Source organism: Dromiciops gliroides, chromosome 1 (assembly GCF_019393635.1).
Source record: "Dromiciops gliroides isolate mDroGli1 chromosome 1, mDroGli1.pri, whole genome shotgun sequence".
In the NCBI taxonomy this organism is placed as follows: domain Eukaryota; kingdom Metazoa; phylum Chordata; class Mammalia; order Microbiotheria; family Microbiotheriidae; genus Dromiciops; species Dromiciops gliroides.
In genome coordinates, this window is record NC_057861.1 from 16758021 (window position 1) to 16902199 (window position 144179).

Below are 144179 nucleotides of genomic sequence, written 5' to 3' on the forward strand. Positions count from 1 at the left end.
ATGGATTTGTGTAGATGGGCACCTTCTTTGCAACCTTACAGCCTCAGAGTTGACTGTTGAATTGATCTGAAATGAATCAAATTGAATCTGTGCTCTCATCCAGGTGGGTCCTCCTTCCCTTGGTGCACATTGTAAACCCATCCATGCTTTCCCTTCCTGTTCAGTTATTGTCCATGATCTTCCTGGGGCTGGGACTGGGGCTGGGCCAGGAGCAGCTGTGAGATCCTGGGAGAAGCCTTAGAACATCAATGTCAGGGCTGAAAGGGGCCTTAGAACAGGGGATGTCAGGGCTGGGAGGGGCCTTAGAACAGGGGATGTCAGGGCTGGGAGGTGCCTTAGCATATGGATTTCAGAGTTGGAAGATTCCTAGTTCACAGATTTAGAGTTAGCGTCAGACTGAGTCATCAGTAGAATTCATCTTTTTTGTTGTCGTTGTTCAGTCATCTCCAACTCATGACCCCATATGGGGTTTCTTGGAAAAGATACTGAACTGGTTTGCCATCTCCTCCAGCTCATTTGACAGACAAACTGAGGCAGAATGAAGTGACTTGCCCAGGGCCCCACAGCTTGTATCCAAGACTGGATTTGAACTCAAGATGAGTCTTCCAGATTCCAAGCTCAGTGTTCTATCTACTGTGCCACCTAGCTGCCCAGCAAACCCCTTATCTATGCATACAGGCCCAGAGAGGTATAAGTGATTTGCCCAAAGTTACCTGAGAACAGTGGACATTAGAAAGGACCTTAGAAATCTTCTGTTCCAGTTAGTTCCCTTCCCCCACTCCCCACCCCTTGTTCGGTGCCGGCACTTAGAGGATGCCTAATAAATACTTCTTGATTGATTGCCGGGAAGAGGAACACTTGTCCTAGAGAAAAAGCTGAAGCTCCCATGGCAGACACAAGACTAAAATGAGTCTCTTTGCTAACTTTATGCACCTTCTTGCAGCTTGAAGCAATCTTAGCCCGGCTGCCCACCTCCCTAGGCAGAATCTTTCCTATTAGACAGTGCGCACCTTGAAAACAGGGCCTGTGTTTTTGTCTTTTTTGGGGGGGGGGGGGAAGGGGTTATCTCCTGTCCTTAGCATAGAGCCTACTACACAGTGGAGCTTATTTATTAGTCAGTCAATAAGCATTTATTAAGCACCTAGTAAGTGCTAGGAGCTGGGGGGGGAGGGGAAGGTGGGCATCTCCTTTAAACTATGCTCATCCCCTCGGGCAGTTTCCCCTTCGGCAATCTCTAGATAGCACGGGGAGGGAGGGAGGGAGGGAGGGCAGGCAGGGAGGGGGAAGGGAGTGGGGCGTGGGGCGCGGGCGTGGGCGTGTGTGTGTCTGTGTCTGTCTGTCTGTCGGTCTGTCTGTCTAGGTGTACGTCTGGGTCACGGAGGGCCAGCCAAGCCACGGGCCCGGGCGCGAGGATGCGCAGATGTAGGCGAGGAGGCGGCCAGGCAGGCACAGCCCCGGCCCGGGCCCGGCCCCAGCCCCGGCCCTAGCTGGGGAGTAGGAGCACAGGAGCTGCGCCCGCGGGGCCGCTCTGCGGCCGGTCGCGCCGCCCCCTTCCCGGGGCCCTCCCGCCGGCCCTGGGCACTCGTCGTGCTAGGCCGCCCGCCCGCCCCCGGGCCGGAGGAAGAGGAAGAGCGAGAGCTGCGGCGGCGGCCGGAGGAGGGAGGAGAGAGGAGGAGCAGGAGGGAAGTACGAGCCCGCAGGGCTGCAGCAGCTCCGCGCTCCCCGGCGCGCGATGGAGGCCCTGGAGCAGCAGTTGCGGCGACGGCGGCGGCAACAACAGCAGCGGCGGCGGCAGCAGCAGCAGCAGCAGCGGCGGCGGCGGCGGCTCTAGCCTGGCGGTCCCCTGCCGCGTGCGCCCGTGGCCATGGCCTTGGTGACCCTGCAGCGCTCGCCTACGCCCAGCGCCGCCTCCTCGTCCGCCAGCACTAGCGAGGTGAGTGAGGGGCCGAGTTCGGTAAACCCAGGCCCGCGCTTCCGGCCCGGGACGGCCAGGCCCCTGCTGCAGGCAGGCCGGCCAGCCCCCCCGGCTCGGCAGCGCCGCTCTGGCCCTGGCCCCTTGCCTCTTGGGGGTCCTTCCCGAGACTCGAGGTGTCTGGGACCCCCTGGATCCCTCTGGAAGGCTCCGGGTCTGGATCTCAGTCTCCCCGGGTCTCTTGCTAAGTCTCGGTGTGTGTCTGTTTCCCTGCAACTCTCGCATAGTTACTATGTATCTCTTTTTGGATCTCTTCCTGAGTCTCTGTGTGCCTGGGTGCCTCGGGGTCCTTGCTCAGCCTCTCTCTGTCTAGAATGTTAGTTTCTTTCTATGCGTCTCTTTCTGGATCTCTTTGTAAGTGTGTGTCTGGTACCCACCGGGCTCCTTACTGTGTCTCTCTCTGTGTCCATATGACTGCATCTCTTGGTTTCTGTGTGTGCCTGGATCCTCCAGGTTCCTTACTGAGTGACAGTATGACATCCACCTCTCTTTCTCTGGCTCTGAGTCTCTCTTTGTACCCGGGGCTCTCTGGGTTCCTTGCTGAATCTTTTCGTGTGTGTCTATGACTTGGGTCTTCCTGGATCCTTCTCTTTAGTCTCCCTGGATCTCTTTGAGTCTCTTACGTGTGAATGCCTCTGGATGTCTCCGACTTTGGGTCTTCCTGGATCATCTCTATGTGTCTCTGGCTCAGTGTGTGCCTGGATCCCTCACCTCCCTGCTGATCTCCCTTTGTGTGGGTCATGTCACCCTGGGCTCTTAATTCTCTGCATTTCTGGCCATCTCTTTGTGCCTGATTCTCACAGTTATCTCCCTATGTCTCTCAATATTTCTCTGTCTGTCTCTGGGTCATTTTGGATTTCTTTCTGAGTCTCTATGTTTGGGTCACTGATCACCCTGTGTTTTTCTGTATTACTCTGGGTCTCCCTCCAGGTCCCTGTGTGTCTCTGTGTCTCTATGTCTCTATGTGCGTGTTTCTGGATCAGTTTGTTTCCCTCCTACTTTGTGTGTCTTGAACTCTCTGATTGTACCTGGGTGACTATGTCATTCTGGGTAATCTATACCTGTGTCTCCACATATGTGAGAGGCCCTGGGTCTCTGTGCCTCTGTGCCTCTGTGTGTGTGTGTGTGTGTGAGTGAAAGAGGGGAGAAAGAGAGAAAGTGAAAAGAAAGGAGAGAAGGAAAGGGAGAAAATGAGATGAGAGAGGGAAGAAGGGAAAGGGAGAGGAAGGGAGGGAGGGGAAGAGAAAGAAAGAGGAGGGAGAGAGAGGGAGAGAGACAGAGACAGAGAGAGCGAGAGACAGAAACAGAGAGACAGACTGACAGAGAGAGAGAGAGAGAGAAAGAGAGCTCTTGTTCCTATGATCCTGGCACTCCCTTTGCCCCTTCTTTCTTGGGGGAGGATTGGTCAAAGAGAGCAGAGCCACAGGTCAGAGGCCCCTGGTACTGGGGCTGGAACCGAATAAGGGGACAATTGGTTCCAGTGGGCCAATTAAGAGCCCTAGGCCTCGGCCCCCTCCCCCCCCAAGTATCTACCACTGTCCACATGGACCGCCGTCCAGCCGGAATGCTTAACCTATAGACATCCCCAAGTCTGGAGAAGGGTATAAGGAATGTACCACCCCGGGGGGGGGGGGGAGCTAGAAGCCGACCTCAACAGGGGGCTTTTGGAGGACTCCTGCTTTGGGGACAGTGGGGGAGTGGGGATGTTGCCCCAGCATTCGGGAGTGTGCGTTTGTGAGGCCTGCCTCAATCTCCTGGCTTCTGGCCTCCTTTTCTGGGCTGCCTGGGTTTGCCTGCACCAGGAAGCCTGGGTTCAAATCCAAACTCAGACAAACCTTTCAGAGACTCGTCTCCTCACCTCTGAAATGAGGATAACAACACCGCCTGCTGCATGGGTTGCTGTGAGACTCCAGTGAGCGGGAACTCATAGCAGGGAGCTCCCAGACAGGGAAAGTCCCTCTGCTGAGGCAGATTGCCTTCTCCTCTGCCGCTTAGGGCATTAGCAAGTTGCACGGAGACGTCTTGAGAGTCACCCAGGGTCACAGTCCGTGTGGGTCAGAGGTGACATCTGAACCAGGCTCTTCCTGGTTCCACTAGCCATGATGCCCTGAAAGGATTGTGTAAATGTCAACTAATTATAATTAATGTTATTCTCAATCAGAAGGAGCTGGGACTCAACTCTGCTGCCCTCCTGTCCCTGGGACCTCAAAAGGGAAGCGATAGGGTAGAGCAGTGGGTAGAGCCCTGGACTAGGAGACAGGAAATCCAAGGTTCAAATCCCAGCTTTACCCCTTAACTTAACTACCTGCATGACCCTGGGCAAGTCACTTAACCTGTTGGGACCTCAGTTTCCTCACCTCTCATAACTGTAGACCTATAAGCCTTATAAGAGGGACCTAGCAGGTGCTTTGAGGCTGTGACAGTGAGATCACCTGGACTCGGGAGGTGACACATTAGGCTTTGACCCCCTCTCCCTCTTCCCTCCAAGGAAGGGCTTTTCTTAAACCTGTTCAGATTCTCAGTTCCACCCATGGCTGGCCAGTCTCTGGGCCTATCTTGGTTTAACATTCTTTTTTTTGTGTGTGTGAGGCAAATGGGGTTAAGTGACTTGCCCAGGGTCACACAGCTAGTACGTGTTAAGTGTCTGAGGCTGGATTTGAACTCAGGTACTCCTGACTCCAGGGCCGGTGCTCTATCCACTGCGCCACCTAACTGCCCCATGGTTTAACATTCTTAAAATTACTGTTGGCAGATTATTTTTGTTAATCCAACAACCCAGCAGACCCCAGGAAGAAGGTACAATTAGATTTCTTTCCTGCCACTTTGATTGGAATTCTGATGAAACAACAGGCGTGAGAGGAAGAGGATGGGGGACTCCAAGCTCTGGGAGAGAAGATGGGGACCCCAGGCTCTAAGAGAGAGAAGATGGGGGACCCCAGGCTCTGGGAGAGAGAAGATGGGGGACCCCAGGCTCTAAGAGAGAGAAGATGGGGGACCCCAGGCTCTGGGAGAGAGAAGATGGGGGACCCCAGGCTCTAAGAGAAGATGGGGGACCCCAGGCTCTAAGAGAGAGAAGATGGGGGACCCCAGGCTCTGGGAGAGAGAAGATGGGGGATCCAGGGCTCCAGGAGAGGATGGGGCACCCTGGACTAGAGCAAGGGATGAGTATTATTAAATGGAGGTGGATGCTCCCAGCTTTGGGCTGTTTATCAATCTCTTCTGGACCATGGTGATCACTGGGGGGTGTCTGGCCTCCTCTGTCATCTCCTGGAAGGGAGAGGGTGGGGCTTTATTCAGTCTTTACCTGCCACCCTTTCCTACAAGAGCCATTTACTTAGCCATTCCTTGAGTGTTTCTAGAATGAATGAAGGCGCCGAAGACAGGTGCTGCTGGAGTGAAGGGAAGCAGACACTTGATCCTTTCTTTAGTCAGGAGGGTGTGGTTCGGAGCACACCAGGGGAAGGAGAGCAGAGACCTGGGCTTGAGGCTTTCCCAGCAGTGAACTCTCCTAGCTGTGGGCTCCTGGGGGAGGACTTGGGGCATCATTTTCTTCTAAGGAACGGGAAGGTTGATGATCATCTGGGCTCTGACATCCCCTGTTCTGAGGCCCCTCCCAGCTCTGACATTGTATGATCCCATCATGTAGCTCCCCCATAGGCCCTAAACAAGGGCCTGCCATGATCTTTGTGTGTCTCTCACAGGGACCTCAAAGGGCCCCTAACTACTGACAAGCCTCACCATCTCCACACAAAGCTGACTTCATGCAGCTCTGAAAGCAGCAGCTTTCTGGGGTGAGACAGAGCAGACTCAGGCCTCAGACACAGCAGCTCTGAGCCATTCCCCTTCTTGGCAGCATCTCCCCCCCCCCCCTTTCTCTCTCTCTCTCTCCCTCTCTCTCTCTCTCTCTCTCTCTCTCTCTCTCTCTCTCTCTCTCTCTCTCTCTCTCTCTCTCTCTCTCCCCCTCTCCCTCTCCCTCTCCCTCTTCCTCTCCCTCTCCCTCTCCCTCTCCTCCCTCCCCACTAGCCCTGCTTATCTGGTATGAGTGAGTGACATCACCCAGCACAGAGAATGGGAGAGGGAGACAAGGCAGGGCCACTCTCCTCTGCCTGGCTTGGGTTTGATGTGAGACAACATGGAGTGATTGGATAGAGAGCTGGACTCTTTGTCTGGAAGACCTGGGTCCAAGTCCTTCCTCTGACACATAACTGACTATGTGACCTTGGGTACATCACTTCCATTTTCAAGGTCCCAAAGTAGGAGCTGATCTGCTGTTGGCAGAGGTTCCCTACATTGATGAAATCATTCAGTCAAAGGCATTTTTTTGGAGGGCCAGGCAATGAGTGTTAAGTGACTTGCCCAGGGTCACACAGCTAGTAAGTGTCAAGTGTCTGAGGTCGGATTTGAACTCAGGTCCTCCTGAATCCAGGGCCAACGTTTTATCTACTATGCCACCCAGCTGCCCTCCCAGTCAAAGACATTTTGAAGCTCCTATTGTGTGCCAGGTACAACAAAGGGGTATAGACCAAAAAAAAAAGGCCAGGGGGGTCAGTTTGAACTGAGCTAAATTCTTAAAAATAAGAATTTCTACAAATAGACACCGACATTTATTGTCGTGGCAGAAATCTAAGGCATTAATTGGAATCATAATTATAGGGGGAAATTTACTCCATGTCAAACCTTGAAGGGACCTTAGAAGTGACCTAGTCCAGCCCCCTTATTTTATAGAGGAGAAAACTCAGACCCACAGAGAGAGGAAGTAACTTGCTCACGGTCGCATAGGTTGGACATAACAGACTCAGGATTAGAATCCAGTTCCTCTTGAATTCAAACCCAGTGGTCTTTCCCCCTGTACTCTATATTGCCTCCGTTTTTCTTTTTTTTTTTTTTTTTTTGCCTCCATCTTACAGAGAAATAAGCCAAGGCTCAAAATGAAATCAAATCGTTTCAATAAACATTAAGCACCTATTACTATGTGCTAAGTACTGTGCTAACCAGAGAACCATTATAGAGACGGCCTCCGTCCAACCCTATCATTTCCCAGAGGCCCATCAAGGGCAAAGGACTTTCCCAGCATCCTGCAGGTCAGCAAATGGCAAAGTTCCTGAGCCGTCAAGTCCAGCTCACTTTGTCCGACAGGGTTTTCCCATTTCTCTGGGTGTGGCAGGCCAGGCAGCAGGCGCCAAGATTGGGTGACTCCAGTCCTGGCTGGGCCTTTCAGCATTCTCCCTTGGAATGAAGCCCCCAGCTGGCTCCCTGGGCAGCTTGGCCTCACCCTGGCTGGGTGTCCTGTTCTCCTCTCACAGTGGTGCCCGTGGCCAGCTTCCCTCTCGGCTCAGCCTCCCATCTCTCCCAGCCATCGATGCTTTCCAGGTTTCTCTTTCCCCTCTCAATGGGCACCTCTGTGTGACTGCCGGAATATGCCAAGCCCCAGCAGGCTGAGCCATTGGGGATTTTTTTTCTTTCCGGTTTTCTGTGTACAGGGGAAAAAATAATGGAGAAAAATAACTCCAGGGCACAAGAAGCAATAACTCCTGACCTTTCAGAAATCCTATAAGGCATATCAAATATTGCTTGTTTTGGTTTTACATAAATAAACCAACCACCTAGAATGTTCCACAGTTTATATCTTGGCGATTTTGTTTGTTTGTTTGTTTTTAGTGAGGCAATTGGGGTTAAGTGACTTGCCCAGGGTCACACAGCTAGTAAGTGTTAAGTGTCTGAGGCTGGATTTGAACTCAGGTCCTCCTGACTCCAGGGCCGGTGCTCTATCCACTGCGCCACCTAGCTGCCCCATCTTGGCAATTTTCAAGGCACTCTTAAAAGCCTTTTTTTTTTTTAAGGGGTTGAATTCGAATTTGTTCTTACCAGAATTTGAACCACTTACTTGGGCAAGTCTCTCTCTTTCTCTGCCTTAGTTTCCTCATCTGTAAAATGAGGGGGTTGCTCTTGAGAGCCCTCTGAGGTCCCTTCTAGCCCTAGATCTGAGATCCTATATCCTCATGCCTTTGATTCAAGGCTCAGCCCTACTATTTACTAGGAGTGTGGCCACAGACAAGTCACTTCCCTTGTTAACTAATGCCTCAGTTTCTTCATCTGCAAAATCAGAATGTGATCATCCTTGCTCTACTCAGACTGAGTTGTAGGGACAGAAGGGCTTTGTAAATCTTAATTTGGGGGGGGGCAGGGCAATGCGGGTTAAGTGACTTGCCCAGGGTCACACAGCTAGTAAGTGTCAAGTGTCTGAGGCCGGATTTGAACTCAGGTACTCCTGAATCCAGGGCCAGTGCTTTATCCACTGTGCCACCTAGCTGCCTCCAGGGCTTTATAAATCTAAATGCACCAGGGAATGGGAATTGTCCTTTCTTCTGACATCACTCCCAAGCTCTCTTGTCTGTATCTTATTTGTATACATGTGATTGTTTGTTTGTTGTTTCTCCCCATTAGACTGTGAGCTTCCTGAGGGCAGGGACTGGATTCCTGGCACTTAGCACAAGGCCTGGCACACCGCAGGCACTTAATAAATGCCTGTTTTGATGAATTGAATGTCACTCTTTTCAGATGATAATAATGATAACTGTCATTTCCGTTGTGCTTTATGGTCGGCAAAGTGTTTTTAGATACACTCTCTCAGGTAGCCTGATTTTGGAACTTTAATATCTCAGAGACTGTGGGGGAGAAGGAGGGGTCCTTTTGTTCATTGCAAAAATGTTTTTGTCTCTCTCTCTCTCTCTTTTTTTTTTTGGTGAGGCAATTGTGCCCAGGGTCACACAGCTAGTGTCAGGTGTCTGAGGTCAGCTTTGAACTCAGGTCCTCCTGAATCCAGGGCCAATGCTTTATCTACTGCGCCACCTAGCTGCCCCTATCACCTTCATTTTTAAAAATATCTCCTCCCCTCCCCTCTTCAGAGAGTCATCTACTTATGACAAACAATACTAAGGAGAGAAGGGGAGAAGAGGAAGGGAGAGGGAAAGAAAGAGGGCTGGAGAAGAAAGGAAAAGAGAAGAAAGGCAGAGAGATGGGGGAGAATGAGGGGAGAGACAGAGAAAGAGGAGAGGGAGAGAGAGAGGAGGAGAGAGATCATGGGGTGGGGGGAGAGAGAGACAGAAGGAGAGGGAATGCAGTTTTGCCAAATGAGTCAATGGATCAACTCAGTCTGACAGTATATGCACTCTGTCACATCACCAGCTCCCCACCTCTGCGTGATTATCTTTTCAGCTGATGGCTAGAATAGGAGAAGAAACCCTGGACTTGGAATCCATAAGCCCTGGGTCTAAGTCCTGGCTTCTCCACTCATTAGCTGTCTGACTCTGGCCAAGTGACTTTCCTTCTTTGCCTCAGTGTGCTCATCTGTAAAATGGGGTTGATAGTGCCTTTCCTGTAATATCACATGGGTTCCTGTGAGGATCAAAAGAGATAGTTCTAGAAGTCATAAACCTTTTAGCACTGGAAAAGGCCTTAGAACCCATTCGGGGAAATGCCTGGATTTGGAATCTGGAGCCCTGTACTCCAGTCTTGGCTCAGCACCCCAGTGCCCATAGGACATTGAACAAGCCCAGCTCTTAGCCCAGCACCTGGAATGCAATAGTTGTTTAATAAATGTTTGTTGATTGACTGATTTAACTTAATTATGTATATATTGATTTGGGTAGACTGGAAAATGTCAGATGGCCCTGGGAGCTCTTAACCCTTTGAATGCTATAGTCAGAAGGACGGGGAGCCCAATTCCCTCAGTTTACCGAGGAGAGAACAAAAGCCTAAGGAGCAAAGTCTCTTGAAAGTGCTTTGTAAGCCATTGAGAAAGCCTAGGAGCCAGGTTCTAGAGCGTGGTAGGACCTCAGAGGCCAGCTCATCCGACTTCCTCATTCTACAGAACCGGAGGTGGGGGTGGGGGAGTGACTTGCTCAAGCTTACAGAAGGAACCACTAGGCTTGCCCAGAATCCCTCAACCAGCAGATGCCTGAGGCAGGACTGGAACTCAGGTCTTCCTGACTCTAGGTCCGGCCCGCTGTCCACTACACCCCGTGCCTGGTAGTTTCAGCCAGATACCAGCAAAATCTTCAGCCAGAGCTGTCTCAAAGGGTCATGGGTCACTTCGGGAGGTGGTGGGCAAGCCCCCATTGGAGATATTCAGGGAGAGGCTAAATGACCATTTGTCAGAAATGTTGTACAGAAGGTTTGGGGGCAGATATGTGTGGGGTGGCTCCTTCTTCCGAGATTCTGTGAAAGAGCATTCATTTTCCCTTCGATTCCAGGAGTGACCAAGTGATCATCACCTTTTGTTTGTTTTGTTTTTTTGTGGGGCAATGAGGGTTAAGTGACTTGCCCAGGGTCACACAGCCAGTAAATGTCAAGTGTTTGAGGTTGGATTTGAACTCAGAATCCAGGGTCGGTGCTTTATCCACTGCGTCACCTAGCTGCCCCAATCATCACCTTTTAAAACCACGATAATGAGGTTGATAATATTAGCTTCTCTTTATATATTAGTCAATCAATGAGCATACATTTATTAAGCACTTGCTGTATGCCAGGCACTATGCTAGGTGCTGGTGACACAAAGAATGAAACAATCCTTCTAATCAAAGAACTTCTATAGATGCTTCTTTCTTTGTTTGGGGGTGGGGTGGGGGCGGGGGCGGGGGACAGTGAGGGTTAAGTGACTTGCCCAGAGTCACAAAGCTAGTAAGTGTCAAGTGTCTGAGGCTGGATTTGAACTCAGGTCCTCCTGATTCCAAGGCCAGTTCTTTATCCACTGTGCCACCTAGCTGCCCCTTGATGCTTATTTCTTGTGTAAGCTTCAGCAAATCACTCTGCCTTCCCCACCTCAGTTTCTGTAGAATGAGGAAGTTAGATGAGCTGACCTTTGGGGTCCAAGAAGAATCTATTCTCTCTTGTTAGTGGTAACCCTTCAAATACTTGCAGACAAATGGCAACTGGGTTGAAATTAGATAGCATCTATTTTTAGTGGACACTTCTTCCAGTTCCATTGTCTTCCAGAAGAAAAGGAAACAAATTGTGGGATTTATTTGGAAAATAAACATTAAGTGCCTACCATATATCAGACCCTGTGCTAAGTGCTACGGACACAAAGAACAGCCCCTGACCCCCAAGGAGCTTACAAACCAATGGGGGAGACAACATGTAAGCATTTGTGTATAAATAAGCTATTGACAGGCTGTATATTGGAGATTTAAGATGGGGGTGGGGGATCCAGGAAAGTCTTCTTGTAGAAGGTAGGATTTTAGCTGGGACTTGAAACCAGGAGGGGGAGATGAGGAGGGAGAGAATTCCAGGCACAGGGGGGCAGCCAATGAAAATGCCCAGTCTGGAGGTAGAATATCTGGTGGGAGGAACAGCCAGGAGGCCAGTGTCACTGGATTGAAGAGTAGGGTATAAGGAGACAGGAAGGATAAAAAGGAGCTGGATTATGAAGGGCTTCGAATGCCGGACATCATTTTGTATTTGCTCCTGGAGGTGATAGGGACATAACTGGAGTTTATGAGGAGGGTGGGGGCACATGATTAGACCTGAGTTTTAGGAAAATCCCTTTGGTGGCTGAAGGGAGGAAGGATTAGAGTGAGGAAAAACTTGGCAGATAGAGCTACCAGCAGCTATTGCAACAATCCAGGTATGAGGTGACTAGGACCTGTATCAGAGTGATAACAGTACCAGAGGAGAGAAAGGTTTGAGAATTGCTGCAGAGGTGAAATGGATCAGAGATGTTACAAAGGTGAAATGGACAAGAGATTCTGCAGAGGTGAAATGGACAAGAGATGGTGCAGAAGTGAAATTGACCAGAGATGTTGAAAAAGTGAAATGGACAAGAGATGCTGAGGAGGTGAAATTGATAGGCCTTGGCCCCAGCTTGGATCTGGGGGGTAAGAGATAATGAGGAGTCCAGGATGACTCCTTGGTTGGAAGCCTTAAGGACTGAGAGGATGGTGGTGCCCTCAACAGTTATAAGAAAGGTAGAAGGGGGTGGAGAAGGTTTAGAGGGAAGAACAATGAGCTATATTTTGGCTATATTGAGTTTCAGATGTCTTTGGAACATCCAGTTCAGTAGGCAGTTGGAAATTCGAGACTGGAGATCAAGAGAAGGGTTAGGGCTCCCTAAGTTGATTTGAAAGTCTTGATCCTAGAGATAATTGAATCTAATTAATTGATAATTAATTAATAATTGAGAGCCGATGAGAGCACCAAGTAAAATAATATAAATGAAGATGGTAAGGGGACCCAGGACAGAGCCCTGAGGGATGGTTAGAGGCCATGGACTTGAGGATGCAGCAAAGGAGACAGAAGGAATGGTCAGATAGATTGGAGGAGAACCAGGAGAAGGTGTCCCAAAAAACCCAGAGAGAGGAGTCTATCTAGGAAAAGAGGTTGATCAACAGTGAGAGGTCAAGAAGAATGAGAATTGAGAAAAGACTAGTATTAGATTTGGCAATTAAGAGATCATTGGCATCATTCCCCAATAAATGGTCAAAGGATATGAACAGGCAGTTTTCAGAAGCGGAAATCAGAGCTATTTATAATCATATAAAAATTGCTCTAAATCACTATTGATTAGAGAAATGTAAATTAAAAGGACTCTGAGGCGGTACCTCACCTATCAGATTGGCTAACATGACAGAAAAGGAAAATGATAAATAAAGGAGATGTGGAAAAATTGGGACACTGATGCACTGTTGGTGGAGTTGTGAATTGATCCGGCCATTCTAGAGAGCAGTTTGGAACTATGCCCAAAGGAAAGACAACACATACCCTTTGATCAATTGCACTACCACTAGGTCTGTATCCCAAAGAGGTTTAAAAAGTGTGTTGGGGGTGGGGGGGAGGACTTATATATACAAAAATAGCAGCTCTTTTTGTGGTGGCAAAGAATTGGAAATTGAGGAGATGCCCATCAGTTAAGGAATGGCTAAACAAGTTGTGATATATGATTGTGATGGAATACTACTGTGCTATAAGAAACGATGAGGAGGGTGGTTTCAGAAAAACCTGGGAGGACTTATGATGAACTGATACAAAGTGAAGTGATCAGGACTAGGAGAGAACATTGTACTCAGTAAGAAAAATATGCTATTGATCATCAATTGTAAATGACTTAACTTTTCTGATCAATACAATGATCCAAGTTAGACAATCAAAGGACTTAAGATGAAAAGTGCTGTCTACCTCCAGAGAGAGAACTGATGTCATCTGAGTGTAGATTGAAGCATAATTTTTTATTTTCATTTTTCTTGCTTTTTTTGTTGTAACATTGCTAATGTGAAAATGTTTGCATAATATCACATGTATAATTGATATATTTCTCACCTTCTCAAGGAGTAAGAGAGGTGTAGGAGGGAAGGAGAGAATTTGGAACTCAATTAAAAAAAAACAGTGCTAAAATAAATAATTTTGAGAGAGAGAGAAAAATGATAGGCAACTTTGCATAGAGTAGTTTCAATTGAATTATGAGATTGGAAGCCAGACTGAAGAGAGGAAAAGGAAAGGGGACACTAAGTGTAGATGGCCTTTCCAAGGAGTTTAGCCATGAAAGGGAAGAGAGATCTAGGACAATAGCTTGTGGAGGTATATGGATCAAGGGAAGACTTTTTTTTTTTTTTTTGGTGAGGCAATTGGGGTTAAGTGACTTGCCCAGGGTTGCACAGCTAGTAAGTGTCAAATGTCTGAGGCTGGATTTGAACTCAGGTACTCCTGACTCCAGAGCCGGTGCTCTATCCACTGCGCCACCTAGCTGCCCCAAGGGAAGACTTTTTGAGGCTGTAATCCAAGGTTGACCTTTGACAAGGCATGATTGGTGATAGGACACTACAGTCAGGGATTTGAGTAGTCAAATTGAACTGGTTCAACAAGGGCGAAGGAGGGGAGTACAATCAGTGCATGGGGATATGTCCATCACTCTTCTATTGCTAATGTGATTGCCACTTCCCAGAAAGGCCTTGATCTATCCAGATTTTACTTATGGGGCAAAGCATCATGTACAGTAGAAAATCCACAAGGATTTGGAGTAAAGAGACTTGCTTTTGAATACTACCAGTTCTACTAAAAAAATCAAACAGATATTTGCAGATAGATGGCATGGCCCCCCTAAGACCACAGGCTTTTTTTTTTCCAGGTTAACTTCCCCAGTTCCTCCAACCACTTTACATGGTATGAGGTCAAGGCCCTTAGGCATCCTGGTCACCCTCTTTTAGGCACTATGGATCTGATAATAAACTGTGGCTCCCAGCACTGATCCCATTAATCAAGATGTCATCTGACAAGGAAATGGAATGGTGGAACCTTCATGCCTAGACATCACTCCTCCTTCCCTTGGAGGTCAGATCAGATCCTTGGCTGCCACCGTGGACAGTTATTGGGTTTATTGTCCTCTAGACGTCCCCAGTGGCCTTCAGATGAATCACTGTGTCATTGAAATATGACCAAAAGAAAAATGAGAGAAGGCCAAACAACTTTGGCAGGTAGAGACCTGCTATAGTCTTTCTGCTTTCAGACAGTGCCAAATAGGAAATGTTCCCGAGTTCCAGGAATTAATCAGCTGTGCTGTTTTGAGGTCTTAGAGACCATCGGGGTCATAGATTTAAAGCTGGAAGTGACATTGCAAGGAATTCAGTCCGTGCCCTTCATTTTAAAAATGAGGAAACTGAAGCCCAAGGAGTTTAAGTGGCTTGCCCAGCATCACACAGCTAATGAGAATCTGAGGCAGGATTTGAACTTAGGTCTTTCTGACTCCAAGCCCAGCTTGTTGTGGTTCAGTTGTGTTGGATTCTTTGTGACCCCATGGACTTGTTCATGGGGTTTTCTTGGCAAAGATACTGGAACGATTTGCCATTTCCTTCTCTGGTTGTGTCCCCATTTCACAGATAAACTGAGGCAAATAGAGGTTAAGTGACTTGCCCAGGATCACACAGCTAGTAAGTGTCTGAGGTCGCATTTGAACTCATCTTCCTCACTGCAGGCTCTATCCACTGTGACACCAGCTCTCCCAAAGCCCAATACCTGAGCGATATTCATTCCTTGGCAGTTACTCATATCATCAGTAGACTGGTTTTAGTATGGGAAGTGAACAACCCCTTAGAAGTAGGGGCAGTCATTGTGGGAGAGTGGGACAGGAACTACTGGACCCAGGGACCAGGAACCTTGCTGTTCAGCTGCTGACTCTCAGTGTCAACTTTGGGCGAGATAATTCCCTCTCTGGGCCTCAGTTTCCCTGTCGTTAAAGGCTACTGGTTACTGATCTGTGGGCCCTGAACTCTTGGACTGGAGGTGGGGAGGGCAGGGATGAGGATACTACAGAGTTATTAGAAGCATTATTGAGTGCATCCACGCCCACCAAACCATCAAGTGACTCATGATTAGCATAGACTTGATAATCTGTTTTACATACAACCCCCCCCCCCAAGTTTTCAAAGGTGTAGAAATATACTTTTATGCTGAATAAAGTATAGTTTCATTTGAAGAGTTACTAAATTCTCTAGTATGGGTCTTCTTGTAGTTTCTTGTTTAATAGTTCCTAAGATGACAGCTACTGTCCTGAAGATAAAGGGGAGAGGGGAAAGTCTGAAACATTTATATAGGTTGGGAACCTCTGGGCTGAAAATATCTAAGCTCTCTCCCAACCCTGACATTCCCTGTTCTAAGGCCCCTCCCAGCCCTGACATTCCCAGTTCTAAGGCCCCTCCCAGCCCTGACATCCCCCTGTTCTAAGGCCCCTCCCAGCCCTGACATTCCCTGTTCTAAGGTCCCTCCCAGCTCTCACATCCCATGCTCTAAAGCTCCTTCCAGTTCTGACATGTTCTGTTTTAAGGTCTCTCCCAGCTCTGATATTCTGTATGCCAAGGTCATCACAGCTCTGACCTTCCATGTTCTAGGGCCTTTCCCAGTTCTGATGTTCTCTGTTCTAAAGGACCCTTCTATCCCTCAGCCTCCATCATCCTTTACAAATACAAAAATTGATTAAACATCTGCTATGCAGAGCCCTTGGTTTTGTCATTACAGAGGGAAAGAATTTAGATAATGCATGGCTCCTTCACTCAAGGAAATTACTTGTTTGGTAAGGAGATAAAATATGTTACAGGCATGAGAGGTACACAGGGCGCTATGGTAGGGATACCTGTTAGTATAGAGTATGGAAGGACCAAGAGGAATGTCAGCACGTAGGCAGAGAGAGTATTTTAGGAGAAGGCTAGAAAGGGCTGTGGAGGGGTGCCAGGTTGGGAAGACCTTTCATGCCAAGCAGAAGATCCTTAGAGGAGGCCCTCAGGGTCAGAGTTGAGCTCCTTCATTTTCTGTCTTTTTTTTTTTTTTTTTTGGCGAGGCAATTGGGGTTAAGTGACTTACCCAGGGTCACACAACTAGTAAGTGTTAAGTGTCTGAGGCTGGATTTGAACTCAGGTCCTCCTGAATCCAGGGCCGGTGCTCTATCCACTGTGCCACCTAGCTGCCCCTGAGCTCCTTCATTTTCCAGGTGAGCACACCAAGCCCAGAGAGGTTCCTGAGACAGGATTTGAACTCTGGTCTTCCTTTCTCTCAAGTCACCACCGTTTCATGCTGCCCCTCACCATTCTCTGTAGCCAACACCTGAGGTCTGACCCCTTATCACTGAATGATAATTTGGGGGCTGGCATGGTACCTGCCACCTGTGATTCCTGTCTGACCATGACTCTCTCACTCATTCTCTCTTTTTCTCTCTTTTCAGGAGGTTGGCAGTGATGAAGACCGAAAATTAAACCTCAGGTAAGTGGCAAAATGGCCTCATTTCTCCTCCCTCCTTGCTCCTGCCTTAAATGTGTCTGGAATCCCAGGATTCCAAGGGCAAGCTTGACCTAGGCCCGCCACAGACACCCATGTTCCGCTTCCAGGATCCCTTCTTCAGGTGAAAATCTCTAAAAAGGCAGCCGCCCAATTTCCTAGCTCCTAGCTTTTTCCTGGGTTTGGGAGAACCCAGCCCAGACTCCTCTTTTTATCAAAACAAGCCAACAACAACAACAACAAAAATCAAGCTGTAACCTCTAATTATCACATTTGCTAACACAGGGACACGGGTGTGTGTTCCTCCAGGCAGTGAGACCTGCCCTGTGGTTTGAATGCTGGTTTGTTTTCTAAAGGTCTCAAGCTTTGTTATGATCGGCGTCCTAGGAACCAGAGAGAGGGTGGAGAGTCAGTGTGGTACTAGGGAAGGGGGACTGGAAAGAAGTCTCTTATCTCCTTCCTGGGCCTCAGTTTCTTTATCTGGAGAATGAGGAAGTTGGACTAGATGACCTCCCGGACCCCTTCTGCCTCCAGATTTTTGATGCTCTGCTCCTACCTATGTTCAGGTGATCTTGGACAAATCCCTTAACTTCTGGGCCTCCGTTTCTCCATCTGTAAAATGTGAGAGTTGGACTAGATGATTTTCAATCAATCAACAACAAGTAATTATTAAGCGTGTCTATATGCCAGGAACTGTAAAATGAAAGGATTAGACCAATTGACCCCTAAAATCCAGGGCAGCTAAGTGGCACCAGGCCTGGACTCAGGAAGACTCATCTTAACCAAGTTCAAATCTGACCTCAGGCACTTACTAGCTGTGTGACCCTGGGCAAGTCACTTCACCCCGTTTGCTTCCATTTCTGCATCTGTAAAATGAGCTGGAGAAGAAAATGGCCAAACAGTCCAGTATGTTTGCCAAGAAAACCCCAAATGGGGTCATGAAGAATCATACTCGACTGAACAACAACAAAATCCCATCTAGCTCTAGGGTCCTATAATATTGGGGAAAGGAGGGAATAAATATTTATATAATACCTACTGTGTGCCAAGTACTGTGCTATGCAATTTTTTTTTTAGTGAGGCAATTGGGGTTAAGTGACTTGCCCAGGGTCACACAGCTAGTAAGTGTTAAGTGTCTGGGGCCGGATTTGAACTCAGGTACTCTTGACTCCAGGGCCAGTGCTCTATCCACTGCACCACCTAGCTGCCCCTGTGCTATTCAATTTTTACAACAGCCTTTCAAGGTAGGTGCTATTAGAATCCACATTTTATAGTTGAAGGAACCGAGGCAGGCAGGGTTAAGTGACTTGCCCAGGGTCACATAGCTAGTAAGTGTCTGGGGCTGGATTTGAACTCAGGACTTCTTGACTAACAGTCTATCCACCATGCCACCTAATTGGCTGAGTCTCAGCATTGGTCTCTCAGAGGAAAACTGTGAGAGGCAGAAGGGACCTTGTAAGTCCTTTATAGAGTCATTTACAGAATAACAGAGGTGGAATTTGAACCCAATCTGCATTTCTCTAAATCTGGGACTTGCTGTGCCACACGTAAGAAGGGTGTGTTTAGAGCTCTGAGGTTAGCAGTGTGTTCAAGAGGGCAACGTGTACTTCAGGGAAATAGTCCAGGCCTGCCTGAGTGGGTGGGTGGGTCTGTGTGTGTATGTGTGTGTGTGAGAGAGTGTGTGTGTATGTGTGTGTGAGAGAGAGAGTGTGTGTGTATGTGTGTGAGAGTGTGTGTGTATGTGAGAGAGTGTGTGTATGTGTGTGAGAGAGTGTGTGTGTATGTGAGAGAGTGTGTGTATGTGTGTGAGAGAGTGTGTGTGTATGTGTGTGAGAGAATGTATGTGTGTGTGTGAGAGAGAGAGTGTATGTGTGTGTGTATGTGAGAGAGTGTGTGTGTATGTGTGAGAGAGAGAGAGAGTGTGTGTGTGTGTGTGTGTGTTTGGGGTGGGAAAAAAATTCTCTTTGTTGTCAACTTTGCAGGGAAAATCTCTGACCGCTGAATGGAGAGGGGCTGGGACATGCTAAAGTCTCTTTTCCTTTGCGGGGGGCTCCACATTTTCAGAGGAAGGACTCTGCACCCAGGGGTCGGCCCCACCCTCGAGCTGCTCTGGTGGCTCCGAGCTGGTGTAGACACAGGAGTCTCTGGGATGCTGAGGTTTCCGAGGGAGGGCAGTAATGGATCACGGCAGAGAGGGCTAGCTGGAGGAACTTCCTTGATGACTTTCTGTATGGGAATGAGGTTAGAGGGCGGAGCATAGGAAAGCAGAAATCTGTGTGGGAATCTTCTGATCTTTACAGAGAAAGAGGAATTGGGAATGGGGACTTCATAGAAAAACCTGTAGCTGGGGAAGCTAAGAAAGCCTATTCTTCAGGCCAAGGGGACCATCTCGCTCTCTGAGTGAGTCAGTCACAAGTCTTAGGTTCTTTATCTGTAAAGTGAGAAGTTGGTCTTTGTCACCTCTAAGCCTCCTGCCAGCTCTGACATTCCCTGTTCTAAGGCCCCTCCCAGCCCTGACATCCCCTGTTCTTTTTTTTTTTTTCGAGGCAATTGGGGTTAAGTGACTTGCCCAGGGTCACACAGCTAGTAAGTGTCAAGTGTCTAAGGCCAGATTTGAACTCAGTTCCTCCTGAATCTAGGGCCGGTGCTCTATCCACTGTGCTACCTAGCTGCCCCGACATCCCCTGTTCTAAGGCTCTCCCAGCCCTGACATGCCCTGTTCTAAGGCCCCTCCCAGCCTTGACATCCCCTGTTCTGTGGCCCCTCCCAGCCCTGCCATTCTGTGTTCTAAATTCCTGCCCAGCCCTGACATCCCCTGTTCTAAGACCCCTCCCAGCTCTGATATCCCCTGTTCTGAGGCCCCTCCCAGCCCTGACATCCCCTGTTCTAAGACCCCTCCCAGCTCTGATATTCTCTGTTCTAGGGTCTCTTCTCAATCCACTCCATCCCTCATTCAGCTGTCAAAGTGTTCTTCTTGGTGTGACCATGTCACCTCCCCTAATCAGTAAACTCCAGAGATTCCCTATTATTCCTCCCAGGATCAAATAGAAACCCCTCTGGCTTACTAAGCTCTCTCCGACCTGGCCCCTTCCTCCTCTTCCAGTCTTCTTATACCTTACTCATCCTCACCTGAGTGCCTCTGGCCTGTTCTGGCGGCTCTCAGAAAAGACAGTTACTCCATCTGCCGACTCAGGCTAGAATTCCTTAGCCTGGTGCACTCTCCCTCCCCATCTGCCCCTCCTGGCCTCCGTCACATCCCAGCTAAAATCACCTTCTCCAGGAAGCCTTTCCCCATTTCCCTTAATGCTTTTCCCTCTACCGATTTTCTCCCAATTCATCCTCTACAGAATTGTTTGCACGTGCCAAGCCCCCCATTAGACTGTGGGCTCCTTGGGAGAAGAGACTTTTTTTTTTTTGCCTTTCTTTGTAGCCTTATTGATGAGCACAGTTGCAGGGCACATATCAGGCATTTCGTAATCGCTTGTTGACTGACTGGATCCTCCCAGCCCTGACATTCCACGTTCTACAGCCCCTTTCCTACCCTTTCTGACATTCTCTGCCCTAACACCCATCTAGAGCTAGCTTAGGGGTCTTCTCTCAATTGCCCCAGGAAAGTTATTAGAGATTGGAATCCCTTGGGTTGTCACCTGTCCCTCTTTGTCACGCCCAGGGGACATCTTTGACTGTCTCATCAGAAATACCACAGAATCCCAGAATTTAGGGGCTGGAAAGAACCCTGGCAGCCATCTTGACAAACCCATAAACAAAAGGAACCCTCACTATTTCAGAGCATTATTTTTGCTGTTAAACGTCCTCACTTCACTTTACTAACGAGTCTGATTTAAAACAAAAGAAAACAAGGAAGAAATGAAACCACTATTGATTTCTCAGATGAAGCCTGTGGTACAATCATGGTGGCCTTGTTCTCTGAACTTCACAGTTTAGAACTAGAAATCCCCTCATTTTTCAGAAGAGGAAACTGAGATGCAGAAAAGGGAAACCCTCCCCCCAATTCCCCCAACTCCCCCGACAGAGGATGTCTACACTGTCCCCTCCCATGCTTCCCAGTGTTAAAGGTTAAAATTCTAGCTAGTCTGTCTAAAATATCTAATGAGTGGTTGCCAATCAATTATAAGCTTTAGCAAGAGTTAGACTTTTAAGCATTTATTAAGGAGAATAAGAATTTGGTAAAGAGAGAGAGAAAGGCCTAGATTCCTATCTATTAAAGGGAGAGCACATTTCTAGCTCCGCTCTCCACCAGAGTCCAAAGGAAAGAGCCCCAGAGTCAGCGCCAGTCTCTTCCTTCCTCCTCCCACTAGTCCGCGTCACTTCCTCCCGCCAAAGAAAAGACTCCTGGTCTTGCCCTCAAAGACCTTCGCTTCATGGGCAGAACTCTTCTACAGTAAGTATCCAGCAGGTGGCGTTATTCCAATCGTTACACCAGATACCTGGGGCCAGGCCCCTTCCTCCCTGTGTCTTTGCACACATGACTTAGACTCTCTGGGTCTTGGGTTCTTCATGTTGAAAAGTACTATGGAAGTATGGGAGAGGTGCTTATTTTCAGTCTAGGACGTGGGTTCTAGAGTCTATACCTTGTATGACATTGGACAAGTCGATGACTGAATGAGCCATTCTTAAGCCTTTATGATGTGCCAGGTATCATGCCAAGCCTTTGGGGAAGAAAAAACAAAATGAAGACACTTCCTGCTTTGTTAGGGGAGGGGTAGATATTTTTATTTGGAAAGTCACCAGGCTGGTGCGTGGACCCTTAGGGAACTAGATTAACACACCCTTTGGGGCAGGGACCATCTTTTGCCTTCGTTGTATCCCAAGCTCTTAGCATAGAGCTTAGCAGATAGAAGGTGCTTAACCAATGTGTGTTGACTGACAGAATTGGCTATCGTCCTCTCTTCCCATCTTCTTTCCTATGACCTCCTATAACGCAGTCCCCATCAAGGCCCAGCTGGCCTGCTGGGGTCATCAGTTTGAAGCCAAAAGGGCCCCCAGAAGCCATCTGGCCACTCATTTTACTGAGGAGGCCCAGATAGTGAAAGAACGTGGGGAAGGTCACACAGTCGTAGGTGTCAGCAAGCCAGCTGTTCCCCACCTGTGAACCTTTCCGCAGGTGGTCTCCCGGGCCTAGAAGGGTCTCCGTTCTCACCTCTGCCTTTTTGTGGAGCTCACGTTTGCACTCCTTACACGAAGCCTTTCCTGGTTAACACACTCCGGCTTGAAATGACATAGTGTTATTTTTTGGTACATTCTGTGTTTGTTAACCTCTCTTCCTGTTGTGGTCCCCCGGTTGTGGTAAGTTTCTTGAAGGCAGCAGGGTGTTTCTTAACTTTTTGGTTCATCTTGCTGGTCCTTAGCACAGTGCTTGGCATATAGTAGATGCTTAATAAATGCTGAATGGGGGAGGTAGTACTAGGGATACCTCTTCATTAGGGAAGGACCCGCCTTCTGAGTAACAAATGAAGGGATATTTAGTGCTAGACTAGGAGAGCACCCCCTGTCTGGCAGAATGCACGTTCTGGTGGAATAAGTTGAGGTGGTTTCTTTAATCACTTGCTCACCCTACATAGAGAAACATGCTTCTCTCTCCTCTCCTTCCTGTCCCCTCCTCATACTCCTTCCCATCAGGGGACAAGTTAGGGTTTGGTGGGAAATGTCATTCTGATGTAGTCAGGGCACCGGAAAATTGAGTCAGGTAAGGGGCTACAGAGAAGCTGGGTTTGGCTCCTCCTGGTCATGTGAACTTAGAAAAAAAAACAATTAATGGGACTCATTCTGACATCTCCCCCTTTTCTTTTTGAGACATGTGCCAAGAAACTTGTGGCCCTAAAACCTCTTTAAGGGAGTTAGGATCTAGATTTAAAACTAGAAGAGACTTCCCGGCCCCCCCACCTATACAGACACCAAGGCCCAGAGAGGATAAGTGACACAAGATCACGGATTACAAGTGGAAGGGATCTCAGGCATTGTTAAGATGAATCCCCTGATTTTTACAGAGAAAGAAACTGAGGCCCAGGGAGCTGAAGTGCATTGAGAGGCAGCTTGGTGCAGTGGTTAGGGTAATAACAGCAGCTACCTTCCAGGGTTGTTGTGAGTCTTGGAATCAGTTGGAGCTGAAGTTGAATCCCACTGCTGACACTGACTGTGACCCTGGGCAAGTCATTTAACCTTTGTCTGTCTCAGTTTTCTTTTTTTTTCTTTTTTGCTGGGCAATGAGGGTTAAGTGACTTGCCCAGGGTCACACAGCTAGTAAGTGTCAAGTGTCTGAGGCTGGATTTGAACTCAGGTACTCCTGAATCCAGGGCTGGTGCTTTATCCACTGCACCCCCTAGCTGCCCCCTGTCTCAGTTTTCCCATCTGTTAAATGGGGATGATAGAAGCACCTATTTCACCCGGTTACATATGTGACATCCTATTGAAGGTGTTTTGAAAAACTTGAAAGCATTTTTATTATTATTCTTTCATATTATTTGTTTTGTTTTGTTTTGGTTTTTTCTGGGGCAATGAGGGTAAAGTGACTTGCCCAAGGTCAGACAGCTAGTAAGTGTCACGTGTCTGAGGCTGGATTTGAACTCAAGTCCTCCTGAATCCAGGGCTGGTGCTTTATCCACTGCGCCACCTAGCTGCCCCTCAGATTATTTTAATGGTTAAAATTATTTCAAGCATTGTTTTTGTTGCGGTTGTTGTTGTCCAAAGTCACACAAAGATTAACTAGAAGGGCCAGTATCTAAACTCACATCCTGTGAACTGTGAGTTCTGTGCTCTCTCCACTGTTTTTGCACAGTATCTAAGGACTCAGTTGGTCCTAACTGGGAATTATTTCCAGGAATACCCTCCAAAGAGCAGGATCCTCTTGGGATCCCCAGTGAACTTCCCCCCTTTCCCCTCAAATCCTGTCCCTGGAGCCTGGGTGACCACAGGGTCTGGGGTATATATGACAGATGAAATTCATGGGCCAGAGAACAGTGAATCAGACCAGATGATTCCTAAGGATTTGATGTTCCTGAGAAAACTGTGTGACCATCTGTGGTCCCAAGATTCTACATTCTTGGGCTCCAAGAACCTCCCTTCTTATATGTTCTCTATTTCCAGGCTTCTGGCATTGTACAATCCAGGAAGTTCCGTATTTCAGAATCCAAGACCCTGGGTCCATGTTTCTTAGGTTCTAGAGGTCTGTGGTTCTAGATCCCAGGATTCTAAGATTGTGTATTCCAGGACTCTTTCTAGGATTCTAAGACTCTTAAGTTTGTTTCCTAGATTTTTAGGGGCTGGGGGTTTTAGATCTTGGAATTAAAAAAAACAACACAAAACTTCAAAGGCTCTGATGTTTATTTCTTAGATTCTAGGTGCTTAGAATTCTAGATTTTAGGATTTTATATTTGCAGGATTTCAATAATCTGAATCCTTGTGGGTATTTTAGTGGTTCTAGATTATTGGTGGAAAGGGGGGTTCCTTCTAAATTTCTAGGTTTTGAGATTCTGTTCTCTTAGGATTCTAGAATGGTGAGGTTTGTTCTGTGTTGTTTTGTTGATATCAACAATTCTAGGTTGGAGACATGTCTAATGATCTAGATTCTGGGATTCTAAGATGGTGAGTTTTTTGTGTCCGAGGTTCTAGATTAGAAACTGCTTAAGTTCTAGGTTCAGGGATCTTGTGCTTCTAGGATTATAAAGTGATGGGGGATTTTTGTGTCAAAGGCCCTAGATGGAGAAGGCTGATAATAACTTAGACTCTGGGATTCTCTGCATCTTGGATTCTAAAGTAGCTATCATTCTAGATCCCAGGATTCGATGTTTCTTGAATTCCAAAGCACCCACCATTTATAGATTCTTCTTGTTGTTCGGTTGTTCAGTCATGTCCAAGTGCGGGGCATGTGTACGTATGTGTGTAGTCAGAGCACAGACACTTGGGGAGGGGTGGATAACAGCACATACAGAGGAAGCAGAAAGACCACTGGCTCTGAAGACAAAAATGAGGGCAATTTAATGACTCCCAATGGACCTCCGACAGGTCTTTCTCTTCTCTTGGCCTTTTCTGCTTACAAACACCAATTTCCAACTGACCCTTAAAACTGGGTTTAAATTCCAATGCGGTCAACTTAAAAATTAACTTTTCACACGTTTCTTCTCCTCTGTTCCCAGCTCCAGGTAGAAGGATAACAGCCTGTTGGCCAGTGAAGTTGCTGAGTCTGGGGGTTTCTTTTTGTTTTTCCTTTAAACGCCCCACATTTAAGAAGTCGATTTAAAATTCAAATCCTCCACCCTGCTAAAAACTGCCAGGATCAAAGTGTAGCTTTAAAATGAAAAGGGATAGGGGGCAGCTAGGTGGTATAGTGGATAAAGCACCGGTCCTGGAGTCAGGAGGACCTGAGTTCAAATCCAACCTCAGATACTTGACACTTGCTGGCTGTGTAACCCTGGGCAAGTCACTTAACCTTCATTGCCCCGCAAACAAACAAACAAAATGAAAAGGGATAGGCAACAATAAGATTCTCTACTCCCCTTCCCCACACACCTTATCCTCTCCCCCCCCCCCCAAATTATAGAGTTGAGAGTCATGGAAATAAGGCTTCTACTCATAAAGCAAAGAAAAGTCTTAGAACATCTGGAGAAGGGTAGGCAGGCCCAGGGCTGAATTCTTGGAGTCTTATAATTTTCAATAAACCTCAAAGAACAAGAGAATCCTTTAAGAATGGCCAGCAAAGAGAACAGGAGTATGGCCCATACAATGGCCAATTCTTTGTTCCATAAAACCCTCAAGTTTTAGAATCTAAGAGTCTAGAACCTTAGACTGCTCAGGAACATGGGATCTTAAGATTCCAAGAATCTGAGCATCTTAGAAATTCTAGAATCTAGAATCCTAACCTTCTGCCTCTTCCCCTCCTAAATCTATAACCTTAGACACAAGGACATCAAAATCCTAGAATCTAGAATGATAGATGACATCAAATCCAAGAATCTAGAATCTAGAATGATAGCTGTCTGGTGATTGAAATCCTAGAATCTAGAATCTAGAATGACAGATGTTTGGTGATTGAAATCCTAGAATCTAGAATGATAGATTGCCTGGTAATTCATGAAAACTTGAATCCTAGAATCATTTGATAGGTGCTTTGGAATCCAAGAAATGTCGAATCCTAGAATCTAGAATTGGAGGCTGTTGGGTGGTGCGATGATTAGAGCACCAGGCCTAGAGTCAGGAAGACCTGAGTTCAAATCCAGCCCTGTAATAAGAAGGGAGGATTTATTGAGCATTCACTGGATGCTAGGCACTGGCTAAGCACTCTACAAATATCTCATTTATTTCTCGCAACCTTTCCAGGTGGGTGCTATTTTACAGAGGAGGAAACTGAGGCCTAGGGATACTAAATGATGTGAGAACATAGAAACATCAGACGTCATTGAGTCTAGGCCCATCATTTTATAGACAAGAAAACTGAGGCTCATAGAGGTGAAGGGATCTACTCAAGGTCATACAAGATCACGTAAGAAGCAAAACCAGGCTCGAACCCAGGTCCTTCCTCTCTAGAGCCAGTGGTCTTTCTGCTCCCTGTGTATTTGCTGTTATCCATCCCTTCCCAACTCTCCCTGCTCTGACTACACACACACACACACACACACACACACACACACACACACACACACACACACACACACACAAAGATGTGCACAGAGTAAACTTTGAGTTCCTTGAAGGCAAAGACTGCTATTTTTCCTTGTCTTTGTTTTGTTTGTTTGTTGGGTTTTTTTAAAAGACAATTGGGGTTAAGTGACTAGCCCAAGGTCATATAGCCAGTAAGCGCCTGAGGCTGGATTTGAATTCAGGGCCTCCTGACTCCAGGGCTGGTACTCTATCCTGTGCCACCTAGCTCCCTCTAGTCTTTGTTGTTTTTTTGTTTTTTTGTTTTTTTTTTAGTGAGGCAATTAGGGTTAAGTGACTTGCCCAGGGTCACACTGCTAGTAAGTGTTAAGTGTCTGAGGCTGAATTTGAACTCAGGTACTCCTGACTCCAGGGCCGGTGCTCTATCCACTGTGCCACCTAGCTGCCCCTTGCCTTTGTATTTTTAACACCCAGTGCCCTATGGCACAAGGGATAGGCTGAATTTGTTATCTTGAAGTCCTGAATTAAAATCCTACCTGTGACACTAACCCAGCCATTTGACCCTGGGGAAGTCACTTCCCTCTGTTGATTATCTTCTGTTTCTATGAGAAATTTGGGATACCCTGCATAAGTATTTTGCTAATTCTAAGACACTGTAAAAGGCTTAACCATTATTATAATTTTGTTTTGTTTTTGGCAGGGCAATGAGGGTTAAGTGACTTGCCCAGGGTCACACAGTTAGTGTCAAGTGTCTGAGACTGGATTTGAACTCAAGTCCTCCTGAATCCAGGGCTGGTGCTTTATCCACTGCGCCACCTAGCTACCCTCTATTATAATTGTTATACAATAGATACCTTGTAACTACAGAAGAGACTTGATCAGAATTGGAGCCCAAATAGGCCTCTTTGCCTATCTACTCATTTCTTCTCATTCTTAGCTGTGACCATGGAAGATTTGGGTTCAAATCCCCCCTTAGATATTGACTAGCTGTGTGACCCTGGGCAAGTCACTTCTCCTCTGTCTGCCTCAGTTTCCTCAACTGTAAAATGGGGATGATGATGATAATAATAATAATAATGCTTTAGAATCCAAGAAATGTAGAATACTGGACTCCAGAATGTCAGGTGACTTGGAATCCAAGAAACATAGAATTCTAGGATCATTTGATAGGTTCTTTGGAATCTAAAGGGTTGTTGTGAGGATCAAATGAGGTCATCTTTGTAAAACACTTTGCAACCCCATCGTCATCATCATCATGATTTCCCCTGACGTCCCTTCCACTAGTTGAAGGCAGCTCTCATATCCTGCCAAACTCTTCTCTTCCCCAGGCTCAATATCCCTCATCCCCTCCTTCTGTGGCATGATCTCAGATCCCTTTTCTCTTCTTGTTGCGCCACTCCCCGCTTTCTCTGCCAGTATATCCCGAGTGCTGTTGTCTCAGGGCCCAGCTTAAGGACTGGAGTCAAGAGAACAAAGCCTGTCCCTGGGAAATATCACAGTGTGTTTACATTTTTTAAAGCAGGGCTATTTTTGGAATGGTTTGTGGGTTTGGGTAGTTGGTGTTTTTTTTTTTTCTTTTTTCTTTTAAGAGCTCCTGTTGTCTGATCAGAGTGTGTCGGGAGTGAATATGTTCTGTTCTATGAATAATTAATCTAGACCGGCAGCGGCAGCGGCAGGCTATGCCTGAGAGGCAGTGCAAGGCATCCAAAGGAAGCCGGGCCCAGCCCTTGGCCCTCTCTTGCCGGCTAGTTCTGGCTGACTCTGGCCGCTGCCCTCAGCTCCCTACAACCTCTGTCCAGCAGAAGAGACTGACCCTTCAGTCCTCTTGGGTCAGAATTCACGCCTTAGATCTGATCATCATTGCAAGCATCCTTCTGACTACCTGTGTAACCCCTCCAGGGGACTCCTCATCCCTAAGATGAGAAGCATCACAGGCCCGAATCTTGCCCTGCTCTCTGTGGAGTCCAGCGGACGGAAGTCTGGACCTGGAAATCAGGAAGACCTGAGTTCAAATACCATCTCTGACTCTGGGCAAATGACTTCACATCTCTTACTCGCTTTTTGACCTGGACAAGTCTCTTAACTCCCCAAGGCCTCAGTTTCCTCATCTGTAAAAAAGACAGGCCTGGGCTAAATGGTTTCCAAGCATCCTTCCAGCTCTGAAATCTTTGGGTCCTAGGGCCTGGGTTCGGGTTACGCTCTGCCACTTTATTTACTGTGTGCCTTTGAATCAATGAAAAATCTTCATCTCTCTGAAGCTTAATTCTCCAATCTGTAAAATGAGGGCAATGCTCACTTCCCTACCTAACAAAAGGGGCTCCTTAAAAGGGAGGGACTTTGCAAAGTGTTTTGAGGGGGGTGTGTGTGTGTGTGTGTGCATGCCATGCGCAGGCATGCATTGTAATTTTCTGGCTTTTCTGGCATCCAACAAGGCCTTCCTGGGGACTCTTGGAGATAGTGCAGGGCAGGGAGAAGAGGCTCAAGTCAGGACTTTTCTGCCGCTCCCGTGATGACTTTGAGCAAAGGCCTTTCCCTCCCTAGGCCTCGGTTTCCCCATCAGTAAAATGAAGTGGTTGGACTCGGTGATCTGTCAGGCAAGCTCCAAATCAATGATTCCATAAGCCTGGAATTCCCCCCCCCCCAGTTAGAACTAGGGCAGGGGCAGTTCTGGTTTTGTCTTTGTACCCCAGTGAATGCCCGCCCTGCTCGCCAGGTGAACCGGTGGTGTCCTCTTGCCAGATGATCTCCGAGGGAAGCACTGACCACCCTCCCCCTACAACACTGAGGGCAGGGCGCCGATTCACAGCCTGGCCTGGCTTCTCGTGCCCAGCACAGGAAGGGCATGAGTGGGGAGGCTGGTGCCACTCATTCCCAAGGTGGGCCTTCCCTGCCCCCTCTGGCTCCAAGGAGTGCCACAGTTACCAGGCATCATGCAGGGTCTTGGGTGACCCCCCCATAGCCACCCCTCACCAGCCCTTGTACCTTGATTCTCTGGGGGTCACACAGGGGGTCTATGAGGAAACGGGAACATCCTACAAGCTGCCCTCTTTCCAGCACTCCCCTTCCGGTGGCAGGAGCACCATCTTGTTTTGGATTGTGATGCCACAGGGCTCCTAAATCTGTAGGGGTGGAGGAGGCCTGTGACAAGGCCACAGGATCACGGATTCATGGAGTGTCAGAGCTGGGAGGGCCCTTAGAACAGGGAATGTCAGGTGCACTTCAATACTGTGACAGCTCTAAGTGTTAGAAAGCTTTTCTTGACATCAAGATTAAATCTTCTTCCATGGAGTTTCCTTGGTCTGTACTCTGGGGCCCCCAAATCACAAGCATTTATTAGGTAATTTCTCTTCTTTTCTTTTCTTTTCTTTTTTTGGTAAGGCAGTTGGGGTTAAGTGACTTGCCCAGGGTCACACAGCTAGTAAGTGTCAAGTATCTGAGGCTGGATTTGAACTCAGGTCCTCCTGACTCCAGGGCCAGTGCTTTATCCACTGCGCCACCTAGCTGCCCCCTCCCCAAGCATTTATTAATCACCTTCTGTGTACCAGGCCCCATCTGGGCACTGGGCATACAAGAACTAAGAATGAAATAATCCCCACGTAAGTGGAGCCCAGAGATGGAGTCTTGTTCCTGGGAGGCCAGTATCTTTGGATCTAAGAGTACATCTGGGGAAGTAAGGTGTAAGAAGCCTGGAGAGGGAGGACGGGGCTGAGTCGTGAAAGTGACCTGGGCACTGTCTGTCGTGGGAGTCACCCGTGGGAGCTGAGGAGGTCCCCAAGAGGAAGGGCATAGAGGGAGAAGAGAGCCCAGGGGGAGCCCCCACATTTAGGGAGTGTGATGTAAACAATGAGGTAACAGAGGATACTGAGAAGGAGGGGTGGGCTTGAGAAGGTGGGAGGAGAGCCAGGACAGAGTGGTGCCCAGGGGGAGAGGGGGAAGGGCAGCGTCCGGTGGGCAGATACCTCGAGAAGGTGACAGGCCGAGGAAAAACCATCAGATTTGGGCATCAGGAGAGCCCGGGCACCTCGGCAGAAAACAGTCTTCTGATCCAACTTCAGGGAGGGAAGAAGAGGGAGTTCACAGGCAAGAAATGGAGGTAGCAGGTGTAGACAGCATTTTCGAGCAATCTGAGACGATCAATAACTTGACAGGATGGGAGAGGATATTGAAGGGTTCGTTTTAGCAGACTAGAGATAGGGCGTGTTTAAAAGCAGAGGATGGGGGGCAGCTAGGTGGCGCAGTGGATAAAGCACTGGCCCTGGAGTCAGGAGGACCTGAGTTCAAATCCAACCTCAGACACTTGATACTTACTAGCTGTGTGACCTTGGGCAAGTCATTTAACCCCCATTGCCCTGTAAAAAAAGAAATAATTTTTTAAAAAAGCAGAAGATGACTCAGGAGTAGATCGAGTGAGGCTGGAGACAAGGAGGAGGGGGGCTGCTTGTGGATAAAGTCTTCTGGGATGCAGGTTAGCCTAGGCAAGGAGTCAGAAACTGGGTGACATATCTGACCCTTCCTCCCCGTGACAGCCCTCCCGATACTGCAGGCAGCTCTCATGCCCCCTCTGCCAAGTCTTCTCTTCACAATGTTTACCCTCTCCCCCATTTCTCCAAAGAGCCCAGTTTCCAGGCTTGGCCCTGTGTGTTCTCCCCTTTCCAGACTCCGGTTCTCTCATTTGTCAGATGAAGGGGCCCATGGTTCTCCCTCACTCCCCTTCCTCTGTAAATGCCAAGGATGTTATAGAAAGAGCCACATATGATTAGATTTCTATTGGGATGTGGCTATTTTATTGGGGCCCAGTCATCATTTAGAGACAGAAATAGAGGCTTCCTGGAAGAGGCCCAAGTAGAGCCCGTGTCTCTCGAACCTTTCCATCTCTGGGCTGTGTCTCCTCAGAAGCTCAGAGGAACAGGGTTGGGAGCCTCTGGCTTTGGAAGGATCTCACTGTGTTCAAAGCCATTTCCTGCTGGGGCCCGTTGTTTCTGGCCAGCTGTTGGTTGGCACTCTCCATTGTGGCAGTTCCTGTGTGAGAGGATGATTCTCACGTCCCCTTCTCACATTTCTCTCATGTTTTCCAGGGTACAAAGCACTTTCTTCCCAGAGGCCCCGTGGGGGAGTGGGCCGCAAACATTACTACAGATTTGGGGAAACCGAGGGCCATAGAGGTGCTTAAAGTCACATGGGTAGGAGGAGGTCAAGCCAGAACTTGAACCCAGGACTTCTTCCTGCGGGCAGTGGGTAGAGCACTGGGGTTGGATCAGGAAGACCTGAGTTCAAATCCAGCCTCAGATCATTACTGCCTGTGTGACCCTGGGGAGGTCACTTAACTTCTATTTGCCTCATTTTCCTCGACTATAAAATGGGGATAATAAGAGCACCAACCTCCCAGAGTTGTTGTGAAGATCAAATGAGATAATATTTGTGAAGGGCTTAATACAGCAGGCATTGTATAAATACTGGGGCCGCTAGGTGACGCCATAGTGCATAGAGTCAGGAAGACTCGTCTTCCTGAGTTCAAATCTGGCCTCAGACACTTATTAGCAGTGTGACCCTGGCCAAGTCACGTCACCCTGTCTGCCTCAATTTCTTCACCTGTAAAATGGGGGCACACTAGAGGAGGAAATGGCAAACCACCCCAATGAGGTCATGAACCCAAACCCAAATGAGGTCATGAAAAGTCAGACAGGACTGAAATGACTGAACAACAAAATATAAACGCTATCTAGGTTATACTGACTTATCTGTGCCATGCTGGTCCCAGGCGTCCCCTCCTCCCACACCAATATAATGTAAGCTCCCTGAGGGCAGGGCTGTTTCTTTTCTGTGTTGGTGTCTCTAGCACCTGGTAAACAGTAGGTGTTTAATTAATTCTTGCCAAATGTTGTTTAATGAGTGCTCTGGTTTCTTTGTCCAGGTCTTGTCCTCTGAGGGCTCATGGGAGCCACAGCATGCCTAATCCAGAGGTCATAGGAAGAATGATTTAGAGCCAGAAGATGTAATAATAATTGCTGGCATTTACACAGCACTGAGCTTTACATCAGTAACAACAATAATATGGAATATAATCATAAGGATAATAAGGAGAGGTGACATTTATATAACACTGAGCTGTACACACATTATTTGATTCTTTTTTTTTGGTGGGGCAATGGGGGTTAAGTGACTTGCCCAGGGTCACACAGCTAGTAAGTGTTAAGTGTCCGAGGCTGGATTTGAACTGAGGTACTCCTGAATCCAGGGCCAGTGCTTTATCCACTACGCCACCTAGCTGCCCCACATTATTTGATTCTTGCAAAAACCTTGTGATGGAAGGGAGAGAACATGCATTTATCAAGCACCTACAGTGCTTTACAAATATCACCTCGTTTGATCCTCACAACAATCCCAGGAGGTAGGTGCTGTTATTATCCCTGTTTAACAGTTGAAGAAAGTGAGGCAAACAGGAGGGAAGTGACTTGCCCAGGGTCACACCGCTAGTAAGTGTCTGAGGTTGGATTTGAACTCAGGTCTTTCTGACTTGTGGCCCAGTGTTCCATTACCTGGGTCAGCCCAGCTGCCTCTAAAATGAGGTGGGTATTGTTATCACCATTTGTTATTACTGAGGCCAAGAGAGTGACTTGCCTGGGTCTTCCTGCCTCCAGCACGCTGTCCTCTATGCCACCCAGCTACCCTCAGAGGTTGATACCAGGGGTCATTGAGCCCAAGTACTTTGGCAGTGACTTGTGGCAGAGCTGGAATCCAAACCCTGTGCCCTTCAGCCCCAACCATGACCCCCACTGCCCCTCCCCCTCAACTGGAAGTCCAGGCCTCTGGCCTGGCCCTCACTGTGAATGTCCTGCAGTGTCTGAAATGTTTCTGGACATTCCTTCGGCCTGAGAACAGCCCACGCCTGTCCGCCAAACAATACATGCTAGCACGGCAAAAACATTTGTCCTGCAGCCTGCCAACATCTCCAGCTTGTGACCTCTCCTTCCCCGGGCCTGATTCCCCAGCTCCCGGGCCACAGGGGCTCCCAGCAGGTTCATATTCTGTGGTCCTGGAAGGTGGGAGAGTCCAAAGAGAGGCTCAGTCGCTCACTCTGCCTTCTTGTATTCTATCTCCAGAAGGAAAGCCAGCATCAAAAGACCCTAGTGGGGCAGCTAGGTGGCGCAATGGATAAAGCGCTGGCCCTGAATTCAGGAGGACCTGAGTTCAAATCCGGCCTCAGACACTTGACACTTACTAGCTGTGTGACCCTGGACAAGTCACTTAACCACAATTGCCTCACCAAAACCAGAAAAACAAACAAACAAAAAAAGACCCTGGTTTCCAATCCTGGCTCTGCTCATGATGACATTGCGCAAGCCAGTAGAGAATTGGTCTCCAAGTCAAGAAGGCCTCAGCTTGGACCTGAGTTCAAATCTGGCCTTAGACACTTGACACTTACTAGCTGTGTGACCCTGGGCAAGTCACTTAACCCCCATTGCCCTGCCAAAAAAAAAAGAGAGAGAGAGAGAGATGGAGAAGGAATGGTCATATTAGTAGGAGGAGAACCAGGAGAGAGGGGTATCCAGAAAACCTAGAGAGAAGAGAGTATCAAGTGGGCGGAGCAGCTAGGTGGCATAGTGGATAGATAGAGCACTGGCCCTGAGTTCAAATCTCACCTCAGATACTTACTAACTGTGTGACCCTGGGCAAGTCACTTAACCCCAATTGCCTTAAACAATCCGGGGCCATCTCCAGTCATCCTGATCTATATCTTGCCCCTGGACCCAGACGGCTCTGGAGGAGAGAGTGAGGCTGGTGACTTTGTACAGCCTTCCTTCACTTAAATCCAAGTCACTGCAAGTCATGACATCTGTCATGGTCCTCTTCGAGGATGAAGGGCAAACAACAATCAGGTGGGAGAGAGGGATCAATCAAAGAGGCCCATGTCTTTTTTGGTTTTGGTTTTGTTTTTGTGGAGCTGTGGGGGGTTAAGTGACTTGCCCAGGGTTGCACAGCTAGTAAGTGTCAAGGGTCTGAAGCCAGATTTGAACTCAGGTTCTCCTTACTCCAGGGCCCGTACTCTATCCACTGCACCACCTAACTGCCCCGCCCATGTCTTTTTACTTTCTATCCCTCATGCCCGAAGTTCTCTCATCTCTACTTCCTACCTTCCCTGCCTTCCTTCCTTCCTGTGTGGAGCTTGCTTTGAACATGTGTTTTTGCATATTGTCTCCCCCGGCCGAGACTGTCTTTTGCCTCTTGCCATCTCTCCAGCACTTAGCACAGTGCCTGACACATATCAGGCACTCTATAAATGTTTATGATGAATGGGTGACATCCTACCTTCTCCAACCAGTCTTTCCCGGTCCTCCTTCCCTCTATCGATTATCTTCCAATTTATCCTGTCTGTATGCTATTCATACATAATTCTTTGCCTGTTGTCTCCCCCTTTAGATTGTGAGCTCCTTGAGGGCAGGGATTGTCTTTTTGCATTTCTTTATATTCCCAGTGCCTGGTACACAGTAGGGGCTTAATTAATGTTTATCTGTTTATCGGCCTGATTTTTCTCATCTTTAAACTTAAGGAAGGCTGGATTGGATGACCTCTCAGGTCCCTCCTGTCTCTTAAGTGTGAGAGCCTCTATGAAGTAGAATCTCCTAAAATATGGTGCCAACCACACCACCCTACTCCTTAGAAATCTTCAATCTCTCCTTTTGTCTCTCCAGTCAGATACAGGGTGGGCTGAAGGTCATGATATTTTCATAACTTTTTGAAAATCATTTTTTCTTTATTTGTGGCCATTTACAAGATTTGATTTTTCACCCATAATGTAAATTCATTGTATACGATGCTATGGTATTGTCAATTAAAAATGAAAAATGGGGGCAGCTAGGTGGCGTAGTGGATAGAGCACCGGCCCTGAATTCAGGAGGACCTGAGTTCAAATCCGGCCTCAGACACTTGACACTTACTATCTGTGTGACCCTGGGCAAGTCACTTAACCCCAATTGCCTCACCAAAAAAAACAAAAAAAAAAAACAAAAAGAAAGGAGTTATTAAATATTGAAACTCCTTGGTGACTTTAGGCCCACCCTGAACAAAATCCTCCCTTTGATGTTTTCAGGTTGGCCTTGCTTGGTCCAGCTCTCTCCACCTGACTTCATGCTGCTCCCCTTCCCCCTGCCCCTCTCCCTTACAGACAGACTAGCCTCGCCCCCTGTTCCCTGTAGGTGACCTGCTGTCTCCTGCTTCCACAGAACTGGCCCAGAACGCCCTTCTTCCTTCCCTCTTCTTCTTAGAGACATGTGCTTCCTTCCAAGCCCACGTTAAGCACTCCCCTCCTAGAGTCTGAGGCCTTTCCCAGTTGTTATTGCTCAATCCCATGCCCCACCACATTACTTTGTGTTGAATGTGTATGAGTTTTCTGTCCCGGGTAGGAAGGTAAGCTGATTTGAGGGCATGGAGTATGTGATTGGGTTATGCCATGGTCTCTGCAGTGGCCTGCAAAGAGAAGGCCTTTAAATATTTATTGGAGTGAGCTGAACGAGAGATGAGGCTATGTTTGAGTGTTCCCCGAGGGGTGCTTTATTTCTTGGCTTAGCTTAACCCACTTTGCTGTACCTGATGATATCACACCCGAGCACGGGTTCCCTGGGGTGTTCATTCAGCACCTTTCCCCAGGAGCTCGGCATATTTTTGGAGGTGTTTCCTCATCCATCATTTTCACCCACAAGCGCTCGCTGCACACCTATGATGAAGAAGGCAGCCTTTGGATCCTGGGGGAAAGGATGGTATTTTTAGCTCTTTTGTTATCAAGCCATAGGCTCAAATTGGGTAGCCAGGTGGTACAGTGGGTAGAGTCCTGGGCCTGGAGTCAGGTAGACTCATCTTCCTGAGTTCAAATCTGGCCTCTGACACTTACTAGCTGTGTGACCCTGGGCAGGTCATTTCACCCTGTGAGCCTTAGTTTCCTTATCTGTAAAAGGAGAAGGAGAAGGAAATGACAAAGCATTCCAGTATCTTTGCCAACAACATAGGTTCAAAGAATATCAGAGCTGAATGGTTCCTCTCAGCTCTGACATCCCCTGTTCTCAGGCCCCTCCCAGCCCTGACATCCCTTGTTCTCAGGCCCCTCCCAGCCCTGACATCCCCTTTTCTGAGGCCCTATCTGCAGCTCTGACATTCCCTCTTCTAAGGCCCCTACTGCAGCTCTGAATGCTTTCTTGGGATCTCAGTCGTGCCCCAGAAGGACTGACTGATGCATCCCCCTTCCTAGCAGGGCTGGGCACCGGCCTTTCTAATTGCCCTCTTGGCTGGAGGAAAAGCTGAGGCCCCAGAGTTTTCTCTAGCTGAGAAGTTCTGTTCCCCTGAATCATCACTTTTCTTTGTTTGCTTTCCATAAATAATGGATGAGAATGTTGGGACAACCAGCTCAGTGATTAGTCTTTGTCCTGGGCTCTTAATGACCCAGACTGTAATGGAGCTCAAGTCATCATTCCGAAGAATGGACCACGAGGCCGCTCTGGAATGAGGGAAGGCACCGATGCTCCCTCTCTGGGAGCTCCACTGGGGACAGAGGACCGCTAACACTCCATTATATTGTGCTACTTAATTGCCATGGAACGTTCTGATTTTCTAAGCCAGTGAGTGACTCGATTGAGCTAAACCCACAAAGATACCTGGAGCCTCTGGCTGGAGAGTGTCACCAGAATGTAGTAGTTGAAGAGAACTGAATTTAGAGGGAAGGAAAGGAATAGGAGAAAAAAGAAAGGAAGGAAGGAAAGAAGAAAGAAAGGAAAGGGGGGGGCAGCTAGATGGCGCAGTGGATAGAGCACCGGCCCTGGAGTCAGAAGTACCTGAGTTCAAATCTGGTCTCAGACACTCAACACTTGCTAGCTATGTGACTCTGGGCAAGTCACTTAACCCCAATTGCCTCACTAAAAAAAAAAAAAAAAGAAAGAAAGGAAAGGGAGAAGGAATGGAGAGAGGGAGGAAGGAAGGAAAGAGGGAAGAGGGGGAAGGCAGGAAGGAAAGAGGGAAGGAAGGAAAGAAGGAAGAGAGAGAAGGAAGAAAGGAAAGAAAGGGAAGAGAGGGAAGGAAGGAAAGAGGGAAGGGAAAGGAAGGAAGGAAGAATATTTGAAAGGAGTGAAACCAGTTTTTCCCTTGAGACCACTGCTTAAGACTTCAGTCTTAGGTGGCATAGTGGATAGATTCTTAGGCTTAGAGTCAAGAAGACCTGAGTTCAAATCTAACCTCAGATATGTATTGGTTGTTTGACCTGGTCAAGACACTTCTCTATTTGCCTCAGTTTCCTAATTTCTAAAATAGGGATAATAACCTACCTCTCAGGGTCGTTAGCACTTAACACAATGCTTGGTGCATAGTAGGTGCTTAATAAATATCTCTTTCCCTCCTTCCCCACTTAGTCATGTGAGAAATAATTATTAATCTTCATTATCTTGGGGGACCCAGTGATCTCCCTTTCTTTCTCAAGCCCTTTCTTCCCCCTCCCCCCAACACACACACACACACACTCTCTCTTTCTCTCTCTCTCTCTCTCTCTCTCTCTCTCTCTCTCTCTCTCTCTCTCTCTCAAAGGCAAGGTCTCCTTAAGAGATTTCATCAGATCTCATCTGGTTCAAACCCAACCCAAACCCAAGCTAACAAAAGGATTTTGGGTGGAGACAGATTCTTTTGTCTAGATAAGACGAAGGACTTTACTGATGAGATTTGGCCTCTGGGAACCATTGTGGTGCCTTCTGCTTGGGTAGGGGTCTCTATATTTTTCCCTGATATCATCTTTACTCGAGTCATGTTTCACCACCCTTAATATAACCCACCTCCAAATCATGTCAACCAATCAGATTTGATTGCCAAATGATGGACATACAATGGGAAAGGTCTTTGAACCAGTCCTGACCTTAAGGAAGGGGTCTTTGGTCTGAGAGGGCCATAGACCTCATTTTATCAATAACCTCCTGGCCATATTAATGAAATGATTAAATTACCCAGATACATGTCTCTCATATTTTTAATCGTCACGGTTGAGTTGTGTTGTTGTTGGGTGTTCGATTAAACTAATTTGCGTAATGTGTTTGCACACTTAAAATCATTGGACATTTGCCAGTTATTGTTAATCCAGAGCATAGAATGTTCCGTTTCCCATCTCTTCCTTGTCCTTTTAGTTCCATTTATTTCAATGCACTCGGTTTAACAGATGAGAAAGCTGATGCTCAGCGACGTTAATTGATTTCCCCATTCAGCTCAGTTCAGTTCAACCAACGTGGAACCTAGAAAGTGGAACAGACCTTCCTGGACTGGTCCTCCCTCTACTCTAAGCCTCTCATTTTTTGAAGAGGTTAGAGGTCAGAGTGCTAAAAAGGTCATAAGGAGAATGATTGCTAAGGCAGAATTAGAACCCATGTCACCTGCCTTTCTGGTCCCCATTTCCCAATTCTTAGTCATGAGCCCTGAAGCTGGCTCAAGCATTGCTCCTTGTGCCCCTTGGCCAAGGTTGAACTCCATTAATCAGAGGGCTCTGAAGAGCCCAGCATGGGGATGTCATCATATCCAGGCAGCAGCTGCTAGTGGCACTAGATTTGGGCTTTTGGCTTTGTGTTTTTAGGTTTTTTTCCCCAAAAGGGCCATTCGTTGATAATGTCCTTGCTGCCTTTGAGTCACTTTGTGGGATGCTGAGCTAAAAATCAGCTGCCCCACAAGAAGTTCAGTTCATTTTCTCGGCCAGGGTTCCTCTAATATTGAATAAATATGATGGGAAAACATTTTATAAATACTAAGCACTTTAGAAATACCAAGTAATAGACTCATTGGCAACATAATGTGAATGGATGGTGATTTATTATGCAGAACATCATATGTTCAAAATAGGACCAAGTCAACTTAGGTCTTAGAATGTTAGAACTGGAAATGATCTCAGAATATAGAATGTCAGGACAAAGAATGTTAGATGTAGGTAGAATAACGCAGCCCAGTAGAGCCGAAATAGAATGTAGACTGCTAGAACCCAGGCTGTCACAGCTGGAAGGGACTTTAAAACATGGAATGCTAGAACCTAGACCTTTAAATCTGGGAGGGACTTTAGAACATAGAATGCTAGAACCTAGACCTTTAAATCTGGGAGGGACTTTAGAACATAGAATGCTAGAACCTAGACCGTTAAAGCTGGGAGGGACTTTAGGACATAGGGCATTAGAACAGAGAACAAAGGCTTGTTCAAATCCAGACTGTTAACAAGGTGTAAGGGACGTTAGAATGGGAGAATGAAAAATAAAGCATGTTAGAAACCAAACCTTTGGACCTAGAAGTGACCTTAGAACATAGAATGTTGGAACCCAAAACGTTTGAGCTGGAAGGGAATTAGAACATAGAATTCTAGAATGAAGAACAAAGGACACACTAAAGGACAGACAAAGCAGACCGTTGGAGGGAACCTTAGAACACAGAATGTTAGAACCCAGACTGTTGTGACTGGGAGGGGCCTTTAACAATCGATTGGCTAGTTCAGACCTATGTGTTATTGAGAGTGTGTGTTATCCCAAGGGGTCCACATTGCTGGGGGATTTGCTCCCAGCTGTTTTTCTTCCCTCCCCCCCACCCCATATCCACTGAGCTGCTTTTAAGACCAACAAGAAGGAAAAAAAAAAGTCTGTAGGAGGCAAGTGATTCGAGGAGCCAGCTCCAGCTGCCTGCCCCTCTGAATGGTCTTCTTTCATCAGGAAATGCCAAGACAAGTGCATTTTCAATCCCAGATAACAGGCGAGGCTGCCATCCCCCAAGAGCCATTTGCCGCTCAGCAGGGAGGGTCTCCAGACGCGGGTCATCTTGGCTCTTGGCTGAGTAACTGACCAAGCTGATTTCTTTCTTGATTGATCCTGGGGCCTGCTTTGCTGCGGGGGGCGGGCCGGGAGGAGCATCCATCTGGAAGGATGTGAGGATGTGTGGGCCCTCCGGGATGAGCCCCTTGAACCTGGCTGACTTCTGCCTCTCTCTGCAGCCAGCGCCGCACCTCTGCTGCCGGGAGATTCCCAGGCCCCGTCTGTACGTATGCACCCACCCCTCAACCCCATTTCCTGACTGGAACTCTGGCTTCCCGGAAGACTGGGCCCTTGTTGCCGACATCCTGAGGGCTGGGGTTCGGTGGCTCAGGGAATGGTTGTTGGTCTTTTCCTTCCTTTTTCTGCAGCTTTTTACTGAAACTTGAGTCTCATGTGTTTCTTAGAGAGGATGGTGATAGGGGGTTGGGAAATCTCTCCTCCCCCACCCCGAAAGGCACTTAATCCCAGTTTGCCTCAGTTACCTCATCTGTAAAAGGGGACAATAACAGCACTTACCTCCTAGGGTGGTTGTGAGGATCAAAAATGAGGTTAAAAAAAATTGTAAAGCATTTAGCACAGTGTTATTGTTATTAAACTCAGGATGAGGGCTGTAAGTGGTCAGGAGGCAGCGTGCAGTCACGGAAAGCACACTGACTCTGGAACCAGAGGACCCGGCTTCGAATCTCAGCCACTTTTATCAAAAGGAAGGAGTCAGACTAGCCAGTTTCAGGGCTTCCTCCCAGCTCAGAACCTGGAACAGCACGGCGTGCCCTGGAGGGAGCAGGAGGGCAGATGGGGCCATTCCTAGACGCCTACCCACCCAAGTTTCCACATACAGCGAAATGAAAAGGTTCTAGATGTACTCCCCTGAGTCTGGTAGGTTGTTTTGGAGCATTTATGGGGGCAGACAAAAACCTTCTGTGGAAGATCTAGAGAAAAGATGTTAGCAGGGTCAGTGAGTCTGTTTCTTTAGGCAGGCTGACCAAAGAGTGTGTGTGTGTGTGTGTGTGTGTGTGTGTGTGTGTGTGTGTGTGTGTGTGCACGCGCGCGCAGAAGCTAAGTTGACAACATAGCTCCATATCTAGTCCTCAGTTTCCCCAGCTGTAAAAAGGGGGGGCGGGGTCAGAAGAGCTGGCTTTGGGGTTCTTTCCAACTTAGATCTAGGTTTCTTTGAGGCAGTGCATGTAGAAGGATTTAGTCAGAAGGTGTAGGCGCCTGCCATATTGCCATTGCTTACTCCATGACAAAGTCACAGACCCTTTCCTGGCCTCAGTTTCCCCAACTGTAAAATAAGGGAGTTAAACTAGATGGCCTCCCAGGTCCCTTCCAGCTCCATAGCCCCATGAGGCATGGTGGCGTTGGAAGAGAGATTTGGTAGAGCTGGGTGGTTCCTGACGACTTGAAGGGATTTGAGCGAATGCCTCGTCCTCTCTGGGCCTGTTTCCTGATCTGTAAAAATGAAGGGACCGCCGAGGTCCCTTTCGGCTCTATATCCTGGATCAGAATAGAACAGTACTTTACAGTGGGAAGGGACCTTAGAGATCTTTTAACCCAATGCCCTCATTTTATAGATAAACTGAGGCTCTTTCTGAATATGAAAGAAGTTGTGTTTATTTAGCTCGTTTTTGTATTTGTATGTTTGGCAGTTGAAGTCTTCATGCTTTAAGGTGCAGCTCAGGGGCCACCCCAGCTGTGAAACTTCCCGTCTAAAATCCCACCTCCTATGGGAAGCCTTCTTCAACCCCTCTTCACTCTAGTGCCTTCCCTCTGTTCGTAATTTCTTATTTATTTTGTATATATTTGCTTGCATGTTGTCTTCCCGTTAGATCGTAAACCATTCAGCCCAAGTTCCTCATTTTACATATGAATAAACTGAGGTCCAAGGAGTTACACAGCTAGTAAGCATCTGAGGCAGGATTTGAACCCAGGTCTTCCTGATTCCAAGCCCTGTGCCCACTCCAGAATTTAGTTGTTATGTGAGCATGTCAGAATTGGATGGTCAGAGTCTTAGAGATGGCTGGCATCTCGGTGGTCACCTATCTCTCCTCTAACCGGCCCCTGAACAAGAACCCTTTCGATTCTTCCCCCACACGTACTCATCCGTCCAGTCGTGGTTTATAGACCTCCAAGGAGGGGGAGCCCAAAGTGCTTTGGGACAGCCTTCATTGTTGGCCAGCTCTTTGGTACATAGGAAACCTAAGCTGACGCTCTGTAATTCACGTCATCTGGCTCTTCCTCCCGGGCCAAGTCCAGCAAGGCTGATTCCTCCTCTAGCCCTTTAAACACTTAAACGTGGTCTTTCGGAGTCAGTCACCAAAAGGTCAAGTTCATCTCCTTGCACCTGGGACCTCTGATTCCTCTTATCTTCTAGGTGTACTTGGTATTAGCTGCTCTCGTCTTGGATTTCATCTCCTTTGAAATTCTGGCTGTGTCTTCTAACATTATACCTATCTTCTGTGTTATCTAGATTGATGTGTGTGTACGAATCAATTTTCTCCTTTTCTGTGTGTGTGTGTGTGTGTGTGTGTGTGTGTGTGTGTGTGTGTGTGTGAGGCAAATGGAGGGAGGGAGGGAGGGAGAGAGAGAGAGAGAGAGAGAGAGAGAGAGAGAGAGAGAGAGAGAGAGAGAGAGAGAGAATGAATTAGATGTATTACAGATCGAGGGGAGTGTGGGCTATCAAAAGAATGCATTTTTCTTAGGAGAGTCCATAAAAGGTGCTTTGAAATCCTGATGAATTAAATTACTGTTCTTCACTGGTAAGGACAAAACCATGCGGATGCGAGTGTCCACCGTGGTTGGATCTGCAGCCACTTAAGAAGCTGCTCCACTTGGCGAACTGGCTGCTAAAATCCGGGAAGTAGGACATCGGGGAGCTTGGGTGTCTTGTTGTCTGAGAATCCTGTGGCTGAGCGTGCTTTGCTTTTGTGTGGTTGGTCGGTCCATCCCCCTGAGCTCTCAAGATGGAAAGTGACCTCACAGCCCTTAGCTAATGTGCTATTCTGACTGCCTTGCCCTGTGAAATGTTCTTCCAGTAAGTGGCTCTCATTGATTGTCCAGGAGAACAGAGGCAGCCAGTTAAAAGGCAGCAATCAATGAAGTCTGGTTGCCCTCCCACCCTATACTTACCGGGCTTGAGGTTGGAGCACAGAGAGACCATTGGCTTTGGCACTGAGAAGCAATGGAAAGATCCCCGGATTTTTTAGTCAAAGAACCGGGTTCAGATTCCGTCTCTGCTGCTAACTGTGTGATCTTGAAGCAGTTTGCTTAACCTCTCTGGGCCTCAGTTTCCTTATCTGTTAATTGAAGGAAAGAGGTTGGATTAGATGACCTTTGAGGTCATTTCTGGCTCTATGATCACGAGACAAAATAAGCCAATTCCTTTTGTGTTGTAACATTTCCTTTGGGGGATGGGGGAGGAAGGGAGACCGGGCTAATTTTTGTCCATGATTCACCCAGCAGAGGTCACTGAGAATGGTTATAGGGTTGGCCATTTCCAGCGGGCTGGGGGTTTTTTGTTGTTTTTGAAAGTGCAGAACAAAAGAGATGGGAGTTGGATTGGAAAGCCTTCCCCTCCCCTCCCCTCTCTCCTTCCTTCCGCATTGACTTTGATGTAGGGTAGGCAGGCAGGGAGGAATATTGTTTGTTCTCCTTGGGGCTCTGAGATCCTTGTAGCAGGGGTCGTGGGTTCCCAGTGTAACCAGAGACCCGGGTTCCAAAGAAGACTAATTCTGATGAACTTGATTGTCCAATCCCAAAGAAAAAGGGTAGGCGATTGGGGTATAGAGAAGGGGAGAGGCTGGCGGGGAGTCTGGATGATGCTGAAATGAGCCGGGCTGAATAGTAGTCATCCCAGGTGGGGCCTTGAAGACTTCTTTCTCCATCGTGGGTGAGTTTGAGGCTGGTGAACAAGGAGGGTTTTTCCGTTGCTCATCCCTGCTTAAAGACCTTGGCTAACTCAGCACCAGTGAGGTCTGAGTAAATGGGATGATAAATTGAGATAGAAGGTATGGCTTCTGGTCCTGCTTTTGTCACCGCCTTCATCATGTGGCCTTAGAGAAGTCCCTTCCACACTCTGGATCTCGCTCTTCTCCCGGGGGAAATGAAGAATATTTGTCCCTGATTGTGAATTCCCTGGGTCTCAGTTTCCTCATGTGTCAGATGAGGGGTCAGACGAGATGTTCTCTGGGGTCCCTTCCCTTTGGAGATGGAACGAGATGATATTTAGAAAGCACAGCGCCTGGCACGTAGTAGGTGCCTAATAAATGCGTGTTCCCATCGCTTCCCTAAATCAGCAAACCTGTAACCTTGTGCTAGGTTTGTGATTCCTGGGAGAGGGTTTAGGATAATGGAAGGTCTTGCTATAGATTATAGCCGCAGAGAACCATGAATTTAGAGTGGGAGGGGGCTTCCATCCAAAGACCATCTTGTTCCACCTCCTCATTTTCCAGGTGAGGGAACCGAGGCTCCATGACTTGTCTCTGGTCACAGAGTGTCAGAAGTGGGATTTTGTGGGAAAATAGATTCAGAGCTGAATGGGGCCTGGGTGCCATCACATCCAACTCCCCTTTTTTTTTTACAAATGAGGAAACTGAGGCCCAAGGAGTTGCCAGTCTTTTTTTTTTTTTTTTTTTTGGTGAGGCAATTGGGGTTAAGTGACTTGCGCAGGGTCACACAACTAGTAAGTGTCAAGTATATGAGGCTGGACTTGAACTCAGGTCCTCCTGAATCACTGCAGTGCCACCTAGCTGCCCCTGTACCACCTAGCTGCCCCAGTGGCCAGTCTTTTGAACCCTGGTTTCCCTGACTCCAGGGATGGCATTCCATTTCTGGGTTATATCCTGAAGTTCTTTTGGTGTCTAGAATGACACCAGTTAACCTATAGTAATTCAGGAGCCAACTTGGTGTTTCTTGAGTTGAGAAGAAGCCAACCCAAACATAGATTTCTTTGCTTGATTGTTTAATTCAGACCTGCTTTTTTATCCTCATGGGAAACTTCCAGTGTGGAAATGCATTCCTAAAGGATTTCTTGGCCTGGGGTCTCCCAGCCAGGACTTGCCAGGGGCAGGGCTTCCTAACTCCAGAATTGGCTCTTAATCCACCAGACCTCACTGCCTCAATATTGTTGTTTGATGCTGGGATAACCAAAGTGTAAGACGTTTGATCTCAACCATTTCAGTTTGGAGTAGGTTAGTCCTTAGGGCCAGAGATGGATGGGACCTCTTCCAGTCTAACCTAGCCCTGGGCTGTGACTCCCCTCAAGGGCATCTTTGCTGAGTCTTCATTGATCCAAGTCTTGATGATTTCTAGTGATGGAGAACTGGCTTCCTCCCTCCATGCCCACCCTTGTCTATCCAAGCCGCTCTTGCCCCTTGGAAGTTTATAATCTAAGGGGGTAGCATGGGGAGACACACATGTATGTTGTTGTTCAGCTGTTTTTCAGTCATGTCCGACTCTTTGTGACCCCATTTGGCGATTTTCTTGGTAAAGATACTGGAGTGGTTTGCCATTTCCTTCTTCAGCTCATTTTACAGATGAAACTGAGATAAACAGGGTGAAGTGACTTGCCCAGGGACACACCGCTAGTGAGTGTCTGAAGCTGGATTTGAACTCAGAAAGGTGATTCCAGGCCTGACACTCTATCCACTTTTCTACCTATATAGAAAATCTATTAAAGAAAAGAAAAAAGAAAAGAAAAACTATAGAAAATAAGTACAAGTAATTTCAGGATAGGGGAAATACTAGCAAGTGAGGGAATCCCCAAAGCCCTTCTCTAGCGGTGACACTGGAGCTGAGCCTTGAAGGGAGCTAGGAACTCTATGGGGAGGTGAGGAGGGAGAGCCAGAATATTGTATCCAGAGAACAGTAAGGGGGCCAGTTTGGCTGGACCAGAGAGTGTGAATAATAATGGCCAACATCTACATAGTGCTTACTGTGTGCCAGGCACTGGGATAAACATTTGATAATTATTATTTCATTCCATCCTCACAACAATCCTGTTTATTATCACCCCCATTTTACAGGTGAGGAAACTGAGGCAGGCACAGGTGAAGTGACTTGCTTAGGGTTACAGAGCTAGTAAGTGTCTGAGGTTCGATTTGAACTCAGGTCTTCCTGACTCCAGGTCCAGCTACCTAGTATAGATTACATACATTATATATGACAACAATAACAATAATATAAAAAACATAATAGCTTACATTTCTATAGTGCTTTATGGTTTACAAAGTGCCTTGCACAGATTATCCCATTTGATCCTCACAATAGCCCTGAGAGATAGGGGGCATTATTATTATTAGCATTAGCATTTTACAGATGGGGAAACTGAGGCATACAGAAGTGAAGTGACTTGTCCAGGGTTATGCAACTAGTAAACTTCTTCGAGATTCTACATCTTGCCCTCTATCCATAGCATCATCTAACTCCATAATAAATATTGGTTGGTTAATTCCCCACAACATCAACAATTCTCCAAGGTCACCCAAAGCCAGGTCCTCTTACTCCAGACTGACCATGCACCTCATACCTCCCTTCCTCCTAGTGATGTGAGACTACGACATGGAATGCCCAGAACCAGACAGCTCAGCTCTAGCACCTACTGGTACATGAAACCTTTAGCCCTATGGTCCAGCATGGCGAAAGCTGAGCTTAAGTCTGGAGACCTGAGTTCGAATCCCAACATTTCTCCTGACTTCCTAACTGGCTGACCTTGGGCAGGTTGCTACCCATCTGTGAGCCTCAGTTTCCTCACCTGTCACACGAGGATGCTAAAGACTTGGGTTTTTGACTTCACAGGTAGTTCCAAGGCTCAGATGCAGTTAATGGTTGTAAAGGATTTTTAGGTAGTCGCTAAACTTGGCCTGTTATGACGTGGGGTGGAGGGGAGAGGAGGAGAAGGAGAGAGGTTCTCCTGGGAGGCTGGGCCTGGGTCCTGGATGGAGGCCTCTGGTTTACCCTTCAGTATTCCCCTGCGGCGGCGCCAGGGCTGTGTCTTGGGAGAGATTGACTAATTAGGGTGGGTTTTTTTTTTTTTTTATGTTTTCCAGCCTCAGTGAGAGTTTTTTCATGGTGAAAGGCGCTGCTCTCTTCCTGCAGCAGGGTAACAGTCCACAAGGACCGCGGAGTCTCCAGCAGCCCCACAAGCACGCAGGTAAGGACAGGTTCAGCCCAGATCTCTTCCCTGGCTCATTCCCCTGCCTCCCCACATGTAAAGAAGATGCTGATCCCTCCCACAGGTTGTGGGATCCTAGCTCAGAGGCTGCCTGCTCCAACGACCCACAGAGCCCAGACGAGCCAGCTCTATGTCCCTTGTCCAGGGTCACACAGGAAGTATCAGAAGCCAAATCTGAACTCGGATCTTCCAGGTCCATTTCTCTCCCTATTGCCTTGCCTCAGCATCCGCAATAATGACACCAAATTAGACAAAGGTCTTGTGATGCAATGACCCTGTGATTTGACCAAGGTCACTGACTTTTTTTTTTTTTTACATATAAGGTATTTTATTTTCTCCGTTACATGTAAAGATAGTTCTCAACTTTTGTTTTTACAAGCTTTACAATTTCAGATTTTTCTCCCTCCTCCCTCCCCTAGACAGCAGGTAATCTGATATAGGTTATATCTATATATCTATTTACATATACATATATATAGATATATATCTATACACACACATATATATATATATACATAATAACATTAATCCTATTTCTGCATTAGTCCTGTTATAAGAGAAAAAATCAGAGCAATGATGAAAAACCTCAAAATAGAAAAAAACAACAGCACCAAAAACAAAAGAAATAGTATGGTTCATTCAGCATCTATACTCCACAGTTCTTTTTTTTTTTTCCTTGGATTTGGAGATCCTCTTCTATCATGAGTTCCCTGGAACTCTTCTGTACCATTGCATTGGTGACAAGAATATAGTCCATCACAGTAGATCAACACTCAATGTTGATGATACTGGGTCACTGACTTTTAATCTGCCTTCTTTCTACTGCAGCACAAAACAACCAGGAGAAATATTTAAGTGGCCCAGTAGGTAGAGTGCAGGACCTAGAGTCAGGAAGTTCTGAGTTCAAATCCAACCTCAGACACTGACTAGCTGTGTTACCTTGGGCAAATCATTTCACCTCTGTCTGCCTCAGTTTCCTCATCTGTAAAATGAAGATAATAATAGCAATACCTACCCAGGATTGTTCTGAGGATCAACATTTATAAAATGTTTTGTAAACATAAAAGGTTAAATAAATGCCATCTTTAATATTTAATCTTGATGTCAGGAAAAATCTCCTAGTAGAACTGTTGTCCCCAAGTGTAACAGGCTATCTTTGGGGGGGAGGGAGGGTCACCCTTTCAAGAATACCATAGGGGCAGCTAGGTGGCACAGTGGATAGAGCACCGGCCTTGGAGCCAGGAGTACCTGAGTTCAAATCCGGCCTCAAACACTTAACACTTGCTAGCTGTGTGACCCTGGGCAAGTCACTTAACCCCAATTGCCTCACTTTTTAAAAAAAAATGCCGTAGTGGGGATTTTACTGTGGTACATGTAACCTCTAAGGTCCTTTCCTCTTTTGTGAGCAACAACTGAAAATGGCCAGAAGCTTGGAATCCATAGGCCTGTGAGTGATTCCCTTCTCTACCTTTGACTGAAGGAACCAAGGGTCAACTCAATTGCTGGAAAGAGGGCCAGAGACCCCCAGGGTGCATGTCCCCAAGGGATCCTAGTGGTGGTGTGGTGCACAGAGCAGAGCTCTGAATGCCTGATGCTTAGCAAACACCTCCAAATAACAAAGGCTGAGTGTGGGGACCAACCTTGGGCTGGGATTGCCATCTGTCAGCACTTCCATAAATCAGCCAACCCCAATTGCCCAATTTTATCCATATGGAAAATATCCCTTGTGTGAAACCACTTGTCAGGCGGGGGGCAGGCAGAGGTGGACGGTTCATGTTTAGTTTTTATCTCACTCCATCCTAGAATTTCTTGCCATCATTAATCACTTAACCTGAATGTATAAGTTTTAGGGTGGAGGTAAGGCTGGGGCCTAGCTCTGAATAAGGGAGACATGAAGCCATTTGCTTATGGTCACTAGGGGATACCTACAGGTGAACCAGCATTGGCATAGTAGCAAGACTGCTGCATCTGGAGTCAGGAAGGCCTGACTTCAACTCCTACCCACTTGATGTTCCTCAAAGGCCCATTCTAGCCTTCTTTTTTGTTTTTTTGTTTTGTTTTGTTTTTTGGTGAGGCAATTGGTGTTAAGTGACTTGCCCAGGGTCACACAGCTAGTAAGTGTCAAGTGTCTGAGGCCAAATTTGAGCTGGGGTCCTCCTGAATCCATGGCCGATGCTCTATCCACTTCACCACCTAGCTACCCCCATTCTAGCCTTCTTAATCTATGATCCTAAGCCTTATGATTCTGGGAGCTATCATCCCAAGATAATGTCATTGCACTGTGAGCCCTTGTAGCATGCTCATTTTCCACATGTTTCCTTTGAAGCAACTGTATGAACTCAAGAGATGACATAGCAGAGTAGGTAGAGGGCACAAGACTTGGAGTCTGGAGGACTTGGGTTCCAATCCTGCCACAGCCACTTACAAGGCTGGACAAATCACTTAATTTCTTTGAGCCTCATTTTCCTTGTCTGCAAGATGGGAGAGGACTTTGGACTTGGTCTATAAGATCCCTTCTAACTCTAAATCCATAGTCCTATGATTCCTATTCTTACATACCTTGGAGTACTTTGAACCTCTTTATACTTATACAGTGGAGCATGAATATTGTTCTGTGTGCCTTCTTGCCCTGACATCTATATCATCTACATATACATGTATGTGACTTCATTCATTTGTGTATTTACATATACACATACATACATATATACATGTGTATACATGTAAACTTCATCAAGACTTTTGGAACACATATATACTTATCTATGTATGTATTTCAATATATGGGGGGGCAAGGGGTGTCTTTGTGTGCAGGCTATCTCCAAAGTCAAAATTGAGCTTTAATTCCTAATTAATGATAATAGCTAACATTTATATAGTGCCTACTATGTGCCAGGCAGTGTGTCAAGCACTTCACAATTCTTATCTCACTTGATCCTTACAACAATCCTGGGAGAGTATGCTGCTTTTATTATCCTCATTTTATTTATTTATTTGTTTGTTTGTTTGTTTATTGGGGGGGGGCAAGATATGGGTTAAGTGACTTGCCCAAGGTCACACAGCTAGTAAGTGTCAGGTGTCTGAGGCCGGATTTGAACTCAGGTCCTCCTGAATCCAGGGCCGGTGCTCTATCCATTGCGACACCTATCTGCCCCCATTCACATTTTAGAGATGAGGAAACTGAGGCAGAGTTAAATGACTTGCCCAGGGTCACACAGTTCCTACATGTCTGAGGTCAGATTTGAACTCAGGAAGATGAGTCTTCCTGACTCCAGACCCAGCGCTCTATGCAATATGGTGCTCCCTAGCTACCCACTAGAGATACAAAGACAAAGCTAAAAATAACCCCAGCCCTGGGGGAGCTGACTTTCTCCTGGAGGGGATTCAGCCTACACACACACACACACACACACACACACACACACACACACAGTAGGATCATTGATTTACAATTAGAAGGGCCATCAAGTCCAGTCCCCTCATTTGAGGAAACTGAAGCCCAAAGACATGAATGACTTGTCCAGGGTCATAAAAGTAATGAGTGGGACAGTCAAGAGTACAGCTGAAGTTCTGCCTGCTCTGACGAGGAGGGAGAAAGCTACCAGAGAAATCAGAGAAGACTCCCCATAGGAGGCAGCACATGTGTGCCAAGGCTTGGAGGAAGCTGGGGACATTCTCGGATGGAGAGCCCTCCAGGAAGGGACAGATGACAGGCCTAGGCTCTCTTCTCCCACTGGACTACTTCACTTGGTGATCTCATCAGCTCCCATGGATTTAATTACCAGCCCTACGCTGATGATTCTCAAAATCTATCTGTCCTGACCCAATCTCTCTGCTGACCTCCAATCTCACATCTCCAGTGGCCTTTCAGATGGACATCCATTCATCTTAAAATTGACACGTCCAAAACAGAACTTATTATTTCCCCCCAATCCCTCCCCTCTCCTACCTTCTCTGTTACTGTCCAGGGCACCACCATGCTCCCAACTCCTCAGACTCACAACCCAGGAGACACCTTGGATTCCTCATTCTCTCTCACTCCCATATTCAGTCTTTTGCCAAGGTCCTGTCAGTTTCACCTGTGCAATATCTCTCATCAATTTCACAGCTACAGCTTTTGTTAATTTCACCTCAGCAGCATCTTTCAAACATACCCCCTTCTTTATTCTAACACTACACTCACTCTTTTAGGGGCAACTAGGTGGCAAAGTGGATAGAGCATTGGCTCTGAAGTTAGAAGGACCTGAGTTCAAATCTCACCTCAGATACTTGCTAGCTGTGCGACCCTGGTCAAGTCACTTAACCCCAATTGCCTTAAGCATCCAGGGCCATCTCCTGTGGTCCTGATATATATCTTGTCACCGGACCCAGATGTCTCTGGAGGAGAGAGTGAGGTTGGTGACCTTGCACAACCTTGCCTCACTTAAATCCAATTCACTGCCAATTCACTTCCCAATGTCATGGTCCTCTTCAAGAATGAAGAACAAACAACAGTGCCTTCTCTGGTGCAGGCCTTTATCACCTCACACCTGGATTATTGAAACAGCTGCTAGGGAATCTGCTGCCTCAAGTCTCTCCCCATTCCAATTCTGTAATCCAATGAGAATTTCAAGCCGTGTGTTGGCTTCTCTGGAAAGATGTGATGAGTTTGGGGGCCCAGCATTTAGGCATTAAGGAACGCTTGGGGGGGGGGGTGGAAATAATACCTAAAATGGGCCTTGAAGGGTAGGGAGGATTTAAACAGGTGAGGCCTCAATGGTGTATGGGAAAGAGCGCTGAATATGGAATCAGGAGACCTTGATGTTAAACCCACCTCTGCCCCTTAACTGGCTGCAGTGTGAACCCCAGCTTCCTCATCTTTAGAATGAGGATGGTAACACCATCTGTGCCATACCTCTGAGGGTGATGAAAAGTGCTTTGTAAAAAGGAAGATAATTAGAATCCTAGTTAGAGGCAGAGATGGTGATTGGAGGCAATGATAGGTTGACATTCCAGGTCTAGGGGATGGCTATGAGATCATTCTCTCATCTGTGGCCCTTATAAGACTTTCTGTCTTTCTAAACCCTCTTTCTGTGGGTCCCACAGGTGACTTACCCCAGCATCTTCAAGTAATGATCAACCTTCTTCGATGTGAAGATAGAATCAAACTGGTAAGAAGACATAATTGAGTGGTGAGCAGGGGTCCCAGCTTGGCAGGGCAGCTGAGTCCCTTGGGGGGTGTTGATCTGAGCCACTGGGGTGGGAGGGGTTGTCCACAAGTGGCAGAAGTAAAAACAAAAAGATATCCAATAAGACTTAAATTAAATTAAAATCTGATTAAAGTGGGGATTTACTCATTTTGATGGAAAAGAAACTGAAATGGATGGATGGATGCATGGATGCATGGATGGATGCGTGCATGGATGCGTGGGTGGATGCGTGGGTGGATGCGTGGATGGATGCGTGGATGCATGGATGGATGCGATAGGCAGATGGTTGAAATATTCATTAATGACTTACTACGTACTGAGCACATTATCAAGTGCTGTAGTTTCAAACAAGAAAAAAGTCCCAAATGTTCCCTGTTCTCAAGGTGCTCACACTCTAATTGAGTGAGATTAATGCATGAGGGGAGGTCTGATGGAGGAGAATGGCAAGGTCCCAAAGTCTTTTTTTTATTATTATTATTTTTATTTTATTTTATTGCTGGGCAATGAGGGTTAAGTGACTTGCCCAGGGTCACACAGCTAGTATGTGTCAAGTGTCTGAGGTCAGACTTGAACTCAGGTCCTCCTGAATCCAGGGCCATTGCTGTATCTACCACGCCACCTAGCTGCCCCCCCAAAGTCTTAATTAAGTATCCATGAGGTAGATGGCAAGACCCAGGAGTTCTTTGTGTATGTTGTAGTTTCTGCCCTGCCGAGCAAGGAACCTGGAGGGGATTGGCTGATTGATTGGCTGCCATCTTGGGAAAGAGAGAGTGGACTAATGATTGGAGTTGAGCAAGGATTCTGGGGTCCTTCTGCCAGGGGTAAAGAATAGGACATCAGTGTCCGATCAGAAGGGAAAAGGGGATTGACAGGAAGTTTTGAGGTGGGGTCTTGGAGGCCTGGGTAAGTGAGAGGACAGTGTTGGTTGGTGCTAAACTCTAGTTGGGATCTTCCATGTGCCTCTGGATGAGTTCTGGAATAGCTTGGAGCAGGGAAAGAAGATGGGAACCTCAATTACTTATTATTCTGAGCTCTTTAACATGAAGATCCAGTAGGAGCATTGAAAGAACATGTTGGCACTACTGAGAACAATGTAAAATGAAATGAGCCTGAGATCATAGAACTTAAGAACCGAGAGAGAGTCCTTAGAACAGGAAACATCAGAGCTGGGGGAAGGGCTTAGAACAGGGAATGTCAAAGCTAGGAGGGGCCTTAGAACTCGGAATGTCAGAGCTAGGAGGCACCCTGAAAGAAGGAATGTCAGGGCTGGGAAGGGCCTTAGAACAAGGAATGTCGGGTAGCTAGGTGGCTCAGTGGATGAAACACTGGCCCTACATTCAGGAGGACCTGAGTTCAAATCTGGCCTCAGACATTTGACACTAGTTGTGTGACCCTGGGCAAGTCACTTGACCCTCATTGCCCCGCCAAAAAAAAAAAAAGAACAAGAAATATCAGAGCTGGGGAAGGCCTTAGAACAGTGAGTGTCAAAGCTGGGAGGGACTTAAGAACAGGGAATATTAGAACTGCAGTGGGAGAGGAGATTAGAGCAGAGAATTCTGTGGTTCAAAGAAGACTTAGAAATTATGTACTCTAGAATTTCCCAAATTGTTTTCCTTGGAACCCATGTGTTTTAGTGTTACCATTATTTTCCTAACTGAAATACTAAGTTTGAAATCATATCTGCATTATTCAGCATTGTTGTCCTGGGCTGCCACATTTCTCCCCTTGGCAAAGAGATCAATTGTTGGCTCACTAAAGTTGTTTTTACACTCTCTTGTTTGCTTCATTAGGGCATTTGTTTCTTTCTGTGAAACTTTTGTATGATATTATGTCAATGTCCTTTCCTTTATCCATTTCTCATTTTTTGTCACCAGCAACTTGTTTAAATAGGTCAGCTCGTAGTCACTTTAATGGAATGGTATAAAATGGGCTTAGTTTGCATTCTTTTGGTCTCAAGCCTCCCTAACCCCTTTATTTTATACTTTCAAGGCACTCTAGACCACTATTTATGGGATCCATCAGCCTGCTAGATGGATCACTGGATAGAGCACTGGTCCTGGGGTCAGATCCCATCTCGGACACTTGCTAGCACTGCGACTGTTCACAAGCCATTTAATTTCTGGTTGCCTCAGCCTGTAAAATGGAGATAATAATAGCACCCTAGGATTGTCGTAAGGATCAAATGAGATATTATTAAGTACTTAGGACAGTACCAGGCACAATAATAAATACTTAATAAGTTCTTGTTCCCTTTACCCTTTCCCTCCTTCCATCTTCAATACTTCCATACTCTTCAAGCATAAAAATGTTTGGTGGCCAAATTACTCTGAAAAACATTGCTCTAATCCAAATCTCTTTATTTTCTAGGTGGGTAAACTGAGGCCCCCAAGTTTAGATAATAAGTCTTTTGAGTCAAGTCTGCATCCTAGGACTCCTGTTTACTGTTTGTTTTTTTAGACTCTATTCAATTATAATCTCCACTCCTTGAATTTCCTATGAACTTCCAATTCACAAATCTGTGAAATGGAAAAAAAAAAAAAGGAGAGAAACAAAGCAAAGTTTGTTCATTTTCCCCAAGGGCCTAGCAAGGAACTTTGCTTATTCTGCAGAGCTTAATAATGGTGGGTGGGTGGATGGATGGATAAATTAATTTTCCTCATTCCATATAAGATTTTATAGAAGGAAATGATACCTCCTAGTTAGTGATTTCCCTTTCTTAGTATTTTATTATTTTCCAGTTACATATAAAGATAGTTTCCAACATTTGTTTTCATAGGATTTTTAGTTCCAAATTTTTCTCCCACCCTTCCTTCCCTCCCTCCTCCCCAAGACAGAAAGCAATCTAATATAGGTTATATATGTACAATCACATTAAACATATTTCTGCATTAGTCATATTGTGAAAGAAGAGTCAGAGCACAAGGGGAAAACCTCAAAAAAGAAGGGGAAAAAAAAACAGTCCAAAAGTAGAAACAGTATGGTTCAATCTGCATTCATAAACCACAGTTCTTTTTTCTGGATGTTGAGAACATTTTCTGTTATGAAGTTCTTTGAAATTGTTTTGGACCATTGCATTGCTAAAAAGAGTCAAGTCCATCACCATCATTCATCACATAATGTGGCTGTTACTGTATACAATTTTCTCCTGGTTCTGCTCCTCTCAGTCAGCATCAGTTCATGTAAGTCCTTCCAGGTTTCTCTGAACTCCTCCTGCTCATCATTATTTTTCACATTGATTTTTTAAAACTTTGTGTTCTAAATTTTCTTCTCCCCTCCCTCCTCATCCCTCCCTATGAAATCCAGCAATTCAATTTAAGTCATACATGTGCAGTTATGTAAAACATGATTCCACCCTTCTTAAATAATTATTTCTATATTTATAGGATGGGAGACCCAGAGATGGATGGGACCTCAGAGGCTATTTAGTATAAGTTTTTCATTCTGCAGATGAGGAACATTAAATGACTTACCCAGAGTCACACAGTTAGTAGATATAAAAGGCATGATTTGAACCCTGGTTAGAAGCAGTGGCTTTCCCCACCAATCCACATTGTGTCCTTACTTCTCTGTTTCATTTTATGCCTCCCTAGTAGGGCATAAGTTTCTCAAGGGCAGGGATTGCTTTGGTTATGTCTTGGTGTCTCCAGACCCTAACACAGTCAGCATTTAATAAATTCTACTTAAATCGAATGTTGTATGTTGTAGACCCTAGTAAAATGTAAGCTCCCAGAGGGCAGGCATTATCTTCCTTTTGTCTTTGTGTCTCCAGCTCCTAGCAGAGTCCCCAGCTTAGTCACTTCTTCTTGGATTGGTTTACATCATATCTTGGGCCTCTACCAAAGACAATGACCAAGTCATTGCTTCCTTGCAGGCAGTGCGCCTGGAGAGCGCGTGGACGGACCGTGTCAGGTACATGGTGGTGGTGTACAGCAGCGGGCGCCAGGACACGGAGGAGAATGTCCTGCTGGGAGTGGACTTTTCCAGCAAGGAGAGGTGTGTTTTGTTGGGATGGAGCAGACAAATTGGAGGGAGGGATGCCATAGCAAGGTTTGTTTTGAGTATCTTTAGCAGGGGCTCTTTTTTTTTTTTTTTTTTTGGTGAGGCAATTGAGGTTAAGTGACTTGCCCAGGGTCACACAGCTACTAAGTGTTAAGTGTCTGAGGTCGGATTTGAACTCAGGTCCTCCTGAATCCAGGGCCGGTGCTCTATCCTAGCAGGGACTCTTAACACCCATGGATACCTTCCTAGAAGTCCGTGAATTGGGGTTTGTTTTTTAAAATATTTTGGTAACTATGCTTTAATAGAATTGGTTTCCTTTTATAATTTTATATTATGTTGTTTTGTATTATATCATATCATATCATGTATTTTAAAACATCATTTGGGGAATAGGCTTCATCAGATACTGGCCAAGGGGTCCAGAACACACCAAAAAATTTGTGGATAAGTTACAGATGTCGGAGCATTGAGGAAGTTAGGGAGACAGGGAGCTAGACAGACAGCCTGGTTACAGAGCTCCCCATTTGAAAGGCACTGCTGCTGAAGAAGAGCCTCCCCTAGGGCACCCCCTTCAGGAGTGATCCCCCAGTCTTTATTTGGACATCATAGTTTTAGAGTAGGAAGGGACCTCAGGGACTGTCTAGTTCAACCCTCTCACTTTACACATGAGGAAATCGAGGATCAGCACATGCAGGGTAAATACGAGGTAATTTTGGAGCAATCAGGAAAGGTCTCGTGTATGAGATAACCTAGGAACTGAGCTAAGTTTGACAGTAAGCCCAGTGGAAATGAGGAGGGCATTTATTTCTGGCATGGGGTGCATCCGGAGATGGGCGATGGAATATTGTGTGTGAAGGTTGGGTTGGTTGGACCATAGAACAGGTGAAATGGAGCAGCCGGGGGAAGCCATAGTACACAGAGTGCCACACCTAGAGTCGGGAAGAATTGAGTTCAAATCCAACCTCAGATACTTACTAGCTGTGTGACCCTGGGCAAGTCATTTAACCTACATTTGCCTCAGTTTCCTCAGCTGTACAATGGGGATCATAAGAGAATCTACCTCCCCCGATTATTGTGAGGACCAAATGAGATAATAATAAAGGACCTAGCACAGTGCCTGACACATAGCTAATGCTATGTAAATGTTATTGTTGTTCAGTTGTTTTTCAGTCAATGTCCAACTCTCCATGACTCCATCTGGGGTTTTCTTGGCAAAGATACTGAAGGGATTTGCCATTTCCTTCTCTGCCTCATTTTACAGATGAGGAAACTGAGGCAAACAGGGTAAAGTGACTTGCCCAGGGATACATAGCTAGTAAGTGTCTCAGGGCAGATTTGAACTCAGGTCTTCCTGACTCCAAGTCCAGCACTCTCGCCACTGTGCCACCTAGTTGCCCATACATAACTGTTGTTATTGTTGTTGTCATTTGTATTATTAGCTAATGAGAATGCAAAGGTAAGTCCGAGCCAAATGACGAAAGGCTTTAAATGCCAAATGGAAGTATCTCCAGTGATAAGGAGCCCCTGGAGTTAACTGAATGGGGTGAGACCTAATCAGATGTGTGTTTGAGCACTTTAGCAGCTGGGTGGAGCCCCTGGGGATGGTAGGAAATTTTCCCTGACATCACGCCTAAATCTATCTCATAATTTCCACCCATTGTTACTTTTTTCCCACTGGCCAGGCAGAGCAAAGCTAATCCCTCTTACATTTTGTTGTTGTTCAGTTGTGTCTGACTCCTTTTGACCCCATTTAGGGTTTTCTTGGCAATGATACTAGAGTGGTTTGCCATTTCCTTCTACAGCTCATTTTACAGATGAAGAAACCGAGGCAAATGGGGTGAAGTGACTTGCCCAGGGTCACTCAGCTAGTATGTGTCTCTGGCTGAATTTGAAATGAGGTCTTCCGGACTCCAGGCCCCGTGCTCTATCCACTGAGCCACCTGGAAATCCTGCTAATCCCTCATAAATACTTAAAGAGAGAACTACATTTGGAGTCAGAGAACCTGGGTTTGAATCCTGACTCTGCTATCACTTTGAGTGATATGGTGCCTCAGTTTTCTCAACTATAAAATGCGATTTGGATTCAGTAACCCCATGGGTCCCTTCTCACTCCAGATCCTGCGATCCCTTCGATTCCTTTTCTTTCTTTCCCCTACATACTCAGTTGCTCCAGCTGATCTTGGGATGGCATGGATTCAAATCCTCTCACCTTCCTGGGGAGGCAGTGTGGGTCCAGTGGAGGGATACCTAAAGTTGAAATCACAAGACCTAAGTTCAAATCTCACCTGCTACTTACTGCCTGTCTGTCCTTGACACATCCCTTCTCAGTTTCCTCATCTGTAAAATGGGGGTAATAACGATAATAACTTCCCACCAGGACTATTGTGAGGATCGGATGAGTGTAAGATACTTGACTGTGGAGATCACAGGATTTAGAACTGAAAAGGGCAAGTCTCTTAGTCTCTCTCCAGCCTCAGATTCTCCTTGGTCATATGAGGAGTTTGGACTCTGGTCTCTAAGCTCCCTTGTCTGGACTCCGGTGAATGGAGGGGATACTTACTGTTCAGTAAAGCTGGGAAGGAAGCCAGCTCTCTAAGGGCCCCTCTGACCCACCTGGATTTGAATCCCAGCTTGGCCACTGTGTGACCTTGGACCAGTCACAGACATGTGGCCTTCCTCACTTGTAAAAGGAGAGGGGTTGGGCATCTCCTAAGTCCCTTCTGGCTTGGATCTAAATGCTGCGATTCTGTTGATCTCTTGATCCTTCAGGATGTTGAGGCTGAAATGCTGTCTCCTAGCCCAGAGTCTGGTTTGGTTAGACTCTGCCTGCCGGAGGCAGGGAGTCAAGGGGAGGCCACATTCCTTGGCAGGTACCTGGGAGCCAGATTTCAGTTTCCCTTGTCCCAGCGGGACCTTCTCTGTGCTGGTGTGAAGTTAGTCTCTGGGGAGCCCATTAAAAGATACCCAGGATAGAAGACCCAGATGCCCACGGGATGTCAGCACCACTCCCAGGCATGGCCACATAGTCCTCTTAGAAGATGAGTTTTTCCATACCCATCATCCGAGGAGGCTTGGTGACTTAGAAAATAGCAACAAAAATAACAAAAAGCTACCCAGGTGGTGCCGGGAGCTTCCACAGCTGGGTATCATCTCCCCATTGGTCGAGAGCCTCCATATGGGACAGCAGAACCAAACCAGGAATGCAGGCTGTGAGAGCTGGAGCTTCCCAAACAGGGCGCCAGGTTCCTGGGCTAGGCCAGGGCTGTGTGCCAGAGAACCCTGCTCAGGTGCTGAACCCTGTGGCACTTAACCCGATGTAGGACACCTCCTGAAACTGAAGCCTGGGGACAAGGGGAAGGTTATGTGACTGACTTGGCTTGAGCTGCCTCTGTCCAAAGTGCTAGGCATCGGGCACAGAAGCCATCTCAGTTCAGGAGGGAAGAGAAGGAAATAAGCATTTATGGGGTACCTACTGTGTACCAGGCACTGTGCTAAGCACTTTTTACAGATATTATCTCCTTGGATCCTCACAGCAACCCTGGGAAGGAGGTGCTGTTATGATCCTCATTTTGTAGTTGAAGAAATTGAGGCAAACAGAGGTTGAGTGACTTGCCCAAGGTCACACAGCTAATATATGTCTGAGGTTGGATTTTTAACTCAGGCCTTCCTGACTTCCAGGTCTACTGCTGTAGCCACTGTTGCCACCATGAGGTCTGAGGGGCCTTAGAACAGGGGATGTCAGAGCTGGGAGGGGCCTCAGAATAAGGAATGTCAGAGCTGGGAGGGCCCTTAGAACAGGGGATGTCAGGGCTGGGAGGGGCCTTGGAACAAGGACAATTCTGACATGGGTTCAAATCCTGTCTCTGACACTTTTTTGCTGTCACCAGAGGCATATTATTTAACCCTCTTGAGCCTCAGCTTCCTCCCCTGCAAAATGAAGGGGTTGCAGTTGGCCCCTAAAGTCCCTTCTACCTCCAAATCTAGGATTTTAACAGTAAAATTACTTTAATCTATCCATAAGTTGACAAGTATTTATTTAACCCTCCTGTATGCCGGGCACCATGCTTGTTGCTAGAAAAACAGACAAAATTGAGCAGTTCCTGCTTTCAGGGTGCTTACATCCTCTCATGGGAGACAACCACACACACACACATACACATGCATAATATACATGAAAAAAATGCCAGGTACATTTTTTATCTTCGCTACACTAGCAGCTGTGGGCAATTAAGAGACCCCTTATGTAGGAAATGATGTTGGAGCTGAGCTTTGAAGGACACCAGGCACTGTAAGAAGAGAAGAGAGGAGCAAGTGCGTTCCAGATCTCTTCTGGTTCTAGGTCTAGGATACTGAGACTTGCCTTTGTCCTTGTGGTTCCATACTGAGTGACTGGGACCATTGGGTGTTTTATTCTTTTCCCATATGAGTGTGGAAGGCTGGTTGGAGGGCTGAGGTGTGGGAATGGTGCAAGGACATGAGACCCTCTGTAACCCCTTTTCCCTGCCTGCTCTTTCCAACAGCACGAGCTGCACCATCGGGATGGTGCTTCGTCTGTGGAGTGACACCAAGATACATCTTGATGGTGATGGGTGAGTGTGGGTGAAAGTGGCTCCTTTGAGGAGTGGGGCTGGAGAGCCTGGGGTGGGACCGGAGCCCCTGTATGAAGAACCTGTCACCTCTCCTTCCATCCCTTGCATGGGGGGTCTGTCACAGAGCCCCTTGTGGCTTTGGAATTGTAGCCTCTGAGGTGGGAGGGACCTCAGAGATATCTAGTCCAGCCTGTCCCTGAACAGGGACCCTCTGGACAAAGTTTCCCACAAATGGCCATCCTGACTCCGTTTAAAGACCTCCAGCTTGGGGCAACTTACCACAAAACCACAGAAATGAATGATGTAACTGGCATTCAGTGGGGCAGAAATTTGTTGGGCACGGGGTGAGGCTGGGCTCCACTTGGACCCTCATACAATGGGGTTCAGTTACGGAAGAACTTCCTTAGAAAATGGAACCTAAAGGCATAGCCTGGTGGGTTTCAGAATGAGATCATTTTTAAAGGAAGGGAGGGAAGGTGGAAAGAGAAGGAGGATGAATAGAGTCACAGAATGTGGGATCAGAAGGAACCTTTGGAAGGGTAGGCATAGAATGTCAGAGCTGTGAAGGCCTTAGAACAGGGGGATGTCAGGGCTGGGAGGGGCCTTAGAACAGGAATGTCAGGGCTGGGGGGGGATCTTAGAACAGGGAATGTCAGGGCTGGGAGGGGCCTTAGAACAGGGAATGTCAGGGCTGGGAGGGGCCTTAGAACAAGGGATGTCAGAGCTGGGAGGGCCCTTTGTGGTCATCCAGTACAAACTCCTCTTCATATATGGAAGCCCCTTCCCCAGAAGCCCGTCTTACCTAACTCCCACATCCTACTGGAAGGCGGGTCTTCCATATCCAAAACCCAGGTGCTCTTCCCACCTGTGGACTGTAGTTCCTCTTCAGTTCTGTCCATTCCCAGGGCACTGGAGAGGTCCCTACCCTTGCAGCCACACCTCTGGCATTGCCCCATCCCAGCAGCAGGCAGGTTGGTCTGGCACCTACAGGGGAACCACACCCCGGCCCCAGCCCCAGCCTCATTTGTTTAGAGAGTATAGATTTCCCATGTATAGCGAGTTTATTTTTCTTTCTTTTTCTCAGTGGATTCAGTGTGAGCACAGCTGGAAGAATGCATGTCTTTAAGCCGGTGTCTGTCCAGGCCATGTGGTGAGTGCACATTCCCCTGGGCTGATGGCAGAAACCTGGGGAAGAAGCATCATTTACACCAACCCCCACCATAAGCTGGCTCAACTCTCCTGGGTGGCCATTGAAGTTCAGGGTTGTCAGTCTAGCAAGCCAGACTTTGTGCAGTGGTTTTTTATTTAGTGGCTGTCAGAGGCTTCCCTTTCCACATACCCATAGCATCCTAACAAGAAATGAGCTGGGAGAACCTTAGAAACATGGAATGTCAGAGGTGGAAGGGATCCTAGAACAGGGAATGTCAGAACTAGGAGGGACCTTAGAACAGGGAATGTCAGAGCTGGGATGAGGCCTTAGGACAGGGAATAATCAGGGCTGGGAAGGGCCTTACTGAATGTTATTTCTAGAAATGAACCTTTTAAGGTCTGTTTAGGGGGCAGCTAGGTGGTGTAGTGGATAGAGCACCGGCCCTGGAGTCAGGGGGACCTGAGTTCAAATCCAGCCTCAGACACTTAACACTTACTAGCTGTGTGACCCTGGCAAGTAAGTCACTTAACCCCAATTGCCTTCATCAAAAAAAAAAAAAGAAAGAAAGGTCTCTTTAGTCCAGTTCTTTAATGTTCACATAGAGAAAAGTTGGCCTGCATCAGTGAATAGATCTAGATCCTTCGAGTCAAATCCTACCTCAGAAGCTTACTAGCTGTATGACCCTGGTCAGGTCACTAAACACTGTCAACCTCAGTTTCTTCATGTGTACAATGAGATGGCTTTTGCTAGCTTCTAAGGTCCTTTTAGCCCTACATCTATGATCCAATTAAAGTGAGACCCTTGGGGAGGATCCAAAAGTCACGCGGATATTTGGGTCCATCTTTGGCAGTGCCCACAGGCCCACATCTGGCTGCAGCACATCATACATCTGTGTCCAGGAGTCCCATCCCATTTCTGTCCTTACTCCAGTGTCACATTCTTTTGTTCTTAATATCATTTTCCTCACACCCACTTAGGAAATTCCAGGCACTGGGGCTTCCCAGCCTCCTTGAACATGCACAACAAAAGTGACCAAGCCAACCCATGAGATTCTCCGTGTGGCTTCCTCTCCATCCGACAGCCTCTCTCTCTTTGGTCCCAGCCTGCACCCTCTCCATCGGTCTGAGAATGGAAGTGGGGCTTTTGTAGGTTAGGAATCCATCATGGCGGCCCCGTGTGGTTGATGTGTTCACAATAATGACAGCTTCAGAAGCCAGTCTCACTCCTGCAGTTTTTCTAAGCTAAAACCGTCGTGTGAAAAAAGATAAAAGAATCTGAGGTCAGAGGTCCTAGAATGAGAGCTGCAAGGAATCTGAGAGGCCATCTGGCCCAACCCCCACTTTGAACAGAGGTTAATAATTTGCCCGAGGTCACCCAGGCAGTAAATAGCGGACTGACCCAGGTACTTTGGCTCCAGATCCAGGGCTATGGATGGCCTTCTGTGCTGACCTTGTGTCCCAGAGCACAGTGGGACTGCAGTCCCACTTTAATCTAGCTTTGTGTTTCCATGACATTGCAAGCTTCCCGTCCACAGCCGTGGGAAGTGGGCATATTATTCTCATTCGATAGATTAGCAAAGTCAGGCTCAGTGCTCACACAGCTAATATGTGTTGAATGAATGAATGGACAGGAATGAAAAAACAAACCACTTATTAAGTGCTAGCATGTGGGGACAAGCAAACAAAAGGTAGTGCCTGGGGGGGCAGCTAGGTGCACAGTGGGATAGAGCGCCAGCCCTGGATTCAGGAGGACCTGAGTTCAAATCTGGCCTCAGACATTTGACACTTACTGGCTGTGTGACCCTGAGCAAGTCACTTAACCCCCAATTTCCTCACCAAAAAAACCCAAAAAGGTAGTGCCTGGCCTCTGAGAGCTTCCATTCCCATAGGGGAAGCCAGCCCATAAAGGGGAATGGTGTTTGGGGACAGGGAAGTCAGAGGGAATGATGATTGGAGGACAATGCGTTGACACTTTACCCAGGAATGGCTGTATGGATTTGGTTACTGTTCTCCAATGGTCAGTCAGCAGGCATTTATTAAGTGCTTGCTGTATGTCAGGTATTTCCTACACACGGGGATACAAAGGAGTTTTTTTAATAGACCAGGGAAGGTTGGGGTGGCAGCAGGGCATGGAGATGGCCTGGAGGGGATGTGACCTGAAACCAGGCCCAAGAGAGGGCAGAATATTCACTCTCTGAGCTCAGGCTCACAGGGGTTTGCACTTGCCCAACTTCTGGTAGGCACATGTCAGTCTCATTCTTCAGACTCCAAGACCACAGCCCTTCCCATTATACCACGCTGCCTCTCCTTGGGGGAGGGTGCATGAAGGGTTCCCATCTGTATCTGGAGCTTAACGTCCGTGTCTGTGTGCACGTGGGGACTGGCTGCTCTGCCCCAGTAATAACTACGGTCTGTCCTGCCTCCTCATGGTCCCTCCAAAGCCTTGAACACAGGGAGGGATAACATTTGTCTTTGCTTCTCCTCCGTCTCAATACAGTGCCTAGGACACTGCAGAGTGTAACCTCCCTGAAGGCAGGGAATGTCTGACGTTGCTTTTGCCTCTTTTGTGCCTCTTTCATTGGCTGGCATGTGGAAGAAAGTAAACTCCATGAAGCTAGGTGGCACTGCAGTGGATGGAGTGCTGGGCCTAGAGTCAGGAGATTCATCTCCCTGAGTTCAAATCCAGCCTCAGACACTTCCTAGCTGTGTGACCGTGGACAAATCACTTCACCCTGTTGACCTCAGTTTCCTTATCTGTCCAATGAATTGGAGAAGGAAATGGCAAACCCCTCCAGTATCTGCCAAGAAAACCCAAATGGGTCACAAAGAGTCCGACATGACGAAAAACAACTGAACAACAAAAGCTCCATGAAGGGGGGTGGTGGTATCATGTTTATGTTTTGCATCTGGAATGCCTAGCACAGAATACCTCACATAATCAGTGCTTAATATTATTATTATTTATTATATTATTAATAATAATAATAATAATAATGAATGAGCTTTTTGGGCTGAGTTAAATCAAAGAAGCAAAATCCCCGAGGTTCACCCATCTTTCCTGTGCTGGCAAAACCAGAAACCCCGCCTCTTAGAAGGATACTCCCAGAAGCCCTTGTCCATTGCTAGGTCTCACCCTCCTCTCTCTCTGCCTGCAGGTCCGCCCTCCAGATTCTGCACAAGGCCTGTGAGGTGGCCCGGAGACACAACTACTCCCTGGCGGCATGGCCCTGGTGTGGGCCACCTACTACGAGAGCTGTTATCGGCTCTGACCAGAGCTGCATCAATGAGTGGAATGCCATGCAGGACCTGAGTCACGAGGCCCCGACTCCCCTGCCCTCTTTGTGGACAAGTAGGTGCCAAGGTCCCCTCTTCTTCACCCTCTGATGCTAACTGGGCCAGTCTGACCACATGCCATAAAGGGATTAAATGAGCCAATCTAGCCAGAACATGGAATGAAAAGTTGTAGGCTCAGGCGGACCTTAGAATTTATGAATTCTAGAAAATCAGCTATAGAAAGGACCCCAGAAATGGACACAATATTAGTGCCAGGAGGGACCTTGGATCAGGGAATGTCGAGGTCATGGGAGGGCCTTAGAACAGAGTAATGTCAGATCTGTGAGGGACCTTTAGAACAGGGAATGTCAGAGCTGGGAGGGGCCTTAGAAACAGGGAATGTCAGAGATGGGAGAACAGGGAATATCAGAACTGGGCGGAGCCTTAGATAGGGGATGTCAGAAGGGGGAGAACAGGGGATGTCCAAACTGGGAAGGGCCTTAGAACAGGGGATGTGAGAGCTGGGAGGGTGATGTGCCCAGGTCATACAGGTGGTTAATGGCAGAGTCAAGTCCAGGAATCCAAGTTTCCTGGACTCCCAGACCATTGGCTTGCCAGGCACCTCACCTTCCCACCCCTACCTGGTCGCCGCCCCCCTCAGCCTCGTATCTCTCAGCTGCTCCAACCTGGTTTTCCAAAAGAATCTCTTTTTCTAGGATGCCATCTCTGACATGGCCTGCCACCATGTTTGTTTGGGATGCCAGGTTCCTCCCCTTTCTTTGTTCCCCATTCAGGGCCTCTTGGTTCTTCCCAATATCTTTGAGGGGCTTTTCCAAAGACGCAGCCTGTGCTCTGACCTCTGCCCCACTCCCTTCCTGTTAAAAAGTCCCAGCCGCTCTGACCAAAGCATCACAGGCAGGGTCACAGGCACTCCTTAGAAGACTTTGGTCGGTGCCTGATTCCACAGTGCCCCCACCCACGATTTCCTCAGTGTTCTTTGTCCCTAGGCCAACGGAAGGGGGAAGAACGGAGCGCCTCATCAAAGCCAAGCTCCGAAGCACATGATGAGTCAGGACTTGGAAAAACGTGACCTCCAAAGAAGTAAGAGGATAAGCATCCTGGCTGCAGGTTTCCATGGTGCCCCACAGTCCACAGATTTCTACAATTCATCAGAAAGAAGTATCTCTATTCCCATTTTACAGATGGAAAAACTGAGGTTCAGAGGGAGGACATGACTAGCTGCATCACAGGACTAAGAAATAGGAGAGTTAGGTTTGTAGAAATGAGAACACAGACAGAATCAACAGAGTTGGAGAGGATCCCAAGGCTCCTTCAAACTATACTCGAAAAAGTCACCCCTTCTAGAACATGCACCTGACAAGTGGTCATCCTTCAGGTATCCAGCCACTCCCTCCCAGCCAGCCACCCATTCCCCTTTTGGGCAGCTTTAGTTGTTGGGAAGTTTCTCTTGATATCAAACCTCACTTTGCCCCTTTGCAACTTTAGTCACTTGATAAGCATTTATTAAGTGCTTGTATATATAAGGCCCTTCACTAAGTGCCAGGGATACAAAGAAAGGTAAAAGATAGTTCCAGTTCTCAAGGATCCCACAGCTATTGTACATATAAGATATACAGGGGGTCTCAAGTGTCTTGGTGTGATTTTGTTTTGTTTTGTTTTGTTTTTTTAGTGAGGCAATTGGGGTTAAGTGACTTGCCCAGGGTCACACAACTAGTAAGTGTTAAGTGTCTGAGGCCGGATTTGAACTTAGGTCCTCCTAACTCCAGGGCCAGTGCTCTATCCACTGCACCACCTAGCTGCCCCCATCTTGGTGTGATTTTAAGCTTAATAAAGCCTGGGATCTGTGAAATAGTTTTAAAAATATTTTGATAAGTGCATTTCCATGTAATTGGTTTCCTTGATAATCCTGCGTATTTTGTTTCATGCATTTAAAAATATGAAACTGAGCAGGGCTTCATAGGTTTCACCAAAATGCCAGGATTGTCTGATTGCAAGGGTTAAGGATCCCTTATCCAATCCAATGCTTTCATTTTACAGAGCGGCTTAGTGATGACTTGTATTGAGTTTCTAGTTCAGTAGAATCCCCCTCCCCAATTTTTTCAGATAAGAAAATTTGAAATCCTCCCCTCTCAAATACTTCACTCATCTTGTATCACTCCATCAATCCGTAAACATTTATCATTTACCGTGGGCCAGGCACTGTGCTAAGCCCTGGGAATATAAAAAAGAGGCAGAAGACAATCACTGCCCTCAAGGGACTTACAATCTAATGGGGAGACAACAAATATTGTTTTATTGTTTGTTCGTTGTTTTCAGTTATGTCCAACTTTTTGTGACCCCATCTGGGGTTTTCTTGGCAAAGAGACTAAAGTGGTTGACCATTTCTCAAGTCATTTGACAGATGAGGAAACTGAGGCAAGCAGGTGAAGTGGCTTGCCCAGGGTCACACAGTTAGAAAGTTTCTGAGGCCAGATTTGAACCAGGAAGATGAATCTTCTTGACTGCAGGCCAGCACTCTGTGCCAACTATGGACCACCTAGCTTCTCCTTCCACACAAACAAGCTATATCCTGTTCTTAGGTGGGAGCCGCAAAGAAGCAGATGTAGATTTTATACAGAGAGAACAAACTACTTTACAATTAGACCTGGTCAGAGTAGGATGAATTACTCCTCGAGGTAGTGAGCTCCTCATCACTTGAGATATCAAACAAAGGCTGGTTGACCCACTTGTCAAGGATATTGTCATGGGGATTCTTTTTTTTTTCCCGGGGGATAGGGGGGGTGTCTGATTTGGACAAGGTGATACTGGAGGTGTTCCCTCCAGCTCTGAAATCTTGTCCTGGAAAAAGACCTGTGACCATCTGGTGTCAAGAATTTACCGAGCTTAAAAAAAAGAAAGAAAGAATAATTTGCCAAGCTATCTTGCTGCAGAAGCCTGGTGTGCCATGCCATCTGACTAAGGGTTCCTTGAGAAAAATGTTATTCTGGTGTTCTTTTCCCCTCTTAAAAAAATCACATAGGAATCCAAAAATAACAAGAAATTTTTTTTTGCCTGTGTGAAAATGGGTTTAATTTCCTTCAGTTTTTTACATCTCTTCTTGTTTTTGGTTTTTTTAGTGAGGCAATTGGGGTTAAGTGACTTGCCCAGGGTCACACAGCTAGTAAGTGTTAAGTGATCTTCACAGCAACCCTGGGAAGTAGATGCTATTTTTATCCCCATTTTACAGATGAGAAAATTGAAGCAGACAGAAGTGAAGTGATTTGCTCAGGGTCACATAGCTAGTGAGTGTCTGAGGGAGGTTTTGAACTCAGGTTCTCCTGACTCTAAATCTAGCACTCTGCCACCTAGCTACCTCCTATTAAGCACCTATTGTATGCCAGGGAAGCTAGGTGGTGCAGTGGATAAAACAGTGGGCCTGGAGTTGGGAAGACTTGCAACACCTAAAATGAATTCCCACATACAAAATGTCCACAACAGATTATCAATCCCTCTCTCTCTATCCCACTTTTCTTTCTTTGCAGTATTATAATGCTGAAGTATCTCAGTATTTTTTTTTTTTTTTGGTGAGGCAATTGGGGTTAAGTGACTTGTCCAGGGTCACACAACTAGTGTCAAGTGTCTGAGGCAGGATCCAAACTCAGGTCCTCCTGACTCCAGGGCCGGTGCTCTATCCACTGCGCCACCTAGCTGCCCCTGAAGTATCTCAGTATTATTGTTGTTTGTCCTTCATTCTCAAAGAGGAGGACCATGACATCAGGGTGATGTCATGACTTGCACTTAATTGGATTTAAGTGAGGGAGGGCTGTGCAAATTCACCAGCCTCACTTTCTCTTCCGGAACCATCTGGCCCTAGATGTTTAAGGCAATTGGGGTTAAGTGACTTGCCCAGGGGTCACATAGCTAGTAATTGTCTGAGGTCAGATTTGAACTCAGGTCCTCCAAACTACAGGGCCAATGTTCTATCCACTGCACCAATTATAGTCAGCATATAAATCACTGATATAGTATATATCAGTGTGTGTGTGTGTGTGTGTGTGTGATCACATACTTGGGGTATTACTATTTTGATGACTTCTGTTATTATACTCTGTTCAGCTCACCTTCCAAAAAGAATCTTTCAATCCGCAATTCCACCAACATTGTATGAGTTTCCCTACTTCTCCACAACATCCCCTTCCCTCCGGCTTTGAGTTTTGTTACTTCTGCTTATTCTTGACAATATAATGGGTGCCAAATGATACCTCTGTATCGTTTTCATTTATATTTCTCTAACTACTAGTGAGGTTGGACACTTACTTGGTCAAATGTTTGTGTTTAATATTGTGTACTCTTTCATCAGTTTTCTGCCCATATTCTTTGGTTGCGTGTTACCCTTAAAAATGTATCAGTTCCTTATAAATTGGATGTTGGGTTCTCATCCTTTATGATGCTACAATAGTATCAATAATTCACCTTTTCCATGGTGCTATAAGGCTTTTATAAGCTGTCTTCCTCATAATATGACTTTTGACAGAAGCAGTATAAGAAATATTTCCCCCATTTTATATTTGAAACTAAAATGACTTGCCCAAAGTCATAGGACTAGTAAATAAGCCAGATCTGAAGCCTAGGGCTTCTATTTCTTTAAAGAGGGTTTTGTTATTGAATCTGTATAAGTCTTAGATGTGCCTGGGTATATTGTCTCCCATATATTTCCAAGGTTTTTTGTTTTTGTTGTTTGGCAGAGCAGTGAGGGTTAAGTGACTTGCCCAGGGTCACACAGCTAGTGTCAAGTGTCTGAGGCTGGATTTGAATTCAGATCCTCCTAAATCCAGGGCCAGTGCTTTATCCCGCTATGTCCCCAATTTCCATGCATTTTGTAGCTATCTCCTTATGTTTTTCTGGATTTTCTCATTGGTATATAGAGAGGCTATTGATTTGACCAGAGTGGGGGTGGGTTGGGGGACTTTATCCTACTTTGTTGGAATTATACATTTCTTTTTCAGTTACTTTCTTTGTTGATTCTCTGGGGTTTTCTAAGCTTAAAGCATCAAGTCATCAGCAAATACAGATAATTTTGTCTCCTGTTTGCCTATTTTTATGCCTTTCATTTTTTCTCCTTGTCTTATTGCTATTGCTACCATTTCAAGACTATATGGGGGCAGCTAGGTAGCGCAGTGGATAGAGCACCGGCCCTGGATTCAGAAGGACCTGAGTTCAAATCTGGCCTCAGACACTTAACAATTACTAGGTGTGTGACCCTAGGCAAGTCATTTAACCCCAATTGCCTCACCCAAAAAAAAAAAAGAGAGAGAATGAAGACTATATGGAGGTATTCTTCTTTTACTCCTGCATTTACTGAGAAATCCACTTCTGTTTCCCTCTCATATAATGCTAGCTTTTTAATTCCAAATCTAGGGTCCTTTCCTCTGTATCTGGCTGCCTCAGTGTCAGTTTACTAAACAATTTAGGTCATTTCTAGTTCTTTGCAATTACATATTATACATATTTCATAAATATTAACATATATTAATGTATATTAATAGTATAACAGATACAACACTATATTGTTTTTTGGTTTTTTGTTTTGTTTTGTTTTTTTGGGTGAGGCAATTGGGGTTGAGTAACTTGCCCAGGGTCACACAGCTAGTAAGTGTTAAGTGTCTGAGGCTGGATTCGAACTCAGGTCCTCCTGAGTCTAGCGCCGGTGCTCTATCCACTGTGCCACCTAGCTGCCCCATATGTTTTGGGGTTTTTTGGTGAGGCAATTGGGGTTAAGTAACTAGCCCAGGGTCACACAGCTAGTAATTGTGAAGTGTCTAAGACCGGATTTGAACTCAGGTCTTCCTGAATCCAGGCTGGTGCTCCATCCACTACACCACCCCTAGCTGCCCCTCCCATATGTTTTTAATAGATGGTGTGTTTTTTTTCTGATGATGATATATTTAATGTAGGTACCTTGGTGGTTTTTTTGCTTTGTTTTTAAGTTGTAGGATGTGGTGACCCATGCCCTGTAATCATTGCTTCTGGGGGAGGGCTGAGGCTGGTCAATCACTTGAATTTCACTGGGCTAAGCCAGTCAGATGTTCCCTCTGTCTGGCACCAATATGGAGAGCTCCTTGAAGCCAGGTACCACTAGACTGCTAAAGGAAGAGATAACCAGCTCAATTGGAAATAGTAGGTCAGAGTTTGAATGCCAATCAGTGGTGGCATCACACCTATGAGTGGCTTCTGAATTTCCAGCCTAAGTGAGATACAGTTAAGCAAAACCAGAAGCAATATGTCATAGTGTATCAAGGGTCTGTCTCTAGGTTTGTTCCAGTCAAGTCATTTAGCTTCTCAGTGACCCAGGCATTGAATGATAAATTGTAAGAGTTGCTCATGGGTAGGCCGAACTAATATAATAAAAATGACTATTCTACATAAATTAATTTACTTATTCAGTGACATACAAAACTATCAAAAATTATTTTATAGCACTAGAAAAAATAATAACAAAATTCATATGGAAGGACAAAAGGTCAAGAATATCAAGGGAATTAATGAAAAAAATGCAAAGGAAGATGATCTAGCTGTACCAGAGCTAAAACTATATTATAAAGTGTCAATTGGGGTTAAGTGACTTGCCCAAGGTCACACAGCCAGCAACTGTTAAGTGTCTGAGGCCAGCTTTGAACTCAGGTCCTCCTCAATCCAGGGCCAGTGCTCCATCCACTGTGCCACCTAGCTGATAAAGTGTCAATCATCAGAACTGTTTTGTACTGGCTAAGAAATAGAGTAATGGATCAGTGGAATAGGTTACGTACCCAAGACACAGTAGTAAATGACTATAGTAATCTACTGTTTGGTAAACTCAAACACTCCAGCTTCTGGGATAAAAACCCATTATTTGACCAAAACTGCTGGGAAAACTGGAAAATAGTATGGCAAAAACTAGGCATAGACCAATATCTCACACCGTATACCAAAATAAGGTCAAAATGGGTACATGATTTAGACATAAAGGCAAATTAGGAGAGGAAAAAATGGTTTACCCGTCAGATCTGTGAAGAACAGAAGAATTTATAACCAAACAAGACATAGAGATGGATAAGAATACAATTCATTACCCAATTGGGAAATGGTCAAAGGATATGAACAGGTAGTTTTCAGATGAAGAAATTAAAGCTATCCATAGTCTTATGAAAAAATATTCTCAATCACTATTGATTAGAGAAATGCAATTTTTTTTTTTTTGGTGAGGCAATTGGAGTTAAGTGACTTGCCCAGGGTAACACAGCTAGTAAGTGTCAAGTGCCTGAGGTCAGATTTGAACTCAGGTCCTCCTGAATACAGGGCCGGTGCTCTATCCACTGTGCCATCTAGCTGCCCCGAGAAATGCACATTTTAAAAGTTCTGAGGTACCACCTCACACCTATCAAATTGGCTAATATGACAAAAAAAGAAAATAATAAATGGAGAAGATGGGAGAAAATTGGAACAGTAATGCATTGTTGGTAGAGTTGTGAATTGATCCAACCATTCTGGAGAACAATTTGGAACTATGCCCAAAGGGCTATAAAACTGTGCATACCCTTTGACCCAACAATACCACTATTAGGTCTAGATCCCAAATAGATCATAAAAAAGGGGAAAGGACACACATGAACAAAAATATTTATAGCAGCTCCTCTTTTTGGTGGCAAAGAATTGGAAATTCAGGGGATGCCCAACAATTGGGGAATGGCTGAACAAGTTGTGGTATGTGAGTGTAATAGAATACTACTATGCTATAAGAAATGATGAGGGGGCAGCTAGATGGCGCAGTGGATAGAGCACCGGCCCTGGAGTCAGGAGTACCTGAGTTCAAATCCGGCCTCAGACACTTAACACTTACTAGCTGTGTGACCCTGGGCAAGTCACTTAACCCCAACTGCCTCACTTAAAAAAAAAAAAAAAAAGAAATGATGAGCAGGGAGATTTCAAAAAAACCTGGAAAGATTTGCTTGAATTGATGCTGAGTGAAGTGAGCAGAACCTGGAGAACATTATATACAGCAACAGCAATATTGTGTGATTATTAACTATGATTGACTTAGCTTTTCTCAGCAAATGATCCAAAAATATTTTTTAAAAAGACAATACAGGGGGCAGCTAGGTGGCGCAGTGGATAAAGAGAGCACCAGCCCTGGAGTCAGGAGTACCTGAGTTCAAATTCGACCTCAAACACTTAACACTTACTAGCTGTGTGACCCTGGGCAAATCACTTAACCCCCAATTGCCTCACTTAAAACAAAACAACAAAAAAAAAAAAACCAATACAGTGATCCAAGACAACTCCAAAAGACTCACAATGAAAAATGTTCTCCACATCCAGAGAAAGAACCATGGAGTCTGAATGCAGATTGGGGCATACTATTTTTACTTTTTTTTTGCTTTTTGTTTTTTCTTTTTCATGGTTTTCCCCATTTGTTCTGATGTTTCTTTCACAACATAACTGATGTGGACATATCTTGAACATGATTGTACTGTATATCCTATATAAGATTTCTTGCTGTCTTGGGGAGGGAAGAAAGGGAGGGAGAAAAATTTGGAACTTAAAATCTTACAAAAATGAGTGTTAAAAACTATCTTTACATGTAATTGGAAAAAAATACCATTAAGTGAAAAAAAAATGAAATATTAAAAGTAAGTTTAAAAAAATAATAATTGTTCATCCTGACATTTCCCCACTCCACAGATACGCAATGAATTAGAGAAGCAGATGAATTGCAACCTGAAGGAATTCAAAGAATTCATTGACAATGAGATGCTTCTCATCCTGGGCCAGATGGATAAGCCCTCCCTCATCTTTGATCACCTCTATCTGGTAAGAGGCTGAGGCCCAGGTTACATGTGTGGCATTTTTTTGTTGTTGTTTTTCTCTTTTCAAGAACATGAATCAGTCCCTGAGGGCCCAAGGGTTTCTAAGAAAACAGCAGGCTCAGGCACTCAATGACTTGAGAAACAAATATTTTCTTGTCGGGGAGAATCCCCAGTAAAGTTTTATTTCTGGAGAGCAATCTGTTGGTCTATTCTCAAGGCAGTTGTTTGAAATGTGGTTTATGACTCCCAAATCTTAAGCTGGTGCTCAGACTCTCTCCTACCCTTTGTAATATGTGCACTCCTTTGAGTGCCCTCTAGAAAGCTGAAGAGCTTTCAGCAAACATTAAGTGACCACTGTTTTCCACCCTGTGCTTTTTGTTGTGGGAGATTCAGAGGCAAAGAAAACAGGCCACCTTCTGTTAGAAATCATGTGGTCTAATGGGGAATGATAAAACACTTTCATAGGTAGAAAAAATACTGAATAGAATGGAACAAGTGCCCTAAGGTTTGCCAAGCACTCCTCTCCCTGTTCTCCTGTGATGGTAGTACAGTATGTATTTAATCTCTATTTTACAGATGAAGAAAAAAAGGTTCAAAGAGATGATCTAACTTGCTCAGAAGCAAGGGAGTCGTCCGAGCCAAGATTTGAACCTTAATCTGTATCCAAATACAGTCTTCTTTCTATTTTATCTCCCTGCTTTGTAATCCAGCCCCCTAATTTATGGAAGAGAAAAGTAAGGCCCAGAGAAATTAAAGAATTGGGCCAAGGAGGGATCTTAGAATACAAGATCAGAGAGGAACCTTAGGACACAGAGAATGTCAGAACTGGGAAATACTTTAGAACGTGGAATGTCAGAGCTGGGAGGGGGCCTTAGAACAGGGAATGTCAGAGCGGGGAGAGACCTTAAAGATCATCTGTTCATCACCCTCTTCTAATAGTACAGCAAGCAGGCCGGCAAGGTTAAAATAATCTGCCACACAATTGGGCAGCAGGGTTGGGGGAGATGTCCCAAGCCAATGATTTCTCTGCTTCTAGATGAAATCTTCCTGCCCAGTGTTGGTCTCTCCACTAGGTGGCATCCCAGGCTCTAGGAAGGTTGTGCCCTTAACCCGGGTTTAATCATCTCATTAGCAGGGGTTAGTGCTCTGTATCACTTTTTCCATGATTGCTCCTAAAGGAATTTCAGATTGGAGCCATTCTTCTCCCCCACCCTTCCCGTCCCATGAAGTGAATTCTGGGTCAGAGGAGCTGAGCAGAAAAGACAGAAGACAAAGGCAGGAAAAGTTTGGTGAAGGAATACAAGCCCTGGTTACTTATAAAGACCCTCTTTCTCCTTAGAGAAGACAGATTATGAAACCCTCTGTCTTCTCTGTAGAGACATGAGGGATTACACTCTCAGATAGCGTCACTGTGCAGGCTGTCTGCTTAACTCTTATAAGGCAAGATTCGGTGTTTGGGGGTTGGTCTAGCTGGAAACGATGGTGATATAAAACAAAAGGCATCAATAAGTTTTAACTTTTAAAATTACTAGTATTGGATTCAGAGGATCTAGTTTAAGATCCATCAATATTCTCTGTGCCTCCCTAGGAAAATCACTTCACCTTCTGAAGCCTCAGTTTCCTCATTTGTGAAATAAGGATAGTAATACTTGTGTTACCTGATGCACAGGGTGGTTCAATTCAGCAAAAACTTATCATAAAAGTATTTTATTATTTTCCAGTTACATGTAAAGATCGTTTTCAACATTTGGGGGCGGGGTGCAATGAGGGTTAAGTGACTTGCCCAGGGTCACACAGCTAGTAAGTGTCAAGTGTCTGAGGCTGGATTTGAAACTCAGGTCCTTCTGAATCCAGGGCTGGTACTTTATTCACTGCACCACCTAGCTGCCCCTTCTACATTTGTTTTCGTAAGATTTCTAGTTCCAAATTTTTCTCCCTCCCTCTCTTCCCTCCCCTCTCCCTAAGACAGAAAGCAATCCTAAAGAGGTTATATATGTACAATCACATTAAACATATTTCTGCATTAGTCGTGTTGTGAAAGATGAATCAGGACAAAAGGAAAAAAACTCCAAAACTAAAAAAACAAAAACAAAGTAGTTCAACCTGTATCCATATTCTACAGTTCTTTTTTCTCGATGTGGAAAGCATTTTCCATCATGAGTCCTTTGGAACTGTCTCAGATCATTGTATTGCAGAGAAGAGTCCATCACAGTGGATCATGCACAATGTTCAGCAAACATTTATCAAGCACCTACTATGTGCTGACCACTGTTCTCATGAAGACAGTCCTCGGAAAGTGTGTTTACATTGTTACTGTAACATTCTTTTGGGGGGGGGGGTGCAGGACAATGAGGGTTAAGTGACTTGCCCAGGGTCACACAGCTAGTAAGTGTCAAGTAGTGTCTGAGGCTGGATTTGAACTCAGGTCCTCCTGAATCCAGGGCCAGTGCTCTATCCATTGTGCCACCTAGCTGCCCCTGTAACATTCTTTTTATGTTCTTAATATATTAGCTCCCTGAGGGTACTCACTATTATTTATTTTGCCTTCATTTCCTCAACACTTTATCCGGGGCCTCATCATCATAGGCATTTAATAAATGCATGCTCAGTTATTGATTGAATTGTCCTAGCTCTGCCAGTGCCTTGCCTTGTGGCCTTGGACAAGTGCTTTCCCTTCTCTCCACTTCCATTTCCTCTTCCATAAAATGAATCCAAGGATTGGAGAGTGGACTGGGACCTTGTTTGCCATCTGGTCCAACCTATACATGTCTCCAAAGGCCCTTCCAGCTCTAAGATTCCAGGTCAAAGGACCGTCTCTTTGGACTGAGAGCTAGGAGGGGTCTTGGAGGTCCCCTAGACCAAAGGGTCTTAAACCGTGGCTCGGGACCCCATACGGGATCACAGAACTTTGGCAACAGTCAAAGGTTAGGTATACCTATTTTATATACCTATATACCCAGGGTCGCAAATAAAAAAAAGTTCAGGAAGTACTAGACTAGGTCCTTCCTACCATTATACACACACACACACACACACACACACACACACACACACACACACGTACACACGCACACTCACACACACTCACTCTACCGGTGAGGAGCCCAAGGCCCAGATAGGGTAAGGGTAATAATGTCCAGAGCTGGGATTTGTAGGTGATTCTTCATGTTTGTGTCCTATGCTCATCCTTCCACATTGTGGTCTAAGACCTCATAGAATAGAATCCAGTCAGCCCCTGGACTGAGCCGTGTGTGTGTGTGTGTGTGTGTGTGTGTGTGTGTGTGTGTGTGTGCGTGCACACACGCACACATGCACACGCATGTACACGCTCATGCACACACATACACGCACCCCTCTGCCATGGTTAGTAAGTAAGTCCCCTGCCCACTCTGGAAGGGAATCCATTGGGCGAGCCTCACAGTGCTCACTGAGAATGAACACGGGGCCCAAGAACAAAGCGATGCTGTTCTCAGTTTCCCCAGAAATTCCCTCACTCCCTTTAGGAATGTTTTTCCAAGTGAGTTTTTAATGGATAATTCCTTTGGAAGGCATCGTGATGTTGGAACTGAGAGAAGGGCTAGGAAGGAGCGAGCATCTCCTGACTCTCTGTTTCCACAAAGCTCATGGTCCAGGGCGACAATTACACCCTGGAGAAAGGGGCTGCTTAGGACATAAAGTGTTACACAGCACGGGTCAGGCCTGGAAGAGAGCTTAGAATAGATTTTTTTTTTTTTAACCTAGAAGGGGTATTAGAGCTTAGAGCAATCATTTTGTCAGGGCTGAAAGGGACCTGAGAACAGGGGATGTCAGGGCTGGCAGGGGCCTTAGAACAGGGGATGTCAGGGCTGGGAGGGGGCTTAGAACAGGGGATGTCAGGGCTGGCAGGGGCCTGAGAACAGGGGATGTCAGGGCTGGGAGGGGGCTTAGAACAGGGGATGTCAGGGCTGGAAAGGGCCTTAGAATGGGATGTTAGGGCTGGCAGGGACCTGAGAACAGGGGATGTCAGGGCTGGCAGGGGCCTTAGAACAGGGGATGTCAGGGCTGGGAGGGGGCTTAGAACAGGGGATGTCAGGACTGGGAGGGGCCTTAGAATGGGGATGTCAGGGCTGGCAGGGGCCTTAGAACAGGGGATGTCAGGGCTGGGAGGGGGCTTAGAACAGGGGATGTCAGGGCTGGGAGGGGCCTTAGAATGGGGATGTCAGGGCTGGGAGGGGCCTTAGAACAGGGGATGTCAGGACTGGGAGGGGCCTTAGAACAGGGGATGTCAGGGCTGGGAGGGGCCTTAGAACAGGGGATGTCAGGGCTGGGAGGGGCCTTAGAACAGGGGATGTCAGGGCTGGGAGGGGCCTTAGAACAGGGGATGTCAGGGCTGGGAGGGGCCTTAGAACAGGGGATGTCTGGGCTAGGAGGGAGCTTAGAACAAGGGATGTCAGGGCTGGGAGGGGCCTTAGAACAGGGGATGTCAAGGCTGGGAAGGTTTAAGGGCTGTTCCATCTATTTCAACCTCGTTCACCAATTAAAAAACAAACTGAGCCTCAGGAGTTAGAGGCCTTCCCAGCCAGAACCCAAATCTTGAGCCACCATGGCTCTTCTCCCCCACCACACCATACCCCCTGCCCCGCCCCCAGCTCCTTGGTCCTGAGCATCAGGAACAGAAAGGTGAATTAGAAGGGAAATTGCTCTGAGTGGGGCCCCTTGCACTTGATACCTTAGCCTTGCCCAAATCCTTCCTGGGTGACTCTAGGCCCCGCCCGCAGGCGCTTCCTGAGGCTGTGGCCCTCTGAACACGCTGGCATTTCTGTGTGTGCTCTGTTTCCTAGGGCTCTGAGTGGAACGCGTCCAACCTGGAGGAGCTGCAGGGCTCAGGGTGAGTATGGGGGCGTTATCAGGGCAGCTTCACTGAATCAGGCCCATCCTGAACAAGTCCCTTTACTTGTGTCTGCCTCAGTTTCCTCATCTATAAAATAGAGATGATAACACTTTGCTTCACAGGTTTCTTTTTATTTTTTTTAGGGAGAAAAGTAGAATATTTGTAAAGTTCTTTTTAAACCTTTTTGGGGGGGTGAGGGCAATTGGAGTTAAGTGACTTGCACAAGGTCACACAGCTAGTAAATGTCAAGTGTCTGAGGCTGGATTTGAACTCAGGTCCTCCTGACTCCAGGGCCATGCTCTATCCATGTGCACCACCTAGCTGCCCCCACCTTTGGTACCTCTTAAGGCAATATATGTCCTGTGTTTGGAAAAAGAATTAGGTTTGCTCTGGTTGGGCCCCAGAGGGGGAGACCCAGGAGTGAGGCCCATGGAAGGGGCCCATGGAAGCTTCCCTAACGAGACTGTCCAAGAGTGGGGGTGGGCTGGTTTGACTATATGGGCTCCCCCTCATTGGGAGACCCTTCAGGCACAACTAGATGGCCATTTGTTGGGTATGTTGTTGGTTGTTGGGGGTATGAATTGAGCTGGATGGCCACTAAGATCCCTTCCAGATCTGTACATCAAATGATTACATCCCTCCAGTGGATTCTATGCAAGAGATCCAGATATTTTTTTTTCTAACAAAAGCGCCTAATGGTTTATGTTAACACAGGGCATAACAGAGACAAAAAGGGGAAATCCAGGGAGATTTCAAGAGGAAGATCCCAACTCAGGCCTCTGAGCTGAGCTTTGAAATCAGTCCATCTACCGTGTGCCCTGCCCTGAGCTGAGCACTTGGGATACAGAGAAGGGCAAGTAAATAAACCAGTCCATGTCACTGGGGAACTCAGAGTTCGATGGACCCTGTGTCAGAGGCACAAGTCAAACCTGGGTCCAAAGCCAGTTGTCTTATCAACTACACCTCCCCTGCCTTTGAATAAGATGGAGATGAGGAGCATGTGAAAATGGCTGGGACCGTTTAGGGAACATCTGGTAGTCCCAAGTTTGTCCAGAAAGTAGAGTCCTTTAAACTCAGGGAAGGGTGGATTGTTGGTTATTATGGAACAAGACAAGAGCAGTAGGTTACATTCAGGTTGTTGGGGCTTCTGATGCCAGGTAGAGCAGGACACTTTCTCTCCGGGATGCAATATGGAGCTACAGAGGTTTTTTTCTTTATTTATTTTTTTTGCAGGGCAATGAGGGTTAAGTGACTTGCCCAAGGCCACGCAGCTAAGCATTTAGTCATGCTGTGAAAGAAGAATTAGAGCAAAAGGGAAAACCAAAAAAAAGAAAAAAGAAAAAAAAGAAATAGTATGGGTCAATCTGCATCTAGATGCCACAGTTCTTTTTTTCTGGATTTGGAGAGCATTTTCCATCATGAGTCCTTTGGAACTATCTTGGACTATTGTATTGCTGAGAAGAGTCAAGTCTATCACAGTTGATCAACACACAATGTTGTTGATACTGTGTACAATGTTCTCTTTGTTCTGCTCATATCACTCAGCATCAGTTCATGCAAGTTTTTCCAGGTTTCTCTGAAATCTGCCTGCTCATCGTTTCTTACAGCACAATAGTATTCCATTACATTCATATACCACAACTTGTTCAGCCAATTCCCTAATTGATGACATCCCCTCAGTTTCCAATTCCTTGCCACCACAAAAAGAGCAGCTATAAATATTTTTGTACATGTGAGTCCCTTTCCCTTTTTTATGATCTCTTTGGGAAAAAAGACCTAATAGTGGTATTGCTGGGTCTAAAGGGTATGCCAGCTTTATACGGGATTTTGGGGGGGGGGGGGGGGCGGGGCATTGAGGGTTAAGTGACTTGCTCAGGGTCACACAGCTAGAAGTGTCAAATGTCTGAGGCCAAATTTGAACTCAGGTCCACCTGAATCCAAAGCCAGTTGCTTTATCCACTGCACCACCTAGCTGCCCCCAAGACCTGTAGATTCAAAGAACATTGAGGGAACTGAGGATGGATTGGATTAGGAGCGATTTGAGGCAGGGAGACTGTTAGGAGGTTGGTATAATTGTCCAGGTGAGAGGTGATGAGGCTTGAGGCTGAAGTGATGTGAGGGGAGAGGAAGAAGGCAGTTATGACCATTAGAAAGGTAGACCCAAGAGGCTTAGCAACTGGTTGGATGTGGGAGATAAAGGGACATAAAGGACAGATGGAGAAAAAACCTTCCCCAAAACCAGCATAAGTTGAATGGAGAGACCAGTTCTGTGGAGAAAGATGATGAGTTCAAGTTCAGGCCAACATGGCCTATTTGTGATGCTAATTGGGGTTTGCCAGGACTGATACCCAGGGAAGAAATCAGGAATCTCTGCTTACTGTCTGCTTGATTCCACTATTTTTTTAAACAAGTTTTTTTTAATATCACCATAATTTTTCTCTCCCAGTATCCCTTTTTCTTCCTCTCCTAGAGAGCCAACTGATATAACAAAAAGTGTTTTTTTTAAAATAATAAGAAAGAAAAAAATCATCATAGTTGATCAATACATTGAAAAGTTTGAAAAATTTGTATGTACAACATATAAAATGTATATTACTTATGGGCCTCTTATCTCTGCCAAAAGATAAGGTGAGAGTGTCTTCTCATATCTCTTTATTCAAGTCTCATTTGATTTTTATAATTTTATAACACCCCCTTCTAATTTTCTTTGTGGTTCTTTCCATTTTTTTTTCTTTTCTTTTTAAAAAAATAGAATTTCTTCCCCCCACCCCCAATTATATATAAAGACTATTTTTTGTTCTCTCCATTTCTATTGTTGTCTTTATGTATATTGTTTTCTTGGTTCTACTTCCTTCATTCTGCATCAGTTCATGTAGATCTCTATGCTTCTCTGTATCCATCACACATAATTTCTTAGATTGCAGTGAGAGTCCATCACATTCACCTGCCAGTTGGTTTCTCGATTCCCCAGTCAAAGAACATCTACTTTGTTTCCAGTTCTTTGCTGTTACCACAAGTCCTTCCATTAGCTTTTAGGTTTTAAAAAAATGTTGGAGAATGTCTTTTTCTAAAAAAATTTTGTTTCAGTGAACAAAAATCTATTTTCCTTCCTACTCCCCTCCATTAAAAAAAAAAAAACTAAGTAAGAAAAATAAAATCCTTGTAACCAATATGTATAGTCAAACAAAACACATTCCACATTGGCTGTGTCCCAAAAAATAGATGTCTCAATCGTGTGCCCACAGTTGCTGGGATTTTCTGAATAAATACTGACCTCCCGCCTGCCAGGAACAGTGTGGGGAGCCCAGAAGCCCTCACTCCACAGCAGGATGAGAGACAAATGTTCCAATCTGGATTCCAGGGAACAGATGTCTGAACGTTGCTATTATTTTTTTTTTAAGGGGGAAAAAAGGGGAAAAAAAACAAACAGCTCATGGAGGTCTAGCTTAGCCTTCCGCGGGTCCACCCTCGTGGCATCCACGAATGACCACATTTAAAAGTCAAGACTAAACAAATCCTAAAATAAATTTCTGGGGCTACTGGCCATGTTTTCTTTCTCTGGAAAGTCTCTTTGAAAAGCGAGGGTGGCGATAAGCCGTGGGCTCCAGCCCACTATGCCTAGAAGGTGCTTTCTTGCAGTAATCACAGCTTATTCCTGCAGCACCTGACAGGGTTTTATAGACATTAGCTCATTGGAACCTCCCAGAAATCCGGGGCAGGAGGAAGGATAGGAGTCATTCTCCATTTTTTACAGGTGAGGCCAGCCAGGGTCCCGGAAAGGTGAAGTCACTGGCTGAGAGGCACCCAGCGTGTAGACAGCAAGGCCCAGGACTAGACGGCTCAGGGCTTTGGGCACTTGAGCCCTCCCCAACCCCAGATGATATCTGAGCTAGGCCCCTTTTCCTTCCTCTCTCTCTGTAATTGCTTCAAATTTAAAGCCCGAAATTAGAGGCATCAAGTGAGAGAGAATTGCAGAATTGATTTGAATAAACACAGCAAGGAGCTAACAGACAAATGTGCCCAACTTTGACAAAACAAACATTTTAAGTGGGTTCTTTTGTTGTCATTCTAAAGTGTTTCTGAAGTCTGCATGGGGAGAATCATGGAATATCAGATCTGGGAGGGGCCTTAGAACAGGGAATGTCAGAGCTGGGAAAGGCCTTAGAACAGGAGATGTCAGAGCTGGGAAGGGCCTTAGAACAAGGGATGTCAGGGCTGGGAAGGGCATTAGAATAGGGAATGTCAGAGCTGGGAGGGGCCTTAGGACAGGGGATGTCAGAGCTGGGGGGGGCCTTAGAACAGGGAATGTCAGAAGAGGGACCTTAGAACAGAAAATGTCAAAATTGAAAGGCCCCTTGAAGAGAGAATAGCAGAGCTTGGAGGGGCCTTAGAACAATCAGAGCTGGAGGGATCTTAGAACAGAGAATGATAGACTTAAAGGGGGCCTTTAGAACCTGGGAGTAGAATGTTAGTGCTAGGAGGGACCTTTAAGCTGGTCCTTCCCCTAAATTTATAGTGTTAGAAACTGAGGCCCCGAGAGTAGTGACTTGCCTGAGGTCTTGGAACTTGGAAGAGGCAGTGCCAGGCCTGGAGCCCTGCTCTTCCGCTGTCCTGGCCTGTCCTTTTGTTCCCCTTGTGGGGCAGTGTTTTGGGTGGGGGGACATGGCGCCTTCAGGAGAGGAGGAAAGAGCAGGTTCAGGCCTCACACTCACGCCTCCCCTTGTCTTGTGCTCTCTGTCACTGCAGTGTGGACTACATCTTAAACGTCACCAGAGAAATCGACAACTTCTTCCCCCGGCCTCTTTGCCTACCACAACATTCGGGTCTACGACGAGGAAACCACAGATCTCCTCGCCCATTGGAACGAGGCCTATCATTTCATAAACAAAGCCAAGTGAGTGAGGGGCGACGCGCAATTGTAGGGGATCCCCAGCCTGGACTTGTGCCTGACTCGCTCAACTGATGTGCATTTAGTAAACACCTGCTGTGTGCCTGGCACGTCAAAGACTGTGGCTCTTCAGGAATAGAAGGTGCCCAGCAAGTGTTTACTAAGGATCTCATCTGTGTCAGACTCAGTGCTGGGCCCAGGAGGCCAACAAGGTCTCATGTGGTGTCTGTCCCTCAAGAAACTTACAGCTCATCGCTACAGTATCATGATTATGACTGTCGTACCTACTCCCTAGGGTTCTTGCGATGGATCAAGAGAAGGCTTTTATTATTAAGAAGCTGTTGGGGGCAGCTAGGTGGCGCAGTGGATAGAAGCACCGGCCTGGATTCAGGAGGACCTGAGTTCAAATCTGGCTTCAGACCCTTGACACTTACCTAGCTGTGTGACCCTGGGCAAGTCACTTAACCCCAATTGCCTTACCAAAAAAAGAAGCTGTTGTTGTTGTTGTCATTATTATATTGAGAGGCAGTGTGGTCAAAAGGGTAGAACCTGACCTTGAAGCTTGATTCCAGTCATTGTCACTCACATCCTTTGTGAGCCTGGCCAACCTTCGGTGCCACAGGGCAGCTCCACTCTCTCATGTTTCAGAACCAAGTGCCTATTGTTTAATGAAGGGACTTTCCTCCCTCGGGAGTTCCCAATATCTGATGAAGTCACAGCTCCAGCCCCCGTCTTTTTTGTTGTTGGCTTCCTGGAACATCCTCGCTAGTCTGGAAAGGGAAACAACAGGCCAGAAGGTCTGAGCAGCCCTGGGAGACTGGGCACAGAACACTCACAGTTGTGGATTTTTCGTTGTCAATTTGTCAATTTATTTGTTTGTTTTGGTTGGGGTTTTTTTGCAGGGCCATGAGGGTTAAGTGACTTGCCCAGGGTCACACAGCTAGTAAGTGTCAAGTGTCTGAGGCCGGATTTGAACTCAGGTACTCCTGAATCCAGGGCTGGTGCTTTATCCACTGTACTACCTAGCTGCCCCCAATTTGTCTATTTAGATACATGAGAGCAGAGAGAATTTGGGCCCTTCAGTTTAACATCAGAAGATAAAATAATCTGCCCAGGGAAAACATTCTGCTTTATGAAGCACTTGGGCTTCATTTGATCAATTAGGCAGCCTGCAAGATGGGCAGGGGATGTCATTATTGGCCTCATTTTGAGGGGGTTTCCCTGGTTCTGGGAACTCCTTCTGAATGATGGAGCAGTGAATTGAGAATCCAGGCCTGTAAGTCGGGAAGACTCATCTTCCTGAGTTTACATCCTGCCTCAGACACACTAGCTGGGTGACCCTGGGCAAGTCACTTCACCCTATTACTTCAGTTTCCTCATCTGTAAAATGAGCTGGAGAAGAAATGGCAAATCACTCAGTGTCTTTGCCAAGAAACCCCCAAACAGGGTCACAGAGTCAGACACAACTGAAAAAACAACTAAACAACAGCAGCCTTGCCATCATCAAGAGCTTAAGTCACTTGCCCCAGGGGTCACACACAGCTAGGTAGATTTGAAAATCAGGCCTTCCTGATTCCCAAGTCCGGCACTCTATACTTGCCACAAGGTCACCCTCATATAAACCGTCCCTGCCCTCAGGGTGCTTGCAGTTTCCAGCTGGGGGGAAGATGCATGGGGTGTCTTACACAGATAAATGAGGTGCCGATAAGTGCGATAGGGGCAGAGATGGGATCGCGACAAGGGGAAAAATAGGCGGAGGAGGTGACCACACGGCCCTGGGAGGCAGCTTGGATTCAAACCCTGGTCTGACACTGGATCCAGCCCACTTTCCACCTTACCGTATGTGTCCTCAGCAGCTTGGCCCTGGCCCACTTTCTGTTTGACTTGAGAAAGTCATCCTCGCTGCTCCCTAGTTTTCCTCATTTCTGTTTTTAAAAAAGAGGAGAGGGGCAGCCTAGATGGCACCAGGTAAAGCACCGGCCCTGGATTCAGGAGTACTTGAGTTCAAACCCGGCTTCAGACACTTGACATTTACTAGCTGTGTGACCCTGGGCACTTGCCCCTGCAAAAAAAAGGGGGGGGGGGTGCGGTGGAAGAGAAGAGTGTTAGACTCTATGGACTCCAGGGTCCCTTCGGTCTCTGTAATCTCTGCTCTTCTGCTTCCTAGAGGTGTGGCCTTTAGCAGGTCACACAACTTCCCTGGGCTTCCATTTCCTCACCTTATAAAATGGGTACAGTGTCTGTACCACCTCCCTCATGGGTCAGCTGCAGGGGAAAGCATTATAGAAATAGGAGCCTATGGGTTCTTTTCTTCCGAGGACCAAAGATATACTGGTCCCTTCTTAGCCGCAGGGCCTGGTTGCAGAGCTGGCATTTATTTTAATAAATGCTTGTTGACTGGTTGACCACATTCATGTCCTAGTGAGAAGGTCCAGAGCTCCCCTTAGGAGAGACTCTTAGAGATTTGTGGGCCCCAAGAGCAGTGCATTTGAGCAATGGAATTTGGAAGGAGGATACAGGCCCATGGGAGGGCCCCCCCTCCCCAGCTGGTCGGCCGGCAGAGCAGCCATGGGTAGCATAAACAGTCTGGCTGCCAGATCATTACCTTCAGCCCAAGTAAAGTTTTGCCCATTCCTTCTTCCATGCGCTGCCCCTCACTTCCTCTAGCTGAAGCCAAGTCCCAGAGATCATGGAGCCCACCAGACCTCCCTCCCTCTCCCCCTCTGTCTCACCCACCACATCTGTCACAAAACCAGCCCTTTCCCCAAATTCCCGAGGATATTGAAATAAAATCTCCACTCGGCAGGCCTTTGAGTTCTGGTGCTCAAAGTCTGTTAACGTGGGCAGAGAAAGGCCTGTTTCTAGAACACAGAAATAATGATCTGAGAAGTCTAGAATGGTAAGGGTCCTCCCCAGGCCCTCTGCTCCAAGCTGCTCATTTCTAACAGTAAAGGAAATTGAGCCCAGGAGTCAGACTGATGCAGGATCCCAGATCTCAGGCTGGGAAGGACCTTCATCTACTCAGCCCCCTCATTCTGCAGAGGAGGAAAAGGAGACTGGGAGGGTTTGACTCACCTAAGGTCAGACCTGGTTTTTAAATATTGACAAGATTTGAAATTCATGGTCCTCTGACTCTCCAGTCAGTGCTGCTTCCCAGGACTGCCCTCACCCCCCTGAGCATTATGACACAGAATAGGAGATCTGGAAATGCTTATTGCCTACACTTGCTATTTATCAAAAGGTTTAGAGCTAGAAGGGGCTTGTTGTTGTTTAAAAAAAAAAGTTTTTCTTAGTCACATCTGAGTCTTCATGACCTCTTTTGGGGTTTTTTGGCAAAGATACTTGGAGTGGTTTGCTATGTCCTTCTCCAACTCATTTTTACAGATTGAGGAAACTGAGGCCAACAGGGTGAAGTGACTTGCCCAGGGTCACACAGCTAGTAAGTGTCTGAGGTCAGATTTGAAACTCAAGTCTTCTGACTCCAGGCCCTGCACTTTGCCACCTAGCTGCCCCTAAGAAGGGGCTTAAACATCTCTTCAGACCTGCCTGATTCCAGCTGAAACAACTCTGCCGGCTGTTCCTTGGACACAATATTCCAATGGCTGTGTGACCCTAGGCAAGTCACTAACACCCAAATGCCTCACTAAAAAAAACCAAACAAACAAAAAAAACATTCCATGGCTGCCCCCCATGCCTGGATATGGTCTCGCTCCTTTCCTGTGTCTGGCTTCTACTCCAACACTCAGCTGAGGTGCCACCTCTTACTCAAGGATCCCAATCCTGACCCATTCCTCCCCAAGGCTTAATATTCTCTCTCTGGACATTACATTGCAGTCTTTTCGTTTCCTCTTCTCTTTCCCGGCCAGGTCTCTGATTCTGCAACAGTGAGGTACTTCCAGTGAGGAAATCCCTTCCCCAATGTAGATCAGCTCTGCTCTGAACTTGGCCATCTTTTTTTTTTTTTTTAAAGGTGAGGCAATTAGGGTTAAGTGACTTATGCCCAGGGTCACACAGCTAGTAAGTGTTAAGTGTCTGAGGCCCCAGATTTGAACTCAGGTCCTCCTGACTCCAAAGCCAGTGCTCTATCCACTGTGCCACCTACCTACCCCCTTGAACCTTGGCCATCTTAACTGAGTTGCCTGAGATGGAATTTAAACTCGGTTTCTCCTGACTCTGAGCCCAGCTTTCTGCCCACTGTTCCATCTAGCCACCCTATCCAAATCAATTCAATCGCAGCAAAGTTAGACCTAGACCCAGGGATTGGAATTGGGAAGAACTAGGTTCTAATCTCTGGCCAGCAGACACTTAAGAACCATGTGATTCTGGACAAACCTCAGTTCCCTCATCTGTACAAAATTGAGGGAATCAGCTACATAACTTGTAAGGGTCCCCTTTCAGCTGTAAATCTGCGATCCTCCAAATTGAATTGAATTAGCAGAACCAGAGCTGGGGCCTGGACGCCCTTCGTCGCTTACCTCCGGGTGCTATTTGGCCCCTTTCTCTTCAGGGGGGCCGCTGCTCTGACCCCCTTGCCTATTTCTCACCTGCTCTCTCTGCCCCTCTCACATCATAGACTCCCCCACAGGATCCTGGCAGGGGCCAGGGCTGGGGGCTCACCTCATCGAACAGCTCCTGGCGTTGTCAGAAAACTTCCGGCTGCCTGATTTTGGATGCTGCTTTGGGAGCCCAGAGGAGGCCTTCTGGCTCCATCCAGATACACCCATTCTTAGACCAGCTCTTCTCTGGCAGAACCAAGCCCCAAGGCCCGTCCCTGGGCAGGGCCTGACTCAGCCTGCTTTCCATCATGCCTGATGTATTTTGCAGTTTGGGGGATTTCTTTTCTTGGGTGTGTTTGTATGTATTCTGTAAACATCTAGGGCAGGTGAAAAGGATGGGGGGGGTTAGTTAGGATGGAAGATGGGGGGAGTGGGATTTTGGTGACTGAAAAAGAGCTCTTAGCCTTGCTTCTTCCTTTCCTCCCCTGGCCTTGGCCTCCACTTCCTCCCAGGAAGAACCATTCCAAATGCCTGGTGCACTGTAAGATGGGCGTCAGCCGCTCTGCCTCTACAGTCATTGCCTATGCCATGAAGGAATTTGGCTGGCCCCTGGAGAAGGCCTTCAATTATGTGAAACAGAAACGAAGCATCACCAGACCTAATGCGGGCTTCATGCGGCAGCTGTCTGAATACGAAGGCATCCTCGATTGCCAGGTGAGGGCTGGCTGCCCCCAGGCTGCCCCAGCAGCAAGGGGAGGGGGAGCTGGGAAGGAGGCTGGGTTCGACATCCACCTCCAGCACTCACTGGGAGGCACTCGGGAGCGTTAGGATGCCCTCATCTGTGAAATGGGGGTAACTCCCCCTAGGGTGAGCCTCCCATGTGTACAAAGTGCTTGGCAAAGCTGGAGGTGTCAGCTGTTATTAATGCTGTTATTGTTGTATCGCAGGTGGGTTGGATTCCATGATCTTTGAGGGTCCTTCCTCAAGTGTAGCCCACCCTGTAAACACAGAGCGGGTTAGATCTAGAACTCAAGGGGACCTCAGAGGTCATTGGATCCACCCTTTGCATTTTACAATTGAGGAAACAGACCTAAGGTCATAGTGGTTAAGTAGCAGAACCAGGTTTCGAACTCAGGACCCCTGATCCAGATCCATACTGCCTCTTCATTGTTGCACTCAGGGGCTACCTTTAGTATTCATTCATCGCTGATGTTCTTTGAGTACTTTAAGATTTGCAAAGATGGCCGTTATCTCAATGGCCCTGGGAGGCAGGTGCTACAGATAAGATTGCCCCCATTTTATAGGTGAAGAAATTGAGACAATTTTAGGATGGCTGGAAAATTTAACATCCCTCCTCCAGCTCCCTTTCCCCCTGGGTGGCCGACTCCTCTGGAAACTAACTTGGGAGAGATCCATTAACAATTGGAGAGGTTTCCTTGGTGTCATGGTGGCATCAGGAGCCCTGGATTTGAGTTCCTGCCCTCTCTGACCTACAGGATCCTCAGCTGTAAGATGAGGGTTGTAATTTTCCTCTCCTGCCACCCTGTCCTCACCTGCTTAAAAGCAGTGGAGACAAGTTATAGATGGTGCCCCATCTGACACTGACCCCGTGTCCGGCCCCCCTGCTCATTGTGCCCCTGGGGGAGCAGAGATGCTCTGGCAGAGTTAGACAAGGGACAGAGCCTATCACAGGAATGTTTCTCCTTTATTTTTCCCCAGTGCCTAGGACGGTGCATGCATATAAAACAGAGAAGATTAGAGCTGAGAGGGAGCTTAGAACTGAAAATGTCAGAGGTGAGAGAGAGCTTAGAACAGGGAATATCAGAGCTGGGAGCGTCTTAGAACAGAGGATGTCAGGGCTAGGAGGGGCCGTAGAACAAAGGATGTCAGGGCTTGGAGGGGCCTTAGAACAGGGGATGTCAGAGCTAGGATGGACCTTAGAACAGGGAATATCAGGGCTTGGAGGGCAGGGGCTTGGAGGGGGCCTTAGAACAGGGGATGTCGGGCAGCTAGATGGCGCAGTGGTGGTTTAAAGCACCGGCCTGGATTCAGGAGTACCTGAGTTCAAATCCGGCATCAGACACTTGACACTTACTAGCTGTGTGACTCTGGGCAAGTCACTTAACCCCCATTGCCTAAAAAAAAAAAAAAAAAGAACAGGGGGATGTCAGAGCTAGGAGGGACCTTAGAACAGGGAATATCAGGGCTTGGAGGGGCCTCAGAGCAGGGAATATCAGGGCTTGGAGGGGCCTCAGAGCAGGGAATGTCAGGGCTGGGAGGGTCCTGAGAACAGGGGATGTCAGGGCTGGGAGGGGCCTTAGAACAGGGGATGTCAGAGCTGGGAGGGTCCTGAGAACAGGGATGTCAGGGCTGGGGAGGGTCCTGAGAACAGGGGATGTCAGGGCTGGGAGGGTTCTGAGAACATAGACCTCAGGGCTCAGAGAAAGAATGTTAGGACCAGGAAAGTCCTGTGAAGAGAAAGCTGAAGATATACAGGCCCCTGGAGGATGATCTGGGCCAGTCCTCTCCTTTTAGCTGTGAGGACACTGAGGCTCAGAGGGAGATGGCAGTGCAGTGAGTGATAGAGGGGATGAGAAGCCAGGGTCCCCCAGCGCTAGGGCAGGCATTTGGTGCCAGGACCACGGTCCCGGGCTGACCGCCCTCCGCCTTTTTCTCCCCAACAGCAAACAGCGTCATAACAAGTTGTGGCGGCAGCAGACAGAGAGCAGCCTCCCACAGGGGGCTGACGACCCTCCTGGCCCCGCTGCCTTTCTAATGGAGAGCTTGGACGTTGACCTAGAGGCCCGGCTGGCCCCACTGGATAGCCCCAAGCAGCCCGGGCTCCTGGACAGGCAGGCCTCTGGAGGCTCAGCTTTCCCTTACTGCTTCCGCCAGCTCTCAGACCCCCTCCCCAATTCCTCGGGCAATGGGAGTGACTTCATCCAGCTGGAGGATCTGGAAAGAGATGCTCTTGTGGGAGAAGGGGTCCGGCCTCATGAAGCATCTCCTGAGCCGTCCAGACGTCCCCGGAAAGGGTCCTCCTTGTGTGACAAGGAGGTCAGGAAGAAGCTAGAGTTCGGGGTCCCCAGGGCATCAAGTGGTCCTCTGGCCCAGGTGGAAGAGATGGAGCGGGATGAGAGCCCGAGAGCTGAGAGGCGGGCCCGGCCCCTGAGCCAGCCACTGGAGACCCGTCTTAACCTGAAAGAGAATGTCAATAACAACAATAGCAAGAGGAGCTGCCCTGAAGATTTTGAGGTACACTCAGTGCTGGGGAAAAGGGGGGATCCTCCAGGCATCTCTCTTCCAACTTCAGCTCCCAGCTCTGATACTTCATGTGACCCTGGCCAAGTCACATCTCTGGAAAGGTAGTGTGGCATGGGAGAATGTGTTGGAATTGGAACCATGAAAACCTGAGTTCAAATCCTACCTCAGACACTTAGTAGCAGTGGGACCCTGCGTAGGTCATATCCATTCTCCTCTTTTATGAAATGAGGGGGCTGAATCTGAAGGACCTTTTCTTTTTCTTTTTCTTTTTTTTTTTTTTTTGGTGAGGCAATTGGGGTTAAGTGACTTGCCCAGGGTCACACAGCCAGTAAATGTCAAGTGTCTGAGGCCGGATTTGAACTCAGGTACTCCTGAATCCAGGGCTGATGCTCTATCCACTGCACCACCTAGCTGCCCCTTTTCAACCCTAAATCTATAATCCTATGCTTCTTGTCCTCAGTTTCCTTCTCAATCGACAGAGGAGATTGTCCTTAGGTGATCTCTTGGGCCTGTCGCCCCTGAATTCCCTAATGGTTCCTATTTGTATAGCAACTGAAGGTTTTGCCAAGTACTTGCCCGCAACTAAGGTGCTACAATGGGAGTCAATGAATCAGCCAGGATTGATGAAGTCCCTGCTATATTCCAGACTTGGTGCTAAGCACTACATTTGGAAAGGAAGCCTGGCTCTGTGACTGATTGGCTATGTGACCTTGGGCAGATGACGACTTTTCTGGACCTCGCTGTAGGAACAAGGATTACAGTCCTTGCATTCTTTACCTCATTGGGCTATGATGTGCCAAGTGGCATCAACAATATTAATAGCTACCATTTCTACATTGTTTGAAGGTTTGCAAAGCACTTTACAAATAATTTATCTCATATGATCCCTACCCTGAGAGGAGGTAGATGCTATTATTATTTTTTTTTTTTTTGCGGGGCAATGGAGGTTAAGTGACTTGCCCAGGGTCACACAGCTAGTAAGTGTCAAGTGTCTGAGGCTGGATTTGAACTCAGGTACTCCTGAATCCAGGGCTGGTGCTTTATCCACTGCGCCACCTAGCTGCCCCCGGTAGATGCTATTATTAATCATTTTACAGATGAGGAAACTGAGTTAGGCAGAGCTAGGGTCACACAGCTAGTGTCTGAGGATGGATTTGAACTCAGGCCTTCCGGACTCTAGTTCTGTGATCTATTCTGATCCATTAGGTCTTATTTTTTTTTTTTCCACTTACAAATGAGTCAAGCTATGGAGGAAAGAAGGGAATAAGAGCCCTCGCCTCCAAGGCCTAAAGGGCTCTTATTTTTTGCACCAAGTGCCTGGCTTCAGAGACTCAATATGACCCCAACAGAATTCATTATCTTTGCCCCCAAAGCCTCCCCCTCCTCCTCCCTTCCCTATTGCTGTCCAAGGTACCACCATCCCCCTGTACTCCAGGTTGTAAATCTCAGGGTCTTCCTTGATCCCTCCCACTCTCTCGCCCCACCCCCTTTATCTGCAAAATGAGATGGGACTAGATAATCTCCATCTAAGATTCCTTTCCACCTCAAAATGACTGTTCTGGGATACATCAGGACCTGGAGAGAACCTTCAAAATGATCAAATCCAAATCTCTCATTTTACAGATGAGGAAACTGAGGCTTGAAAAAGCATATCCAGGGGCAGCTAGGTGGCGCATGTGGATAGAGCACCCGGCCTGGAGTCAGGAGTACCTGAGTTCAAATCCGGCCTCAGACACTTAACACTTACTAGCTGTGTGACTCTGGTCAAGTCACTTAACCCCAATTGCCTATCTAAAAAAAAAAGAAAGAAAGAAATTAAGTGACTCCCCAGGGTCATACAGCTAATAAGTAGCAATGGTGGGATTCACACCTGGGTCCTTGACCTCTAAATCCATCGCTCTTTCATACTGATTGGAGCCTGACAACAACCTCGTGAGGAAAATACCTCAGATATTATTGTCCCCATTTGACAGATGGTGAAGAGGAAGCTCGGGGGCACACAATCAGTAAGGGTCAAGAAGCAGAATTTGCACTCAGGTCTTCCAGACTGCTCTGTGACATGAGAATTTCCCACCTTTTCATGCAGTCGAACATGCGTGTTCTCCATTCAGATGTTCCCGTGCCTCGTCTCACTGTGCTTTGTTTCCCTCTAGCACGACGCCATATTTGGAATCCTGAACAAAGTGAAGCCTTCCTACCAGTCTTGTGCTGACTGCATGTACTCCACCCCCAGGGCGGCACCTGAGACCTTTGGGGAACAGTGTGAGAAGCTCAGCACCCCTTGCCATTTGTACCCAGCCTGCCCTTCTGCCACACCTTCCACCTTCCCCAGTGGACCAAGCAGCCAGCAAGTCCCGACTTGTGGAGAGACCCTCCCCCGGGTCTGAGAGAGGGCTCCCCAGCCCTGCTCCCGGCCTCCTTCGGCAGGCTGGATACCGACAGCCCTAGGTCCACTGCTGCCGAGCCCCAGGTGGCCTCTTGGACCCTCCAAGGAATCTCAGAAGGTCCTAGCAAAGTCACTAGCCCTCTTGAAGAACTCTCACTGTGAAAAGAGCCTCCCTACCCTGGAGGCAGTCAAGGAAGACCCAGCCTCCAAGAAGGAGGCCAAGGCCACCAAGGACCTGAGGCTCCTCTTGTTCAATAAAGAGTTGGCCAAGCCCACGACCAACAGCTACCTGATGCAGCACCAGGAGTCCATCATCCAGCTGCAGAAAGCGGGCTTGGTCCGCAAGCACACCAAAAGAGCTGGAGCGTCTGAAGGGCATCCCCCGCCGAGGCCGTGTCCCCACTCCGAGATGGTCCCCCCCAGCAGCAGGCTGGAAGCCAGCATCCCTGAGGAATGCCAAGAGCTGGTGCCCCCCCAAGGTGGGGCGTGCCCCTTGGCATGCCCTCCTTCCCCTGGCGAAGCCGGGGGTAGACTCAGAGAAATCGGAAGACCGCCCTCCCTCTGGAAGGGGCCTCCCAGAAGAGCTCCGGACCCTCCTTCCTCGGCCGTCTGGACCACACCAGCAGCTTCTCAAAAGACTTTCTCAAGACCATCTGCTACACCCCCACCTCCTCATCCATGAGCTCCAATCTGACGCGGAGCTCCAGCAGCGACAGCATCCACAGCGTTCGAGGGAAGCCGGGCCTGGGAAGCAGCGGACCCAGGAGATCGAAACTCGCCTTCGGCTGGCTGGCTTGACTGTCTCCTCCCCTCTGAAACGCTCCCACTCCCTGGCTAAGCTTGGGAGCCTCAACTTTTCCTCCGAGGACCTGTCCAGCGAGGTTGATGCGTCCACCATTGTGGATTCCCAGGATGCCAAGCTAAGCGAGTCTTCCTTGTCCCCAGGAGCCCCTTTCCAGCCCCTAGGAACACACCCATGACTTTGAAATTGTCAGGGAAGCCTGCCCCAGGAAACTTGACTGGTGCCCTGTGGATGGGCAGAAGTTGACACGAACTTCTATTTGCCTCCCTCCCCGCTCCCCTGACTCATATTTTCACATATTATTCCCATTTCTCGTTGTCAGCTCCTGACATCTCGGTTATTACGTAAAATAATCGTAATTATTTTACGATTCCCTCTATCAGGTCATAGCTGAAAGGGCTTGGGTTGGGGAGTCAATCACAAAATATATAGCACAAGTTACCTGGTTGAAAACCAAATGTTCTGGAAAATCCAGGAATTTCCTACAGGTCACTCAAGTGAAATACCCACCAGCTTGTCCATTTCCCAGAATAACGGTGTTGAGAAGCAGATCCCTCGTCACTACCATGCTGGGTTCCAGAGCCTGCTGAAACAAACGAATCATGATGATTCCATCATGGCGACCACATTTGGGCTCTTGTGGGAAACCTCTTTTGGGCAACATCAATCTACCTCTGTTCTGGTGGGGTTTTGTTTTTTGGGGGGTTTTTTGGTTCATTTGGGGTTTTTGTTCTTGTTTAAAAAACAAACACAAACAAAATCCTGGTAAACCCCACAAGGGCTCATTCCTGAGAATGGCCACATCAGAAGGGGCTTTTCCAAAACAAAGAAACAAAGAAAAAGTGTGGTTTTTCTGGTATCCCAAATCACGTTAGAGACAGAACCTCTGTCTAACAATGTTTCAGAGTGGTGATGATGGAAATCAAGGGAATATGTAGGAGGCTTTGGGGTCCCTGGTATCGCCCAGGTTGACTGCCCATTATGGAGTGGCATCTGGATTGTGGGTTGTGGTTTTGGAAGGGTGGGAGCGGCAGGGGGAGTGGTGCCACTCACTCCAAGACTGTCAACACTGGGATGCCCAGGCTTGAGGTCCATCATGGAGGGCTTGGAAGTGACAGGTCCCACCATCTGTTCACTACTGAATTCTCTTCTTATACTGTCTGAATGTCTTGATGTTTCATGTTTTGAAAACTCTGGTGTCTGGACCAGGGTGGAACTGGGGGCAGGTCAATCCTAGGCTTTCTCAATCTCCCTGCTGTGGTTCCTTCACAGAGACTAAGGAAATACCACCCTCAGGAAAGGGGCCAGTCCTCCCCAAAGTACCCCATATCACCCTCCATGAGGGTTTCCATCCTTTCTAAGAGATCTGCAAGAATTGTAAGAGGAGAGGGAAGGTGACAAGCATTTATTAAGTACCTGCTTTGTCAAGTGCGCGACAAATATTATCTCATAATCTGTCTTGATACCACCAGGTCCTTGGGGGCACCCACAATCCCTTCTTTTTGCCTGGGGCCATTTCTTTACCAAACCCAACAGCTCAGGCTAAGCAGTTCACACTGGTTTCCCATATCAGGAGGAAATGGAGGGAATTGTGGGGCCTTTATTTGGTTTGGGTTTTGAAATAGGTGGGGTCATTTTTGAACTTCCTGTGGTCTTCACCCTGGGCATCTGGGAACAGATTCTCTGAGACCAAAGAGCAGTTACTGAAGAATTCCAGGGATGTTTGCACATATTCCTCCTTCAACCACAAAAGGAGTGCTGGGCAAATGACGAGTAGGGTTAGTGATCTCCCTCCTTGGTTTCTGTGTTCTGTGGGACCTTCCACAGCCAGTGTTCTGTGCTCTTCTGGCCCCGGGATCTGCCCTTCTATGATTCCAAGACCCCTTCTAGTCAAGGTCACAGGGTATGGATATGAAATCCAGTCAAGTGACTACCTAAGTGGACAAGGGAGTCCTCAGACTAATTCACTGGCCCAGGATTTCAGACTCTGTAAAGCCCTCCCAGCCCTGGCATTCCCTGTTCTAGCTCCCCCCAGCTCTGACATTCTTGTTCTAAAGGCTCTTCCAGCTCTGACATCCCCGTTCTAAGGTTTCTCCAGCCCTGGCATTCTCTAATGGCCTTCAAAGCTCCAGCTTTCTGTTCTATAAATTCTAAGCTCTCCCTTCCAGTATCCCCCACCCCTCAGTCTTAGCACCATTCTTTTTTCTCTCTTAACCTCATTCCCACTCAAATGGAGGAAGATCCCTTTCTGTCATGCTGGGACCTGGCTCAGGATGGGGCATGGGCGAGGTAGGGTTGGGGGGAGAGAAGCTCAGACTAGAATAAGTGACTTAAGACCAAGGGATTCTAAAGCAGAGGGAGCCTAAGCCCAAGCCTCATCAGAAAGCTGGCTCCGGGCTCAGGCCTGAGGGAGGAAAACTGCTTGAGAAGAGGTTCCCAGAGGGTCAGAACCCTTACCCTGCCCTGCCCACCCGCCTCTTAGAAAACTGAAGAACCTTGGACTCATCTGGGCCCTCTCCCTGCTCCTCCTCCCCCCTCCCCAACTTTTCACCCATCACCCTGGGTTTGTGTTGAACAGGTAACCAGGTGGGTGAAGGGAAGAGACGCCTACATTGGAGTTTTTCCTAATGACATTTTTGCTCTGGGCCAGGATCAATCAGGAAGCTTTCCCTGAAATAAGGGGAGGGGGGGGGGGGCCGAGGAAGTGGAAAGAGTAGCCGAGAGATCTAGCACCCAAAGGCACCTGCTCAGGCTGAGAGTCTGCCTTTCCCAGCTCCTCAGCCCAGTGCACAGGATTACAAGGAAGCTCATGTTATTTCAATATGGTGATCCAAATATTTTTCAAAACAGGTTCACTCCCTGGGTAAAAAACCTCTGAACTGGATGAACTAGGGGCAGAGGAAAAACACTGCATTTGGGAGTTAAGAGGACCTCAATGTGAATGTCTGCTCTATCTCTGCGGCCTTTCCTTTGTGACCTTAAGCAAGTCACTTCCCCTTCATCTGTAAAATGAGATGTTTCGACTAGATGTTCTCCAAAGTCGCTTTAGCCCTAACTCTTCAATCCTCTGCCTTTTCCAAAAACACCATGACTTCTTCTAATTACTGTTATTTTTAACTACTTACTAACTGTTATTACTCTATTTCAGTTGTGTCCAATCTTTGTGACCGCATCTGGGATTTTCTTGGCAAAGGATACTGGAGTCGTTTGCCATTTCCTTCGTCCAGCTCATTTGACAGATGAAGAAACTGAGGCAACAGGGTGAAATGACTTGCCCAGGGTCCACATGGCACTAGTGTCAGAGACCAAATTTGACTCAGGTCTTCCTGGCACCCTATCCCACCATGCCACCTAGTTGCCCCCAATTTTCCAATTCTAGTCTACTCTATTATTATTATTTCTAGTTCATTATTCTTTAACTGTCCCTATTTTAGAGAGACACAAAGTCTAGACAGAAAGCATTGTGGGCCCGGGGTTAGCCATGGCAGGGTAGCTCATTCTCAACTTCATTTGAGCTTTGACCTCTACAGACTTCCCCATCCCCCATCTGACTTTGAAAGCTTCCCCACCCTCTCCCATTGAAATCCACAGTCCTCGCCCTTGTTTGGTTCCAACTAGTGATTTTTATCAGTTCAGGGAACTCCAGACACAGAAGCTCTTCCTACAGACAACTATGCAAGTTTCTAGCCTTTGCAAGATTTGCCCTGGGGCAGCTAGGTGGAGCAGTGGATAAAGCATGGGCCCTTCATTCAGGAGGACCTGAGTTCAAATTGACCTCAGGGGGCAGCTAGGTGGCGCAGTGGATAGAACACTGGCTCTGGAGTCAGGAGTACCTGAGTTCAAATCCAGCCTCAGACACTTAATACTTACTAGCTGTGTGACCCTGGGCAAGTCACTTAACCCCAATTGCCTCACTAAAAAAAAAAAATTGACCTCAGAAACTTGATACTAGCGTTGTTACCCTGGACAAGTCACTTAACCCCTCATTGCCCTGGGAAAGAAAAGAAAAAAAAAGATTTGCCCTGACATTCAGAGGGAAAGCGATTGACCCATGCTCACAGAGCGAGTAGGTGTCAATGGTATGGACTCAAAAACCCGGGACTTTCCTGACTCTGAATGTAGCCTTCCATTCACTGTGGTTGTACCCTCTTGAAACCCCCATGGATGTTTTTGTCTTTTTCCCTCCATCAGCCAAAAAAAACCTGTTCTTGGAGGATTCTCACATTTTTTGCCAATTATTTCTCATGGTAGAATGATTTTCATGTTAAAATCATCTTTAGAAAAAGGGGGTTATGAGAAAACTCATTTAAGACCCCTTCAGTCTGTGGCCCTTTGAGTGAGGAGTGAGCTCTTTTCCACCAAGGTTTGTTGGAGAATTACAAGGCTCCTCTTGTGCTGTTCTTATGTTGTGTTTGTTATCCGTGGGTGATCTTATTCTGGGCAGACATGGCTGCCCATTCCTGAGGCATCACCTTGCAGTGGACTGGCCTTAGCATCAACCCCAGCATCCTACCCTTCCACTTGGGCCACCTGGGTCAGAGTAAAGAGGGGGAATTGAACATTTTTTCTCATCCACTGAAGGAAAGGGGTGAGCTGGGGAGGGGGAGCTTGGCCAGAGGGCATAGCATCTCTAAGGGCTTCCTTATAGATAGACCTGTGTCGTCCCCCCACCCCCCCACCCCCGCCTCAAAAAAAAGCTGAATGAACTGAAAATAATGGAATTCAGCCTCATCTTTTGGGCCGCCTCCATCTTCTCTCAGGATTACCCGCAAACTGCTGCTCAAACTGCATGATAGCCATTGGTAACATTTGAGATCTCTGGTTTCAGAGTCCGAGGACCTGGGTTCAAATCCTGTCTGTATTCACTAGCTGTGTGACCTTGAGTAGTAAATCACTTGCCTGGGCAGTGATTCCTCCTGTGTAAAATGAGGGAGTGGGACCCGAAGATCTTGTATATTCCCATACAGACCTAAATCTGTGATCCTATGCATATTACAAATGTATTTGGGATTCCCTTCCCTGGCTCATTATAAAAATGGAGAGCCCAGGGGATGAGGAGGAACCCACAGTGGAGACTGAGGACAAGTTTTGTCTTCCTTTGGCAGATGTAGGCTTTCATTTCTTCATTTTGATACTCCCTAGAAGACTACTTGCCTGCTTCAGTTTCCCCAATTACATTCCTTTTTAAAATTTTTTTGAGGCAATTGGGGTTAAGTGACTTGGCCAGGGTCACACAGCTAGTAAGTGTCAAGTGTCTGAGGCCAGATTTGAACTCAGGTCTTCCTGACTCCAGGACCACTGCGCCACCTAGCTGCCCCCAATTGCATTCCTTTTCAAGGATGGGTGCGTTTCAGCCTCCTCCCTGCTTTCCTGGGACTACCCTTGGTTCTCAGCATAGAATCATGAGGCAAAATACAGACTAGAATGTGGTGATGGCGAAGCAGCTCTGGAGATGCCTCCCAGCTCCAAGAGCACCCCAGTGAAATCGTGTTCCAATCCTTAGACTCCCTGACTGTTTTCTTCAGCATCCCTGTAGCCTCCAGTTCTCAAACCCAGTCCCTTCGACTCTCCTGCAGACAAGGCAATAAGACACATCCCCATCTCCCTGAAAAAATGTTTAAATCCCCTCTCTCCTTGTAGGACAAGCACTGCCCGTCTTGTCTGTCCTTACCATGCCACAGCACAGATTACTCTGGGTGTTCCAAAGTGTGATGTCGTATGTTTGTTGTAATTAACACACACACACACCAAGGACCATCACTCTTTGTGTTAAAAAATACGGCAGTGCCTCTGACTCCCTTTGGCCAGCCACATGTCAGGTCCTGCTCTTGATTCCTACACGCCATCCTGGAGACACTGAACTCTTCCTTGAGAAACAGACACAGATCCAAACCATTGGTGGACTCTTGCCAGCCAGGATAGTGTGAGATTTAAAATTGGATATTAGATCATAAATCTCCCCTGACCGACTGTTAAAACTTTTTACCACAATAGAGTTGTGTTGTCTTCTCACCACACCATGGATGCTTTGGCCTTCCAGCGCATGCCAAATGATGCTGCTTGATCCGTAACGTCCAGCTGTGTGGTTGTTAGTCATCTGTCCTTGTGGTGAATACGTATGTGTGTGTGCACAAATGGATGTGGGTTTATCCCACCAATGTATATATAGACATATATGTACTTATATATATATATATGAACGTAGAGACAATTTGAACCCAATAATTTTTCACCACCTACTTTACCCACATGCAGTTCTCTCCCACACGCCATCAGCCTGAAAGATCTCTAGTGATACCATGTTGTGACTCTCTGTCCTTTGGAAATATAGGGTTTGCGTTTGTTTTTTGTAGCATCTTCAGGGCCAGCCTCTGGTGGAGTGCCCCTAACTAGATGAGTCCCTGTCCCTCCCTTTCCCCCTCCCGTTTGGTGGTCTTTAGCCTTGCTGCATGAAAAGAGCTGCCCCCTCCCTCTCTCCTTGTACTGTAATTATAGGTTTTACAATTGAGTGCCTTAATGATACTTTACAAATACTGTGTATTTATGGGAAGCTGTTCCACTCCACTGATCCTCCAGGTGATGGCCTTTTTTTTCCAGTTTCTGGGGGCATCCCACTGCTTTGACACTGGGCATGTCATGGCTCCATCGTTGTGTTTCTCTTCTTACTCCATGGAATTATGGATGTACGTACAAGTGTGCATGTCTGTATGGGCTGAAAATTCCAAAGTCCTGTCTCCCCATCTCAGAAGAGTCAAAATCACATTGCCAGAGAGGACAGGTTCTCACTTCTAGGGAGACAGCTCAACAGGCACAATATCCTCAAAGGAGGTAGTGAGAGATTCGTCGTCTCATTTCTAGATTCCTCAACCTTTGGATCCTCGAGAGCCATCTCGTCCAACCTCGTTGTTTGGGCAGAGGTGTGGGTGGGAATTCTTGTTTCAGGTAAGGGGTTGGACCAGATGGCTTCTGTGGTCCCTAAATCACGTCTGTGCTTCCATTAAATGGCTTGGCCGAGATCACGCCATCAGTAGGTGTTCAGTCAAGCCTAGAACTTTGGCCTTCGGAGTCCTAGTCCAGGGCTCTTTCTGTGGGGCCTGGAGGTCGTTGGACAAGTGGAGGCTGACCTCTGTGGGACATCATGACTATAGCCTGGCATTTGCCCAGTACTGCATCCCGCAATACACACATATTGCATTTTATGCTGCTTTTGTTATTATCTGAGCCACCCTTTATTGCTCGTTCTGTTGGTTTGGGGGAGTGTGTCAGTAAAGGTCAGCCTACCCACCGCCAACCACCTCCTGTTTCTACCCAAGCCCAGGCTAGTTACCATCTGACTTTCCAATTGGGTGAGTGAGTCACCAAAAGCTGTCTCCAAGCATTGCTCTTATATGGTATCAATATTTCATCAATTTCCTTCTGGTCTTTTTTTTTTTTACATATATATTTAAGAGGCAGTATCTTTTGTACTGTGAATTTATGGTAGAAGATGAATAATGCACTTTTTTTGGTCCATGTGCGTTGTATATAATGTGTGTGCTTCTCATAAGGAAAATAAACTTCTTTTTTCCTGTACAAATGATTTGACTCCCTGCTTCAAATCGTGTGCCCTGTGGTGTAGCTGGGCACTCACTGCCAGCAGATGACCCCTAATTGACAGGAAGCCAATCCTCTGGTCCCCAGCCCTTGCCAAGAACAGCTATCATCAATGCTTATTGACCCTGGGCTGCTGCTGAATTCTGTTTAAGTGCCTGGAGAGATAAGACAGTGATACAATACCACAAGCCTAGCACAAGAACCACGACTGAGGCTTGTGAATGGAGTCTCCCTCCTCATCTTATTAGCAACTTGGGTTGTATTCCCATCAATTGGTAGGCAGTGCAGTAACTAGGGTGGGGCAATGGGGTCTTTGCCCAGAGTGCTGATATTTGAGTGATGCTAACCATCTTCATACCTCATTATATTTGTGCACCCTTGGGGGATTTTTTTGTGTGTTTATACACACAATCATGAGCTGATAATACCAAATTCCCATCTCTGGATGTTGGAGAGTCCAATGTTGCCAGAAAGCACTAAGTGGAAAAGGGATTGTGGGGCAGGACTTCACACTGAACTTTGCCCCTAGAGTTAGCAAGAATAATTAATTAAAATGGGTCTTTCTCCCTCTGATGGCTATATCCCAGATGAAGTCTTCCCCAATCTAACCTTACCCAGAGCCCCACCGTGCCCCTCAGCAATGGCTTCCTGGGATGTGCTTCCCTCCGACATTAAGACAGGATCCCAGTTTCTTTTTCTCACATAGGGTCCCTGAAATCTTAGGACTCCCTCCCTCCTTCACAACACACACCCCACTCAACTAAATTTGGCTCAAGAAGTTGATTGGAGGACATGTTAAGTGCTGTTCACCCTTGAGCACCAGAACAGATAATTATATATCTCTGCTAGGAGGGAGCCCAGGCTTTTACCAACTCCTGACACATCTAGCAGTCATTCAACAAACTTTTACTTAGCTGCCTACACTGTGCCAGGCTCTGTGGGGCATATGATCTGTGGGAGCTGCCTGAGGAGCTCCAAGTCTAGTAGGAAAGTCTAAGATGATGTAAACCTTCATCTTCCCCTCTTAGATTCACTGCTGCCCTCAAATCAGCAGCTCCCTCATCACTGACTCAGTGACCTCAGAGACCATGGAATCTAATGTGAATGTGCCCCTTCTGCACCATCTCTCCCTGACAAGACTCAGCTTAAAGATGATGTCTAGTGAGGGAAAGCTCGCTACCTCCCAAGGCTCTTATGCCTCTTTTGCTATTTGTGATTGTTAGAAAATATTTCCTTGGTCTCATTCTGTCGTGTCCAATTCTTTGTGACCCTATTTGGAGTTTTCTTGGCAAAGACACAGGAGCGGTTTGCCATTTTCTTCTCCAGCTCATTTGACAGATGAGGAAACTGAGGCAGATAGGGTTAAGTGACTTGCCCAGGGTCACACAGCTAGTATCTGAGGTCAATTTGCACTCAGGCCTTCCCAACGCCAGGCATGGCACTCTGTGCACTATGGTGCCACCTAGTTGCCCAGTATTTCCATAGGCGAAGCCTAAATCTACTGCTTTGCAGTTCCCACCCATCGCTCCCAGTTCTGCTTTCTGGGGCCAAGCAGAAATCTTCCCCAATATAACCCTTTAAGCAAATGTGCCCACCCACAAGTCTCTTCCAGGCACAGAATCCCTGGTTCCTTCAACTGATCCTTCTACTGCATCTTGAGGGCCTTGCCCATCTTGGTTTGCCCTCGTCAGCCTTCCTCATTGCCCCCTGACTGCCAACCCCCAGCTGGTTCTTCTCACCCTGCTTCCTCCTCTCCCCGACCAGAACCTCAGACTTCATCTCTGCCTGCCCCTGAGACTCTGGGATCAGATAAATAAGCTTTTGCATTATCTTGGGCAGAACCAGGTCACCGTATAGCTTCCCAACCTACTGCACATCCTGACATCTTCCCTCTAAGTGCCATCACCCCTCATTAGAAGGTAAACTCCTGGGGGCAGCTAAGTGGCACAGTGGATAGAGCACCGGCCCTGGATTCAGGAGGACCTGAGTTCAAATCCAGCCTCAGACACTTGACACTTACTAGCTGTGTGACCCTGGGCAGGCCACTTAATCCCCATTGCCCCACCAAAAAAAAATAAGCTCCTTGAGGGCAGGGACTATCATCTTTCTTCCTACTTGTATTTGCCCTTAGGAAAATCACTCTGACAACTTGGCTGAGGATGGACTGGAATGGGGAAAGATTCGAGGCAGGGAGACCAAACAACAATGGTTGGTCGTTGTCCTTTGTTTTTGAAGAGGACAAAAGTGACATCACATTGTTGGAGTCTAGGTAATGTGTCTGAGCTCGGAATATTCTGCTGAAGGTTGGCACAAGTAGTCCACCTAGGCTTTTGCAATAATCCAGGCATGAAGTAACAACTCGCCACACCTCAGCCTCGGCATCATGCAAAGTCCTCCCTTTTGCCCACCAGCTACACTGATTTGGGACTTGTTTGGAACTCTCCATCTTGTCCCCAAGTCAGGTACCTGCTCCTTTCCCCTCCCCGTATCAGCTTTCTTTGTGTATTATCTTCCCCATTAGATTGTAAACTCCTTGAGGGCAGGGACTCTGTTTGATTTGTATTGGTATCCCACAGGTGTATGGGGACAGTCAGGAGGACCAGCCCCTCTGGTGTGAGGGCTGCTGAACCCTTTTGGGGGCTGCCCAGCCACCCTTGGTGTCCACCTGGCACTCAACCCTCACCTGTGGCTCCAACAGCAGGCACAGCAGCCACATCCCAGTTAAACCATCTCAGCAGACGGCTACACCAGGTTGAAGGTAACCAACAGTGAGTTAGGGGGATGTCTACACCAAGCAGAATGGGCAGATGAGCGGCCATGACAGTGGCTGAAGCAGCCTCTGTGGTCCACTTAGAGCTTGGGCAGACATCGAAGATGCCACGGTTACCCACCACATCCTAGGCCATCACTGGTCATCCTGACTTTTGTCCTGCCACTGAACGTGTCTATGACTCAGGAAGCGAGAATGAGGCTGACGACTTGGTGCAGCTCCGCCTCACTTCAATCCAATTCGGGCACAGTCAAGACGTCACCCCTCCTTGTCAATGGTCCTCTTCAAAAACAAAGGAGGAACATGTGTATCCCCAGGGACACTGCTTAGCACTTAGGAGACAATAGATGTTTATTGACTGACTGTCAGAGGAGAGAGATGCACATAGGGTGAAGACAGGACCTGACCAAGGTTCTGTGGAGGTGAGAGAGGCGGCATCAAGGATGACTCCTAGGGTTGGAGCCTAGGGCACTGGGAAGGTAGTGATGCCCTCCACAGTAATAGAGAAGTTAGGAAGAAGGGAGGGTTTATGGGGAAAGAAGGTGAGTTCAGTTTTGGAGATGCTGAGTTTGAGATGTCAGTAGGCAGCTCACATTCCAAAGGAGAGAGACAACCCATGGAGGAGGGTGCGGCTGAAGGGCAGATGGAAAGTCCCCTTGGTCCACAGGGTACAGTGGCAAAGCAGATGATGATGTCATATTTAGTACTCTTGCCATTGATGAAACCCTATCTTTTGAGACACTGGATGGAGCTGAGGACTGGGGGGATGAGAACCATCTTTCCAGTCGTCGCATCCCCAGAGGGACTTGCCAGGTCCCCAGATCCACAGTGTGGGAATTTATTTGATTTGGGGACCCTGCCTTTGGGCTGAGATTAGAAAGCCTTAGGCCCTCAGGGTCTCTTCTGTGTGGGAGGAGCTGGTGCCCCTCCCCCTCTGCTTCAGCTGAGCTGGGCTATACACAACTCCAAGTCAGACAGCTGGGGGAGAGAGCCCCAGCTCCCTCCACCCTGAGAGGATCTATCAGAGAGATCCTGGGCTCCTCCAGGCCAGCTTCTGGCATAGGCCCTGCCAAGGTCCCATGCGTGCAGCAGGGCCACAGGCCCCTGGAGCCCTGGGTGTGGGACGCAGCACGCTGCCCCTCCCCCACCAGCTGCAACCCTGGCTGGCGGATTAGCTTGGTGTGTGGGGGGTGCAAAAAGCCCCAAGATTTGAGTGAAGAGAAGTTAGATATATATAGACCTGGGAGTTAGACAGCAGAGGGAGGCCGAAGGACAAGATGGGGGGGGGGGGCTGACGAGATTAAGAGAGCAGAAAGGCTGGAGCACTAAGAGATGGGGGAAGGAGAAAAAGCTAAGAGCAAGAAGGGACGGCGGCCAATACGGAGAAGGGGGGCTGACGAGACAAACAGAACAGAGAAGGACGCTGGAGCACTAGGAGAAGAGAAGGAGAGGTCGGTGAGAGAGAAACACAGGGGTTCAGTGGTGGCAGTAAGAGAGGAAAGTTAGATGCAGGGGGATAGACAAAGCGAAAGGGGCTTGGAGTTAGAAGTGAAAGTGAAGCAGGGAAACTGGAGTGAAGGAGAAAAAGAGTGAAAGTTAGAGAAAGGTGGAGCATACCCTAAGGCAAGAGGCAGCAAAGGGCCCTTATTGTATTAAAAAAGTTCCAGGCAGGTGGAAAGAGATGCCAGGAACACAGTCAGGTTGTACATTTTATTTCCCTGTATTTTTATGTTTAAATAGTATCTCATAAATAAACTCTTTTGATTATTTAGTTAAGAGGTTTCTTAATCTTTTGCTTATCAGTTTTGGGAGTGGAGCAGTGTGGTGGAACTTTATAAACGGCTCACATTAAATTAATAGCAGTCAGATAGCCAAACAGGCAACAGTCCCAGATTAAGTACCCCAGGCAGATTAGGCCCCCCAAATCAGGCCCAACTAGTCAAAATATTTCCACATTCGAATGGCGACCATGAAGGGACTTATGACCCAATTATAATTTTTCATATAAGTACAATTACATCATTTTTTCCAGATGAGATTAGTTATAGTTAATTAATTTTTTTTTTTTACAACAGGGATGGCTCTGATGGGTGATGACTGGAGGAGCTGAGCCTGGGGAGGGACTGGAATTCCAGGGTGAGTCTGCCTGCCCCAGATTCCTGCCATCCACCCTCCATCCAGCTACTGAAGGGATGCTCCTTGCCCCTGACTCTTCCAGCTCTAAATTTATTACCAGTGACTATCTCATCCATCTCATACCCCCAAAGAAATAACCTCAGCAAATGGTCACCAGTCTCTGCTCAAAGACCTCCAGCCAGGAGACCCTCCCACCTCCTGAGACAGCTGCCCAGTCCACCCAGGGACAGTTCTCATCATTAGGAAGTTTTCCCTGACATCAGCCCACCATTTCCCCCCTTTTCACCTCCCTCTCCCAGCCCTGACATCTCCTGTTCTAAGACCTCCCAGCCCTGACATCCCCTGTTCTGAGGCCCTCCCAGCTCTGACATATCCTGTTCTATGTCCCCTCCCAGCCCTGACATTCCCTGTTCTAAGGCTCCTCCCAGCCCTGACATTCCCTGTTCTAAGGGCCCTCCCAGCCCTGACATCTCCTGTTCTAAGGCCCCTCCCAGCCCTGACATCCCTGTTCTAAGGCCCCTCCCAGCCCTGACATCCCCTGTTCTGAGGCCCTCCCAGCTCTGACATCTCCTGTTCTATGTCCCCTCCCAGCCCTGACATTCCCTGTTCTAAGGCTCCTCCCAGCCCTGACATTCCCTGTTCTAAATCCCCTCCCAGCCCTGACATCCCTTGTTCTGAGGCTTCTCCCAGCTCTGACATCCTGTGCACTAAGGCCAGATAGCTGTATAGTGTCTCAGCCCTCTCACCCTCCTTCTTTTCCAGACTCATTGCCCCCTCCAAGAAGGCATGTTGGAAGGGCGGCAGAGGCTCGAACCTGGCCTTTGGAATGCCTCCTGGGGTCTGGCATCACCTACTTCAAAAGGAGAGATTGGGGTCGGCTCTCTAAGGTGCCCCCCTGCCCCCACCCAGGAAGAGGAGAGAAAAGGAGATGGGAAGAACCAGGGAACCCTGGGGCCTGGGCTTAGCCTGAGTCCTTTGCAAGGTGCATTTGCCGTCCATCTGAGGCCCTACATGCTGCCTTTAAAGGCAAACCATTTAGACATCTTGTCTGGGGCTTGTAAAGAGGCCAGTCTGGGCCTTGAAATGGTCCTTTCTGTAAACTGCTGAAGTAAAGACAGTGGTGTGTTTACATTGGCAAGGGGCAGGCTCTGTCTGAGGGCGCTTGGAGCTTTGGCACCTAAAAACATGGCCTGGGGGAGGGTTGGAGGCTTGGTGTGTCCATCTTAGATGGATGATCCCTGAGAGACCAATTAGTCCATGTTTGTAAAGGCCTTAGGACTTAGGAAGATCGGAATAGAAGAGGCCTGAGAACATGGAATGTCAGGGCTGGGAGGGGCCTTAGAACAGGGGATGTCAGGGTTGGGAGGGGCCTTAGAACAGGGAATGTCAGGACTGGGAGAGGCCTTAGAACAGGGAATGTCAGGACTGGGAGAGGCCTTAGAACAGGGGATGTCAGGGCTGGGAGGAGCCTTAGAACAGGGATGTCAGGGTTGGGAGGGGCCTTAGAATGGGGAATGTCAGGGTTGGGAGGGGCCTTAGAACAGGGGAATGTCAGGGCTGGGAGGGGCCTTAGAACAGGGAATGTCAGGGTTGGGAGAGGCCTTAGAACAGGGGAATGTCAGGGCTGGGAGGGGCCTTAGAACAGGGAATGTCAGGGTTGGGAGGGGCCTTAGAATGGGGAATGTCAGGGCTGGGAGGGGCCTTAGAACAGGGGATGTCAGGACTGGAAGAGGCCTTAGAACAGGGAATGTCAGGGTTGGGAGAGGCCTTAGAACAGGGGATGTCAGGACTGGGAGAGGCCTTAGAACAGGGGATGTCAGGGCTGGGAGGGGCCTTAGAAGAGGGGATGTCAGGGCTGGGAGGGGCCTTAGAACAGGAAATCATATCTGAAAGCAGCCTTAGAGCCCATCCAGTTCACCCCACTAATATTAGAGAGGAGAAAACCACAACCCCAAAAGGAGAAGCAAATTGTCCAAAGTAGCTCCTTTTAATTCTTATAATTTGGGGCAGAAGCTCTAGTACCTCCCAATCAAGGAAATGAACACCAGGGGATCAGGTGCCAAGCCTGGTCAGGGAGACTCATCTTCTTAGTTCAAATCCAGCCTCAGACACTTACTAGCTGGGTGACCCTGGACAAGTCACTTTACCGTGTTTGCCCCAGTTTCCTCATCTGTCAAATGAGCTGGAGAAGGAAACAGCAAACCCCGCCCAGATCCCTGCCCAGAAAACCCAGGTGGGGTCACGTCGTTGAAGGTGACCGAAACAGCTGGACGAGAGAAAAATAAGGCCCATCCCTAAAAGCTGTTCTTCTTTCCAGGCCACTTTATCTGCCTGGAGGAGGGATTGCTTTCTCAGCGTCAGCATTGGTACTTGCAGAACAGCCCCTCCTTGGGCCCAGACATCAAAGGGGGCTCCAGGTGACGGCTCCCTCCGTGTGGCTGCTCCATGAACTATGCAGGTGACCGGAGATTCACGGCCTGACTAACCTGTGCGACTCCTGCCCATCCTTCCACGACTGGAGGCCGTGAAGGTGTGGGGGGTTGGGGCTGCTCCTCCAGTCCTCTTGACCATGGATTGTCAAGAAGAACACACATCAGCCATCGATGCTCTCTGGCTCTGCTTCTGTGCCTGACCCAGCTTTCTCCGTGACGCTGGAAAAGACCTTCCAACCTATGTTGGCATCGGTGTAGGATGCAAAGACCCCCACCGCTCTGCCACCCACTACCCACATGACCTCACTCTTCCTCTCTGTGCCTCGGTTTCTTTTTTCTTTTTTTTCTTTTGCGGGGCAATGGGAGTTAAGTGACTTGCCCAGGGTCACACAGCTAGTAAGTGTCAAGTGTCTGAGGCTGGATTTGAACTCGGGTCCTCCTGCCTCCAGGGCCGCTGCTTTCTCGGTAAGTCCAAGCCACTGGATTATATAGTCTCTAAAGTCCTTCCCGGTCACAAACACTGTGAACCAGTTTGCCACACGCAGAGCATGACGCCCCTCCCCGCGTGGCAATCCTGGGCCACAGATGGTAAGCACGTCGCTGCCATCTTTTGGACCAGCTTCGTTGCTATAAAGAATCCCCAGCAAGGAAACTCCCTCCACCCACCCAGGGCACATTCAAGTCCTAACTCTGATGCTGCCTAGCTGTGTGACCCCAGTCCAGTCACTTCATCTCTCTGGGCCTTAGTTTTCTCATCTGTCAAATAAATGGTCGGGTTGAACTGAACGGACTCCGAGCTCTCCTCTGGCTCTAAATCTATGGTCTCATAACCTCAGAGGCCATCAGGTCTGACCCGAACCTCCCCCGCCCATTTCACAGATCAAGAGAATGAGGCCCAGGAAAGTTAAATGACTTGCCCAGAGTCACACGGATAATGAGCAGCCGAGTTGGGATCTGAGCCCAGATCCTCTGACTCCAGAGTCTTTCCTCAGGGGCCGTATTTCTTCTTCTTGTTGTTTCTAGTGTATCACTGCTGCCTCAGAGAGGTTCCACAATTTGCCCAAGGACACAAGGGAAGCTAGCATTTACACACACACACACACACACACACACACACACACACACACTCCTTGTGCTCATCCGCTCTCCATCCCTGCCACTATTCTTCCCCCTGAGAAAAGGCAGACCCCACTACAACAGGAGTCCAGGGCAAGAGCCTGAGGCATGATTAGACCCCCCCCCCATGCCCTCCCTGGTCCTCTCCCCACCAAGGAAATGGCTCGTTGTCAGGCATGGGGATGGGGCAGCCCCTTTGGGACAAACCCACAGCAGGGAACGCAGAGTTACTTCTGTCGGGGAGCACATTCACCCGCTCCCTGTTAGGAGAAGTCACATCCTGTTATTCGGTTGCCATGGCGGAGACTCACAACATCTGGAACAAACAGGCACCTCCCCCCTCCGGGACGGGTGGCACGGAGGATATTTATAGGCCTGGTCCCACAGTGAACATCAAAGGCCTTTTCATACCAAAACAAGTCCTTGGCCCCCCCCCCCCCAATCCTTGGCTGCCCCAGTGTGGAAAGTCCCCGCCCTACCTGGGGAGGAGAAGAATTGCTGACATTAATGGGGTGCTTTTTCGTGTGCAAAATACACAACACTATTACAACCCCCACAACAGCCTCCTGAGGGAAGTAGTGCAAGGGGGGATTTGGAAGTCAGAGGTCCTGGGTTCAAATCCCACCCTAGCCACTTACTAACTGTGGACCCTTGGACAAGTATGTTAATCCGTTTAGGCCTTAGTTTCCTTCTCTGTAAACTAAAAGAGCCTGACTAGATGGCCTCCAAGACCCTTCCATCCCTAAATTTCTGCTCCTCTGTGCAGGAGCTAGGACTACAAAGACAAAGGTTTTAACCAATGCCTGCGCTCAGGGGCTTTTATTCTACCCATGCTCCCTGTGTGAGCTTTATGTAAAGCCTTATTTATTACTATTAATTATCTTATATTAATGGGCCAGGCACTGGGCTCTGTGCTTTCTTTTGACAAATAATTCTCTCACTGATCCTCACAACCTTCCCAGCAAGATAGTGCTATTGTCATCCTCACTGAGGAGGAAACTAGGTAGTCCGGTGATAGAGCACAGTTCTGGAATCAGGGAGGTCCTGAGTTCGCAGACTCCCAGCCCTCAGACACTGAGAAGCTGTGTGACCCTTAATTCTTTTTTTTTTTTTTAGTGAGGCAATTGGGGTTAAGTGACTTGCCCAGGGTCTCACAAGCTAGTGAGTGTTGTGTCGGAGGCCGGGATTTGAACTCAGGCCCTCCCTGATTCCAGGGCAGTGCTCTATCCTACATGACCCTTAATTCTGTTTGCCTCCATTTCCCTCATCTGTAAAATGGAAATAATAGTAGTGCCCTACCTCCCAGGGTTGTGTGGATTGAATGAGATAATATTGGAAAAAGCACTTAGAACATAGTAAGTACTACATAAATGTTACCTATAATAATAATAATATTAACCATAATAATAAAATGTTCAGTGACTTGCCCCAGGGTCATACTGCTAGTAGGTGTCTGAGGATTTCGAACTAAGGTCTTCTAGTTGTTTGTTTGTTTTTTTGGCAGGGCAATGAGGAGTTAAGTGACTTGCCCCAGGGTTACCACAGCTAGTGTCAAGTGTCTGAGGCTGGATTTGAAACTCAGGTCCTCCTGAATCCAGGGTGGATTTAATCCCCACTGTGCCACTTAGCTGCCACCCCCCCCTGAACTAATCTCTTCTTGCACAAGGCTCAGCCTTCTATACACGTCACCAGCAGCCCCCTCATTTTCCTACACAGCTTGACTTGCCCAAAAGCCGCACAGTAAGTGTCTCAGATGTGACGGCTCTTAATCCTAGATGAATAAATTCATTAAGCTTTCGAGCTGTAGCCCACCCCAGGCCAGTATCCTGATTTTTCAACTTCTCCTCATCTCTAGGAGTCGTTGCCAATGACACTATTTGGCCCCAGATGGGAAGTCAGATGATACAGGACTAGAGAGTTAAATGACTTTCCCAAGGACATCAGGACAGTTACCAAGCTCGGATTCCAAACCCAGAACCTCTGAATCAACCCACAGTTTCCTCCATTCTACCAGAGTGCCCCTATGAAAAGTTGGTATGTTCATGTGACATTTCCCATCCCACTTTACAGATGACGGACACTGAGAGCCATCTAATGTTGTTGAGAAGATGGGAATCAGAGCCTGCTCCCTCCCACTCAGGGCTTCCTTTGAAAAAGCTGCCTTTGGGCAGCTAAGGTGGTGCAATGGATAAAGCACCAGCCCTAGATGCAGAGGACCTGAGTTCAAATCCAGCCTCAGGACACTTGAACTTACTCGCTGTGTGACCCTGGAGCAAGTCATGTAACCCTTATTGCCCAACCAAAAGGGAAAAAAAAAGAAAAAGAAAAGAAAAGCTGCCTTTGCAAGTGCTGGCTATGCTCTTTGCACCCTCTGTACTGGGACTGGCCTGAGAGGCCCAGATCTAACCCTCTTCTCATCAACCCACAAGCTGAATTAAGACCCTAGCCCTCCATGACCAGGACCAAGAGAAGCAGCACAGGGGCACGGACATAAGACTGGCCTGGGAGTCTAAAGAACAAGGGTCCAATCCCAGCTTGTCACTTCCTTTTTCTGGACGTGGGTTTGTTGTGGTTCAGTTATTTTTCAGTTGCGTCAGACTTTCCATTACCCCATTTGAGGTTTTCTTGCCAGTGATACTACAGTGGTTTGTCATTTCCTTCTCTAGCTCATTTTACAGATGGGGAAACTGAGGCAAACGAGGTGAAGTGACTTGCCTAGGGTCACATAGCTAGTAAGTGGCTGTGGCCAGATTGGAACTCAGGAACATGAGTTTTTCTGACTTCAAGCCTGGTAACTCGATCCACTGCACCATCTAGCCGCCCAGGACATGGGTTTACCCCTACTTTTTAAAAGTGGGGCATTGGGGCAGCTAGGTGGTGCAGTGGATAGGCATTGGCCCTGGATTCAGGAGGACTGAGTTCAAATCCAGCCTCAGACACTTATCACTTACTCGCTGCGTGACCCCTGGGCAAGTCACTTAACCCCCAACTGCCCTGCAAAAAAAAAAAAAAAAAGTGGGGCATTGATCTTAAATTGTCTGTTGTTTCCATTTACTGGATTTTGGAGAAGAATCTGAAGAGCCAGTCTAGATTTCTACCACTCATCCTTGTTCCTCTCTTCCTCATCTGTAAATAAGGCAGTGTGAATTAACCTAGGATTGGTGAACTTAAAAAAAATCATGGCAATTATTTCATTTTGTTTTGAGACTAAGCTTTCCTATGGGCTCTTGGAGGCTGGAAGTGCAGGACCCCAACTCCGTTGTGGCCTCATCACAGAGACCTTGACCGGCTCAGCTTTCAGCCCAGCTCAGTTTGCCCCTCTGTAGGCAGCAGGTTGCCCCCTTTGTCCCCTCCCAGGTTCACCATGCTGGTGTCTGACTTGGGATCAGTCTTAGCCCACTTCGGGTCAGAACTCCCAAGCTCCAGCAATGGGACAGCCTTAGTCTCCCCCAGAAGCAAGAATTGAGGGCCTGGGCTATCTCACCCAGCTTGATGCTTGGCTTTCAATTTAATGAGTTTCCTATATATTTTATGCATTTACAAACATGACTCTGAGCCAGGGACCAAGGTCTCCATCCAAGGGGCCAGAATACACAAAATGTGGTCTCTAAGTCCCCCTTTCCACTTGACAGCCACAAACCCTAAAACCCCAACTCAGTTCTGGCAGATAAGTCAATCCCTGGGATCCATGCAGAGAGCACAGCTTTGTAGGTCTTGGACAGTTTTGACCAGAGAGGTCACTTAACACTCTGCTGGGCTCCTGGGCAGCTCCTAGCTTGGGAGGTCAGCCGCCATGACCCCACAGCAGGTGAAAGCCAAGATTAAAGCCAGGCTCAGGGTGGTGTGTTAGCGAACGAATCAAGAGGGACCAACCAAGGCCCAAAGAGTGTAGGATGGGGGCTCCCAGGGAGAGGAGCAGCTGTGAAAACCAGAGACCCATGCACTCTGGGCAGCCTCATGCCAGTCCACAATCAGCCTGGAGGAAACCCAGCAAATTAAATGTGGACCAGGCTGGTGTCCCCCATGAAGCTCTGAGTGGAGCGCCTCCTCTTCTTCCTCCCCCTCCTTCACCTTCCCTCCTCCCTCCTCCCTTTCCTCTCCTCCCCTTGCTAAGCCACAGTACCATGGAAGGAAACTAAATGAGGAGTTGTAGATGGTCTGGGTTCAAATTCTGACGCTGTCTCACCTTGTTTGAACTGAGGGCAACTGAAAGCTCTCTGGGCCCTCAGTCTCTTCACCAGTGCAATGAGAGACTTGGACTAGTTGATCTCTAAGTTCTAGATTTATGATTTTCTGCTCTTGAAAAGTAGTTCAGTTTTCTATCTATGCTATGTGATCTTGAGCAAGACTCCTTGCCTTTCTAGGCCTCATTCCCTCTTTTGTAACAAAACAGGTTGTGAGTTGTGGACTGAAGGAGCGGCTGGAATTGGAGTCAAAAGGTCTGCATTTGACTCCTGACTCCTTACTTACTAGCTGCATGACCCTGGGCAAGTCACAGAACCTCTGGTGCCTCAGTTTCCACATCTGTAAAATGAGGAGATTAGACTCCATCACTTCTCTTGATCCCCAATCTCTATTGTCAGATGCCAAATCAATCACTAATTAGTAGGCAAAGTGCTCAGGTCTCAGTCACTGCAAAGGTCCTTATGATCTTAATTGCAGTAAGAGATGCAGAGTGTCCCAGGACTATCTGTCCTCTGCCCTGGTCAAGACCACATCTGGAGTCTCGTGTTCAGACACTGATAAGCTGACACTGGTCTCCTTCATCTTCCATCAACATTCGACCCTCCACCTCTCAGCTCCTGGGCATTCTGGAGGGCAGTCACCCCAAACCTGGATGCTGTTGCTCTTCCTTTCTGACTAGTGAGCTCCCTGGCTTCTTGTAAAACCCAATTAAAAATCTTACCTTCTACAGAAAGCCTTCAGCAGCTGCTCTTAATTCCAGTGGCTTCCCCTCAATTAATTATGTATAGAACCTTGCTTTGGACTATATTTGTTTGCATATCCCCCGCCCCCCCCCCCCCAGTACCCCCCCCCCCCCATTAGACTATAAGCTCCTTTATGACTAAGACTGTCTTTGCTTCTTCTTCTTTTTTTTTTTTTTGTGAGGCAATTGCGGTTAAGTGACTTGTCAGGGGCTCACACAGCTAGCAAGTGTTAAGTGTCTGAGGCCATATTTGAACTCAGGTCCTCCTGAATCCAGGGCTGCTTGCTTTATCACTGCACCCACCTAGCTGCCCGTCTTTGTTCTTTTTGTACCCCCCAGTGCCTTAGCACAGCTCTCGGTACATAGTAGGCTCTCTGCCCCCTCATTATATATGTGTGTGTGTGTGTGTGTGTGTGTGTGTGTTTAGTGTGGAATGTGGAACTCAAAATTTTTAAAAATATGTTAAAATTTTACATGTAATTGAAATTACTATATATGCATATACATGTATATATGTATGTATACACACATATATATAATTTTATAATATTAGCTATATTGTGAAAGAAAACACAAACCAAAAAACCCCAAGACTAATAAAGAAAAGTGTACTTCAATCTGCATTCAGACACATCAGTTCTTTTTCTGGAGGTGGACAGTATTTTCCATCACAAATCCTTTGTAATTAATTGTCTTAGATCGTTGTATTGCTAAGAATAGCTAAGTCATTCACGGTTGATCATCATATAATATTGCTGTTAATACCTGGTTCTGATCATCACACCTTGATAAGTTCATGTTAAGTGTTCCCAGGTTTTTCTGAAACCATCCTGCTTGTCATTTCTTATAGCACGGTAGTATTCCATTACAATCACATAACACAATTTATTAAGCCATTCCCCAATGATGGGATCCCTCGATTTCCAATTCTTTGCCACCCACAAAAAGAGCTGCTATGAATATTTTTGAACATAATATAAATCCTTTTCCTTTTTATTTGATCTCTTTGGATTGTGGAATGGTAGTGATATTGTGGGTCAAAGGGTATTCAGTTTTATAATCCTCTGGGCATAGTTCCAAATTGTTCTCCAGAATGGTTGGATCAGTTCACAACTCCACCAAAAGTGCATGACTGCCCTTATTTTTCACATCCCCCATCAACATTTATCATTTCCCCTTTTTGTTATAATAGCCAACTGATAGGTATGAGATGATACCTCAGAATTGTTTTCATTTTCATTTCTCTTATCAATAGTGATTTAGAACTTTTATATATGACTATCAATAGTTTTGTTCTTCTTTTGCAAACTGCTTGTTCATATCCTTTGACCATTATCACTTAGAAAATAACTTGTATTATTATAAATTTGACTCAGTTCTCTATATCTTTGAGAAATAAAGCCTTTATCAGAGAAACTTACTGTACTTTCCTCCCAGTTTTCTGCTTTCCTTCTATTCCAAACTGGATTAGTTTTGTTTGTACAAAAAATACATATTTTAACTGTAATCAAAATAATCCCATTTTACATCCTATAATGCTCTACTATCCTTTTGGGGGTATAAATTCTTCCCTTTATTTGACAGGTAAAAATTTTCCATGTTTTCCTAATTTGCTTATGATATCACCCTCTATAATCTAAATTATGAACCCCATTCTGACCTTATCTTGGTATATGGTGTGAGATATTGGTCTATGCCTAGTTTCTGCCAAACTACTTTCCACTTTTCCCAGCAGTTTTTGTAAAATAGTGAGTCCTTATCCCTAACAGCTTGCATCTTAGTGTTTATCAAACATTAGAACACTATGGTCATTAACTACTGTGCCACCGAGTATATCTGATCTATTCCATTGGTCTACCTCTCTATTTTTTAGTCAGTACCAGATAGTTTTGATGATTACAGCTTTGTAATATCTTGAGATCTGGTACAACCCGGCCCTCTTTCTTAATATTTTTACTTGATTTCTTTGATATCCCTGACCTTTTGTTCTTCCAGACAAATTTTTTTTTATTTTCTCTAGCTCTGTAACACAATTTTTTTGGTCAATTTGATTGGTATGGCACCAAATAAGTAAATTAATTTAGGCAGCATGGTCATTTTTATTATATAGCTCAGCCTACCCATGAGCGACTAATATTTTTCTAATTGTTTAGACCTGACTTTATTTGTGTGAAAAGTGTTTTAATAATTGTGTTCATAAAGTTCCTGGGTTTGTCATGGCAGATAGATCCATGTATTTTATATAGTCTACGAGTTATTTTAATTCTCTTTCCATCTCTTGCTGTTGATTTTGTTGGCAATATAAAGAACTACTGATGATTATGTGGGTTTATTTTGCATCCTCTAACTCTGCCAAAGTTGTTAATTATTCAATTAGTTTTTTTAGTTGATTCTCTAAGTAAACCATCACATCATCTGCAAAAAATGATAGTTGTTTCCTCGTTGCCTATTATAATTCTTTCAATTTCTTTTTCTTCTCTTATTGCTATAATTAGCATTTATAGTAGAATATTGAGTAATACTGGTGATAATGGGCATCTTTGTTCCACCCTATTCTTACTGGTAAAGCTTCTAGCTTATACCCATTACAGATAGTGCTTATAGATGGCTTTAGATAGATACTACTTATCATTTTAAGGAAAGTACCACTTATTCCTATGCTTTCCACTGTTTTTAATGGGAATGAGTGTTGTGTTTTGTCAAAAGTCTTTTCTGCACCTATTAAAATAATCATTTTTGTTGTTTTTGTAATTGATATGGTCAATTATGCTGATACTTTTCCTAATATTGAACCAGCCCTTCATTCCTGGTTTTAGTGTATGATATTTGTGATATATTGCTGTAATCTCCTTGCTAGGATTATGTTTAAAATTTTCACATCAATATTTATTAGGGAAATTGGTCGATAGTTTTCTTTTTTGGTTTTGGCTCTTCCTGGTTTAGGTATCAGCATCATATTTGTGTCATAAAAGGAATTTGGCAGGACTCCTTTACCTACTTTTTCAAATAATTTATATGGTATTGGAATTAATTGTTCTCTAAATATTTGGCAGAATTCACTTGTGAACCCATCTGCACCTGGGGAATTTTTTTCTTAGGGACTTCATTGATGGCTTATTCAATTTCTTTTTCCAATATGGAGTTCTTTAAGGATTCTATTACCTCATCTGTCAATCTTGGCAATTTATATTTTTATCATCCATTTCACTTAAACTGTTAGATTTCATCTTCATTGGTGGTGGATTCGCCCTTTTCATTTCTGATAGTGGCAATTTGGTTTTCACACAGTATGCTCTTAATAAATGTTTACTGATTGACTGATTGATAAGCTGGAGGGTGTTAAGATCAGGATGGTGAGTCCATCCTAGATGAGAACCTGGGCATCAATTTTTAACCTGGAGATTATAATAATGCTAAACATAATAATGACAAAATGTGAGTTCCTTGAGAGCAGAGACTTTGCTTTTTGCATCCCAGCACTTCGCATGGTACCTGGACACGTCGAGGACTTTGACTGATAGCATGATAACTATCTTCCAGTGCTTGAAGTCTGTCTTATTGAAGAAGGATTAGTCTTGTTCTGCTGAGCCCCAGAGGGCAGAATGGGCGGGCATAGGGAGAACCTGCCCCAGGAGCCTATTATGAATCTGATAGAAGGAAAAAACTTCCTAATAATTAAATTTGCTCTTTCTCCAGGGAGCGCAGTGGTTAGAGCAGTGGGCTTGAACAGGAAGGACTCATCTTCCTGAGTTCAAATCCCGCCTCAAATACTACTAGCTGTGTGAAACTGGACAAGTCATTTAACCCTGTCTACTTAGTTTCCTCTCTGTAAAATAAGCTGGAGAAGGAAATGGCAACCACTCAGTATCTCTGCAAGAAAACCCCCAAATGGGATCACGAAGAGTTGAACATGACTGAACAACAAGAAGTTCTTTCTCCAACTTCACCAACCTTGGGACTGGGCCATGGGCCAGGAGAGGCACTGCCATGTAGAAAAGAATGGCCCTTTAAATGTGGTTTAGGGTGTGTGGACCAAATGCTTGGAGCCTTGAGTCATGTTCTCTGCTCCTGGGAAATGAATGGGAGGGAAGTAGGGAGAAAAGGTGGAACATCAGGGTGGACAACTCATTAAGGTCGAAACCCCTTTCACTAGGTGGCTCTCATGGAAGGGGGGGGTCTGTGACATCACCCCAAGGGGTGAGGGAATTTCACAAAATGTGTCAATGTTCCATTCTCCATAGTCTCTGTTTCAGGCATCTGCATCTTCTCTCCTAAACTTCTAAAACTAGGCTTCTCCCAGTGATGTGTGTTAAGGTTAAGGTGGGGCTGAGAGAGGAGGGTTACTCTGTATATAGAAGTAGCCCTTGGCTTCATAATCAAGTCAAACGTTCAACAAACATTTGTTAAGTCCCTATTGTGAGGGGCGCTAGATGGCGAAGTGGATAAAGCACAGCCCTGGATTCAGGAGAACCGGATAGTCCAAATCCAGCCTGACACTTGACACTTACTAGCCTGTGTGACCCTGGGCAAAGTCACTTAACTCTCATTGCTCTGCAAAAAAAAAAGTTAAAAAAAAAGTCCCAGTGTGTGCTAGGCACCATGCTAACCCATTGGGGCCGTGTCCCTACTCAGAAGCGGCTCACGTGCTATTATTATATTTAGCATTATTATAATCTTCATATTATTAATAACACAGCAATATTATATAGTAATATTTGATTAATAATTATAATATGTTATATACAATAACCATATTAAACAATATTAATAGTACATTAATAATAATACTGAAAGGGTAGCAAGGCATAGATTAGGAAAGCTAGCTCTAAAGCCAGGATGGTCCTGAGTTCAAAGTCCATGACTGAAACATACTGGTTGTGTGAGCCTGGGCAAGTCATTTAACTTTTCAGCAATCTAGGAAACACTCTAAGATGGGGTTTTTTAACTTGCCATGATCAAGCTTTTAAAAAAAAAAATGGGGGGGGGGGGGCTAACTGTATTTCTGTTATAGTTGGTGGCAGCCAGCTGGCATGGCAGTGGATAGATTTCCAGGCCTGCTACTCTGCAAGACTGAGTTCAAATCCAGCCTCAGATATCTCCTAGCTGTGTGACCCTGGACAAATCACTTCACCCTGTTTGCTTCAGTTCCCTCATCCTGTAAAATGAGCTGGCGAAGGAAAATGGCCAAACCACTCCAGTATCTCTGCCAAGAAACCCCCCCAAATGGGGATCAAGAAGAGTAGACAAGACTGAAAAAATTCAACAACGCATCTTTACCATTCAAACTCGGGATTTCCTGATTCCAAGACCGCCTTTCTATTCACCACCCAAATACAAAGTAATTTTGTGGGGGAAGAACCTCCCCCAAAAGGGGAAATCAGAAGAGGTTTCCTGTAGGAAGTCGCACTTAAGTTGAGCCTTGAAGGGAAATAGGGACTGTTTTATTCCCCCCCCCATTTCCTTGAGTATATGATTTAAAAAAAAATATTGCTATCTTTTGTCTTTTAATATCTCCATTTCCAAATATATCCCCACCCCTTTCCCTACCCATCAAGCCATCCCCTTGAAACCTGATGCACAGGGGACAGCTAGGTGGTTACAGTGGATTAAAGCACTGGCCCTGGATTCAGGAGGACCTGAGTTCAAATCCGGCCTCAGACACTTGACACTTACTAGCTGTAGTGACCCTGGGCAAAGTCACTTAACCCCCATTGCTGGCCAAAAAAAAAAAGAAAGAAAGAAAACTGATGCCCAGGGACAGCTCGGTGGGACAGTGGATAAAGCACTAGCCCTGGATTCAGGAGGACCTGAGTTCAAATCTGGCCCTTCAAATGCTTGAACACTTACTAGCTCTGTGACCCTGGCAAGTCACTTAAACCCTTTTTGCCCTACAAAAAAAAAAAAAAGAAAGAAAGAAGAATAAAAAGAAAACCATGCACACATGTAGCCATCCCTTATAACAAAGACATGAGAAAAGGTACCTCCTTCCTTTCTTAGCAATGATGAGGGAAATTCCCCTCTACCCAATGCAGACCAGCACTCTGCCCTGCAAAGGGAAATTGTGTCTTCTTATTGTCCCCCTTTACAGAAGACTGAAGTAAGGCCAGGTTAAGTGACTTGCCCAAGGTCATATGGCCTGTGAGTCTAAGATAGAATCCAATCCCATTTCTTTACATATGTAGGTTCTCTGCTTCCTTCCCTTCTTTCTGGGCCCAAGTTCCCTTCCTCTGTGGAAAGGAGAAGCTGGGCTAAGTGAACTCTAGTCCCCTTCCAACTTTCAATCTTACAACCCATTCAGTCCATTCCGTGTGCCATCCTGCCTCCCCTGAGAGTGTGAAACCATTTCCTCCAGCACACATCTCTCTTAACCAGGCTCTTTCCTCCAGCAAACTTAGCCTTCACAATATTGCCTTTTATGCTGAGATCCAGGGAGCAGTCTCTGACTCATCCTATGGGAGCTCTCCCGGCAGGGCGGCCGGATTCATGCTTCGAGAACTCCTCTCCTTAGAGGAGACAAGAGACATCAAGGGAAGTCAAGGATCCCAGTACCCACCCTGGCCATACATCAGGAATGCTTCCCATCATGCTTCACTGTGTGATGGGGTTGCTAGATGTGGGAATCAAAAGATGAATTCACTTGTATCACCTTTCATCACTGCTCCCCTTAAAATGTAAAATGGGCACCTTAAAGTTTGAACTCCCTGCACTTAAATACAAAGAGAGCTGGATCTGGAGTAAGAAAGACCTGAGTTCAAATCTAGCCTCTGACACATACTTAACAGAATCTGACACTTTAACTAATCATTTCATTTCTGCTTGTGTCAGTTTCCTCATCTATATAATGGGGTAACATCACCTATTTGTCAGGATTGTTGTGAGGATCCAATGAGGTCATTTTAGGCACTTTGCAAACCTTGAAATGTTATTAAATCTAGCTGTAGGAAATGAGTTTTGTAGAATTTAAAGGGCTCTAGAAATTGAAGTTATTAGCATTATTTTGTTTATAATTGTTTTTGTATCCATACCTCATTCATTTCCAAATATATGTTCCCTCCTATTCCCAACCTTCGAAATCACCCCTTATAGCAAAGATTTAGAGTAAAGTCAACATGCATGTGCCAGGTAACTGCGCTAATGATACAAGGAAAGGCAAAAGACAGTCCCTAGTCTCCAGGAACTTACAGTTTAATGAAAAAACAAAAAGAGAGAAAAAAAGAATACTTCAGCAAAGCTAAACAAAGCATCAACCATATCTACCAGTATATGCAATATTTCTCATCCACAGGCCCCCTCTCCATTTCTGCAAGGAAGGGAGAAGCAGATACTTAAAAAAAAATTAATTAATTTAAGTTTTCAAGATTTGTTTAGATAAGATTTCCAATTTCAAAATTTTCTCCCTCTCTCCCCTCCCTCCCCTAGACAGCAGGTAATCTGATATAGGTTTTATATATATATATATATATATATATATATATATATATGATATATATATATATAATAATATATATATATATATATACACCACACCACACACATATATATATATATATACACACACACATATATATATACATATATATATATATCACAGATACTTTTTTAACCCTCTTCTTTCTTCTCTTCTAAGCTGTCATTATAATTATATTAAATTCAATTTCCATTTATTTTGTTCTTTCTGTTTACGCTGTTGGAATTATTATCGATACATCTCTCAGCATTAAGCACCTATGTGTCACTATGCATATTGTGTTCCTAGTTCTGCTCATTTCATTCTGTATCAGTTCATTTAAGTCTTCCTGTGAGTCTCTGAATCTTTGCCTTTGTCATTTTCTCACAGTAAACTAATATTCCATTAAATTAATACATAACAATTTGTTTCACCAATCCCCCAATCAACGGGCACCTACTTTCACCACCACCATCCTCAGTTCTTTGCTACCACAATTCTGCTACAAATATTCATAGGACCACAGATCTAGAGCATGAAGGGCCCCAAGGTCCAACAAAGAATGCAAAGATCCTTGCTACAATATTACCAACCAGAGATCATTCAGCCTTTTCTGGAACATAACTAGTGGGCAAGAATTCATTACCTCCCCAGGCAGTGTCTTCTCCTCTGGGATAGTTTTATTGGGAAATGTTGTTCAGTCATGTCTGACTCTTCATGACCCCATTTGAGGTTATCTTGGCAGTGATACTGCAGTGGTTTGCCATTTCCTTCTCATTTTACAGATGAGGAAACTGAGGCAAAAGGGGTGAGATGACTTGCCCAGGGTCACACAGCTAGTAAGTGGCTGAGGCCAGATTTGAACTCAAGAAGATGAGTTTTCCTGACTTTGGGCCTGGCACTCGATCCACGGCACCATCCAGCTGCCTAGCACATGGGTTTACTCCTACTTTTAAAAAAGGGGGTTTAAATTAAATTGTCTGTTGTTTCCATTTGCTGGGATTTTTGAGAAGAGCCAGTCTCAATTTTACCACTCATCCTTGGTCCTCCCTTACTCATTTGTAAAATAAGGGGGACTGGCTATTGGTGTGTGTGTGTGGGGGGGGGGTTAGGATTAACTTAGGGTCACACAGCTAGTAAGTGTCTGAGCTAGTAAGTGTTTGAACTCAGTTCTTCCTGGCCCAGCAGTCTATTCGCTGCACCATCTAGCTGCCCTAGAATTTGTATAACACTTTACAAATATTAATTTATTTGATCCTCTGAGGGAAATGAGTATTACATAACTAATTGTTAATATTGGGAATTTATCGTTCTCTGAAACCTTATTTGCTTGTAGGTCCAGTGAGCATTTGAAAGACATTGCTGATAATGAGATTGGATTAACTTTCTCCTCAATCTTGTTCAGACCCCACCCAGATGGGGAAACCCATCCTGTTGTATTCAAGTTTGGATGGGGATAAATTCTTTGACAAGGTTGTCTGGTTTGGAAGTAAATGACAGGATCAGTCACCCCACCCCCCCACCCCCCAGCTCGCATTGGAATAACTCCATTCTCTCTCATTACTTGTTAACCAAAGTCCATTGCCACCCTCGGGAACTGTCTCACTCTTCCAAGGGCATATAAGCCCTGAGTGGGTTCCATGAGGGGGTCTTTGACATTTGAGAGTGTCACTAGCCCCTTTTATTAATTATATGCTATTATGATTAATAAAATAATGAATTAGCCAGAAATTATGTCTCTCAAACTTCAAATGCCACACCTCAAAACAACCCTGGGAGGGAGGGAGGTGCTCTCATCCCCATTCTACAAATAAGGAAACTGAGAAGAGGTTAAGTGACATGCCCATGCACAGGGTCAATGGATGAAGCTGAATTTGAACTCAGGTCTTCTGAGGTATTTTGGCAGTCAGTAATCCTTGTTAATTGCAGATGTTACCTTGAGAGAAAAAAAGATTAATTGTAGATGTTACCTTAAAAGAAGGCAGCTAAATGGCACAGTGGATAGAGTATTGGCCCTAAAGTTGGGAAGACCTGAGTTCAAATCTCACCTCAGACACTTACTAGCTATGTGACCCTGGGCAAGTCACTTAACCCTAATTGCCTTAACCATCCAGGGCCAGCTGATTACTTCCAACTCATGACTTTGGAGGCCATCTAATGAGCTCCCCCCTCCCATTTTACAGAGAAGGAAACTGAGGTCCAGAAGGGACAAGTGACTTACCCAAGGTCACACAGAATAACATGAGAGGCAGGATTTGAACCCTTTTCCTCTGACTCCAGAGTCAGATTTGCTACAAGGCAGGGCACTAGAAGGTTGGGAGATACATACAGCATAGAATGTTAGAGATGAAAGAGACCTTAAGTTCTTCAAATATCAATGGTAGAGCATAGAATATCAAGGCCGGGAGGTACCTTGCTTGGAACAAAGTATATCAGAGCTGGGAGGGACCTTGGAACCCAGGAGCTAGAATAGGCTATGAAACACAAAATGTCAAAGCTAGGAGGGGGCCTCAGAACAGGGAATGGCTGGGGAGGGACCTTAGAACAGGGAATGGCAGAGAGAGGAGGGGCCTTAAAACAGGGAATTTCTCTTCAGTATAGGATGATAGAATTCTAGATTTAGACTTGGAAGTAGCCTAGAGGGCTCTCTTTACTTCATTTCACGGATAAGTAAAGTATGTCTCAGAAAGAGGCTGTGACTTGGCCAAAGTGAAAAGATTCCAAGCCGGGTCCCCTGATTCCAAGGCCCAGCATTCTTCCCAACTGCTTGCCTCCAATTCTCTCATTTTGCAGAAGAGGAAACTGAGGTCCAGTGACTCCCTGGGAAAGGGAGGCTGCTGCAGAAATAACCAAAGCCCTCCCTGGTGTGTGAAGTGTTGGGGGAGTGGGGGATGGGGAGGGAGGAGATGGGGGATGGGCAGCGGCTTATCCGCGCCCCCCAAGGGAATCTCTTTCTTGACTCACAGTGGGGGCTGAGATAAGTGGGAGCGCAGTGTGAACCGTGCGCCCGGCCAGACTGGGTTAGAGAAGAAAAGCAGTTAGCGTGGAAAGCCCGGAGGCCCCTCCAGGTTCCCCTGAGTCTCTGTAAGGGGCGTCACTCTCCACCCACCTCCTACCCTGCTCGGGCGCCACTCTCTGTGCCCCCCCCCTCCCCAAGCCAAGGACACCTCGCACACCATAAAAGGCCCTGAGCTGAGGCTCAGCTGAGTTGGAGAAGCCTCGGCGTCTGCGGGGGCGGGGGGGGGGGAGGGGAGACCAGAGCACCCTTCCCCGCCAGCCCCCCCAGGTCCATCCAGGGATCCCGCAGCCCTCACCGACCCAGCAGTCCGCTTCACAGTGCAGCAAATACGTTTGATTAGTGGTCCCCGCCCTCCTGGGCCCTCGGGGAGCCCGGGGCTGGGGGAGCTCTCGTCTATTACACCTGCCTCATAGATGTCACCCCTCGTTCCCCCCTCTCTTCAGCATTCTGGCTAGGACCCAAAACCGGCGTCTCGCAGGGAGCAGCCCCTCCTCACTTCACACTCCCCCTCCGGGTTCCCAGCTGCTACCGCTGCTAGGAGGGGCTTGGGGGAGAGCCTCCCTCTCCCTCCTTACTCCTCCTCTTCTCCCTCCTCCGCCCAAGGGGCAGCAGATGGTCCGACTCCAGCTCTGCAGCCACCCCTCCCCCTTCCAAGCACCCAGAGCTCCAGGGCTTCGTCGGGCGCCAGGAGGACCAAGTCTAGGGGTAGAGAGGGAGGGGGTTCAGAACTACTGCTCCCTGGCCCCGCCCCCCTCGGGGGATGCACGACTTCGGGGCGTCCACCAGAAGCTTTTGGCCTTGACTGGAGGGCCTCGGCGCCCTCCCGGTGGAGCCTGCCGGAGCAAGGAGCGGGTGCCTCCCACCTACCTACCCTCGCCACCTCATGCAGACCTCCGTCTGGCCCCCCCCGGGGGGGCGCCCCGTGCATCAGGACACGCGCGGGCCCCAGGCCGGATGAGGAGCCCCCCGAAGCCTCCAGGCTGTTGAGAGTCTCCAGCGAGACTCTGTGGCTGAGTCGGCCTCTGAACTGTAGAGGGGAGCCCCGGCGGGGGCCCGTCGTGTACGTCCGGGAGGAGAGCGAGTTCCATGTGCGCAGCCTGGCCACGACCCACGAACCGGCTGGCCCAGTGGTGAGCAGCGCCCCGGGCTGCCTGAGCCGCCAGGGAAGCTGCTCCTCCGACGGGGCGCCCGACGGCGGCAGGCAGGTGAGCCGCCTGCCATGCGCCCAGGCTGGCAACTGGCCTCCGGAGCCCCGACGGCTGCAGATCTCCGTGACCTCCTCCGTGACACGGGGCTCCGAGAGGCCGCCGGAGGTCACACCGACGGCGCCAGCCAGGTCTGAGACTGAGGACCAGTGGGTCACTTCGACACTACCTCCCCTGGTCCAGACTAAAAACAAGCCGGTCTCAGCGACGCTCGCTCCCCTGGACTTGACCGAGGACAAGGGGGTCACACCGATGCCCTGTCTCCTGGTCCGGACCGAGGTCAAGCCGGTCACACCGACACCCCCTCCCAAGGTCCAGACTGAGGATGAGTGGATCACTTCAACACTACCTCCTCTGGACCGGACCGAGGACAAGGGGGTCACATCGATGCCTCCTTTCCTGAACCGGACCGAGGACAAGGGGGTCACATCGATGTCCCTTCCCCAGGCCAAGCCAGATGACAAATCGGTCAAACCAGAGTCCCAGACAGATGACAAGCCAATCAAAGTGTCCGACATGAAGAAAACCTTTGAGGCCCCAACCGCACGCACGCCCTCAGCGCCCCTAGCCCGGAAAGGTGAGAGGTCAAAGAGTGGCTGAAGGAGGGAGTGGTCAGCAGGGAGGGGTTACTTACGGGGCGTACAGAGGGTGGAGCTAAGGGACAGGGAGAGAAAAATCATTGGATTTAGAGCGGGAAGGGACCTTAAGAGAACCTCGGGTCCAGGGGTTCTCAACCCCTTCTCAGTGCTTTGTATAGAAGCGGACAGCCAGTCAGAGGCCAGAGAGAGGGGAGAGATGTTTTTGTCTTTGTTTTTGTTTTAAGGGGAGAGATGCTTTTGAATGATGGTTATTTGTCCTGAACTTGGAGTCTGTGGGCTGCTTTTTAAAAATACTGTGATAACTGTATTTTGTTGTAATTCGTTTCCTTTGTCATGCCATATATTTTATTTTATGCATTAAAAACATCTTGAGTTTATCGGTTTCTCTAGATGGGGGCGGGGAGGGGGAGGAGGGAGTGTCCATGAGACCAAAAAGGTTACAACCTCTACGGAGGCCCGAAGAGGTCAAACTACACAGGAGGTAATTAACTCTACTAGGATTTGAACACAGGACTTTCCTCCCCAAATCTGGGGCTTGCTCCAGGATACCTAATTGCAAGGAAAAAATGGGCAGATAGATAACTCTCTTTTGGATCAGAAATCTCTGATTTCTCATTCTTTGGGGGGACTAGGGCCCTCAGAGGTCATAAGCCAGCCCTGCCTCCACTTCATTCTTCTTAGCAACTGGTCTGATTTAGAGGTTAGATCACTTTGAAGTTTTTTCCCCCTCTGACCTTGGGTCAGTTGATCTAGAAACAAGCATTTATTGAAGGTCTTTTATGTGCTAATGCTGGTACAACACTCAGTGACAGACAGACAGAAACACACATACAGAGAGAGAGAGAGAGAGAGAGAGGAGAAAGGAGAAAGGAGAGAGAGAAGGGAGAAGGGGAGAGAGAAGAAGTCTCTGCCCTTAAAGAGGTCCAGGTGTAATAGATGGAAAAAGCCTTGGGCTCTGAGAGAAGTGGTACAAGTCCAGCTCTGGTGATTATGGCTGCCATGGGCTTATTTTATCCTTTAAAAGTAAGAACAAAAGTATTAACCTGAGCAACAGATCTAATGTGAATTAAGAGGTGTGGCTGAAAGATAGCCCAGGTGTCCCCAGGTGTCAGCTGGGAATAGCTTCTCTAGTGATCTCTGCAGGCTGGTCAGGTCTCAAAATTCATTTTCCAAAAGCAGATGCATTTGAATCCTTTCTGTATTCTCAATTCAGTTTTTTGTTTTGTTTTGTTTTTTGGTAAGGCATTTGGGGTTAGATGACTTGCCCAGGGTCACACAGCTAGGTGTCAAGGGTCTGAGGCCAGATTTGAAACTCAGGTCCTCCTGACTCCAGGGGCCGCGGTGCTATTCACTGTGACAACCTAGCTGCCCCTTAATTCAGTCTTAAGATAATTGTCAAGTCTAGCAAAAAGAAAGCTGAATTTTGAGCCAGGCAGTGAGTTCCAATCCCAGTCATCTCTGATGCTTAATTTTTATTTGACCAGGAAAGGTATATTACTGTTCTGATCTCAGCTTTAAAGAAGTAATGGGGGGGGGGGGCAGCTAGGTGGCACAGTGGATAAAGCACTGGCCCTGGATTAAGGAGTACCTGAGTTCAACCCAGTCTCAGGACACTTGACACTTACTAGCTGTGTGGACCCTGGGCAAGTCACTTAACCCCATTGCCCCCGCCAAAAAAAAAAAGTAATGGAAGGTACTGGAGCAAATGGCCTCTAAACTGCCCTACTAGCCCTGACTCCCCTATTCTAAGGCCCCTCCCAGCTCTGACATCCCCAGTTCTAAGGCTCTCTCAGTTCTGACATCCCCTGCTCTAAGGCCCCTCCCAGCCCTGATATCTCTCCTGTTCTAAGGGCCTTCCCATCTTGAACATTCTCTCTTATAAAGTGCCTTTTATCCTAGTAAATATGTAATCTTCTTGAGATTGGCGCTGTTACACTTTTGTAACTGTATCCTCAGTTCCTGGAAAATTTGAGGTACTTAAAAACACCTTGTTTCATTATAGCACCATAGATACAGTGCTGCCATTGACTTCAGAGGTCTTCTAGCTCAACTCTCTCATTCTTCAGGTAAAGGGAAGACTCTGTGGATCATCCCTTCCTCTTCCCCTCCCAAGAGAAATGATCTTCTTTAGGGAAGAACTCCCTTTGATTGAACCAATCATTCTCAACTGAGTGTGAGCAAGTCTACCTCCTTGTACCCAAGCCATTACAGGAGAGAGTTATGCATCCTAAGGAATTTGTCTTAAAAGGAAGAACTATCTCAGAACCAGACTGAATATTCAAAGGGTCTAGAACCTGAGAAGGACTAGGATAATATAGAGCTGAGCTACAAAGAGTCTGCAGCCCAGGGGGCAACCAGGAAAGAAAGAGAAGTGTTATCTGAGCTGTGGCAAAAAAAGGAGTGGAAGAGCAGGCCTCAAACCTACCAGCATCTCAGAGCAGGAGACTGGGGCTGAGGGAAGGTCCGAGAAAGGGGGCAGCTCCTTCTCAACTTCCTGCAGACGCCAGACTCTCTAGTAATCTGACTTTGTCCTCAACACAAGGTCAGCTAGAAATAGATGTAATGTAAATAAAGCAGAACCCAATTTAGCCAAGAACTTTGCCTATTTGGGGGCTAGGGTCGTATTGATTGAACTTATAACTTTTGATGTAAATAGACTCTAACTGATGCTGAAGCATGCCACCCCATCTCCCTGAGAGAAAGGTGATAGACCTAGAACGGTTTAAGACTTTTTTTTTGGACACGATTAAAGTGAGATTTTTTTTTTTCTTGACTGCCACATGTTTCTAACAGGGGGCTGGCTTTCCTTTTTCAGTGGATGCGGAGAGGTGGGTTTTCATGAAAAAATTTCATTTCAAAAAATGTTTTCAAAATAAAATAAATAAAACAAACTTCCGAAAGCTATTGGGGAATGCTAGGCTTAAAATGAGCTAATTATTGTAATAGGGTATTGAAAATGAAAGAGGTGTATAGGCTCTGGTTCACACTGCTTCCTAATTAATGGATGTCCCTAATGAAGTGTTCTTACCTAATAATCAGTTTTAAGTGGAAGGGGAGGAATAATCAATTGAGTTCCATTCAAATACAAATAAAGAAACTGAGGCACTGAGTCTTGGGGGAGTTTGTGATTTACCCAAGATTTCACAGGTAGCAAGCATCTGAAGTGGCTTATAATGGGGGGTCCATCTGTATCTGAAGCCAATGCTTCTTCCATTGCTGATTGACATAATGTTCTAAGATCCCTCCCAGCTTTGATATTCTCTGTTCTAAATATCCTTCCAACTCTGACATTCCCTGTTCTGAGTTCTTCCAATTCTAGCATTCCATGTTCTGAGCCCCATCCAGTCCTGACATTCCCTGTTCTGAGTTTCTTCCAATTCTAGCATTCCATGTTCTGAGCCCCATCCCAGTTCCGACATTCCTGTTCTAAGACCCCTTCCCAGAGTTGACATCCTGTGTTCTAAGGTCCTTTACACTTCTGACTATGTTGTAATACCTGCTCCTGGTCCAACATTCTTTGCGAGGGCTCTTGTTGTTGTTTATTTGTTTTTTAAGATTCTATGTTTCCGGGGCAGCTAGATGGTGCAGTGGATAGAGCACTGGCTCTGGAGTCAGGAGGACCTGAGTTCAAATCCGACCTCAGACACTTAACACTTACTAGCTGTGTGACCCTGGGCAAGTCACTTAACCCCAATTGCCTCACTAAAAAAAAAAAGATTCTATGTTTCCTTCTAGGTCTTACACATATGATTCTGTGTACTAATTCTAAAGCCCCTCCCTCCTTTTCTCTCCCTCTCTCTGTCTCTCTCCCCCCCTCCCCTCTCTCTGTCTTTCCCTCTTCTCTTCTTTCACTCATTTCTCTGTCTGTCTGTCTCTGTCTCTGTCTCTCTCTCTCTGAAGGCTTTACATCCTCAGAACATCTGAAGCAGTTAGGGGAAGGGCCCAGGAGGCTTTTGAGTCTACCATCTCACTTGCCTTGGGTGTTTGGGTTTGTAATTCCACCCTGTTTTCATCCTCAGAGCAGTTTAATCCCCTTTGAAGCCCTGTCTGCATTTGCATACGTGGAAAAACACTGGGAACAGGGAGCAGATGTGGGCCTTGGGTCGCTTTGAGAATTGGGCTTATATTCTTCTCTATCCCCCAAATAATGAACGCTCAAGGGGAATGAATGGCCAATGGGGGGGGTGGGGGTGGGAGGGACCAGTGAATGGCAGTTTCCTGCCAGCAGATGGTTCCTCAAGTTTAGGGTCATAGATTTAGGACTGGAGGGGATCACTCCAGAAGACTGAGTTGGACCCCTTCATTTACAGATTGAGAAACTGAGGCCCAGAGTGATGAACTGACTTGCCCAGAGTGGAACAGCTAGTAAATTTCTGAAGCAGGATTCGAATCTGGATTTTGCTGGCTATCCAGGCCTGCTTTACTGAGCTGCCTCTGATTGCAAGGACTTTTGTTAAATGCATCCTGGAAGCAGGGCCCTGGGCTAGAAATCATGACTGCTCTCAGAAGGAGCAGGAAGTCCAAGGGGGGCTGGGGCTCCATGGTCTTGGGGGTCCCCTCCGTTGGGATAGGCAGTGATTATACTCTGTAGACAGATCAAAGGGCCCCGTTCTCTCCTTCCTCACCTTGCACTAGCAGGAGGGAGGGAAAACACATCCATGGGCCTGCCTTGGAAAGCCCAGGGCTCAAGGCTTAGCTCTGCCGGATAACTACATTGTGTGGCAAGACTGCAGGCAAATCCCTTGTGGCATAAGAGATGAGAGCAACCTCAGCAGTCAAGTCTGAAAGGACCCCGGACCTTTCGTGAGTGATCCGACCAATGGGGCCTTGGACAATTCTGTTCAGATGTAACTGACAGAGCAGGTACCCCTTGGTGTTGGTATAGGAAAGGGCTTATGCCTTGGACTGGGAATCAAATGAAGCCTTGGAAGAGAAAGTTTCCCTGTCAAATGAGGGGTTGGACTACATGATCCTGAGGGCCCCTCCCAGCCCATGACATCCCCCTGTTCTAAGGCCCCCTCCCAGCTCTGACATTCCCTGTTCTAAGACCCCTCCCAGCCCTAATATCTCCTGTTCTAGGACCCTCCCGGCCCCCAACATCTCCATCTAGGACCCCTCCCCAGACCTGACCTTCCTGGTTCCAAGGCCCTTCCCACTCCTGATCTTCCCTGTTCTAGGCCCCTTCCTAGCTCTGATGGAAGAAAATGAAGGAGGGAAGGAAGGAACTATGTGCCTGGCACTCGTGTTCTAAGAGGAGGATTCAATCCACTAGGAGAGTAGGGGCCTGGAGGAGTGTTTTGGTGAGAGAGGCCAGAAAGAACAGTGATTGGGTAATAGGGCAGGTGATGAGAGTTGGCCCATGCCAGGATTGTCAGCACAGACAATCTGATTACGACTTTGAGAGCCAGGGCTGGAAAGGTAGATAGGGAAGGGAAAGTTCAGAGGTCTCCTCCCACCCCCTCATTTTACAGATGAGGAAACTGAGGCCCAGAAAGGGACTTCCTCAGGATCACACAAGTAGCAGGTGACCACAGGTGTAAATCTAGAAGCCAGAGGGAGCAAAGGACAGAAGGTCAGTTTCAGAGTCAGGAACACCCCTGGGGCCAGAGTCCTGGTTCCTGCCCATTGCTCAAAGGCCACATCTTCCTAATGTTACCCTGAGCACATCATTCACTCTTAGAGTCCCCAGGCAGCCATATAATTCAGCTCAAGTCAACGCTTGTTTCTTAAGCACCTACTATGTCCAAGACTGTGCGCAGTGCTGAGGATACAAAGAAAAACAAATTAAACAGTCCTAGTGGTTCAAGGTGCAAAGGAATTTCTGTTCTGCGGTCAGTGGCGGGGAGATTCCATATTGGGAGCTCTCCCTCTGAAAAAAATCCTTACTTTGGCACAAAACAACAAAATAAAGAAGGGATCTGGACCAGATGGCCACCAATGTTCCTTTCCCCCTCAGATGACACTTGTGAGTGGGACTCAGTATCCCCAGTGGAACCTAATACCTTTCCCAGATTAGGGACTTTGTGTGGGAGCTCAAGATATTTGGAGAGCCTGATCCTCCTTTCTTGCAATCGTTCAATCTAGAGCTAACAAAACCAGTTCTTCCTCCCTCTGATGAACGTAAAGGGGGAGATCCTATTCTGCATATCAAGTGCCTTCGATCAGGTTAGGTTAAAGAAAAAAAAAGCAAGAGAGTGAATGTTTATTTATTTATTTGGGGCGGGGGTGAGGCAATTGGGGTTAAGTGACTTGCTCAGGGTCACACAGCCAGTAAGTGTCAAGTGTCTGAGGCCAGGTTTGAACTCAGGTCTGCCTGACTCCCGGGCAGGTGCTCTATGCACTACACCGCTTAGCTGCTCCTAGAGCAAATGCGAATCAATAATTGGCTTTGGAAATCGAGCATCAATAAAGCCAGGAATCCTGAAAACTGAATGATGGGTAATTAGAATGCCCTAGGCTTGACCCTGAGGAAGGGATGAGAAAATCTGCCTCCCTCCACCCTCTTTACAAAGATGGGGGATGGTGAGTGCTTTTTTCTTGCTTTTTTTATTCTTTGTTACAAGCCCTGACTCTCTGCTGATGGAGAGGGACTGGAGCGCTCTCCAGGGTGTCCCAAAAATCTTAGTGCAGTCTGAATCCACACTAAGATTTTTTGGAGACACCCTGTATTTGGAAATGAAGGAGATAAGATGGCAATACAAATTCCAAGTGGGGAGGGGATAACACAAAAGTGAACCTGAAGCGTTATTGTTTCAGCAAAGGAAAATATATTGGAAAGAGGGATCGCCTTGGAGTCAGCAAAGACCTGGGTTCAAATATCATCACCACACTCTAGCTGTGTGATCTTGGACAAGTTTGACTCTAAGCCTACTGTGCTACAGCTGAAGGAGTGCTGACTTTAAAGTTCCAGGAGTCATAGATCTTGACCTGGAAGAGACCTTAGAGGTGGTTCAGTGGCTAGTGCAATGGACCTGGACACAAGAAGAAAGACTGGAATTCAAACCCAGTCTTGAATCCTTACTAGCTGTATGACCTTGGGCAAGTCACTTCATCTGTCTGCCTTGGGTTGCTTGTCTATAAAATGGGGGTAATAAGAGCATGTGTAGCCCAGGGTTTTTTCATGCAGATGATGAGATATTTGTAAAGCCGGTATGCAGGCATATCAGTGCTCTATCAGTGCTAGCCACGTATTATTAATCCAACTCTCTAGTTATCACCATGAGGAAACTGAGGCCCCAGAGAAGTGACTTGTCTAAGGTCACACAGTTAGGTCCTCTAGATTGCAAAATCCAGGACTCAGATGACTGTTGAGATCCTTTCCATCTCTTAGAATTCTGTGAATTTTGTGACTCAATGGGATTATAAGTATCAAATGCACTGCAAACCCTTAAAGGGTTATATTTTTACTATTCCTGGTCGAGGTTAATATTTGGGTTAAAAAAAACATTAAAAATACCAAGATCTTGTTTCTCTCACTACCTGTGTGACCTTGGCAAAGTCACTTCCCTGCCTTTCTGGCCCTCTGTTTCCTCATCTGTAAATGAAGGGATTAAGAAGGATGGCTAGGTGGCACGTGGATATAAAGCACCAGCCCTGTATTTGGCAGGACCTGAGTTCAAATATGCCCCAGACACTTGACACTTACTAGCTGTGTGACCCTGGGCAAGTCACTTAACCCTCATTGCCCTGCAAAAAAAAAAAAGAAGGGATTAGATGAGATAGACTCTGGTCATTCCACAGTCTAAATCTCTCAATCTATGACCTTGGTTTGATTCCCCGCCATATTATAATAACAAGTATGATGATACCTAATAACATTTACTATGTGCCCAGGTACTGTGCCATGCCTTTTACACTGATTATTCTTTCTTCCTTTTTTTTGTGAGGCAATGAGGGTTAAGTGACTTGCCCCACGGTCACATGGCTTAGTATAGTATCAAGTGTCTGAGGCCGGATTTGAACTCAGGTCCTCCTGTATCCAGAGCTGGTGCTTTATCCACTGTGCCACCTAGCTGCCCTACAATGATTATTTCATTTGATCCTCACAGCACCTACTGGGAAGCAGGTGCTCTTATCATTCCATTTTATAGATGAGGAACCTGAGGCAAACAGGGGTTAAGTGACTTGCCAGCTAATAAGTGTCTGAGGTGGATTTGAACTCAGGTCTTCCTGACATCAGGCCCCCCAACCCTCCTATCTCTTGAGATACCTAGCAAAGAGCCTAGACATGGTTTGCCATGTCCTTCTCCCGCTTATTTGACAGAATGAAGAAAACTGAGGCAACAGGATGAAACAACTTGCCCAGGGTCACACAACTAGTAAGTGTCTGAGGCCACATTTGACTCAGGAAGAAGAGTTTCCTGGTGCCAGGCTCACCACTCATCACTGTGCCACCTTACTGCTCATATGGGATGTTCTCTTGCCTTTTTACCCCACTGGCCTTTCTCTCTCTGGACCAGCTTGTCAATATCCTTCCAAAACTTGCATACCCAGAATTGAACACAATACCTCAGGTGTGATCTGACCTGAGTTGAGGACTATGCTTCTCACACTGTTTCTGTGGCCTCAGAAAAATCATGTAACCTCTCTGGGCCTCAGTTTTCTCATCTGTAAAAAAAGGAGCTGATGGGAATAGCTAACCTCTAAGGACAAGCATTTGACTTAGCTTGATATTCCTATGATCTTAATATATCTTTCTTAACTGGTTGACCTGAGTTTCTGAGTTGATTGACTCTGTAACTTTGGGCAAGTGGTTTTCCTTTTCTGTGTCCCTATTTTGTCCTTTGGGAAGAGAAGGGATTGGATTAGATTTCTCTCAACTTCCTTTCTGTCCTCCATTTATCTTGACCAAAGCAACCTTCTGCTGAGCTTCAGCCTTACGTGTCTAGCTTTAGAAGGTGAATACAAAGGTTTATTATTAGAGGGAGAAGGGAATATGGAACTTTTCAAAATATCTTCAAGGGAATATGACTGAGCAGCTTGCCTCCTGGAAAAATAAATAGGTAAGTCAGATGATTGAAAGGAGTAGAGTAAATCTTGTTTTTCAGTTGTGTCCAACTCTTTGTGACCCCATTTGGGGTTTTCTTGGCAAAGATGTAGGGGGGTGGCTTGCCATTTCCTTCTCCTGTTCATTTTACAGATGAGGAAACCAAAGATAAATAAGGTGAAGTGACCTTGCCCCAGGGTTCACATAGCTAGTAAGTGTCAAGTGTCTGAAGACGGATTTGAACTCAGGTCCCCCTGAATCCAGGACCCAGTGCTTGATCTACTGCACCACCTAGCTGCCTCCCAGAACTCAGGTCTTCTTGATTCTAGACCTCATACTCTATCTACTGTACTACCTGAGTTCTCCCAGAGTAGGATCACTGACCCACTTTAGACCCTTATCAGTTCTTTCCAGGACTATTACAATAGCTTTCTTGGGTTCAGATCCCGCCTCTGGCTCTTTGTTTTCTTTTGTGACCTTAGACAAGTCACTTCACTGCCTCAGTTTCCCCCCTCTATAAAATGACTCTTGGATCCCTATGACCCTATGTTTCACCCCTGGGCAGTTCATTTCTTCCGTTTCCCCATCTGTAAAGTGAGACTGGCTTGTACCAGATGACCTCAGACAGCTCTCTGAGGCCCTAAACCCAGGGATGCAATTAGGAGATGTTAAACAACCACTCTTTAAAAAAGAAGGAAAGGGCAGCTAGGTGGCACAGTGGATAGAGCACTGGCCCTGGAGTCAGGAGTACCTGAGTTCAAATCCGGCCTCAGACACTTAATACTTACTAGCTGTGTGACCCTGGGCAAGTCACTTAACCCCCCCATTGCCTCACTTTAAAAAAAAAAGAAGGAAAAAAAAGATAAGCAGGACACACTTTTCAGTTTAATCTGCATCATCAGTGTTTTCCCCATCACATCTTTTTTTTTTTTTTTTTTTTTTTTGCAGGGCAATGGGGTTTTAGGTGACTTGCAAACTCCCCAGGGTCACACAGCTAGTAAGTGTCTGAGGCTGGGTTTGAACTCGGGTCCTCCTGAATCCAAGGCTGGTGCCTTATCCACTGAGCCACCTAGCTGCCCCTCCCCATCACTTCTTAAATCTAGAGAATTGACAAAACCAGAAAGTCAAGCCCTGATTTGAGTGTTTGTCAATTTCAGAGGTGTAAATACTCACACTGAACATTGAACAATTGGCTGTTGAGGCAGTTAGGAGCTGGCCCCTCCATACCCCTGCCCGAGAGGCATCAGTACATGGTGATGTATTGTCTCATATAGCCAGGAGCACTGGCTGGACTTGGAGCCTAGAGAACTGGATTTGAGTCCTGTTTCACACAGAATTAAAACTTCTGCTAATGTGAACCTATAGCATATGGCAATAAATTCAGTAGCCAAACAGACAGTTGTGCCCACTGATGAGCACAGGTGTGCATGCTTGTATATGTATGTGCACGTACACACACACACACACACACACACACACACACACACACACACCCCGCACCCAGATGAAAAGTGATGGTGGATGAATCAGTTGCTTGTTGTCCTTGCCTGCCTTTCCAAAACCACATTAGTGCTGCCACCTGAGCTACCCCAGACCCGGCATCTGTGCCGAGAACAGCTCCCTGTACAGTCCTCTCCTCAGCTAGGGCCAGAATGGGCTCAGGATTGTTGACTCAGGAGGTGATGATTCTCAGAGCTCATCTGTTCCATTGACTTTGGTCAATGGGTCTGGGGATGTCCCCATTACTGATCAACAACTGTGGCAATTCAAGGATGCTTTCTGAGTCCTGGGCTACTTTGAACTCAGGTCTTCCCAACTACAAGCCGATCTATTGCCCCATACCTCTCTGATCTGCAGTTTAGCCTAGGAGTAGCTTTAATTGGTTTTACTACTCAGGAAACATTTACTACTGACTCATTTGGGTGTGGGCACTTGTGTGATCGTGTGTGCTCATGTTAGGAAAACCTGAACAGAGTGTAATCTCACCAGCTAACATCAATTGATAGTTACTGCCATGCCAGCCGGCGTAAAATGCTGGATGGAACATGACCTCTGCCTGTCTATTCAGGGCCCGTATTTTAGGAAGAGTTTTTAAGATACTGGGTGCTACAAAATAACTATTATGGAAATATGTTTCACATGATTGCAATGTGTAACCTATAACAGATTGCTCACAGTCTCAGGGAAGGGGGAGGGAGGGAGGGGAGGGATAGAATTTGGCATTCAAAACCAAAAAAAAAAAGTTTAAAAAATCATTTTTACATGTAATTAGGGGAGAAACAAAATATTATTATTGGGTTTTTTCAGGGCAATGAAGGTTAAGTGACTTGCCCAGGGTCACAAAAATATTATTTTTAAAAATAATATTAGATACTCTTTTCCCTTGTGCCCAAATTTCTCCCCCACTGATAAGCTGAGTGAGGCACTTAGGGAGGGAGTGCCTCACTATAGGATGAATGTTGTTAAACTGGGGAGGCATTGAGGGGGAAGGGAAACCAGGGATGGTGCAGGGCTTTGAGTCTATGACATAGGAGGGTTTTGTTGTTCAGACAAGACCCCATCTGGGGCTTTCTTGGCCAAGATACTGGAGTGTTTTGTCATCTCCATCTCCAGATTATTTTACTGATGAGGAAACAGGGGCAAATGGGGTGAAGTAACTTGCTAAGTTAATGATATTAATTCATTTGATCCTTACAACAATCCTGGGAGGGAGGTGCTGTTATTATTCCCATTTTACACTTGAGGAAACAGAGGCAAACCAAGGTGAAGTGACTTTCCCAGGGTTACCCAGCTAGTAAAGTGTCTGAGGGTGGATTTGAATTCATCTCTTCTTGACTTCCCAGCAATCTATCCACTGTGAAACCTAGGGAGGACAACGTGTAAATAGCTATGTACATACAAGATAAATGCAGGATGGTTATTTCACACACGTATAATTGATATCATATTGTTTGACTTTTCAATAGGTGGGGGAGGGGCCGAAAGGAGGAAGAGAATTTCGAACTCAGTAATTTTTTTTTTTTTTGAAAATGAATGTTAAAAATAAATAAGTAGGGGCAGCTAGGTGGTGCAGTGGATAGAGCACCAGCCCTGGATTCAGGAGGACCTGAGTTCAAATCCGGCCTCAGTCACTTGACACTTACTAGCTGTGTGACCCTGGGCAAGTCACTTAACCCCAATTGCCTCACCAAAAAAAAAAAAAAAAAAAGGTAATAAATTTGAAAAAGCTCTTTGGAGGGGCAGCTAGGTGGTCGCCGTGGATAAAGCACTGGTCCTGGATTCAGGAGGACCTGAGTTCAAATCTGGTCTCAGACACTTGACACTTGCTAGCTGTGTGACCCTGGGCAAGTCACTTAACCCCCATTGCCCCGCAAAAAAAAAAAAAGCTCTATGGAGGAATAAATGGGATACCCGTGGTCAAGGGATACCTGGAAAGGCTTTTTGCAGAGGGTGAGAATCACAGAATTTTACAGCTCAAAGGTACCTCAGTGGCCATTTAGTCCAACTTAAACATGGAGAGATCCCACTGTAATCAACCTAACAGATATATACAGCCTCTTCTTGAATACTTCTGATGAGGGGGAACAGATCATCTGTTGAGGCCACCCCGGCCATTTTGGACAGCTCTAACTAGGTAACACCATAGTGATAGAGTGCCAGGCCCTGGAGTCAGGAAGACCCATTCTATCCTGAGTTCAAATCCAGCCTCAGACGCTTACTAGCTGGGTGACCCTGGGCAAGTCACTTCACCCCCTGTTTGCCTCGGTTCCTCATCTGTTAAAATGAGCTGGAGAGGAAGAATGGCAAGCTATTCCAGGATCTCTTGCCAAGAAGACCTCAAAATGGGGTCACAAAGAGTCAGGCATGATTGAAAAGCAACTGAACCACAACCAAATTTCCCCCTGAATCTAGCCTAAATTCCATTTTTTTCCTTGATACCAAGTCCAAAGAATATTTGCACACAGAATGTCTCCACACCAATCCTACTTCCAGAGAAAATGGAAATATTTCCCCAAACATCCAGCCTGTTTTCTATGTAGCACTTGGCCTTTTTGTTTTTGATGGAACAAGACTGCTGGAATCGAGGGGACATTTCCTCTTCTCTTCATTGCTGCCCGTGCAAACAAGGTCAGAGGCCCTTGTCGATTAGAGCTTCCATTGCCCTAAGTACACCAGAGTTCATGCATTGATTAGAAGCTCGTTGGTTCTGGGCTGCTCTGGTGCCTTACATATTCTGTTTGTGAGTCGTTGGGACAGTCTGATGTTCACAGGGGAGGGAGTTGGCTGGCTTGGCTACGTGAGCTTCGGCCAAGACAGATGCAGACTCTGGGGTCGAGGGCTCTATTGGCTCCCGATGACAGATACGTGCAATGAGAGAACCCCTTTCATAGCAAGGTGACTCCCAAGCTTGAGTCCCACCTGGCAGGGCCCTCTGCTGAGTTTAATCTAGGAGTTGTCATCTTCCTTGTTGGCATTTATTTGAACACCTTAGATTTATGTGGATCTTCTTTGGAGTAGTGCCAACCCTAAACCTTGACTCTGGCTGGTTCTCCTCTTTGGGCTCTGCAATCAGGTGTTGGGAGGGGAAAGAAAACACCCTTCCTCAGGTTCTAGGCCAAGGCAGGAAGATTTATAGGATCATAGATTTGGAGCTCGAAGAGACCTTGGGAACCACCGAGCCTAACTGTCTGATTTTAGAGATGAGGAAAGTGAGGAGTGAGTTGTATGACCTGGGATGACACAGCTTGTTAAGTTTCTGAAGGAAAGCTGGTCTTGGGCTCCAGCATCGACCCTTGTCCCTCTGCAATGAGCCCACGGGAGAGATTGAGTGGGTGTTTTGTGGGGGAATATAGTCCCAGGTGAGTGTCTGAAAGTGAGAAAGGAAAGTGGGAAGCATAGGTGGTGGTGGACAGATGGCCCCTTCATAGTCCTATCAGGCCCCATTCTCTTTTCCCCTCAGAACTGGCTATTCCTTCTCCTCTTCCAGATCATTTTTTTGGTACTCGTAATGAGAGAGATTCTGTGAGGTGAACACCAGACATGGATGACAACTGGGCATATATCTGAGGTCTCTGGGATTTAATCCTGATCTCCAGGCCATCAAGATCCTGGCCTGGGGCAGTACTGATTGGCTTTTACTCTGGCCTCCAGTGGGCTGTTTATTCACCCCACAGCATTCCTTTAGAGAAGGGAATTCCTAGAATCCAGAGGATTGGTCTCTCTTATCTTTTAGAGAGAGAGAGGCAGCTGTAGCAGAAAGAGAGCTGGATTTGGAGATCTGAGTTAAATTATTATTGCCCCAGGCACTTTACTAAATCACTTAGCTTCTCACAGGACAGTTACCTCATCTATAAAATGGAATAATTATCTGCATCTACTCATAGGGTTGTTGTGAGGATCTAAGGAGATGATCCCATGAGGCATTTTGCAAATCTTGAAGTGCTATAGAAACGATAGCTAATATTATTATCTGTTTGTGTTTTTCCCACCCAGAGGATATAAGCTCCTTCTGGGGCTGGAACTAGCCTGGTTAAACTGAACTGAATCCCCTTCAGTCTGCAGGCTAGAAAGAGCTGGTGGGAATTTTCTTTTTTCTTTTCTTGAGGCAATCACCCGTCCCTGCTTACAAATTGTTCACTGGATTATCCACCATTGCCCATGCCCAGAGCATGCTGTATGGGAGAGCTGTGTAAAAATCAATACTTCTGAGAGTGCATTTTCATTTTCCCCTGAGAGTCTTCAGACCTTAGTGGTTACCTGGCTTTGGGTGCTGCCTCTTTTGTTTTCTCTCATTCTGGGGGATTGGGGACCCCTTTGATGTGTATGGTTTCCTTAAATAGAAGTCACTGATTCCTTTTTCTGGGTTCTAATGGCAAATCGGGGTTCATTGCTCTCTTTTTCTAGAGAAAAGGAGCTGGGGACTTTGCAGAAGTTCAGCTGGGGATAGGCACCAGAATTCCCCAGCTCTGATGCATGTCAGTTTCAGCAATTGTTCATTCTACCTGTCTCCAGTCCAGGCTGCTGGAGCTTCTGCCTTCATAGAGCGTCTTGTTTGTTTGTCCTAGACTCTCCAGCTTAGGAGAGGGGCAAGTAGGAGAGGGGCAAGTCAGATGCCCTTTGGGGCCTCCATGCCAGCTGGCACCCATGAGCTTCTTCCTCCTGGCTCCAGCAGAGGCTTTGCTGGGAGGCTCTCTACTGCTGGGTGCTGTTTCCTTTGTTGTGGCCGGTTGTGCAATCTCTTCCTGCTCTCTCTGTAATAAGCAGCCACTCAGCTGACCAGCTGATGAGGTGGCACTCGCTGATCCTTGGACAGCTGCCAGGGCAAGAAGTAAATCACCAGAAATGACACTTATGTCCTAAAGGAGGAGTGAAAATATTCAGCTGAGCCTCTCAAATACCGCTGACATAAATGTGAAACAGGTAGCCTAGAACAGTCAGTAAGCATTTATTAAGCGCCTAGTATGTACCAGGCACTGTGCTAAGTCCCAGGGATACAGAGAAAGGCAAGGGACAGTTCCTGTCCTGAAGGAGCTCACAGGCTAGTAGTATAGAGGTAAGAGCTATTTGGAAATAGAGGATTAATTTGCTGTGTGACCTTGGGCAAAACACTTTACTTCTCTAGGAGTTTTGACTGGGTCAAATCTCTAAGGTCCCTTCCAACTCTGAATAGGATTATCTTTTAAATACAATTAATAAACAATATAATTAATAAAGCCAACATATCATATTATAAATCAATAAATGACCAATTAATAAAATATGTTTAAATTTTTAAAATATTTTCATGACTGTTTTCAAAATCATTGATGTCCTTTGTGATTCTCAGCATTTTTTTTTGTGTGTGCATTCAAAAACATGATTCTGAGAAGGGGTTCGTAGAATTTACCAGACTGGCT

The 144179-nt window shown here is 46.8% G+C and overlaps 1 protein-coding gene across 1 annotated transcript; it reads left to right on the forward strand.

Moving 5' to 3' along the window:
- The first annotated feature begins 1317 nt into the window (after window positions 1-1317).
- On the forward strand, window positions 1318-95947 carry SSH1 (slingshot protein phosphatase 1). Its single transcript, XM_043977922.1, is given in 25 exon segments — window positions 1318-1933; window positions 16674-16711; window positions 47181-47284; window positions 52391-52455; window positions 56366-56487; window positions 61014-61082; window positions 62167-62232; window positions 65387-65439; window positions 65442-65488; window positions 65490-65535; window positions 65538-65580; window positions 66512-66605; window positions 74223-74351; window positions 79168-79214; window positions 83964-84009; window positions 84011-84111; window positions 89114-89311; window positions 91283-91856; window positions 94019-94147; window positions 94149-94250; window positions 94252-94332; window positions 94334-94795; window positions 94798-94996; window positions 94999-95192; window positions 95195-95947. Coding segments are annotated over 25 exon segments (3183 nt in total). The 5' UTR covers window positions 1318-1864; the 3' UTR covers window positions 95300-95947.
- The last annotated feature ends 48232 nt before the right edge of the window (window positions 95948-144179 follow it).